A 144179-nucleotide genomic window follows, 5' to 3' on the forward strand; every position below is an offset into this window, starting at 1 on the left:
AGATCCAGGGATCCCAAGGCGACACTGGTGGATGCATTAGTGGCGCCTTGGTCGTTCAGCCTAGCTTATGTATTTCCACCGTTCCCTCTCCTTCCCAGGCTTGTAGCCAGGATCAAACAGGAGCAGGCCTCGGTGATTCTAATAGCCCCTGCGTGGCCACGCAGGACTTGATATGCAGACCTGGTGAATATGTCATCGGCTCCACCATGGAAGCTACCTTTGAGGCAGGATCTTCTAGTACAAGGTCCGTTCGAACATCCAAATCTAGTCTCTCTCCAACTGACTGCTTGGAAATTGAACGCTTGATTCTATCTAAGCGTGGGTTTTCAGATACAGTCATAGATACTCTGGTTCAAGCCAGAAAACCTGTAACTAGGAAGATTTACCATAAGATATGGCAAAAATATATCTGTTGGTGTGAATCCAAGGGATTCCCTTGGAGTAGAATTAAAATCCCTAGGATACTTTCCTTTCTCCAAGAAGGTCTGGATAAAGGTTTGTCAGCTAGTTCCTTAAAAGGACAGATATCTGCTCTGTCTGTTTTGTTACACAAACGTCTGGCAGCAGTGCCAGATGTACAGGCGTTTGTACAGGCGTTAGTTAGAATCAAGCCTATTTACAGACCCATGACTCCTCCTTGGAGTCTAAATTTAGTTCTTTCAGTTCTTCAGGGGGTTCCGTTTGAACGTTTGAACCCATGCATTCCATAGATATTAAGTTACTATCTTGGAAAGTTCTGTTTTTGGTTGCTATTTCTTCTGCTAGAAGAGTTTCTGAATTATCTGCTTTGCAGTGTACTTCTCCCTATCTGGTATTCCATACAGATAAGGTAGTTTTACGTACCAAGCCTGGTTTTCTTCCAAAGGTCGTTTCCAACAGGAATATTAACCAGGAAATTGTTGTTCCTTCTCTATGTCCGAATCCAGTTTCAAAGAAGGAACGCTTGTTACACAATCTAGATGTGGTCCGTGCTTTAAAGTTCTATTTAGAAGCAACAAAGGATTTCAGACAGACATCATCCTTGTTTGTTGTGTATTCTGGTAAGAGGAGAGGACAGAAAGCTACTGCTACCTCTCTTTCTTTTTGGCTAAAAAGCATCATCCGATTGGCTTATGAGACTGCCGGACGGCAGCCTCCTGAACGAATTACAGCTCATTCTACTAGAGCTGTGGCTTCCACATGGGCTTTCAAGAATGAGGCTTCTGTTGATCAGATCTGTAAGGCAGCGACTTGGTCTTCTCTGCATACTTTTGCCAAATTTTACAAATTCGATACTTATGCTTCTTCGGAAGGCTATTTTTGGGAGAAAGGTTTTGCAAGCCGTGGTGCCCTCCGTTTAGGTAACCTGGTTTGCTCCCTCCCTTCATCCGTGTCCTAAAGCTTTGGTATTGGTTCCCACAAGTAAGGATGAAGCCGTGGACCGGACACACCAATGTTGGAGAAAACAGAATTTATGTTTACCTGATAAATTTCTTTCTCCAACGGTGTGTCCGGTCCACGGCCCGCCCTGGTTTTTAATCAGGTTTGAAAAATTTCTTTCTTTATACACTACAGTCACCACGGCACCCTATAGTTTCTCCTTTTTCTCCTAACCGTCGGTCGAATGACTGGGGGGCGGAGCCAGAGGGGGAGCTATGTGGACAGCTCTTACTGGGTGCTCTCTTTGCCATTTCCTGTGGGGGAAGAGAATATCCCACAAGTAAGGATGAAGCCGTGGACCGGACACACCGTTGGAGAAAGAAATTTATCAGGTAAACATAAATTCTGTTTTCCGTCAATCATCTTCATTATTCATTGTTTATTCTGGAAAGCATAGCGGTCAGAAAGCTACGGCTACCTCTCTTTCTTTTTGGCTGAGAAGTATCATCTGCCTGGCATATGAGACTGCTGGACAGCAGCCTCTTAAAGAATTACGGCTCATTCTACTAGGGCGGTGGCTTCCACTAGGGCTTTTAAAAACGATGATTTGTAAGGCTGCGACTTGGTCGTCCCTTCATACTTTTTCCAAATTTTACAAATTTGATACTTTTGCTTCTTCTGAGGCTGTTTTTGGGAAAAAGGTTCTTCAAGCAGTGGTGCCTTCCGTTTAGGTTCCTGTCTTGTCCCTCCCTTTCATCCGTGTCCTATTGCTTTGGTATTGGTATCCCACAAGTAAGGATGAAATCCGTGGACTCGTCATATCTTTGTAAAAGAAAAGTAAATTTATGCTTACCTGATAAATTTATTTCTGTTCTTTTTAAGACAGTTTTATTGTTTGTAAACTTCAGTCACCTCTGCACCTTTTAGCCTTACCTTTTCTCTTCCTAAACCTTCGGTGGAATGACTGGAGGTGGAGGGGAAGGGAGGGGCTATATATACAGCTCTGCTGTGGTGCTCTTTGCTACTTCCTGTTAGCAGGAGGTTAATATTCGACAAGTAAGGATGAAATCCGTGGACTCGTCATATTGTAAAAGAAATAAATTTATCAGGTAAGCATAAATTTACTTTTTGCTTTGTTCTCTTGGTATTCTTAGTTGAAAGCTAAACCTAGGAGGTTCATATGCTAATTTCATAGATCTTAAGGCCTCCTCTAATCTGAAAGCATTTTGACAAATTTTCATTACTAGAGGGCGTTAGTTTGTGCTTCATATAAATAACATTGCACTCACGCACGTTAAGCTCCTAGGAGTGAGCACTTTAAACAACAAAAATTCTGGTGTTGACTGTCCCTTTAATCTTGAAACTGGACTTTGACTACGCTTTGCTTTAACCCCTTGTATCTTGCTGGATATTTCTGTTGCTGACCTGGATTGTCTTTGACTACTACGCTCAAGCTTGACCCCTTGTGACTGTTTCCTGTACTTTACCGGATTTTATCCTTTTCCAGTACTAGTTTTCATTGCTCAGTATTCCCAGATTTATCTAGTACTGTACAGTCCAGACTGTGTCCAGAGCTTCAGACTGGTTGTTACTCCTGTCTCCACCTTACTCTCTGGGTTACTCCGTACCGTACCTATACTTTGTGTAGGTATTGTATTTAACTGCCTGTCTCTCCACCTGGCCTAGGGCAGGCGTGACAGTTACCTTAAGCATATTAAATAAAAAAACAGCCAATTGTTTAAAACATGGAAGATCAGATTGTCTAATGAGATCTTGACTGCCTAATGTTGTGGTACCTGTGTGTAGGAGTCAGAAACCTAGAGTCATAAGATACTGACTGCAGATTAGATCCTACGTTATAAAAGTGATGCAGGACTAAAATTTAAGAGAATAGAAAGTTGGAATACAAATTGTATTATTAAAAAAAAAAAAAAAACACAACAAATGTCCAGATATTGACAGTATCAAATAATAATGAAAGTAGTGTAAAGGGTATATCTATGCACTCTCAGTAATAGGTGGAAAATTGGCAAATTACAATTGTGATATTGGATAGAGGATCTATAAATTATTTCTTTATTCATGGCTCACCTATAGTAAATAGAATCCACTAAAATAATAAGACATGGGTTGTTTAAATATGAGCCATATATGTTCCCCAGATTAAAGTATATCTAATAGTATGACATAGAATTAAACCTAAAATAGGCTAAGTTGAAATAAAGGTAAGCAGAAGCAGAGGCAGAGCAAATCTCTTCAACCATTATAGATATATAGATTTCAAAAATGATCATGTTCGCAGGAGAAGTAAGATAGAATAAGGCTAAGAACCGGCTCCTCGTCATAGATGATCTATTAAAATAGTAAAGCTGTATTAAATGGCCGGTCTATCCCCATGCCTGACCAATCAGCAGAAATAGGCTAAATTTAAATAAAGATAAACAGAGGCAGAGCAAATCCCTTCAACCATTATATCTATAAAAATATATATCTAAATGTATACAAATGTAGATACTTTCAGAAATTATCTTGTTCGCAGGAGAAGTATGATAGAATAAGGCTAAGAGCTGGCTCCTCGTCATAGAGGATCTATTACAATAGTAAAGCTGTATTAAATGGCCGGTCTATCCCCATGCCTGATCAATCATCCAATACCTCTCCTGAATTTCAAAAGCTATACAGAGCTGTGCTCAAACACTTTGAAGGAGAAATATAGTGATCATGTCCAAATAATGATCTTGACACCTAGCTGAATCTTCCAGTAGGCTTTGTTGCCAAATAAATTGCGGTGCTGATAGATAATACATGCTTCGAGTGCGGTTTCCCCATGATGTTAAACCCTTTTAGAGTCTGTTGGGAGAGCAGCCGCTCAATTGACACCTGTAACATAATAGTCTATAAATAGGAGAACATGGAAAAATAAATGCAACTTTATATGTATTAAGGGACAAAATGGCTGGCACAGCATGACCTAACATTCTTCTCAGGAAGACGCTTTAACCTGTTTTTCTTAAAATGTGTTGTATCCAGAGATTTCCTGTTAAAATATTTACTAGCAGAAAATGGACAGACAATGGAGGACAAACAAATATAGATAAGAAATATACCTTTCTAAAACTTGAGTAAAGAAATACACTGCATACCTGGGGAAATAGTATTGTGTTCTAAATGCTTGTTTGGGTTTTTGTACACCTCTCAGAAACACGTATTTGGAGAGCATACACCCTTTCTCTGACTACAATGGATACTAAATCTAATACAATTCAATTTGCATCACCTAATAATATCCATGAGAATAATAGTGTTGATTCCAAGCACTTCCAATTGTGTATAAATCTAAAATCACATAAGGATATCTCAAGGTGTCTGTTGTATGCATTTGTATACATAAAGTACAGATATGTATGTATGGATAAAGGTGCGTACACAACTAGATTTAGAAATATATATATATATATATATATATATATATATATATATATATATATATATATAGGCTATGTACACTCACCTGCCACTTTATTAGGTACATCTCTTCAATTGCTTGGTAACACAAATTGCTAATCAGCCAATCACATGGCAGCAACTCAGTGCATTTAGGCATCTAGACGTGGTGAAGACGACTTGCTGAAGTTCAAATCGAGCATCAGAATGGGGAAGAAAGGGGATTTAAGTGACTTTGAACGTGGCATGGTTGTTGGTGCCAGACGGGCTGGTCTGAATATTTCAAAAACTGCTGATCTACTGGGATTTTCACACACAACCATCTCTAGGGTTTACAGAGAATGGTCCGAAAAAGAGAAAATATCCAGTAAGCGGCAGTTGTGTGGATGACAATGCCTTGATGTTAGAGGTCAGAAGAGAATGGGCGGACTGGTTCGAGATGATAGATAGGCAACAGTAACTTAAATAACCACTCATTACAACCAAGATATGCAGAATACCATCTCTGAACGCACAACACGTCGCACCTTGAAGCAGGTGGGCTACAGCAGCAGAAGACCACACCGGGTGCAACTCCTGTCAGCTAACAGGAAACTGAGGCTACAATTCGCACATGTTCACCAAAATTGGACAATAGAAGATTGGAAAAACGTTGCCTGGTCTGATGAGTCTTCATTTCAGGTGCGACATTCAGATGGTAGGGTCAGAATTTGGTGTAAACAACATGAAAGCATGAATCCATCCTGCCTTGTATCAACAATTCAGGCTGGTGGTGGTGTAATGGTGTGGGGGGTATTTTCTTGGCACACTTTGGGCTCCTTAGCACCAATTGAGCATCGTTTAAACATGGCCTACCTGAGTATTGTTGCTGACCATGTCCATACCTTTATGACTACAGTGTACCCATCTTCTGATGGCTACTTCCAGCAGGATAATGCACCATGTCACAAAGCTCAAATTATCTCAAACTGGTTTCTTGAACATGACAATGAGTTCACTGTACTCCAATGGCCTCCACAGTCACCAGATCTCAATCCAGTAGAGCACCTTTGGGATGTGGTGGAACGGGAGATTGGCATCATGGATGTGCAGCCGACAAATCTGCAGCAACTGCGTGATGCTTTCATGTCAATATGGACTAAAATGTCTGAGGAATGTTTCCAACACCTTGTTTTATCTATGCCATGAAGAATTAAGGCAGTTGTGATGGCAAAATGGGTTCAACCCAGTACTAGCAAGGTGTACCTAAAAAAGTGGCCGGTGTACTGCTCACTTTGACTAGACCACTAAGCTCATTAACCAATCTATATCAAACGTTAAGGGACTTTTCAGAAATCTTAGGATATAAAGTTAATATTGATAAATGTGAGGCACTACCCATTTCGATTTCCACCCACACCAAGAAACGTATTGAGATCAACTTCGATATCACCTGGACTAAACACTCACTAACTTACCTGGGCATTAAATTATCAGACACCTACAATTCACTATATAACTTAAACTATATACCACTCTTTAACCCCTTAATGACCACATCACTTTTCCATTTTCTGTCCGTTTGGGACCAAGGCTATTTTTACATTTTTGAGGTGTTTGTGTTTAGCTGTAATTTTCCTCTTACTCATTTACTGTACCCACACATATTATATACCGTTTTTCTCGCCATTAAATGGACTTTCTAAAGATACCATTATTTTCATCATATCTTATAATTTACTATAAAAAAAATTATAAAATATGAGGAAAAAATGGAAAAAAACACACCTTTTCTAACTTTGACCCCCAAAATCTGTTACACATCTACAACCACCAAAAAACACCCATGCTAAATAGTTTCTAAATGTTGTCCTGAGTTTAGAAATACCCAATGTTTACATGTTCTTTGCTTTTTTTGTAAACTATAGGGCCATAAATACAAGTAGCACTTTGCTATTTCCAAACCATTTCTTTTCAAAATTAGCGATAGTTACATTAGAGCACTGATATCTTTCAGGAATCTCTGAATATCCATTGACATGTATATATTTTTTTTTAGTAGACAACCCAAAGTATTGATCTAGGCCCATTTTGGTATATTTCATGCCACCATTTCACCGCCAAATGCAATCAAATAGAAAAAATTGTTCACTTTTCACAAATTGTTTCACAAACTTTTGGTTTCTAACTTAAATTATTTACAAACAGCTTGTGCAATTATGGCATAAATGGTTGTAAATTCTTCTCTGGGATCCCCTTTGTTCAGAAATAGCAGACATATATGACTTTGGTGTTGCTTTTTGGTAATTAGAAGGCCGCTAAATGCCACTGCGCACCACACGTGTATTATGCCCAGCAGTGAAGGGGTTAATTAGGGAGCATGTAGGGAGCTTTTTGGGGTAGTTTTAGCTTTAGTGTAGTGTAGTAGACAACCCCAAGTATTGATCTAGGACAATTTTGGTATATTTCATGCCACCATTTCACCGCTAAATGCGATCAAATTAAAAGAAACGTTAATTTCTCCAACATAGGTGTGTCCGGTCCACGGCGTCATCCTTACTTGTGGGATATTCTCTTCCCCAACAGGAAATGGCAAAGAGCCCAGCAAAGCTGGTCACATGATCCCTCCTAGGCTCCGCCTTCCCCAGTCATTCTCTTTGCCGTTGTAAAGGCAACATCTCCACGGAGATGGCTTAGAGTTTTTTAGTGTTTAACTTCTGAACTCTTGTCAAATACTTCATTCTGTTCCTCTTCCTTCCATAGCGCAGTGCATGGAAGTAATAGGTTTGATGGTAGCGGCAATGGACATAGTTCCTTTTGCACGCATTCATCTAAGACCATTACAACTGTGCATGCTCAGTCAGTGGAATGGGGACTATACAGACTTGTCTCCGACGATACAAGTAAATCAGAGGACCAGAGATTCACTCCGTTGGTGGCTGTCCCTGGACAACCTGTCACAGGGGATGAGCTTCCGCAGACCAGAGTGGGTCATTGTCACGACCGACGCCAGTCTGGTGGGCTGGGGCGCGGTCTGGGGACCCCTGAAAGCTCAGGGTCTTTGGTCTCGGGAAGAATCTCTTCTACCGATAAATATTCTGGAACTGAGAGCGATACTCAATGCTCTCAAGGCTTGGCCTCAGCTAGCAAAGGCCAAGTTCATACGGTTTCAATCAGACAACATGACGACTGTTGCGTACATCAACCATCAGGGGGGAACAAGGAGTTCCCTGGCGATGGAAGAAGTGACCAAAATCATTCAATGGGCGGAGACTCACTCCTGCCACTTGTCTGCAATCCACATCCCAGGAGTGGAAAATTGGGAAGCGGATTTTCTGAGTCGTCAGACATTTCATCCGGGGGAGTGGGAACTCCATCCGGAAATCTTTGCCCAAATCACTCAATTGTGGGGCATTCCAGACATGGATCTGATGGCCTCTCGTCAGAACTTCAAGGTTCCTTGCTACGGGTCCAGATCCAGGGATCCCAAGGCGACTCTAGTAGATGCACTAGTAGCACCTTGGACCTTCAAACTAGCTTATGTATTCCCGCCGTTTCCTCTCATCCCCAGGCTGGTAGCCAGGATCAATCAGGAGAGAGCATCGGTGATCTTGATAGCTCCTGCGTGGCCACGCAGGACTTGGTATGCAGACCTGGTGAATATGTCATCGGCTCCACCATGGAAGCTACCTTTGAGACGAGACCTTCTTGTTCAAGGTCCGTTCGAACATCCGAATCTGGTCTCACTCCAACTGACTGCTTGGAGATTGAACGCTTGATCTTATCAAAGCGAGGGTTCTCAGATTCTGTCATTGATACTCTTGTTCAGGCCAGAAAGCCTGTAACTAGAAAAATTTACCACAAAATATGGAAAAAATATATCTGTTGGTGTGAATCTAAAGGATTCCCTTGGGACAAGGTAAAAATTCCTAAGATTCTATCCTTCCTTCAGGAAGGTTTGGAGAAAGGATTATCTGCTAGTTCCTTGAAGGGACAGATTTCTGCCTTGTCTGTGTTACTTCACAAAAAACTGGCAGCTGTGCCAGATGTTCAAGCTTTTGTTCAGGCTCTGGTTAGAATCAAGCCTGTTTACAAACCTTTGACTCCTCCTTGGAGTCTCAATTTAGTTCTTTCAGTTCTTCAGGGGGTTCCGTTTGAACCCTTACATTCCGTTGATATTAAGTTATTATCTTGGAAAGTTTTGTTTTTGGTTGCAATTTCTTCTGCTAGAAGAGTTTCAGAATTATCTGCTCTGCAGTGTTCTCCTCCTTATCTGGTGTTCCATGCAGATAAGGTGGTTTTACGTACTAAACCTGGTTTTCTTCCGAAAGTTGTTTCTAACAAAAACATTAACCAGGAGATAGTCGTGCCTTCTTTGTGTCCGAATCCAGTTTCAAAGAAGGAACGTTTGTTGCACAATTTGGATGTTGTTCGTGCTCTAAAATTCTATTTAGATTCTACAAAGGATTTTAGACAAACATCTTCCTTGTTTGTTGTTTATTCTGGTAAAAGGAGAGGTCAAAAAGCAACTTCTACCTCTCTCTCTTTTTGGCTTAAAAGCATCATCAGATTGGCTTACGAGACTGCCGGACGGCAGCCTCCTGAAAGAATCACAGCTCATTCCACTAGGGCTGTGGCTTCCACATGGGCCTTCAAGAACGAGGCTTCTGTTGATCAGATATGTAAGGCAGCGACTTGGTCTTCACTGCACACTTTTACTAAATTTTACAAATTTGATACTTTTGCTTCTTCTGAGGCTATTTTTGGGAGAAAGGTTTTGCAAGCCGTGGTGCCTTCCATCTAGGTGACCTGATTTGCTCCCTCCCTTCATCCGTGTCCTAAAGCTTTGGTATTGGTTCCCACAAGTAAGGATGACGCCGTGGACCGGACACACCTATGTTGGAGAAAACAGAATTTATGTTTACCTGATAAATTACTTTCTCCAACGGTGTGTCCGGTCCACGGCCCGCCCTGGTTTTTTAATCAGGTCTGATAATTAATTTTCTTTAACTACAGTCACCACGGTATCATATGGTTTCTCCTATGCAAATATTCCTCCTTTACGTCGGTCGAAATGACTGGGGAAGGCGGAGCCTAGGAGGGATCATGTGACCAGCTTTGCTGGGCTCTTTGCCATTTCCTGTTGGGGAAGAGAATATCCCACAAGTAAGGATGACGCCGTGGACCGGACACACCGTTGGAGAAAGTAATTTATCAGGTAAACATAAATTCTGTTTTTTTCTCAATTTTAGGTTTCTCACTGAAATTATTTACAAACACCTTCTGCAATTATGGCACAAATGGTTGTAAATGCTTCTCTGGGATCCCCTTTGTTCAGAAATAGCAGACATATATGGCTTTGGCATTGCTTTTTGGTAATTAGAAGGCCTCTAAATGCCGCTGCGCATCACACGTGTATTATGGCTAGCAGTGAAGGGGTTAATTATGTAGCTTGTAGGGAGCTTGCAGGGTTAATTTTAGCTTTAGTGTAGAGCTCAGCCTCCCACCTGAAACATCAGACCCCCTGATCCCTCCCAAACAGCTCTCTTCCCTCCCCCACCACACAATTGTCCCCCCCATCTTAAGTACTGGCAGAAACTCTGCCAGTACTAAAATAAAAGGTATTTGGCCCTTTTTTTTTTTTTTTTAAAAAAAGCATATTTACATATGCTGATGTGTAGGATCCCCCCTTAGACCCCAACCTCACTGATCCCCCACCAAACTGCTCTCTAACCCTTCCCCTCTGCAATAATGGGCGCCATCTTGGGTACTGGCAGCTGTCTGCCAGTACCCAGTTTTGTAACAAAATGTGCCTTTTTTTTTTTTTTAATTCCCTTTTCTGTAGTGTAGCTTTCCCCCCCCCACCGAGACCAACCCCCAACCCCTTCCAGGACCCTTAGATTGCATTTTAGTGGGGTTTTTTTTCAACTTTTTAACTTTTTTTTTTCTGTAGTGTAGCGGTTCCCACCCGCTCCCGCCCCGTGCACGCGCGCGCTCCCGTGCGCGCCCCCGTAGCTCCCGCCCCCGATCCCGCCCCCCTCCACTCCACATAGCGCACCGATGGCCGCCACCCGCCTCCCACGTAAGCTCCCACCCACCAACGATACCGGCCATCGATGTCCGGTGCAGAGAGGGCCACAGAGTGGCTCTCTCTGCATCGGATGGCCAAGGGGGGTTATTGCAGGATGCCTCCATATCGAGGCATCACTGCAATAACCGGAAAGCAGCTGGAAGCGAGCAGGATCGCTTCCAGCTGCTTTCCAGACCAAGGACGTACGCCACACGTCCTCGGTCATTAACTGACTTTTTTTTGAGGACGTGTGGCGTACGTCCTTGGTCGTTAAGGGGTTAAAAATAAAAAACTTAAAACATAAAGTGCCGGAGTCTGCACAAGATGGTGTAAATAGAGATGTGGGCTAGAGGTAATCAGCAGAGGAGCTGTCGTGGGGGCTATTGTCTTCACAGATAATGGTATGTGTGTGTGAGGAGCTGGATATACCAATATCAGTCAAATGCATACAGTGGGGAGAGAAACCAAAAATCACATAAAATAGTAAAGGAGCGTGTGGGGAGTAGTAGTTTACCACTAATACAACACGCCTACTAGTGATAGTTGTGAGCTCAATCCCTTATCCAGACTGTATGATATACTGTTCGTACAAATGATACTGGTGGAGTAAATTGGCTAAGGTGCGTGTGTGAAAATCAATAGCCACAATACCTTAGAAGAGGAACAATAACACAACGCTGACCAGGCAGCAATTCAGTGTAAACTTTATCTCCAACACCTCCTAAGGGTTAACAATACACACACCATTAGCGCTAGCAAGCAAACGTAGTCACAGAAATCAGTTCAAGCAGCACTCACAGTTCAGCGTGATCTTACAGCATTATTCCTTGGGGCTGCTGCAGCTTGCGGTCCCGGCATCTTAACCAATCCTCCTTGCAACACACACAATTCGGCCCCTAGGCTCCTCCTTCCAGCATCTGGTTTCAACGGCTCCCTTGTCAGCTACCTATAGGGAATGCAGGAATGCTTGTGCAATGGAGTGGAGTCCCAGAAATCCACAAAGTAAATAGTATAAAAAGAGAATGTTCCAAATCCCTTTGCAAATACTTTGTGATGCTGACACTCAGGTTGAATAAAAGAAATGTACTTTATTTAAATAATACATGGGTATATAGCTGGACACCAAGGGTAAAAACAAGGTGAAAACAAAGTTTGACTGGTTTCGGTCAACAGACCGTAGTCATAAACCTAAAATCTTACACATGTGCATACTATTTAAAACAAATAGCCTCCCCTCATTGGAGGAGCTCAACACACCCTTATTTAACCCTTTAATAACTTGGCTGGGATCATATATAAGTATACTAATATCTCCATCATTCTATTGTGTGTGTTATATTCACACATGTGAGAGTAAAACCATACAGTAACACCAAACACATGATGATAAGAGAGAAGTATACTTATAATTAATAAGCAAAAAGCAAAATCATGTTCATAAACTCACCATATCCATAATGTGTCTCATATGGAGTATATAATAAAGGATTTAATGGTGATTTTAGCTGTAACATAATAACCAAACTACCAATACATTAGGGGATGTGAGTATGTGCAGCAGCAGTGTACTGCATATATTGTCCCATAGGCCATATACTACTTGGATAGGGGGAATAAGTGTCTGCATACTGCAGTATGCTGCATGCCAAATTCAATATACATATTGCTTATATTATATTAATTGTATTTCATATTTTAGGAGTAATATAAACTGCATATGGCACTAACAATAAGCAGACATTCATATATACAAAAAATATAAAAAATATATACCGTACATGCAAATGATAATAAAGCAAAAATTGAGTTTATACTGGCATATAATTCACCATATGTTATACCATTAATGGTTAGGTGACAGGTAGAATGAAAACATCCTATTACAACAAAGCAAAGGACTGTGTGTTTGGTCAATAAATGCATATTGAAACAATATAAAGATATATCCATTGTTTACATAATATACAAAGATATATCATAGCAAGGGATGGAAGAAAACAGAAAAATGCAAAAAGTACTATAATATTAGAATAACCCCCTAGTTGAATCAATACAGTATTCCTACTTAATTTGGTGTATAGACAAATTAAAAAGCATATTACCAACTTGGCACTGTCGCAGTACATAGAAAAAATAGCAATAGATAGTGTCAAGTAACTCAGTATAGAATATATATTCATAGTATAGATGGTAATAGATAACAGAATCTTATCTTCCTACAATAAACATGTACTATTTCAGCGGTGCCAAAAGTTGATAATGTCAAACTCCGAGTTGAACCCCACAGGTAGCAGGCTACCAAGTTTGTGAATCCAGTATATCTCGTCTCGATAATATCTGGAATTTATCACCGCCACAAGGGGGTCTCATAACCTGTTCGATAGCCTGCCACCTGAAGGATCCAACATTGCCGCCATGAACTTCCAAAAAGTGCCTTGAAAGGGCTGAAACTGCTCTGTCATGACTGATATGCGCAAGGTGTTCTTTGATCCGAGTGCCCACCTCCCTTGTGGTTCTGCCAACATATTGCCGGCAGCACAGGGTACACTCGACCAGATAGACAACAAATTTGTTTGAACATTTTACACACCCTCTAGTCTCAAACTCCTCAGACGAGGTAGCAGAGATGAAAGTAGTGGGACCGTGTACATGGTCACAAGATTTGCAAGTTCTTTTGCCGTACCTAAAGGTGCCTTTAAAATGCAGCCAAGAGCTTTGCGGTTTGTTTGTTTTCAACAAACTGGGAGATAAAATATTTCCCAGTGTCAAATTACGTTTGTAAACAAATTGACAGCCATCTTTGATGGAACTACTTAGTTTGGAGTCTCCCCTTAAAATGGGAAGGTCCCTCCTAATTATGTCACAAACCTTGTAGTACTGGTTGGAATACGATGCATTATTTTCTCTCTCCCTCTTGGGAACCAGTAATTGTTCTCTCTCTACTGACTGTACTTCTTTCTTGGCTCTATTGATCACCCTTCTGGGGTAATCTCTAGCCAGTAAACGGTCAGTTAACAATTTACTCTCTTTTTGAAAATCTTTATCCAAGGAACAGTTGCGTTTTACACATAAGAACTGACCTTTAATAATTCCCTTAAAGACATGCCCAGGGTGATTACTCTGGGCATGTAGTAGACAATTGCCAGATATGGGTTTTCTGTACAAAGTTGAGTTAATCCTACCCTCCAAATGGTCTGAGGTAAGGGTAACATCGAAATAATGAATGTTAGTCTTGTTCCATTCAAATGTGAACTGTAAACCCACTTGGTTGGTATTTAAGTAGTTAACAAACTCTTGGGCTTCCGATAGCCCTGATGACCAAACAATCAGCAGGTCATCAATATACCTCATATACCTGACCAATTTGGAAGAAAAGATGTTGCTATCTCCATAGACGTGGAACCGCTCCCACCACCCCATAAAGAGGTTGGCGTAGGAGGGGGCAAATTTAGCCCCCATCGCAGTTCCACGCCTCTGGAGATAGCACACGTCAGAGAATTTGAAAAAATTGTGCTTCAGCAAAAAACCTATTGCTCGTAGAACATAGCTTTTATGCTCTTACGAATACCCCGTATATCTGTCTAGAAAGAATTTTATGGCCTCAATACCAAATTCGTGGGGTATCGAGCAATAAAGGGAGACCACATCAATGGTCATCCAACTATATTCCTGTTTCCACACAATTCTTTCCAGCTTAGATAGGGTGTGTGTGGTATCTCTCAAATAACTGGGCAAATTGTGTACCAGCGGCTGCAGGAATTAATCGACCCATTTAGACAGTGGCTCCAATAGTGAGCCTATTCCTGCCACTATGGGTCTTCCCTTAATCTCCGAAAGGCTTTTATGGACCTTTGGTTGATGGTGGAAGATGGGCATTACCGGGTTGTCAACAAGATATATAAGATAGATGTCTTTCTGTCAATAATGCCCATCTCCAGACCATCATCTAAAAGGTCCTTAAGTAATGCCCGATATTGTATGGTTGGATCTCTCCTTAAGGCAGTGTAGGCTTCAGGATCATGTAGTTGCCTAAGTGCCTCAGACACATACATCTCTTCTAAGATACATCTAAGACAACCACACTTCCTCCCTTGTCAGATTGTCTAATAATGATAGAGTCATTATTCTGTAAGCTAGTTATAGCTTCTCTTTCTTTTCTCGTTAAATTAGAATAGCTGGTGCATTGTTGTTTAGATAGTGCAGTTAGATCTTCGACTACCCTTTTATGGAATACCTCTAGGCCTTTGCCTCTGGCCTGTATAGGATAGAAATTGGATCTAGATTTCATTCTGCAGGATAATTTATCCACATGAAATTGATCACTATTCTCATAAGAGAGGTCTTCCAAATTACTTAGTGAACATATATCTGTAAAGGCAAGGTCATCAAAATTGACACTGGTTTCTGTACGTGTAGTACTCTCAGGAACACTATCACCCTGGAAGTATTTCCTTAGGGTTAGGTCCCTCACGAGTCTATTGACATCCAAAATGGTTTGGAATAAGTCAAAGTCTCGTGAGGGAACAAAGCCCAAGCAATACCTGAGTACTTTATTTTCTGCATCAGTAAGGCTATATAAAGATACATTAATTACTGAATTATCCATCACTGATATTTCTGCCTCTGTGTGTTCCTGTTGCCCCTCTCCGGATACCTGTGTGTGTTATGCACTATTGGTGGTGGTTGGGCTTGAGCTTGGACTTGACCTCTCCCCCCCCCCTCCCCGTGGTTGTCTGGGGGCCCAGTGAAAAACCTGAGCATAGTGATAGTGTTCCTGAGAGTACTACACGTGGAACCGCGATGGGGCTAAATTTGCCCCCTCCTACGCCAACCTCTTTATGGGGTGGTGGGAGCAGTTCCACGTCTATAGAGATAGCAACATCTTTTCTTCCAAATTGGTCAGGTATATGAGGTATATTGATGACCTGCTGATTGTTTGGTCATCAGGGCTATCGGAAGCCTAAGAGTTTGTTAACTACTTAAATACCAACCAAGTGGGTTTACAGTTCACATTTGAATGGAACAAGACTAACATTCATTATTTCGATGTTACCCTTACCTCAGACCATTTGGAGGGTAGGATTAACTCACCTTTGTACAGAAAACCCATATCTGGCAATTGTCTACTACATGCCCAGAGTAATCACCCTGGGCATGTCTTTAAGGGAATTGTTAAAGGTCAGTTCTTACGCATAAAACGCAACCGTTCCTTGGATAAGGATTTTCAAAAAGAGAGTAAATTGTTAACTGACCGTTTACTGGCTAGAGATTACCCCAGAAGGGTGATCAATAGAGCCAAGAAAGAAGTACAGTCAGTAGAGAGAGAACAATTACTGGTTCCCAAGAGGGAGAGAGAAAATAATGCATCAGGGGAACATAAGAACAAACAGAAGCCATTATTTATTACATCGTATTCCAACCAGTACTACAAGGTTTGTGACATAATTAGGAGGAACCTTCCCATTTTAAGGGGAGACTCCAAACTAAGTAGTTCCATCAAAGATGGCTGTCAATTTGTTTACAAACGTAATTTGACACTGGGAAATATTTTATCTCCCAGTTTGTTGAAAACAAACAAACCGCAAAGCTCTTGGCTGCATTTTAAAGGCACCTTTAGGTGCGGCAAAAGAACTTGCAAATCTTGTGACCATGTACACGTTTCCACTACTTTCATCTCTGCTACCTCGTCTGAGGAGTTTGAGACTAGAGGGTGTGTAAAATGTTCAAACAAATTTGTTGTCTATCTGGTCGAGTGTACCCTGTGCTGCCGGCAATATGTTGGCAGAACCACAAGGGAGGTGGGCACTCGGATCAAAGAACACCTTGCGCATATCAGTCATGACTGAGCAGTTTCAGCCCTCTCAAGGCACTTTTTGGAAGTTCATGGGGGCAATGTTGGATCCTTCAGGTGGCAGGCTATCGAACAGGTTATGAGACCCCCTTGTGGCGGTGATAAATTCCAGATATTATCGAGACGAGATATACTGGATTCACAAACTTGGTAGCCTGCTACCTGTGGGGTTCAACTCAGAGTTTGACATTATCAACTATTGGCACCGCTGAAATAGTACATGTTTATTGTAGGAAGATAAGATTTTGTTATCTATTACCATCTATACTATGAATACATATTCTATACTGAATTACGTGACACTATCTATTGTTATTTTTTCTATGTACTGCGAGAGTGCCAAGTTGGTAATATGCTTTCTAATTTGGCTATACACCAAATTAAGCAGGAATACTGTATTGATTCATCTAGGGGGTTATTCTAATATTCTAGTACTTTTTGCATTTTTCTGTTTTATTCCATCCCTTGCTATGATATATCTTTGTATATTATGTAAACAATGGATATATCTTTATATTGTTTCAATATGCGTTTATTGACCAAACACACAGTCCTTTGCTTTGTTGTAACAGGATGTTTTCATTCTACCTGTCACCTAACCATTAATGGTATAACATATGGTGAATTATATGCCAGTATAAACTCAATTTTTGCTTTATTATCATTTGCATGTATATATTTTTTATATTTTTTGTATATATGAATATCTGCTTATTGTTAGTCTCATATGCAGTTTATACTACTCCTAAAATATGAAATTCAATATACATATTGCTTATATTATATTAATTGTATTTGGCATGCAGCATACTGCAGTATGCATATACTTATTCCCCCTATCCAAGTCGTATATTGCCTATGGGACAATATATGCAGTACACTGCTGCTGCACATACTCACATCCCCTAATGTATTGGTAGTTTGGTTATTATGTTACAGCTAAATTGTTTAGTAATCACCATTAAATCCTTTATTATATACTCCATATGAGACACATTATGGATATGGTGAGTTTATGAACATGATTTTGCTTATTAATTATAACTATACTTCTCTCTTATCATCATGTGTTTGGTGTTACTGTATGGTTTTACTCTCACATGTGTGAATATAACACACACAAAAGAATGATGGAGATATTAGTATACTTATATATGATCCCAGCCAAGTTATTAAAGGGTTAAATAAGGGTGTGTTGAGCTCCTCCAATGAGGGGAGGCTATTTGTTTTAAATAGTATGCGCATGTGTAAGATTTTAGGTTTATGACTACGGTCTGTTGACCGAAACCGGTCAAACTTTGTTTTCACCTTGTTTTTACCCTTGGTGTCCAGCTATATGCCCATGGATTATTTAAATAAAGTACATTTCTTATATTCAACCTGAGTGTCAGCATCACAAAGTATTTGCAAAGGGATTTGGAACATTCTCTTTTTATACACTCTTTAAAAAGATCAGGAGAGACCTTAACTTGTGGAGAAAGGGAATTTTCTCTTGGTATGATCGCTTGTCGGCCATAGAAATGAATATACTCCATAGAATCCTATATCTTCTTAGAGCCCTACCAAATAAATAACCAACCCTTAGAATTATAGAAATTGCAATCCGATCTCCTGGCTTTTCTAAGGGGACATAGGAAAGCAAGAATAGCTTCTCATGTACTGACCCAACACAGACAGATAGGATGAGTAAGGTTACCAAATTTACTGGAATATTACCAGGCAGCCAGATTAGCACAGGCCACCCTACTTCACAAAAAAGTCACAAAATGAAATTTGGACAAAAATTGAATCAGATCTGGAAGGGCTGGAAAACGCAGACAAAATTTATGGAATCAGGGGGACAGAACTAACACCAGAACATATAACTCACAAATAAGCTTAGATACTCTAACACTATGGAACTCCCTCAATAAATACTTAAAAATGATGCCTAATAACACCTGGGTTAAACCGATAAGACTTCTCCTGCCCCACGAGACTCATAGACAAATTGGAAAATGGACAAACAAGGGGTTATATAGAGTTGCGGACTTTATAGACAGAGGACATATAATAACATTCCTCCAACTCCAAGAGAAAATATAACCACATAAACTTCACTGGTACCTTTATTTACAAATCTCCTCAGCTCTTACTAAATACGACATAAACCAAGACAAACATCCATATACTTCCCTAGAAGATGTATGTACAACTCTTACGCTAGGGGTAAAAGCACCATTTCCAAACTCTAGCTAATGATTCAAGACAGTAGACATAACAATAAATCAGCCCTCATCACAAAATGGGAAACAGATACACAGATGGTTCACCTGAAAAGTGAATGGAATCAGATCTTGTACGAATCTTGTAAAGGTCTAGTCAGCGCAGTTCTTAGGGAAAACTGTATTAAGACATCATTTAGATGGTACATGACACCCATAATATCTTCCCATTTGTCAATGGGTAATACTAAATTTTACCACAGAGGCTGTGGGGAAATAGGCTCCTACATTCACATGTGGTGGGAATGCTCTAAGGTAAAATACATTTGGGGTCAGCTAAATAACCTCTTTAGTAGACTATTCAATGAACCCTTCTCCCTTTCCATATCCCAAGCACTACTGAATCTGGAGATCCCACAGTTCAATCCAAAAATCAACAAATTCATAAAAATCTTGTGCACAACCACTAGGGTCTGCATTGCTAGACACTGGAAAATGGGAGCCCCAACATGGCAGGAAGTCTTAGATAAAATACAGGACATCTATAATATGTCAGAAATTATATCATGGATCCAAGGTAATGAGAAACAATTTCACAATATCTTGTTTTATTGATTAACACAATGAAATATATGAGGAGGAACTACACCCTCTGAAACAAGAAAGTATACTCTGTCAGATCTAGAACAAGACACATACATTTATATGTAAGTAATAGATATTACAAAATAGATTTATTCTCTCTTCACCAGACATACTAATCGATGATATAAGGCAGACCTTAAACTCGCAGATGACGACCACAATTAATTAGTTGAATTAAGTTTATATAATTGTTTTGTATATTTGTTTTTGTTTTTTATTGTTAAAATATGTTCTATGGTTCACTCCCTTTGTCCAAACATGGGGAATCATTTCTTAAAGATACAGATAAGAGTTTGTTGAAACAGAATATTGATAATAATATGATGAGACATAGGGGGATATTTATCAAGGCTTCAACCGAAAATACGCTTGAATTCCGCGTGGTAATTGTCGCGAGATTGATCCGACCTCGTTATCAAAGCCTCAAGATCGGAAGAAGTTGAATTTTGTGACATTACATACGATCCGGCGGTCTCAATCTGACGCAGATCGATGCGAGTTGAAACCCCATCTAATTCTAGCGGAATTATGTTCATTGGCCCTCCTATTCGACACTACTTGAAGCTTTTAAAAAGTTATCAAAAATTCAACATTTACGCTCGTGTCTTTTACGACGCAGCATACCTAGTTTTCAATCCGCCACCCTTAAAGGGTCGCAGGTGCCATAGATCTCAATGGGAGTTGGAAAACATAGAAATCCTATGTTTGATGCTGCAAGAGAATGAAGCATATCACCTAATAAAATTCAATTACAAACTATTAAATATGTATACCCTTCAAAAATGTAACAATATTATTGCTACAAATTTGGTGCACTATATAGATACATTTTTACATTTAAAAATATTGATCTTTATTTTTACAATCTATTTGCACCATGTTTAATGTTGTATATATGCTTATACAAATGTTACAAACACAAACCGCTAGATTACGAGTCTTACGTTAGCCTTAAAAAGCAGCGTTGAGATGGCCCAATGCTGCTTTTTAACGCCCACTGGTATTACGAGTCTTGAAGGTACAGGTGTACCGCTCACTTTTTTGGCCAGACTCTAAAATACCGCAAATCCACTTACGTCAATTGCGTATCCTATTTTTTCAATGGGACTTCCATAGCGCCGGTATTACGAGTCTTCCAAAAAGTGAGGGGTAGACCCTCTCCTGTCAAGCCTGATACCGCATTTTAAAGTCAGTAGTTAAGAGTTTTATGGTCTAACGCCGTAGTATAAAACTCTTAACTAAAGTGCTAAAAAGTACACTAACACTCATAAACTACCTATTAACCTCTAAACCGAGGCCCCCCCACATCGCAAACACTATAATAAATATTTTAATCCCTAATCTGCCGAACCGGACATCGCCGCCACTATAATAAATATATTAACCCCTAAACCACCACACTTCCGCCTCGCAAACATTAGTTAATTTTTATTAATCCCTAATCTGCCGTCCCTAACATCACCGCCACCTACCTACATTTATTAACCCCTAATCTGCCGCCCCCAACGTCGCCGCCACTAAATTAAATGTATTAACCCCTAAACCTAAGTCTAACCCTAACACCCCCTAACTTAAATATAATTTAAATAAATATAAATAAAATTACTACAATTAACTAAATTATTCCTATTTAAAACTAAATACTTACCTATAAAATAAACCCTAAGATAGCTACAATGTAACTAATAGTTACATTGTATCTATCTTAGGGTTTATTTTTATTTTACAGGCAAGTTTGTATTTATTTTAACTATGTAGAATAGTTATTACATAGTTATTAACTATTTAATAACTAACTAGTTAAAATGAAGACAAATTTACCTGTAAAATAAAACCTAACCTAAGTTACAATTACACCTAACACTACACTATAATTAAATTAATTCCCTAAATTAACTACAATTAAATACAATTATCTAAAGTACGAAAAAACCCACTAAATTACAGAAAATAATAAAATAATTGCAAGATTTTTAAACTAATTACACCTAATCTAATCCCCCTAATAAAATAAAAAAGCCCGCCAAAATAATAAAAAGCCCTACCCTATACTAAATTACAAATAGCCCTTAAAAGGGGCCTTTTGCAGGGCATTGCCCCAAAGTAATTAGCTCTTTTACCTGTAAAAAAAGTACAATACCCCCAACATTAAAACCACCCACACACCCAACCCTACTCTAAAACCCACCCAATCCCCCCTTAATAAAACCTAACACTAACCCCTTGAAGATCACCCTACCTTGAGAAGTCTTAGCCCAGCCGGGCCGAAGTCCTCAACGAAGCCGGGCAAAGTGGTCCTCCAGACGGGCAGAAGTCTTCATCCAAGCCGGGAAGAAGAGGTCCTCCAGACGGGCAGAAGTCTTCATCCAGATGGCATTTTCTATCTTCATCCATTCGACGCGGAGCGGGTCCATCTTCAAGACATCCGACGCGGAGCATCCTTCCTGGCCGACGACTACCTGACGAATGAAGGATGGGATATCCACCTCCTGGTCAGCAGGAGGCGGCAAAGAGCACCACAGCAAAGCTGTTAAATAGCTCCTCCCTTCCCTCCCACTCCAGTCATTCAACCGAAGTTAAGGATAGAAAGGAAAAGCCAAGGTGCAGAGGTGTCTGAAGTATACAATAACCCAAAACCTGTCTTACAAGAACAGGGCGGGCTGTGGACTCATTGTGTCAAAAAATAAATAAATTTATCAGGTAAGCATACATTTTCTTTTCTTTTTTATGACACAAGGAGTCCACGGATCATCTTAATTAGTTATGGGATTCAATACCCAAGCTAGAGTACACAGATGATACGGGAGGGACAAGACAGGAAACCTAAACGTAAGGCACCACTGCTTGAAGAACCTTTTTCCCAAAAGCGGCCTCAGCCGAGGCAAAAGTGTCAAATTTGTAAAACTTTGAAAAAGTGTGAAGAGAAGGCCAAGTTGCAGCCTTGCAAATCTGTTCCACAGAAGCTTAATTTTTGAATGCCCATGAGGAAGCAACAGCCCTCGTGGAATGAGCCGTAACCCTCTCGGGAGGCTGCTGTCCAGCAGTTTCATATGCAAAACATATGATACTCTTCAGCCAAAAAGAAAGAGAAGTAGCCGTAGCTTTCTGTCCCTTACGTTTTCCTGAGAAAATCACAAACAAAGAAGAAGACTGACGAAAGTCCTTAGTCGTCTGCAGGTAAAACTTTAAAGCAAGGACCAAGTCCAAAATGTGCTGAAGTCGTTCTTTCTGAGAAGAAGGATTAGGACACAAAGAAGAAACAACAATCTCCTGATTAATGTTCCGATCAGAAACAACCTTAGGAAGAAATCCTAATTTAGTACGCAAAACTACCTTATCTGAATGGAAAAAAAGGTAAGGAGACTCGTACTGCAATGCCGAGAGCTCTGACACTCTGCGAGCAGAAGAAAAAGTAACAAGGAATAAAACTTTCCAAGATAACAACTTAATATCTAAGGAATGCATAGGCTCAAACGGTTCCCCTTGAAGAACTTTGAGAACTAAATTAAGACTCCATGGAGGAGTAACTGGTTTGAACACAGGCCTGATCCTGACCAAGGCCTGACAAAAAGATTGTACATCTGGGACATCCACCAGACGTTTGAGTAACAAAATAGATAAGGCCGAGATTTGACCCTTTAGGGAACTCGTCTATAAACCCTTTTCCAAACCTTCTTGGAGAAATGACAAAATTCTAGGAATCCTAACTCTACTCCATGAGTGCCCTTGGATTCACACCAATAGAGATATTTATGCCAAATCTTATGGTAAATCCTTCTAGTTACAGGCTTACGAGCCTGAATCATGGTCTCTATGACCGAGTCAGAAAAAATCCCGCTTGGATAAAATTAAGCGTTCAATCTCCAAGCAGTCAGCTTCAAAGAAACTAGAATTGGGTGAAGAAAGGGCCCCTAAATTAGAAGGTCCTTCCTCAACGGAAGTCTCCAAGATGGCAGGGATGCCATCCCCACCAGATCTGCATACCAAATCCTGCGAGGCCAAGTCGGTGCTATGAGGATCACCGATGCCCTCTCCTGCTTGATTTGAGCAATGACCCGAGAAAGACGAGCAAACGGAGGAAATAGGTATGCTAGACTGACGTTCCAAGGAACCGCCAGAGCATCTATCAGTTCCGCCTGGGGGTCCCTGGACCTCGACCTGTATCTCGGGAGCTTGGCATTCTGTTGGGATGCCATGAGATCCAATTCCAGCTGACCCCACTTGAGAATCAGGTTGGAGAGCACTTTCGGATGGAGTTCCCACTCCCCTGGATGAAAGGTCTCCCAGTTGTCTACCCCTGGGATGTGGATCGCCGATAGGCAACAAGAGTGGACTTCCGCCCCCTGGATTATCTTGGATACCTCCTCGTTCCTCCCTGATGATTGATGTAAGCTACTGAAGTTATGTTGTCCGACTGGAACCAGATAAACCGGAGAGAGGCTAACTGGGGCCAGGCCAGAAGGGCATTGAAGATCGCTCTCAGTTCTAAAATGTTTATAGGAAGAACAGACTCTGAGTCCAAACTCCCTGAGCTTTTAGGGAGCCCCAGACTGCTCCCCACCCCAGAAGGCTGGCGTCTGTTGTCACAATCACCCAAGATGGTCTGCGAAAACAGGTTCCCTGGGAGAGATGATCCAGAAACAACCACCATTGAAGAGAGTCCCTTGTCTCCTGCTCCGGTAGTATTCGAGGAGACAAATCTGCATAATTTCCGTTCCATTGCCTGAGCATGCTTAACTGCAGAGGTCTGAGGTGGAACCGAGCAAACGGGATGATGGCCATTGCCGCCACCATCAGCCTGACTACCTCTATACACTGAGCCATTGGCGGCCGGGGAGTAGACTGAAGGATTAGGCAAGTATTGATAATCTTTGATTTCCTGACTTCTGTCAGAAAAACCTTCATAGACAGGGAGTCTATTATGGTTCCCAAGAAGGTTACCCTTGTGTCTGGTATTAAGGAACTCTTTTCCAAATTTACCTTCCACCCGTGAGTTCTCAGTAAAGATAACACCATGTCGGTGTGGGATCTTGCTTGTTGAAAAGATGGCGCCTGGACTAGGATGTCATCCAGATAAGGTGCCGCCCCAATGCCCCGTGACCGAAGCACTGCCAACAGTGACCCTAGAACCTTTGTGAAAATTCTGGGAGCAGTGGCAAAACCGAAAGGAAGAGCCACGAACTGGAAGTGTTTGTCCTGGAAGTCAAACCTTAGGAACTTGTGATGGTCCCTGAGAATAGGAACATCTAGGTACGCGTCCTTTAAATCCACTGTTGTCATAAATTGACCCTCCTGGATCAAGGGAAGAATGGAACGAATAGTTTCCATCTTGAAGGACGGAACCCTGAGAAATTTGTTTAGACTCTTGAGGTCTAAAATAGGCTTGAAGGTTCCCTCTTCCTTGCGAACCAAAAACAGATTGGAATAAATTACAGCCCCTGTTCCTGAATCGGAACAAGAACTATAAGTCCCAGGTAGTAGAGGTCTCCTACCCAGAGTAAGAACACCTTTCTACTATCTGGCTCCAGATAATCTAGAAGCTGAAACTTCCCTCCTGCTTGGAGGAAGAGGTAGAAGAAGTCCTTTGAATTTTGGAAAATTTATCTGAACTAGAGGAAGGAATGACTCTCACCTCCTTTCTGTCAAACCAGGTCCAAACAGGGAATCGCCAAAGACTAGGCTCAATGACGCATCCTCAGACCAAGATCATAACCATAATGTGAGCCAATATGGTAAGCCTGAACACTTAGTTCCCCATTTAATGCCTGACGGGGAGTAACTGTAAGAAAGGAGTTGACCATGTAGAGCCCCTTATCCTATTCTGGAATTCTTCAAGGAGAGTGTCTGTCTGAATAGAACCAGTCAATGAATGAAGTAGTATGCTGCCGCCCAAGGTAGCAATACCAATCCTAGGATGCCATATTGAGCAACCGCACTATGCACTTATCCATGGCATCCTGCAAGGAACAACAAGGAACAACTATCCTCTATAGGAATAGAAGGTCTCCTGGCTTGTGTGGGAACTGTCCCACCTTGTGTATCTTGAACCTCACTTGAACCTCACTTTCAATATAGGAAATGGAGAAAAAGGGGATACTCATTCTCTCACATTCCTTCGCAATGATCTCAATATTTCAATCTGGCATGTAAAATTAACAACGACCATGATGTCATTCCAGAGTAGCTAAAATCTCCTTAAGTAATAGTCGGAGATGATCTAGCTTAAACCTGAAAATACTACTTCAGTATCAGCAGGAGGAATCATACCGTCAGAATCTGAGATCTTACCCTCAGACGCTACCGAAGTATCCCCCTCCTCATGCATCTGGGAGGGGACCTCTGAGATAGCAAAAACTCAGACAGAAACCTCGTTTACTGAATGTTTAGTTTTCCTCTTGCGTTCTCCCTGCAGCATGGGAAAAAAACGACAATGCACCCGAGACCGCCTAGCACCAAAGGGAAGCGATGTCTTGCAAGATAAATCCAGGAGGAGCCGTTGAGGAAGCACAGGACACTGGTTGAATGCACGCTAAGTTTCTAGAACACTTGAGGAGAAGGATGCAGAATATATTGAACATTGTCATAATGCATCTTGAACAGCATCTATGACAATGCAGGCTCAGAAAAAGAGGTTTACCTCTGAACTGTAAAACAGCATAAAGTGTATATATAATATACTTTTCACATCTTAATCCAATAGAAATTAAGTAACCAAATTGAAGATACTGTGCCTTTAAATTTTAAAAGTACTGTACCAAAATCGGCTTAACATCTATTCCCTACACATTAGATATGTTAATTAGAATGTTGAAGGGCCTGGACAGTCTGGATTCACACATTGATCAACAAAATATTGGGTGTTACTGTGTCTTTAAACGCCTTTTAAAATAAACTGCCTTATTTTAACCAAAAAATAATTCATTTCCGAGAAATACAGACATCCGTAGCCCTCAGCTTAAGAACTGCTGCGGTGTCTACTTGCTACCCTATGGTAATTAACATGTAGAAGAATCCAGACTCCTTAATATTTGAAAGAAATATCTTTAAAAAACGTAATGTGAAGCCTCTCTGCTGCGTGACATAACGCAGCAGAGGAGACCCACCATCGTCGTTGCATTTAAAAAGGCGCGCAAAAATTGTCGCGTAGCCTAGCTCCGCCCATCGTGGGCGTATCCCTATAAACCTCCCGGGCGGCTAAAAATCAGTAAAGATAGAGCCGTTGAGAATTTAATAACCATCATGGCGGTTTTAAGGGCTCCCGGTCGGCTAAAATTATAAATAAAGCCGTAGGGAGTAGGCAAATTCATGTATTATATACAGCTAGATAATAGCGGTTCTAAGGGTTAAAAACACCCGGTCGGCTACAATGTTAACAACGCCGTTGGGAGTAGGAAAATGCATACTTCATGTAAAGCCAGTATCATGACTAGAAATGTATAAGCTAAGACTAGAAAAACAAGCCGTTGATAAGGCTTACCTCCCAGTTGGCTGAAGAATTACAATAAGCTGTTGGGAATTTCTGCTATAACACAAGTTTACAAAGAGCCACTTCTCCACGTCCCCAGTGCCTGCATTAACTGCCATATGACTTATCCCTAGTAGATTTGTTGGGTTATGTCATCTCGCGTAATTATGTGCCACATTTTCTGTGTACATACTCAAGAAAAAAAAATTGAGCACTTACCTTAGAAATCTGTCCGGCAGTAAGGCAGCTCATTCGGCTTATGAGGTCCTCTTCCTTACATTGGCCTGTGGAAAACAAAAGTGCTGAGTATTTCTCCCTCAGACTTTTACAAACTGGGCAGCATACAATATATGGGAGGCTCAGTGAGAATTATGTCCCACAAGTTCCCATTGCTCTAAAGCCACCACTGCTGTACTGAAGAGACTAATATGGACTACGGCTACACCCCAGGACAAAGCAGCACAATCTTACACTACTTTAAAAATAATAAACTCTTGATTGAAGAATTTTTTTCTAATACCTCACTTTGCCACTTCCTATCACTAACGTGGGCAAAGAGAATGACTGGAGTGGGAGGGAAGGGAGGAGCTATTTAACAGCTTTGCTGTGGTGCTCTTTGCCACCTCCTGCTGACCAGGAGGTGAATATCCCATTAGTAATTAAAGGGACACTCAATCAAAATTAAACTTTCATTATTCAGATAGAACATGCAATTTTAAACAAGTTTCCAATTTACTTCCATTAACTAAATGTGCAGTCTTTTTATATTTAAACTTTTTGAGTCAACAACTCCTACTGAGCATGTGCAAGAATAAGTGTGTATGCATTTGTGAATGGCTGATGGCTGTCACATGGTACAGGGGGAGTGGAAATAGACATTAACTATTGCATTTTCTTGCTATCTTGCATTTGTTGATTATGCAAATCTACTGTGTTGACTGGTCCTTTAAGATGATCCGTGGACTCATTGTGTCATAAAAAAGAAATGGCATATCATAATGTTCGACATTGCATTCTCTTTCTAACTTAGGTTTGGCAATGTTAATACACCACATTGTTCTTAAAATGTTATTTAAAAAAAACAGTAATCACTGACCTTTTAAGTCTCCACAATGCTGCCATCCAAATACAGAAAATCTGAATGATGATTGCAACCATAGTTAAATACTCATGTGTTTTGCATAAGTTATTTAGTTAATTGCACAAACAATACACCTGCATTTATTACAGCTGCTGAACTCACCTGGATGATCTAATTCTAGACTTTCATTTTGACACAACATTGTGCTCGTCAAATGACGCAATAATACAGAAATTTGGTTAATCATGAATAAATTATTCAATCAATTTGCTCGTAAAATGACTCAAGAAGTCATTGGTTAGGTAATGTGTGGCGCATCTCTTATTCAATTGCTGAAATCATTCACAGCTGTAGAACTTGGCAGTATAAAAGGGGCTTTCAATCACTTCAATTCATTATTATTTTGAGCATGGACATTCTCAATGCTTTACACTTTGTTCTGTTCTTCAGGAGACACAGGGAAAGACGGGTTTTGATGGCTGCGGTTGTGCGACAACGAAGACGACAGCTGGTGCCGAGGTTGTGTTCCTGCCTAGGGTTGGTCTCCATGAACGAGAGGTGATCCGTACATTTTGACTAAATAGGGCCTTTATTGAGAGGCTCTATGTCGAAATCAAGGACTCTCGAGCCATTCACTGCAAGGACTAGGGCAATCCCTGGGATGGTGAAATTACTATCGGTCCTCTATTTCTTGGCAACTGGATCATTCCAGGCTGTGGCAGGTCTAGGCGTAGATATGAGCCAGGCAACCTTCTCACTTCATCTGAAGATTGTCCTGAATGCCTTGCACCAATGCCTAGGCCATCATGTCCACTTCCCAAATACACCTGAGGAGTGGCATGCTGTCAAGCTCCAGTTCGATCACCTGGCTGGATTGCCAAGAGTATTGGGGGCCATAGATTGCATGCATGTATTGGTGCAGTCTCCCAGGGGTACAGGAAGCACAACCATTCACTGAATATCCAGGTCATCTGCAACACCAGGTTGAGGATAATGAGCCTACTCTCTGGACTCCCTGGCTGCAACCACGATTCCTTTGTCCTCCGGAATTCGGCCATCTACCATCGTTTCCAGGAGGGACAAATGCCAGAGGGAATCCTGATAGGTAAATATCTCATATACAGTTGTGCTCATAAGTTTACATACCCTGGCAGAATTTATGATTTCTTGGCCATTTTTTCAGAGAATATGAATGATAACACAAAAATGTTTCTTTCTCTCATGGTTAGTGTTTGGCTGAAGCCATTTATTATCAATCAACTGTGTTTACTCTTTTTAAATCATAATGACAACAGAAACTACCCAAATGACCCTGATCAAAAGTTTACATACTCTGGTGATTTTGGCCTGATAACATGCACACAAGTTGACACAAAGGGGTTTGAATGGCTATTAAAGGTAACCATCCTCACCCGTGATCTGTTTGCTTTTAATTAGTGTGTGTGTATAAAAGGTCAATGAGTTTCTGGACTCCTGACAGACCCTTGCATCTTTCATCCAGTGCTGCACTGACGATTCTGAATTCTGAGTCATGGGGATAGCAAAAGAATTGTCAAAGGATCTGCGGGAAAAGGTAGTTGAACTGTATAAAACAGGAAAGGGATATAAAAAGATATCCAAGGAATTGAGAATGCAAATCAGCAGTGTTCAAACTCTAATAAAGAAGTGGAAGATGAGGGGTTCTGTTGAAACCAAACCACGGTCAGGTAGACCAACTAAAATTTTAGCCACAACTGCCAGGAAAATTGTTTGGGGTGCAAAGACAAACCCACAAATAACTTCAAGTGAAATACAGGACATGTGGTGTGGCTGTTTCAAGATGCACAATAAGGAGGCACTTGAAGAAAGATGGGCTGCATGGTCGAGTCACCAGAAGAAAGCTATTACTACGCAAATGCCACAAAGTATCCCGCTTACAATGCGCCAAACAGCACAGATACAAGCCTCAAACCTTCTGGCAAAAAGTCATTTGGAGTGATGAGACCAAAATTGAGCTTTTTGGCCACAACCATAAATGCTACATTTCAATAAGCCCTATGATGAAAGGTACACCATTCCTACTATGAAACACGGAGGTGGATCACTGATGTTTTGGGGATGTGTGAGCTACAAAGGCACAGGAAATTTGGTCAGAATTCATGGCAAGATGAATGCAGTATGTTATCAAACAGAACGCCTCATTTTTCACTTCTTGATTAGACTTTAAACACCGCTGATTTGCATTCTCAATTCCTTGGATATCTTTTTATATCCCTTTCCTGTTTTTTTTTTTTTTTTTATTATTAAATCTTTATTAAGATATTGAGAATGATAACAAGGTTGCATATTCAAACAAACATATAGAAGAACATGTGATATAACTTTACACATTAAATTATGAAGTTATAGGATCCAGTTCACCAAATTTATACATAAGCAAACAAAGTTTACCATTCCAGAAGGACTTAAGAATATATATTTTCCATGGTTTTTTTTTTTCTCAAATATTTGACAAGGATAAATTAAACCTTTTGAAACAGTTTTCAAACTTGACGGCGGTTAAAGAAAGAGAGAAGAGTAGAAGAGAGAGAGAGAACGGAAAAGAGGGATAGAGGGGGAAGAAAAAAAATAAAATTCTAAGTCCTAGGCACTTTCCTCACACCCAGCTTATTTGCCTTTGAGGAAATAAATCAAGCTAGTGGGGAATCTAGCACTATATAGTTTTTTGCCAGAGTGCTAGCATTATCTCGTGCTCTTCTAGTGTATGTGTTTTTAAGTAGTGGTACCTGTCAAGTGAGAGGAGGTCAGAAACCGTTGCTTTCCACTCGTCCATGGATGGGATTGTTTGAGTTTTCCAATGTTTTGGTATGAGTTCTTTAGCTGCAGTTAGCATGATTAATAATAATGGCTGTTTACCCATTCCAACTAGTTTGGGGAGGTCAAGAAGCAGAATTGTGTTTGGACTAGGGCATATCAAGGTACCTAGGATCTTGGATATCTACGACAGAATGGATGACCAAAAACCCCTCAACATGGGGCACGACCACCAAACATGAAGGAGAGAACCTTCCTCCCCACACCCTCTCCAGCATGTGTTATCCCTTTCCTGTTTTATAGAGTTTAACTACCTTTTTCCGACAGATCCTTTGACAATTCTTTTTCTTTCCCCATGACTCAGAATCCAGAAACATCAGTGCAACACTGGATGAAAGATGCAAGGGTCTGTCAGGAGTCCAGAAACTCATTGACCTTTTATACACACTAATTACAAGCAAACAGGTCACAGGTGAGGATGGTTATCTTTAATAGCCATTCAAACCCCTTTGTGTCAACTTGTGTGCATGTTATCAGGCCAAAATCACCAGAGTATGTAAACTTTTGATCAGGGTCATTTGGGTAGTTTCTGTTGTCATTATGATTTAAAAAGAGTAAACACAGTTGATTGATAATAAATGGCTTCAGCCAAACACTAACCATGAGAGAGAGAAACATTTCTTTCATGTAATTAGCAAGAGTCCATGAGCTAGTGACGTATGGGATATACATTCCTACCAGGAGGGGCAAAGTTTCCCAAACCTTAAAATGCCTATAAATACACCCCTCACCACACCCACAATTCAGTTTTACAAACTTTGCCTCCGATGGAGGTGGTGAAGTAAGTTTGTGCTAGATTCTACGTTGATATGCGCTCCGCAGCAAGTTGGAGCCCGGTTTTCCTCTCAGCGTGCAGTGAATGTCAGAGGGATGTGAGGAGAGTATTGCCTATTTGAATGCAGTGATCTCCTTCTACGGGGTCTATTTCATAGGTTCTCTGTTATCGGTCGTAGAGATTCATCTCTTACCTCCCTTTTCAGATCGACGATATACTCTTATATATACCATTACCTCTGCTGATTCTCGTTTCAGTACTGGTTTGGCTTTCTACAAACATGTAGATGAGTGTCCTGGGGTAAGTAAATCTTATTTTCTGTGACACTCTAAGCTATGTTTGGGCACTTTATTTATAAAGTTCTAAATATATGTATTCAAACATTTATTTGCCTTGACTCAGAATGTTCAACTTTCCTTATTTTTCAGACAGTCAGTTTCATATTTGGGATAAATGCATTTGTTTCAATCATTTTTTTCTTACCTTAAAAAATTTGACTTTTTCCCTGTGGGCTGTTAGGCTCGCGGGGGCAGAAAATGCTTCATTTTATTGCGTCATTCTTGGTGCAGACTTTTTTGGCGCAAAATTTTTTTTCTGTTTCCGGCGTCATACGTGTCGCCGGAAGTTGCGTCATTTTTTGACGTTTTTTTTGCGTAAAAAATGTCGGCGTTCCGGATGTGGCGTCATTTTTGGCGCCAAAAGCATTTAGGCGCCAAATAATGTGGGCGTCTTTTTTGGCGCTAAAAAATATGGGCGTCATTTTTGTCTCCACATTATTTAAGTCTCATTATTTATTGCTTCTGGTTGCTAGAAGCTTGTTCACTAGCATTTTTTTCCCATTCCTGAAACTGTCATTTAAGGAATTTGATCAATTTTGCTTTATATGTTGTTTTTTTCTTTTACATATTGCAAGATGTACCACGTTGCAACTGAGTCAGAAGATACTTCAGGAAAATCACTGCACAGTGCTGGAGCTACCAAGCTAAGTGTATCTGCTATAAACTTTTGGTATCTGTTTCTCCAGCTGTTATTTGTATTGCATGTCATGTCAAACTTATTAATGCACATAAAATTTCCTTTAGTACTGTTACATTACCTGTTGCTGTTCCGTCAACATCTAATTTTCAGAGTGTTCCTGATAACATAAGAGATTTTTTTTTTTTTTTTTTTTTTTTTTTTTAAAAAATAGTTTTATTTTACAAATAATAAAGTTATACATCGTAAGTGCACTTTTGATAGGATTACAAGTCAATATGACTTTACAGCTGTGTGGGTTGTACATGTACAGTGCTGTTTACAAATATGCATGTAGTGAGAAAGGTAATGAACAATAAATCATATAGTAACAGATTAAACGAATAAACAACAAACACAACAAAAACAACACATTGTGCTTCCTGTTGCTCCTCATGTTTTCCCCCTCTGGTATCTCATGGTCGGTTTCCACCTCCTCTGACAGTATCTAGTGTCGTATGTTTCAGTGTTTTATATCCTATTGGTATCAAACTTATTCCTCAAGTATTCTTCCCATAAAATCTTAATCTGTATGTACTTGTCTAACCTTCGTTGTTTAAGGTAGTGGTATTCCTCTAGCTGTATAGTGCGATTGCACTCCTGAACCCATTGCGCAGTGGTTGGAATTATAGAACTTTTCCAGTTCTTGACTATTAGTTTCTTGATGCTGTTACTTGCTATGTTAAATAATTTAGTTTGTTCTGAAGTGAATTTTTTGGGGACTATGTGAAACAGCCACAAGAGTGGGTCTATTGGTAAGGCTTTATCTAGTAACTTTGATGTTTCCTTTGAGATTTCATCCCATATTGGGGTTATTTTGGGGCAAAGCCACCAGATATGTGCCATATGGCCGATTTGATCATGGCACCTCCAGCAGAGGTTGGAGGCTTCTCTGAATATTTTCTGGCATCTTGATGGAGTAAGATACCATCTATGGAGAATTTTCAGGTTTAACTCAATGAGATTACTAGATGTGGCGGATCTCTTAATGGCTATAAATATCTTAGAGGCGTCAATGTGTGATATCTGAGTTCCCAATTCCTCCCCCCATCTGTTGATGAAGTGAGGGGTGTGACCTGGTGGATTTTGTTTCAGTAGTGCATAAATCATTGATAAGGTGTGTTTTGTAGGAGATTCTTTATGGCATAGGGACTCGAATGTCGTTAGTGGCCTCAGCATATTCCTTTTATGCGGATGTCCTGACAGGTAATTGTAACACTGCATATAGAAATACCAATCTCTGAAACAATTAAAGCCTTGTTCGGTTAGGGCCGTTCTAGGGAACAGCTGAGTTTCAGTACCTAGGTGGCACATCATCAATTCCCTGTCCGGTTGTGTGTAATTTTTTATCTTTGCTACTAGGCCAGGGGTAAATTCTTTATTAGAGATGAAAGAGGTAAGGGGAGAGTAAGTGGACGAAATGTTGGGGTGCTCTACTAATATCTTTTCCCATATCAACATGGTCTCCTGTACTGTGTGTGCGGCGTATATCTGGGGTGATCTAGTAATTGATGGTGTCCAGCATCTTGTGCCTAAATGCAATGTACCGGCTATGTCATGTTCGAGGCGAACCCAGATTTTAAAGTCAAAGTTAGTATACCAGTCCACTATTCTCTGTAAGTGTGTGGCCTTCCAATATGCGACGAGGTCAGGTACCCCCATTCCCCCGTTATCTAGTGTCTGATACATGTCTTTCCTATTGATCCGAGCGTGTCGTTTGTTCCATATAAATTCAAATATTTTAGTTTGCAGGGACGTAAGAAAAGTGCGTGGAAGGGCTATGGGTAGTGTCTGTATAATATATAATATTTTTGGTAGAATACTCATCTTAATGGCACTGATCCTGCCTATCCAGGATAGAGGTTTTCTACGCCAGGAAGACAGGGTGGATACTATTGATGATTGAAGTGGTAGGAAATTTGTCTCGAATATTTGGGTAATCTTTGGGGTTAAAAATATCCCTAGATATTTCAGTTTGCTTTTTTGCCACTTAAATGTACATATACGTGAGATAGGTATTAAATCCCCTTCTGGTATGTTTATGTTTAGGATTTCTGATTTATTCTGATTGATAAGAAAGTTTGAAATCTTTCCAAATGCATCTAGCTGTTTCAATAATTCTGGTATAGATTGTCTGGGGTTCGTCAAGAAAAAAAGCACGTCATCTGCATATAAAAGCATCTTATGTTGATGTCCCTTAACCTCAACTCCCTCAATGTCTACCGTGTTTCTAACCTTAAGTGCAAGCATTTCTATTACGCAGGCAAACAAGAGCGGGGACAGCGGGCATCCCTGCCTAGTTCCGTTAGATATCACAAATGGGGCTGATAGAGATCCGTTTACCCGGATTCTAGCTGTCGGACAGTGGTACATTGCAAATACCCTATCTACAAATGTCTCGCCAAGGCCCATTCTCATAAGGACCACCCGGAGGAACTGCCAGTTGACCCGGTCGAACGCCTTTTCAGCATCTGTGGATATTACCACAGTTGGGACACCACGATTATTAACATAATCTATCAAATTAAGGGCTCGTACAGTGTTGTCTTTGGCTTCCCTTGTGGGAACGAAGCCCACTTGGTCAGCGTGGATTAAATTTGGGAGTAAGGCGTCCAACCGGGTCGCCAGCAGCTTGGCATATATTTTCACGTCGGTGTTCAATAGTGATATCGGTCTATAGTTTTCGACTCTTGAGTGGTCTTTACCTTCCTTTGGGATTAGTGTTGTGTGCAGCGAGGGAATTGTTAAGGAATGGTTCTTTACCGGAAATGGAGTTAAAGAGGGTCAGCATGTGTGGAGCTAGAATCTTACTGTATTTTTTATAATAGTAGTTAGTGAAGCCGTCTGGGCCAGGGGTTTTTCCGGTCGGTAGGTCTTTTATGGCCAGTAGGAGTTCTCTCATATTGAAAGGGGAATTAAGGGATTCTTTTTGTTCCTGGGTGATCTGTGGTATGTCAAAGTCCTTGAGGAAAGATTCTATGAGGCTAATATTAGTTGCGTCAGTAGGGGGAACAGTTGGTAAATTGTAGAGGGACTCATAGTATGTGCGAAATGTCTCTGATATGCTAGAGGTAGAGTATACCATGCCTTTCCCTGGTCTACTGATAGACATAATATATGAGCGGTGAGTCCGTCGTTTCAATTTGCGTGCTAACAATCTACTACATCTATTGTCGCTGTCATAATAAGTTTGTTGTAGTTTGAGTGCAAGTAGTTTGCAATCTCTGTCTAAAAGGGTGCCAACTATTTCCCTCTGCGTCTGTAAATCCTTTTTCAATGTCGTGTCTGTTGGTGTTTTTTTAAGTTTCTCCTCAGTCAAGGTAATGTTATTCAGTGCGGTCTGTAGTGCGGTGCACTGTTGTTTATGATTATGGGACTGTATACTGATAAGATCCCCTCTAAGTGTGCTTTTATGTGCTTCCCATATAAGTCTAAAATCATCTATGGATGCTACATTTAGTTGAAAGTATTCTTGCAGACGATTCTCTATTTTTTCTTGGTACAGTGGGTGGTCTAATAAATTATTGTCTAATTTCCAAAGAAATGTGGAGTGTGGGGCTGAGGGCCATTCAATAGAACAGGTCACCATAGAGTGATCCGTCCAGCCTGTGGGGATTATCGCTGACCTTATTGCCATGGACAAGCAGGACACGTCTAAAAGGATGTAGTCTATGCGGGAAAATCGGGAGTGTGGAAAGGAGAAGAAGGTATATTGGCGGTCTACCGGGTGATGTATCCTCCAGGTGTCGTGTACTGCTAGGTCTCTAATATGTTGTTTGATTCTATAAAGAACCCGGTTTGGTGTTGAGGAGAGCCCAGTTGATGTGTCTAATGCTGTGCTGAGAGAGACATTAAGATCCCCTCCTAGTATCAGTAGACCCCTTTTAATCTCAAGTATGGCATCTGAAAGGCGTTTGAAAAAGATGTCCTGCTGGGTGTTAGGGGCATATACACAGGCCATTGTGACTATTGTGTTATAGAGTTTGCCAGTCAAGATTAAATATCTGCCCTCTCGATCTCGTGTTAAGCTAAATAGAGTAAAGGGTATACCTCGTTTAATTAAGATTCCCACCCCATTGGTTTTACTATGGTTCGATGCAAAGTATGCCTCTCCAAACTTGTAACTAAATGTTTTGGGTTCTTTCTTGTGAAGGAAGTGGGTTTCCTGCAGCATTATGATATCCCCCTTGTTATCTTTAAAATCCTTAATAGCTATACTTCTTTTGTTTGGGGAATTAAGGCCCTTAGCATTAACTGTTATGATGTGCAGCTGTGCGTTATTGGGAGCCATTATATGTCAGTATGATCACGATCTGTCGCTTGGTAGTGGTGCTAGTGTCCACCTGTTGATAATGGGGAGTAGGTGTTAGAGTGAGGAGCCATACCATATAAATCAATATACAGGTATTAGAAGGGGTATGTGTGATTATGTAAGCACAATGTGTAAAACAAAAACAAACATCAAGGATAACAACAACAAAAACAAAAGTTAACGAGTAAACATTAGAACATGTGAACACATCGCCGGAGCGGCTGAGGGATAGTCCCTCCAGCAAAACAGTTATCCTAATAGGATGTGGGGTCAGCCGGGTACTTAGGCCCAGGCAGAAGTGGAATTATTTAACATCCATTGAAAGGATGATATAAGTGGGTAAAAGTAACATGGTTCATATATTTTTGCACAATAGGAGTGGCCTGGTTATGACAGGTTAAAACTATCCATATATAACGTAATTACTTCGTATAGTCACTAGAATTGTCTTTGTGGGCGGTTCAAGCAAATGAGTGCCTGTAGTTAAAATAAACAACAACAGATAATAAAGGCATGACAAGTGATTTTTACACCAATCTCACCCAACCATGGATCTTGGGAGACAATTAAGTCCTTCAATAATACATCATGAGTTCAGTCTGTCTTTCCTCTTCTTATTAGCAACTTTGTGCCATTGTGTCCCTGCCAAGGGATGTGATGATGAAGCTGTGTTGTCAGGAGACTTCTCAGATAGTTGAGGCGGCTGGATTGATAGGCCCAAGCCCTTTGAGAAAGACTCCAGGTCTTGAGGCCCTCTGTAGGTGTGAATCTGGCCTTCCTTAGATACCATTAAACTAAAGGGAAACCCCCAACGATACTTGATATCATTCTCTTGTAGTGCAGTGGTGATAAATCGGACGTCTCTTCTACGTTGTAAAGTGCTTGGGCATAGGTCTGGGTAAATTTGTAGGGCATGATCCAGATACATTATTTTCCTCAGTTGTCTCGATTTGGACCAGATTTCCTCTCTGTCAGTGAATCTCAAAAATTTAAGGATAACATCCCTAGGGGGTGCACCAGTTGGTGGAGGTGGGCGCAGAGCCCGATGTACTCTTTCCAGTTCCATATCAGGTTTATCTGGGTCCCCCATCAGATGGTGAAAGAGGTTCTGCATATATTCTCTAAGTTCAGAGCTTTTTATTGACTCTGGTATACCCCTTACTCTTAAGTTAGACCGCCGACTGCGGTTTTCGAGATCCTCAATTCTTTCTTGCATTGTTTCTATTTGTGAGGATTGAACATTGGCATGTGTTTCTAGGCTCCCCACCATTTCAGAGATGGTAGTTTGCGTGTCTTCTACTTCCTCTACTCTGCACCCTAAGGCGTTTATGTCAGTTCTCATGGAGGTAAGCTCTTTAGTTATTAATGCCTTTAGGGAGGCAAAGTCCTCTTTTGATGGCAGGTTAGCAATGTCTTGTTTTAGTTGTGTAATATAAGAGGTAGCTATCTGTAATTCTGCAGCGCTTGATAAATCATGAGGAGTCTCATTAGTATTTGCAGTCTGATGTGCAGGGTTGGTTGCTGTGTCTGGCAGTTGAAAGAATGTGCTCACAGAGACTGGCACATTGGTCTGGCTTTTCGGGAGCTTCTCTCCTTTATTCAAGCGTTTAGTCGTCATGTTTTGCTTAAGTACTGGAGAGTGTTCAGTTGACCTGTATGCCCTTTCCCAGGATTATTGTTTGGAGGAGTAGATAATAACCATTCAAGTTGTTAGTGATGCCCCATTGAAAGTTTACGGTCAGATGTGGTGTACATTTGTGATAGTTTACTGAGAGCAGGGTGTGCACTCCACACCCTGTTAAGTTATTGCTATTCAGGGTCTTATATCTTCGGGTCAGTGCTTTATGCCCTCCTCTCCTATCATAGTGAGGCCCATTTAATCAGGCATGCATTCGAGGTAACTTTTAAGTTTATGGGCGTTATACTTCTTTTTCTGACGGTGCTAATATGTAACATTAGATGGCCCTTTGTCCCGCTGTGCGGTCGTTATGTGTTGCGTTTAATTTGGTTCAGCTTACCTCCATATATGAGCTGAGTCTGAGATGGGCTCCGGTATCTGTGTCCGCATGGCTCGCACACGGCCCTTTCCAATATGGCGGCGGTCGTTTTTCCTTTGCGGCTAAATAACAGTCCGTTTTTAGCTTAGTCGCTTGTCAAATTGCCTTCATGTCATAGCGGTTAGTGTCCCCACATATTTAGGCGCCTGTGTACCACTTTGTAGAGCGATTCTTGCAGGTATATAGTCCTGGGTCTTTTTCCCCAGCACGGAGCTGATTCACACTGCGGCCATTTGCCTGCACGGCCGGACTCCGCCCCCAAGAGATTTTATTTTTTAAATCCATTAAGAAGGCTATGTCTGTTATTTCTCCTTCTAGTATACATAAAAGTCTTTTAAAACTTCTCTTTTTTCAGATGAATTTTTAAATGAACATCATCATTCTGATACTGATAATGGTTCTTCTGGTTCAGAGGTTTCTGTCTCAGAGGTTGATGCTGATAAATCTTTGTATTTGTTCAAGATGGAATTTATTCGTTCTTTACTTAAAGAAGTGTTATTTGCATTAGAAATAGAGGATTCTGGTCCTCTTGATACTAAATGTAAACGTTTAAATAAGGTTTTTAAATCTCCTGTAGTTATTCCAGAAGTGTTTTATCTCCCTGATGCTATTTCTGAAGTAATTTCCAGGGAATGGAATAATTTGGGTAATTTATTTACTCCTTCTAGACGTTTAAGCAAATTATATCCTGTGCCATCTGACAGATTAGAGTTTTTTGAGACAAAAATCCCTAAGGTTATGGGGCTGTCTCTACTCCTACTAATGTACTACTATTCCTATGGCAGATAGTACTTAATTTAAGGATCCTTTAGATAGGAAAATTGAATCCTTTCTAAGAAAAGCTTCCTTATGTTCAGGTAATCTTCTTAGACCTGCTATATTTTTAGCGGATGTTGCTGCAGCTTCAACTTTTTGGTTAGAAGCTTTAGCGCAACAAGTAACAGATCATAATTTTATAGCATTATTATTATTCTATAACATGCTAATAATTTTATTGGTGATACCATCTTTTGATATCATTAGAGTTGATGTCAGGTATATGTCTCTAGCTATTTTAGCTAGAAAAGCTTTATGGATTAAACTTGGAATGCTGATATGTCTTCTAAGTCAACTTTGCTTTCCCTTTCTTTCCAGGGTAAATAATCATTTTCGTTCCTTTCCTCACAACAAGGAACAAAAGCCTGATCCTTCATCCTCAGGAGCGGTATCAGTTTGGAAACTATTTCCAGTTTGGAATATATCCAAGCCTTATAGAAACCTATAGCCAGCTCCTAAGTACCTATGAAGGTGCGGCCCTTATTCCAGCTCAGCTGGTATGGGGCAGATTACGTTTTCTTCAAAGAAATTTGGATCAATTCCGTTCTTAATCTCTGGTTTCAGAAACATTGTTTCAGAAAGGTACAGAATTGGCTTCAAGTTAAGGCCTCCTGCTAAGAGATTCTTTTCTTTCCCGTGTCCCAGTTAACACAGCAAAGGCTCAGCATTTCTGAAATGTGTTTCAGATCTAGAGTTGGCTGGAGTATTTATGCCAGTTCCAGTTCTGGAACAGGGGCTGGGGTTTTATTTTATCTCTTCATTGTACCAAAGAAGGTCAATTCCTTCAGACCAGTTCCGGATCTATCATTATTGAATCGTTATGTTAGGATACCAACATTCAAGATGGTTACTGTAGGACTATCCTGCCTTTTGTTTAGCAAGGGCATTATATGTCTACAATAGATTTACAGGATGTGTATCTGCATATTCCGATTCATCCAGATCACTTTTAGTGTCTGAGATTCTCTTTTTAGACAAGCATTACCAGTTTTGTGGCTCTACCGTTTGGCCTAGCCTCAGTTCCAAGAATTTTTTTCAAAGGTTCTCGGTGCCCTTCTTTCTGTAATCAGAGAATAGGGTTTTGGTATTTCCTTATTTGGACGATATCTTGGTACTTGCTCAGTCTTCTCATTTTCGAAGAATCTCATACGAATCGACTTGTGTTGTTTCTTCAAGTTCATGGTTGGAGGATCAATTTACCAATCAGTTCATTGATTCCTCAGACAAGGGTAACCTTTTTAGGTTTCTAGATAAATTCAGTGTCTATGACTCTGTCCTTGTCAGACAGGAGAAGTTTAACATTGATATCAGCTTGTCAAAACCTTCAGTCACAATCATTCCCTTTGGTAGCCTTATGCATGGAAATGTTGGGTCTTAGGACTGCCGCATCAGATGCGATCTCCTTTGCTCGTTTTCACATGCGACCTCTTCAGCTCTGTATGCTGAACCAATGGTGCAGGGATTACTCAAAGATATCTCAATTAATATCTTTAAACCGATTTTACGACACTCTCTGACATGGTGGACAGATCACCATCGTTTAGTTCAGGGGGCTTCTTTGTTCGTCCGACCTGGACTATAATCTCAACAGATGCAAGTCTTACAGGTTGGGGAGCTGTGTGGGGGTATCTGACGGCACAAGGGGTTTGGGAATCTCAGGAGGTGAGATTTCCGATCAATATTTTGGAACTCCGTGCAATTTTCAGAGCTCTTCAGTCTTGGCCTCTTCTGAAGAGAGAGTTGTTCATTTGTTTTCAGATAGACAATGTCACAACTGTGGCATACATCAATCATCAAGGAGGGACTCACAGTCCTCTGGCTATGAAAGAAGTATCTCGAATTTTGGTTTGGGCGGAATCCAGCTCCTGTCTAATCTCTGCGGTTCATATCCCAGGTATGGACAATTGGAAAGCGGATTATCTCAGTCGCCAAACGTTGCATCCGGGCGAATGGTCTCTTCACCCAGAGGTATTTCTTCAGATTGTTCAAATGTGGGAACTTCCAGAAATAGATCTGATGGCTTCTCATCTAAACAAGAAACATCCCAGGTATCTGTCCAGATCCCGGGATCCTCAGGCGGAGGCAGTGGATGCATTATCACTTCCTTGGAAGTATCATCCTGCCTATATCTTTCCGCCTCTAGTTCTTCTTCCAAGAGTAATCTCCAAGATTCTGAAGGAATGCTCGTTTGTTCTGCTGGTAGCTCCGGCATGGCCTCACAGGTTTTGGTATGCGGATCTTGTCCGGATGGCCTCTTGCCAACCGTGGACTCTTTCGTTAAGACCAGACCTTTTGTCTCAAGGTCCTTTTTTCCATCAGGATCTGAAATCCTTAAATTTAAAGGTATGGAGATTGAACGCTTGATTCTTGGTCAAAGAGGTTTCTCTGACTCTGCGATTAATACTATGTTACAGGCTCGTAAATCTGTATCCAGAGAGATATATTATAGAGTCTGGAAGACTTGTATTTCTTGATGTCTTTCTCATCATTTTTCTTGGCATTCTTTTAGAATACCGAGAATATTACAGTTTCTTCAGGATGGTTTAGATAAGGGTTTGTCCGCAAGTTCCTTGAAAGGTCAAATCTCTGCTCTTTCTGTTCTTTTTCACAGAAAGATTGCTATTCTTCCTGATATTCATTGTTTTGTACAAGCTTTGGTTCGTATAAAGCCTGTCATTAAGTCAATTTCTCCTCCTTGGAGTTTGAATTTGGTTCTGGGGGCTCTTCAAGCTCCTCCATTTGAACCTATGCATTCATTGGATATTAAATTACTTTCTTGGAAAGTTTTGTTCCTTTTGGCCATCTCTTCTGCCAGAAGAGTTTCTGAATTATCTGCTCTTTCTTGTGAGTCTCCTTTTCTGATTTTTCATCAGGATAAGGCGGTGTTGCGAACTTCTTTTGAATTTTTACCTAAGTTGTGAATTCCAACAACATTAGTAGAGACATTGTGGTTCCTTCATTATGTCCTAATCCTAAGAATTCTAAGGAGAAATCGTTGCATTCTTTGGATGTTATTAGAGCTTTGAAATATTATGTTGAAGCTACTAAGTCTTTCCGAAAGACTTCTAGTTTATTTGTTATCTTTTCCGGTTTTAGAAAGGCCAGAAAACTTCTGCCATTTCTTTGGCATCTTGGTTGAAATCTTTAATTCATCTTGCCTATGTTGAGTCGGGTAAGATTCCGCCTCATAGGATTACAGCTCATTCTACTAGGTCAGTTTCTACTTCCTGGGCGTTTAGGAATGAAGCTTCGGTTGATCAGATTTGCAAAGCGGCAACTTGGTCCTCTTTGCATACTTTTACCAAATTCTACCATTTTGTTGTATTTTCTTCTTCTGAAGCAGTTTTTGGTAGAAAAGTACTTCAGGCAGCGGTTTCAGTTTGAATCTTCTGCTTATGTTTTTCATTAAACTTTATTTTGGGTGTGGATTATTTTCAGCAGGAATTGGCTGTCTTTAGTTTATCCCTCCCTCTCTAGTGACTCTTGCGTGGAAAGATCCACATCTTGGGTAGTCATTATCCCATACGTCACTAGCTCATGGACTCTTGCTAATTACATGAAAGAAAACATAATTTATGTAAGAACTTACCTGATAAATTCATTTCTTTCATATTAGCAAGAGTCCATGAGGCCCGCCCTTTTTTGTGGTGGTTATGATTTTTTTGTATAAAGCACAATTATTCCAATTCCTTATTTTATATGCTTTCGCACTTTTTTCTTATCACCCCACTTCTTGGCTATTCGTTAAACTGAATTGTGGGTGTGGTGAGGGGTGTATTTATAGGCATTTTAAGGTTTGGGAAACTTTGCCCCTCCTGGTAGGAATGTATATCCCATACGTCACTAGCTCATGGACTCTTGCTAATATGAAAGAAATGAATTTATCAGGTAAGTTCTTACATAAATTATGTTTTTTGTGTTATCATTCATATTCTCTGAAAAATGGCCAAGAAATCATCAATTCTGCCAGGGTATGTAAACGTATGAGCACAACTGTTTACTCCAACATATGTATATGATATATTTTATTCAATCTGATTGCTAATGTCAATGATCTATTTTATTACGCAGGTGATTCTGGATATTCGTGTCTAACGTGGCTGTACACACCTGTCCACAACCCCAACGGAGTGGAAGAAGTGCGCTACAACGCGGCAAACATTGCCACCAGAACGGTGATTGAGCACACCTTTGGCGTATTGAAGAGCCGTTTCCGCTTCTTGGACATCTCTGGTGGGGTTCTTCAGTACACCCCCTCCAAAGTCTCCTTATTTTTTTTTATTTGCTGTATGTTGCACAACATTGCCCCAACAATCCCTGATATAGATCTGGAGAGCTTGGATAACCATGAGTATGGGGAACATCTAGCTCCATTAGAGGAGAATGATGCTAGGGGATTCCAAGCTCAAGCAGACTAAATTCTGGTGGTTTTTGGGCAATAATGTTGATAGTGCAACATACAGTATTTTATTTTATTCATATTTACTTTATAGTATATTTTTAAATCCAAAAGATATATTTTAGATTGTGTTTTTGAAATATTTGTCAATTAAATATTGACAAAATTATATTCTATATCATTGTCTTTCCATTGATTAAAAGTGGTTAATTTTGTCAATCTTGCAATTGTTCAATGTAAAGTTTATGAAAAACAGATGTTTAATAAAATATCTTCAAATAAATATTTTTTTGGCTGTACACTTGACTCTGTTTTTATTTTTAAAGTTATAGCAATAACATTTTGAAATGTGTTGCCTTCTATCTATGTTTTTTCAAACTGCCCCCTTATTTCATTTCTTTAGACAGACTTGCATTTTAGCCACTTACTGTTAACTTCATGGTAACTTAATGTTATCTATATGAAAAACATTAAAGGGATACTAAACCCACATTTTTAATTTCTCAATTCAGATAGAGCATGCAATTTTAAGCAACTTTCTCCTTTGCTCCTACTAACAAATTTTCTTTGTTCTCTTGTTGTCTTTATTTAAAATAGCAGCTTGCCCATTTTTGCTTCAGCACCTGGGTAGCACTTGCTGATTAGTTTTCTATATTTAGCCACCAATCAGCAAGCGCTACCCAGGTGCTGAACCAAAAATGGGACCGCTCTTAAGCTTACAGTCTAGCTTTTTAAAATCAAGATAGCATGTGAACGAGAAAAACTTCATAATAGGAGTGAATTAGAAAGTTACTTAAAATTGCATGCTGTACCTGAATCATGAAAGATAACTTTTGTGTTTAGTATCCCTTTAACTAATGACCTCTAGTGGTCTAAATTATTTCTGAATAGAGGCAGTCTTCAAGGTCTAATAAATTTGCATATGAACTTCCTAGGCTTAGCTTTCAACTAAGAATACAAAAAGAACAAATCAAATTTTAAAAATAAAATTGATTTTATAAAATTAAATTTTACATTTTATTTTTTTCAATACATTTTCATTTAACATAAATTCATTCATTCATTCAATTCATTAGATTGCTATCATTTGTTGAAGTACCATCAATGCACTACAGGTTTAGAAATGAATACATGTGTCTCTCTCTCAACAAATAGAAGGTTTATTTAGCTGTTCAGTCTTCACTTCTTCACAGTTTGTTGGATTCGGTTCTTATATTGTTTGTCAGTTTTAGGTGTTTGAAGCAACCTTGACGAGGTACCCGTGCTTGTACCATTTTTCAAAATGTGTTAACTAACCCTTTAATTATTGATTTTCATTTTAGTTGAGATTGTGATTGAGTTATGTACTTGCTCTGTGTATTACTTTAAAAATGTCTTGATGAATGTTCAATATTGTACTTGCGCACAGTACTGCCTGTGCTTAAAGGGACATTCAACACCCAAAAGATGTGTAGTTCTTTTTATTACACATTCCCCAGTTTAGCATTACCAACAATATTATATTAATATACTTTTTTCCTCTGTTATTAACTTTAATATAAGCATATTCTGACAACCCCCTGATAAAATGACATTTAATTAACTATTGACACTAATTTTAGCAAATTAAAATTAAAAATAAACCTTTTATATATTTTTTATAAATAGACATTATTTGTAAATATTTTATATTATTACTATTAAATGTTGGATCGGAGTTTTACATTTCTTTGTTGGTGTTCAGTTTCCCTTTATTTAAAAAGGTAATATATAAATGAAATATGATAAGGAATACATTTACACAATTTTAATAAATTTTAAATTCCTTGACCATCACATGGTAATTATGACTCATTAAATTAAAATTATGGATGCATTGAACCTTTAATAGAACTGATTTGTGTAGGCCAAAGTCAAGACTATATAATTTTTAATTTTTTTATTTATTCAAAACATATATGTTGTAGATTCAACCTTCAAGAAGCAGATACCAGTATATCTTACACATACATTGAATTTGATCATCAATCATTTGTAACATTTGTATTATGTGAATAAAGTAATAACAAACAAACAAATGTATTAATCTTCAAATTATTTTTATTCATAATTTGGATTAAATCCAATTTCCAAATTAAAAATAAATAAAATACATACATAATCGCCCAAACACTAACTAAATAAAATAAAAATATAAAAGAGCACAATAAAAACCCTATTTCTTTGCTATTTTTGAGGATGGAGACGGGGGATCTCTCTCTTGTTCCCCTTCTCCCAAACATTAAAAACAATTCTCTATTAAAAATCTGGTTGTCTTCGTCTTCCCACTCCCAACGTTGGAGTTTTCCCTGCTCTACAGCTGCCCTGGCCCTATCTACCTCTAATCTCTCCCTATCAAAAATTATTCTGTCACTATCCCTCTGCCTTTCATAAAAAAAATCTATCCCTCTAATTCTAATCTTGCACTATCCCTCATCCGTTCATATTCAAAGCTTTCCCTCTCTAAATCTATTCTACCTGATTCTATTCTCAACCTTTCCCTCTCTAAATATAATCTTTCCCTGTCTACTATGATGCCCCTCTCTAATATCTGCCCCTGTTGCTCAACAGATAATCTTAATGCCCCATGCAACTCATGGTGATTATCCCGGTACTGCCTGGCCAGATGTAACATTTGACAAACTGCCTCATCATCATTGATGGGAGGCAGTTCGTGGCCAAGATCAGCATGGCCATGAGCTGCTGGGGCATGAGCAACAGGTACAGGAGGGGCACCAGGGTCCAGAGAAGCTGGGGCAGGAGGGGCAGCACAAATGAGAGCCTCCATATCCGATGTCCCCTGGGAGATTCCTTGCTCCTGGGATTCTGTTAATTGGGTCTCTCGCAGGGTCTCCTCTTCCTCCTCCACAATGGCTCTCATCTGATGAACACAACCATCGATCTCCTCCGAAACATTATGTGCATGTTCCATATCTAAAGAAATTGGGGGGGAAAAACCCTCAGAATCCCATGTAATTTAAAGTGAAAGATTAAAGGCATATAAAAGTAAACAGATAGCTTCCATGATTCCTATTGTGATTATCAATTTCAGACACTGTATTTTGACAGGAAGAAGTTAATGTTATCTTAAAGGGATACTCCGTCAAAGTTTGTAATACAAATGAATGTGTCTCACCTTTTTCAAAAATATATTTAATTGTTGCTATATAAATGTTTAAACAAAAGTGCTTATTATAAAAGCGATATCATTTTCAAAAGTGTATTTAAGTATTCACCATGCACCATAATTTTCCACACAGCACTTTTTCTTTAATTTCCGTTTTGAAACTGTTTTTAGACTATTTATTAATTACTAACATGATACAAGCCGCACAGGTGCTGTGAGAAGCTTGAGTATTGACAATGCTGTGGCGGAGAGAAATATTGTATTCTGAGCCACATGGATGTGCATGTAAAAACATAAATTATTAAATTAATATTTAGATTTTAGCTGAGATAGATAGATAGATCTATCTATCGATCTATCTATGTGATAATGCTGATGTTTGTATAGGTTAAAGCAATATTCTATTCAAAATAGAAGGGTAATGATTATGATAGAGCATGACATTTGAATGAACTTTATAAATAAATAAATAAACATGTTTCTCTGTTCCCTGTTAATATTGTTTGAAATGTAGGCTTAGATGTTCTTTGTTTTGTTAAGCACATAGGTAGCACTTGATGATTGTTGTTGAAATGTAAGCAAACAATCATCAGGCAAAGCACAGTTGATGATCCAAACCTGTGATTCCTTCTAAGTTTAAAGGGACATGAAACCCAAAAATGTTCTTTCATGATTAAAGGGACACTGAACCCAAATCTTTTCTTTTGTGTTTCAGATAGAGCATGCAATTTTAACTTTCAACTTTCTAATTTACTCCTTTTATCAAATTTTCATCATTCTCTTGGTATGTTTATTTGAAAAGCAAGAATGTCAGTTTAGATGCCGGACCATTTTTGGTGAACAACCTGGGTTGTCCTTGCTAATTGGACAGCACCAATAAACAAGTGCTGTCTATTGTTCTGAACCCAAAAATTGTTGGCTCCTTAGCTTAGATGCCTTCTTTTTCAAATAAAGATAGAAAGAGAATGAAGAAAACTTGATAATAGGAGTAAATTAGAAAGTTGCTTAAAATTGCATGCTCTATGTGAATCAGGAAAACATTTTTGGGTTCAGTGTTCCTTTAAGCTAGAGAATACAATGTTTTTTTTTAATTATTAAAAATTGACTTCTATTATCTAATTTGTTTCATTCTCTTGGTATGCTTTGTTGAATGAGCAGCAATGCACTACTGGTTGCTGACTGAACAAATTGGTGAACTAATGACAATCAGTATATATATTCAGCAACCAATCATCAGCTATAACCTAGGTTCTTTGCTACTCCTGAGCTTGCCAAGATAAACATTTCAGCAAAAGATGACAAGAGAAGGAAGCACATTAAATAATCAAAGTAAATTTTAAAATGGATTAATATAGTATTCTCTATCTGAATCCACAAAGTAAAGGTTGTGTATCTTGTCTCTTTTAATTTTTAAACAAAAATAGATAATAATATTAAGAATAATATTTAAACATTTGACAATTTTTGTATGTATATATTAAATGCATGGTCTATGTAAATGAGGAATATCATCATTTGTCTATTTGATATTCTTCATTAATATATATCGGGAAACAAGAAGGCGCCAATAGGGTAATATCGTCTAAACAGTTGGATGTGCTAAAAAGGTGAGAATAATACTCACAAGCGGGGCGGCACTATGACGTGCCTGAAATTGCAGCCCGGGACCTCAGAGTCGCCCGGAAGACAACAATGGCAACAGCGAATCCCAGCCAGGAACGTACTTGATGTGGCCAATCCGAATCCTAGTCTGCAAACACACCTTCCTCTCTGTACTCCAAAATTCTGAATACTTGTAAATGGAAGTGTGGTGACAGTGGACTAGGAAACACACTGCAGTCACTCAAATATGGCATAGAACAGTTTAGGAAAGAGGGGAGATCAGACTCCAGCAGGATAAACGTAAAACAAATTTATTAATCAATCAATTCACGTCCAAACAAACACACCCCTCAGTGACTAAATTAACACTGACAGACACATTCGTTTCAAAATGAAAATTATTATCTTTGCATTCTGCTTGCACCATATGAGAGTTATTGTGTGCTATTATCTTAATCAAACTTTAACTGGGATTAATATTTGATAGTATCTGGCTATTTGATAGTATATAAAAAATATATATGATAACATCTGTTAAGACATCTGATATATCTATGATGATATTTAATTAGGTTATTACATTTTATTTCACAATGATGGGATTGACTTTTAAAAAAAAAAAAAAAACATATAACAATAAAAATTATTATATAAAATAAAAATATGAAATATAAAAACATCTAATATAAAAAATTATTTTGACACTAGTAACCTCATATGTTTGTACAAGCTGAGGATGTGCAGCAGTGTTCTCGAAAAATTTCCAAAGTATCAAATCTACAGTCTAAAAATGCTAAAACAATTTCATAAATACATATATAAATGTTAAGCAATATACAGAAATATATGGATAACATTTTCAACCATTACAAATTATTATTCATTTTTAAGCACCTTTTTAAAGAAGAAAAATATATGTATATGAACCATATAACTATTGGTTCACTCTAATATAGTCAAACTCTCTACAACAAACCACTATGCTATAGTTGATCTTTCTAGTTTACTATATTGTAGTCACTCTTTCTACAACGTATCACTATGTTGTAATCAATCTTCCAGGCTTTGATTATTTGCCCGTTCCAAGAAGATATGACAAGATATATAGCCAATGATGACTAGCCAATTCTCTATATTGATGTATTAATAATTCATAAAAAACAAACAATATATCAAATAAAAAATCATAATAGAAATATTAGATAATATATTCATTAAAATGACACCTAAACTATTATTGGATTTTGCCACATCAAGTACGTTCCTGGCTGGGATTCGCTGTTGCCATTGTTGTGGTGGACGACTGAGGTCCCGGGCTGCAATTTCAGGCACGTCATAGTGCCGCCCCACTTGTGAGTATTGTTCTCACCTTTTTAGCACATCCAACTGTTTAGACGATATTACCCTATTGGTGCCTTTTTGTTTCCCGATATAGATTTCTCCATCGTCCTTCTCGACTTCGGAAGAGCTGCCTCCTCATCGGATCTCTTGGACTATCATTATATCATTCCTGAGCGCACCTCTTTAAGGGGACTTAACCCTGAACTTGTTATTCTTCATTAATACAAAGTTAACTTTAACATGATGTTATTGACAGTCCCTCTAATGTGAGCACATATAACATTAATGTTTGATCTTGTTTTTGTTACCTGAGGAGGAGATTGAAGATGTTGGAGGGTGTCCCAAAGCCCTTGTGACCTCAGCTGTAAAAAAAATAAATTTGTATATACAGAGTTAAAATCAAATTACAATCATAAGAGTAAGAGCATTTTAATCAAACAAAATATAACATTCAAAAACATACCTGTAGAACGGTCAATGCTTGCTCCATCAGTGGTGCTGCACATTATGTCAGGATGTCTGGCTGCCGAGGAGAAGCTGTGGCTGGATTCGGTATGGATACTGAAAGGCAATAGTAGTGTCTCATCTCCAGCAGTGGCAGCTGTAGCTGCAGCAGCAGCACTGGTAGATGCTTTAGAAAAAAACAAAAACATGAGTACAAATATAATTTTACACCCTTATGTCAAATAAAATAGAAAAAATAATTTCAATTAAAAAAATAAAAATTTGCGACATGATAAAACGCAAGTAATAAAACTTTAATTACCTGCCAACTTGTCAGTATCATGCTCAACCAAATCCAGACCGAGCGTCATATTTGACCCCAGCTTCTCTATCAGCTGAGTCTTGTATGTAGACAACTCAGCTGTATATGGGCCGCCACCACCTGTAGAACGTGCAGCTTGCTTCTCCCTGGCCAGCTTGACCTTCAAGATTCTCTTGATGTCAGAGAATCTCTTCTTACAGTGCTCCACCGATTTCGCATGATCGCCTTCGGTGGAGACACTGTCAGCTATATCTCTCCAGATCTGTTGTTTTCTGGAAAGAAAGAGGTCTGTTGGGTTTTGGAACCATATATAAAATCATAGTTTTCTAAATCCAGGGTAACTCTATTTTGCTCAAAAGAAAATTGAATGTTTCGCCCAGACTTAGTCTTTCCGGACGCCATTTCAAAAGAACAAAAGTAAAGCAGACCAAAGTTGCAAAAAAACGACGAAAAACAATCGCAAGAAAACCTACAGCTCTCATTAAAGCTTTGTATGACTTAATGGACTCCATTTTCATCCCCCTTTTATAGTTAGTCAATACGTAGACAATCAGCCGTTAACAATTATACAATCATCAATGAAATAATGTTACAGTATTAGCTTTATTGAACGTTATTCAATTATTTTAGTACATGCTATTAATAATTCCGTCATTATTGACACATATAATATTAAAAGTTCAGGTAAGTGAGTTTTAAAATTAAATGATTGGTTAAATTTTATCAATATTGTTATATAATCAATAACTTCGATGACATTTGTTAACATTGATTCAATACACTTATGTAAGTAAATATACATTCATATTCTTTTTATTGAGGATTTATTAGCAAGTGCGAAGAAAAACATGTTATAGGATATAGTTTTCATAACTTAGTCATTGGTGACGCATATTGGGATATACCTTTAAGGTATATCCCCTCCCTTTTTGCTATCATCCTATTTAAGGGAGTCATTTACACTTTAACCCTGCCTGAAAATTGAAGCACGTTGTGTTACTAGCTAAGTTCTGCTAATTTAGCTGTTATTTTCTTCAGATCTAACTTTAGACTATCTGGGAAAGCATTGTCTTTTATCTTGAGTTCCTGTTTTTTGATATGCAAACTTTCGTATTTGCTTAATCTCCTTTTTGCTCTTTTTGGAGCTATTTGTGTTTAGCCTTGACTGACTCCTTCCAGGATCACTCCTCCAGCTCTTACCCAGGACGGAACTACTTTCTCCGGCGTTCCGGATGTTAGCCACACTCACACCGGACATCCCTGTGAACGGAGCAGTACGCTTAAGAGGAATACATTAGATTCAGGTATTGTTCTCACTATTAATCTTGCTGGATTTATTCGTAACCCCTCCACAGCTACCTTGGCTCATAAATACTTATTTCCAGCTGTGTTACCGTAACTTTGAACATACTTATGCTCGCTTGTCTCTGTGATTGTACAGCACCTGTTGCATTTACCAGTGACTTTCTTGCTTGTTCTCACTTACGCAAAACTCATCACATATCATATATATGTTGCAGTACTTTGGCAGCACTTAAGCAAACCTCTCTGCTTGCATAAGTATGAATAAGGGAATGTCTGGACTCTGTACATATTTTAGTGTGAACGGTTGTGTGAGTGTGTGAAGACAGTCCTTATTCAGTCTACGGATTTCTCATCTTATCTAGAAGCTGGACTTAAACTAACTGAATACTTCTTGCAAGATGTTTTTGCACTGATTCAGTTTAACCCACTCATACCTGGAATCTGGGTTAATATTCCTTGATTGAACTTTTAAGGACATTTACCATCTTGAACTTCTAAGGATATTAACTGCTAGATCTCTAATCATCCTTTCTCTATACAATCCTGTTGAGGACTTACTTATAATAACCCACACATATTTGAATTCTTCATTATTAAAGTGTCTCACTGTATATTCCCCAGATATCATAGCCATTGATACCTGGTGGGTACTAATTAAGAGCAACACTACCTTATAGGTAAACTCTGTATAAGGTAAACTCTGGTTGAGTTATTGGATATTAAACTCATATATCACACATATTGTATAATATGTGGATTACACAGAAATTGTCATAAACACATGATGAATACAATCCGCCAATCAGATATTAATATTTTTTTCCACTGTCAATAACCAATCAGATTGCTCTGGAATTGGTATAGTTGTGTCGCACTTAAAAATTATGTTATATAATTGTTTGGAGTTCAAGATGGCGCGACCTCCAGTTTTTAGTGATGTGGAACTGTTGATCCTAGTATATGGGATGGACAGATATTTCCCAAGGAGGATAGGAGGTGTGCGAGGGATCGCTCATGAGGATAGGGACCGCAGATGATGTGGCGTATGAGAAGGGTGTCGGGCATTCAGATGTCGCGTCGGAGTTGTCTCCGGAGGTTTTCAGACCTTCAGAGACACGAAAACAAGCGATACCGGGACTTCAGATTGCTCATTAGAGCTTGTAAGTATCACTTCTTATATTGTTTATTGTAATTATAAATTATGTATATTTTAGTGACGCAGAAAATAAAAATTTAATTTCATGATAGAGTATTGAATTTTATCGACTTTTTTATGTAAATCCTATTCATTTTATTTAATTCTGTGAATATGTTGATTTGAAAATCCAAGAATATACGTTTTGTTGCAGCCCCATTTTAATTTCAAAACATGGGTTGTTTTAAATTATTGTTGGCTTTCTGGCAGCCACCAATTTTATGTCAGCCCTCAATAAAACAGTTCTGTACAGGGTCATTAAAATAAAACTGGCTGCCTCCTTAGCTTATATAAATTATTTTTTTAAATAAAGAAAGCCATAGAAAGAAGAAAAATGGATAATACGAGTGAATATGGTTGATTACAAATTCATACTCTATCAGAATCCTTTCCAAAAAATAAAAACAAGTTTATTTCCAAATATATATATATATATATATATATATATATATATATGTTTTTAAATATATATATATATATATTTTAAATATATATATATATATATATATATATACTGCATGTAAATATATATATGTAATTTAAAATTGGTTGTTATTTTCATTATAAGAAATAAAGATTACATGCGTTACAGCTGCAGATACATTACACAAAAGAAAAAGTATCTCATGGATCTTATGTTGACATACATATTACACTTTATATGTTCACAGATCTCAGGCGTCCAAGAGAACGTTTCCCTCGGTGCGTATGGCCAGTGTCAATGGTGACACCTATGAGCAACTGCTCTTCTCCCCCGCTGCCATTGACACTCCTGGAGGGTCGTCATGAGGACAAGTCAGGGACAGATGTGGACGTCCCTGATATCCAAGGTAAATTTCAAGTATAATACTATGTTTGCAGTATTTTACATTAAAATTACTTTTTAAATATATATATATATATATATATATATATACTGCATGTAAATATATATATGTAATTTAAAATTGGTTGTTATTTTCATTATAAGAAATAAAGATTACATGCGTTACAGCTGCAGATACATTACACAAAAGAAAAAGTATCTCATGGATCTTATGTTGACATACATATTACACTTTATATGTTCACAGATCTCAGGCGTCCAAGAGAACGTTTCCCTCGGTGCGTATGGCCAGTGTCAATGGCGACACCTATGAGCAACTGCTCTTCTCCCCCGCTGCCATTGACACTCCTGGAGGGTCGTCATGAGGACAAGTCAGGGACAGATGTGGACGTCCCTGATATCCAAGGTAAATTTCAAGTATAATACTATGTTTGCAGTATTTTACATTAAAATTACTTTTTTTTTCTACAGGTTAATTCAGGGTGCAGGTTAAAGGGACAGTCTACTCCAGAATTTTACATTTTTAAAAAGATAGATAATCCCATTATCACCCATTCCCCAGTTTTGCATAACCAACACTGTTCTATTTATACACATATTACCTCTGTGATTACCTTGTATCTAAGCCTCTGCAGACTGCTCCCTTACCTCAGTGCTTTTGACAGACATGCAGTTTAGCTTATCAGTGAAGACTCCTAAATAACTCAACGGAAGTGAGCATAATGTTATCTATATGACACACATGAACTAGTACTGTCTAACTGTGAAAAACATTAACAATGCTCTGAGCTAAGAGGCGTTTTTCAACGGTTTTAGAAATCAGTTTGAGCCTACCTAGGTTTAGCTTTTCAAAAATAACACCAAGGGAACAAAGACATTTTGATGATAAAAGTACATTGGAAAGTTGATTAAAATGACATGCCCTATCTAAATCATGAACATTTATTTTTGTATAGACTGTCCCTTTAATGTAATGGATTGAATTTAAAAAAAAAATGTTTTTACCAGTTTTTCAAAAACAATTTTGTGTATAATATAGGCCTTGTCACATATTCCTCATACTAACAATGATTTGTGTTTGTGCTTCATCTCTGACAGATGACCAAGTACCGGGGGAGGATCCTGCCCCAGCCTTTTCACTGGCACTGCCTGATGAGGAGGTGGCTGCAGTCGAATGTAAGAAAACTTAATATAAGGTTTTAACAATTGTATCTTGATAATGAATTTGTATAACATATATTTGTTTGTGTCTTTTTATAGATATGGATCATTGCACACAAACAGAGCCCTTTCTTTTTTTTTTTTTTTTTTATTAAATATATTTTTATTGAGGTTATGCGAAATATAACATGAAATATTCATCTAATGACAATGATAACATAGCATTGAGACATACAATAGTATTATAAATACTTGGCAAAGAAGTAAGAACATTGTGATTCTAGGAGTATAGTCTGTACGTCAGTGGAAGAACTTATACATAATAGCTATAAAATGTACAGCCATAACTAGTGTTCATACAGTAAATAAATAAATGACAAGACTTACGATAGGTAACAGATAAATAAATATGTAATTGCAAAATGAAAGCGGTATGTCAGGAAAATATAATGGAACCTCATTTTTATATTATATATGTAGGTAATGTAATCCCCACGTTGCTATGGAAAACATTCATGTAGTTATTGATGCCAGTAAAATCGGGGCAAGTGTGGATTGGTTTATAGTTGGTCACTCATGGACCAGATTAGTGAAAGTAGGGGAACGGGAGTCCAGCAGGCCAAAGCCGCTCTAAGAGAAATAGGGGAGGGGTGAGGGGCGGAGCCATTTAGGGTGCCAAAATAATAATGTGGAGAGGGTGAATAGAGGTCATGTTATATAGTTACAGCGGTGGGTTCCAAACAAACAACTTACTGTTTAGATAACTAATAGGGAGACACATAGCCTATTCAAGATATAATATTAACAATGTAAGACTTGCCTATGGCCCATAATACACTCAAAGAGCTCTAAATACAGCAGGGTTTTAGCTTCCAATAGATATCGGGTGTGATGCTCTAAATGATGTGCAGCGATTTAGTCAGAAGTCTTGAATAAATACAATACAATATACTGCTATCACAGTGGATTAGCACTTGTCTATAAGCATATCAGAGCTCATATTCCTATAGATATGGGGGGGGGGGGGAATGACTAACCCCATGGAGACTGAAAGAGACAGAGCTGTGTAGAAATGACAGGTTAATGTTTATATTTATACAGGTCTTTCATGTCTAAATGCCTCAATAGGTAAAATTAACCTTGCTTATGAGATGTGTTAATACCATAAGATAAAGCTGCTCATAGGTACCCCTCCTCATAAGGTCACAACATGAACACTGGTGAGCGTGTGCACGTACATACCTAGGCACATATTTACAAAAATAGAGATATATACGCACATACAATGCACACACCCACAAGCTCACATATAGACATATATTTGGTTGCGCTGTATATGGAATTATGTTAAATAAGTTCCTGGAGAGAAAGTAATAATGTGTGTAATTAAGTTAGATCATCTGCGTTTAAGATACACAATTCAATGGACTCGGTATTTTTGAAGTGATTAGTACAGCTAGTAGAGTCCTAAGTAGAGAGTCCTAAGAGAACAGTCATTTTACCAAGTATATAATAACCTAGGTAACCAAACCTATCAGGCCGTAAAATAATGTGTTAGGATGATCAGATAACCTGCATACTGGGCTTGGGCTAAATTGAATCTGGAATTTATAAGTTGGTGTTAAAGAGTAAGGTGTAGGGGAAAGACATATCAAATAAATGCTTTTGTCTGAAGTGATAGAAACTAGATAGTCACAAAGAGGGGGCTGTCTTTACTCATACCCTAAATGCTTGCAATTAGATTCTAGACCTTCTTTAGGAGCATTGGTCATGGAGAGGCACATATACTCAGCTGTATTAGAGAAATAGCTAGATCTAGTACTGGTAACATACATGAGCTGGCTTCTGTATGCAGGAGTCCATGTATACTTTTATGTACAATAACAACCTGATAAACATCATTTACTATTATGTGAGCAGTATATGAATAGTTGATGTATGTGAGTGGATATGGGATTCAAAAATACTGGCAGGTCAAATAACTACATAAGGGAGATTAAATATCTTTATCTCTGTAGGGTTATATCTATCCCCGCAGAGATATGCAGCGAATAGTTGCGGTATTATTTATTCCAGTACAGAATGCTAAACTTAAATATAAGAGGACATTTTTAAAATATTACATCACTAAGCTAAAATGTATAAGATCTAAACTTAACAAGATGAGTTAGGTAGCTAAACATTGTGGGTATAGTGTTGATACCGAACTCATTGTAACCTATGAGACAAAACTAGCGCTAAACAGTGCACATAAATCAAACCATTGGATCCTAGCGCTCAGGCAGTCAGCCCTGGTCTAGAATACCAGAAATTCCCAAACATGGCACAGTCACAAGACCACAGAGACGGTACCACAAATATATGTGAGGCTTACTAGGGAAACATAAATAATAATGGGCTAATCCTCTTTAACATATACAATGAGGGGTCCAATATGCAGTACAAACTGTTTTACAAACTTTTCTCTGGAATACACCATATGTATGTAATCCACTTAAGCATAAAATATGAAAAACTTGAAAAACTTTAAATAGTAAAAGCGACTAAGCTTGTGTATGATAGGTAATAAGGTAGAGTAGCTGTCTATGTATATATTGCTAGTTCAGACTAAAAGCGTACTCGGGCATGGTATAAGAACATGTGTACTCAATATAGACATTGTGAATAGTGGTACTAAAGAGCTAGGGATCCCACATGGAAGATTTCACTTAAAGCTATGACAAAAACAAAAGATTTATAACTATAGTTGATTTATATTGTAGAATATATTATCATTATGCATCTTTTGGATTTACATATCTAATGCAAGTTAGGAACTGGCATAACATAAACAGTAACAGCAAATACGCTTGGTTAGAGTAAACAAGAAGGTGGGGACACTGTCCGCGAACATATCACCACCATAGGCTACAAATAGAGACATGTATGACATAGGAGTATATAACCAGAAAGTAGAAGCCTCTGGGAGGTATGTATATGTTAATGGTGAGGGTCTGCAAACAAAATTTATACCAAAGAGTCACGACCCATATGCTAGAAAAAAAAAGGTTTAGATTGTTCCTTAAGGAGGCATGTTAAAATAGCCCCAGTGTAGAGACAAACCACCGAGGTAGCTGGCTAATGAAAGGGTACTCCATGTCACAATAGTCTCAATAGGGCTAAGTTAGTCCTCATCGATGTATCAAGACACAGTCACGCAATTTTCTGGGGACATCAAGTTCGAGTAGAATCGAGCTGTCTCCTATATTGAAGCAGGGGAATCTCAAACTAGCCCACACCACATCTGACAAGCCTGCTCTGTTGCGTTAGAACTAGCCTCCTGTAAATGACACCCTTCACACACCCTGCAGGGTAAGTGAAGCTGTCTGCTCCGCTGTAGGACACCTTGTTTGGAGAAAAGAGGTGGGCATTTCCATAGGAATTTCTGTGCCTCAGTAGGCCTGAAAATGAGGGATGGGAGTTGCACGTAGCAATTGTTGGTGCAGTGGTTAAAGGGTACAATCCAGAGCCAGCTTGAGCCTTTGATTCCCCGGCTATGGATCGCATCGTTAGGGAGTCTGCCGTAAGTGCCTCAGTATGCAACATGCAATCGGATTGTACTTCCACTAGCGCAGGGTTATCGGAGCATGACCACGCTATTTCTGGGATTGTTCCGGTGCCCTGCTGGTTGCACATCTCTGCGTGCCTTCCGATAATAGCATCAGGGAGTCCAACATTTACCCTCACTCCGCATAGGTTAGGAAAGCTTTGGGCTAAGGTATCGGTGGCCTCCTCTTCATCAACATCATCACACTCGTCTCTTAGTGTGGTAAGAAGAGAGTGAAAGTGTGCGTCCATTTTGTTTGCCAGCAGCAATAAAAGGGCTATTATGGGGTTAACGTGAGTTATGCTGGTTAGGTAGAATATACTCCCTTCTCTGTGTGGATGCAAGTAGGTAGCTTGTAGAATATCGAGATTGCTGGTTTTACCTTGTGCGCCACGCTATTACCGATCGAAGAGTTCCATGTGGATCACAGCAAATGATGTGCTTATATAGAGATCTCCAGGGAGATTTGAGCCAAATCAGGGAAGTTGAAGGCTCCCCAGGTTCCCCGTAGCTTCATGAACATTTTAGCTGACTTTTAATAAAGATGATATGGTACTTTACTCGCTTTTCTGCTGAATTATTGCTGGAGGTCTGGGAAAATGCGTCTTCTCACTTCGGCTGTTGGCTCCGCCTCCCCTTTCTTGACGATATATTTTACCAGCTGGCAAAGGGGCTGGACATTGTATCCCGGGCTGTGCGGGCCCAGCAGGAGGCTATGACCAATGTTAATAAATTTTTACTAGTTTATTAAAAAAAAAAAAAAAAAAATTATCAAAACATTTTAAAATAAATATCTAATCAAAAATGTGGTGTAGCTGTATTAATTTAAATATTATTTTGAAGTGGCATGAAAACAAAATATATGTGGAATGATGTATCAATAGCATGCAATGTGTTAAATTATATATATTTTTTTGTATATTTTTTAATATAATTCATTTCACTTCATCTTTTAAATAAACTTTGATAAAGAGCATATGCAGATAAACTATATTGCTGCTGATTGATGACTGCATATAGATGCCTCATATGATTGGCTTGCATATGCGCATTGCTATTTCTACTAAAAAGGATATCTAAGGATTAAAGTGAAACTGAAACTCAATTGTATTTTTCATGCTTCAGATAGAGCGTGCAATTTTAAACAAATTTCTAATTTAATCCTATTATCCAAATGTCTTCATTCTATTTGTATCTTTATTTGAAAATAAAGAATGTAAGTTTCTAAGCAGGCCCATTTTTGAAGAACAACCTGGGCTGAACTTGATGATTGAACAGCACCAATAAACAAGTGCTTTCCAGGGTTGTTAAACTGAATTTGTCAGGCTCTTTAATTTAGATGCCTTCTTTTCTCCAACATAGGTGTGTCCGGTCCACGGCGTCATCCTTACTTGTGGGATATTCTCTTCCCCAACAGGAAATGGCAAAGAGCCCAGCAAAGCTGGTCACATGATCCCTCCTAGGCTCCGCCTACCCCAGTCATTCTCTTTGCCGTTGTACAGGCAACATCTCCACGGAGATGGCTTAGAGTTTTTTAGTGTTTAACTGTAGTTTTTATTATTCAATCAAGAGTTTGTTATTTTGAAATAGTGCTGGTATGTACTATTTACTCAGAAACAGAAAAGAGATGAAGATTTCTGTTTGTATGAGGAAAATGATTTTAGCAACCGTCACTAAAATCCATGGCTGTTCCACACAGGACTGTTGAGAGCAATTAACTTCAGTTGGGGGAACAGTGTGCAGTCTCTTGCTGCTTGAGGTATGACACATTCTAACAAGACGATGTAATGCTGGAAGCTGTCATTTTCCCTATGGGATCCGGTAAGCCATGTTTATTACGATCGTAAATAAGGGCTTCACAAGGGCTTATTAAAACTGTAGACTTTTTCTGGGCTAAATCGATTCATTATTAACACATATTTAGCCTTGAGGAATCATTTTATCTGGGTATTTTGATATAATAATATCGGCAGGCACTGTTTTAGACACCTTATTCTTTAGGGGCTTTCCCAAAGCATAAGCAGAGCCTCATTTTCGCGCCGGTGTGGCGCACTTGTTTTTGAGAGGCATGGCATGCAGTCGCATGTGAGAGGAGCTCTGATACTTAGAAAAGACTTTCTGAAGGCGTCATTTGGTATCGTATTCCCCTTTGGGCTTGTTTGGGTCTCAGCAAAGCTGATACCAGGGACTGTAAAGGGGTTAAAGTTCAAAACGGCTCCGGTTCCGTTATTTTAAGGGTTAAAGCTTCCAAATTTGGTGTGCAATACTTTTAAGGCTTTAAGACACTGTGGTGAAAATTTGGTGAATTTTGAACAATTCCTTCATGTTTTTTCGCAATTGCAGTAATAAAGTGTGTTCAGTTTAAAATTTAAAGTGACAGTAACGGTTTTATTTTAAAACGTTTTTTGTACTTTGTTATCAAGTTTATGCCTGTTTAACATGTCTGAACTACCAGATAGACTGTGTTCTGAATGTGGGGAAGCCAGAATTCCTATTCATTTAAATAAATGTGATTTATGTGATAATGATAATGATGCCCAAGATGATTCCTCAAGTGAGGGGAGTAAGCATGGTACTGCATCATTCCCTCCTTCGTCTACACGAGTCTTGCCCACTCAGGAGGCCCCTAGTACATCTAGCGCGCCAATACTCCTTACTATGCAACAATTAACGGCTGTAATGGATAATTCTGTCAAAAACATTTTAGCCAAAATGAACACTTATCAGCGTAAGCGCGGCTGCTCTGTTTTAGATACTGAAGAGCATGACGACGCTGATAATAATATTTCTGAAGGGCCCCTAACCCAGTCTGATGGGGCCAGGGAGGTTTTGTCTGAGGGAGAAATTACTGATTCAGGGAACATTTCTCAACAGGCTGAACCTGATGTGATTGCATTTAAATTTAAGTTGGAACATCTCCGCATTCTGCTTAAGGAGGTACTATCCACTCTGGATGATTGTGACAAGTTGGTCATCCCAGAGAAACTTTGTAAAATGGACAAGTTCCTAGAGGTGCCGGGGCTCCCAGAAGCTTTTCCTATACCCAAGCGGGTGGCGGACATTGTTAATAAAGAATGGGAAAGGCCCGGTATTCCTTTCGTCCCTCCCCCCATATTTAAAAAAATTGTTTCCTATGGTCGACCCCAGAAAGGACTTATGGCAGACAGTCCCCAAGGTCGAGGGAGCGGTTTCCACTTTAAACAAACGCACCACTATACCCATAGAGGATAGTTGTGTTTTCAAAGATCCTATGGATAAAAAATTAGAAGGTTTGCTTAAAAAGATGTTTGTTCAGCAAGGTTACCTTCTACAACCAATTTCATGCATTGTCCCTGTCGCTACAGCCGCATGTTTCTGGTTCGATGATCTGATAAGAGCGGTCGATAGTGATTCTCCTCCTTTGGAGGAGATTATGGACAGAATCAATGCTCTCAAATTGGCTAATTCTTTCACCCTAGACGCCACTTTGCAATTGGCTAGGTTAGCGGCTAAGAATTCTGGGTTTGCTATTGTGGCGCGCAGAGCGCTTTGGTTGAAATCTTGGTCGGCTGATGCGTCTTCCAAGAACAAGCTACTTAACATTCCTTTCAAGGGGAAAACGCTGTTTGGCCCTGACTTGAAAGAGATTATCTCTGATATCACTGGGGGTAAGGGCCACGCCCTTCCTCAGGATCGGCCTTTCAAGGCAAAAAATAAACCTAATTTTCGTCCCTTTCGTAGAAACGGACCAGCCCAAGGTGCTACGTCCTCTAAGCAAGAGGGTAATACTTCTCAAGCCAAGCCAGCTTGGAGACCAATGCAAGGCTGGAACAAGGGAAAGCAGGCCAAGAAACCTGCCACTGCTACCAAGACAGCATGAAATGTTGGCCCCCGATCCGGGACCGGATCTGGTGGGGGGCAGACTCTCTCTCTTCGCTCAGGCTTGGGCAAGAGATGTTCTGGATCCTTGGGCGCTAGAAATAGTCTACCAAGGTTATCTTCTGGAATTCAAGGGACTTCCCCCAAGGGGGAGGTTCCACAGGTCTCAGTTGTCTTCAGACCACATAAAAAGACAGGCATTCTTACATTGTGTAGAAGACCTGTTAAAAATGGGAGTGATTCATCCTGTTCCATTAAGAGAAAAAGGGATGGGGTTCTACTCCAATCTGTTCATAGTTCCCAAAAAAGAGGGAACGTTCAGACCAATCTTAGATCTCAAGATCTTAAACAAGTTTCTCAAGGTTCCATCGTTCAAGATGGAAACCATTCGAACTATTCTTCCTTCCATCCAGGAGGGTCAATTCATGACCACGGTGGATTTAAAGGATGCGTATCTACATATTCCTATCCACAAGGAACATCATCGGTTCCTAAGGTTCGCATTCCTGGACAAACATTACCAGTTCGTGGCGCTTCCTTTCGGATTAGCCACTGCTCCAAGGATTTTCACAAAGGTACTGGGGTCCCTTCTAGCTGTGCTAAGACCAAGGGGCATTGCTGTAGTACCCTACTTGGACGACATTCTGATTCAAGCGTCGTCCCTTCCTCAAGCAAAGGCTCACACGGACATTGTCCTGGCCTTTCTCAGATCTCACGGGTGGAAAGTGAACGTGGAAAAGAGTTCTCTATCCCCGTCAACAAGGGTTCCCTTCTTGGGAACAATAATAGACTCCTTAGAAATGAGGATTTTTCTGACAGAGGCCAGAAAAACAAAGCTTCTAGACTCTTGTCGGATACTTCATTCCGTTCCTCTTCCTTCCATAGCTCAGTGCATGGAAGTGATCGGGTTGATGGTAGCGGCAATGGACATAGTTCCTTTTGCGCGCATTCATCTAAGACCATTACAACTGTGCATGCTCAGTCAGTGGAATGGGGACTATACAGACTTGTCTCCGAAGATACAAGTAAATCAGAGGACCAGGGACTCACTCCGTTGGTGGCTGTCCCTGGACAACCTGTCACAAGGGATGACATTCCGCAGACCAGAGTGGGTCATTGTCACGACCGACGCCAGTCTGATGGGCTGGGGCGCGGTCTGGGGATCCCTGAAAGCTCAGGGTCTTTGGTCTCGGGAAGAATCTCTTCTACCGATAAATATTCTGGAACTGAGAGCGATATTCAATGCTCTCAAGGCTTGGCCTCAGCTAGCGAGGGCCAAGTTCATACGGTTTCAATCAGACAACATGACAACTGTTGCGTACATCAACCATCAGGGGGGAACAAGGAGTTCCCTAGCGATGGAAGAAGTGACCAAAATCATTCTATGGGCGGAGTTTCACTCCTGCCACCTGTCTGCTATCCACATCCCAGGAGTGGAAAATTGGGAAGCGGATTTTCTGAGTCGTCAGACATTGCATCCGGGGGAGTGGGAACTCCATCCGGAAATCTTTGCCCAAGTCACTCAGCTGTGGGGCATTCCAGACATGGATCTGATGGCCTCTCGTCAGAACTTCAAAGTTCCTTGCTACGGGTCCAGATCCAGGGATCCCAAGGCGGCTCTAGTGGATGCACTAGTAGCACCTTGGACCTTCAAACTAGCTTATGTGTTCCCGCCGTTTCCTCTCATCCCCAGGCTGGTAGCCAGGATCAATCAGGAGAGGGCGTCAGTGATCTTGATAGCTCCTGCGTGGCCACGCAGGACTTGGTATGCAGATCTGGTGAATATGTCATCGGCTCCACCTTGGAAGCTACCTTTGAGACGAGACCTTCTTGTTCAGGGTCCGTTCGAATATCCGAATCTGGTTTCACTCCAGCTGACTGCTTGGAGATTGAACGCTTGATTTTATCGAAGCGAGGGTTCTCAGATTCTGTTATTGATACTCTTGTTCAGGCCAGAAAGCCTGTAACTAGAAAGATTTACCACAAAATTTGGAAAAAATATATCTGTTGGTGTGAATCTAAAGGATTCTCTTGGGACAAGGTTAAGATTCCTAGGATTCTATCCTTCCTTCAAGAAGGATTGGAAAAAGGATTATCTGCAAGTTCCCTGAAGGGACAGATTTCTGCCTTGTCGGTGTTACTTCACAAAACACTGGCTGCTGTGCCAGATGTTCAAGCCTTTGTTCAGGCTCTGGTTAGAATTAAGCCTGTTTACAAACCTTTGACTCCTCCTTGGAGTCTCAATTTAGTTCTTTCAGTTCTTCAGGGGGTTCCGTTTGAACCCTTGCATTCCGTTGATATTAAGTTATTATCTTGGAAGGTTTTGTTTTTAGTTGCAATTTCTTCTGCTAGAAGAGTTTCAGAATTATCTGCTCTGCAGTGTTCTCCTCCTTATCTGGTGTTCCATGCAGATAAGGTGGTTTTACGTACTAAACCTGGTTTTCTTCCAAAAGTTGTTTCTAACAAAAACATTAACCAGGAGATTATCGTACCTTCTCTGTGTCCGAAACCAGTTTCAAAGAAGGAACGTTTGTTGCACAATTTGGATGTTGTTCGCGCTCTAAAATTCTATTTAGATGCTACAAAGGATTTTAGACAAACATCTTCCTTGTTTGTTGTTTATTCTGGTAAAAGGAGAGGTCAAAAAGCAACTTCTACCTCTCTCTCTTTTTGGATTAAAAGCATCATCAGATTGGCTTACGAGACTGCCGGACGGCAGCCTCCCGAAAGAATCACAGCTCATTCCACTAGGGCTGTGGCTTCCACATGGGCCTTCAAGAACGAGGCTTCTGTTGATCAGATATGTAGGGCAGCGACTTGGTCTTCACTGCACACTTTTACCAAATTTTACAAGTTTGATACTTTTGCTTCTTCTGAGGCTATTTTTGGGAGAAAGGTTTTGCAAGCCGTGGTGCCTTCCATTTAGGTGACCTGATTGCTCCCTCCCTTCATCCGTGTCCTAAAGCTTTGGTATTGGTTCCCACAAGTAAGGATGACGCCGTGGACCGGACACACCTATGTTGGAGAAAACAGAATTTATGTTTACCTGATAAATTACTTTCTCCATCGGTGTGTCCGGTCCACGGCCCGCCCTGGTTTTTTTAATCAGGTCTGATAATTTATTTTCTTTAACTACAGTCACCACGGTACCATATGGTTTCTCCTATGCAAATATTCCTCCTTAACGTCGGTCGAATGACTGGGGTAGGCGGAGCCTAGGAGGGATCATGTGACCAGCTTTGCTGGGCTCTTTGCCATTTCCTGTTGGGGAAGAGAATATCCCACAAGTAAGGATGACGCCGTGGACCGGACACACCGTTGGAGAAAGTAATTTATCAGGTAAACATAAATTCTGTTTTTCAAAGAAAGATAACATTAGAACATATAAAAATTGATAATAGGAGTAATTTTGAAAGTTGATTTCAATTGAATGTGAATCCATAAAGTTAATAATTGTGCTTAGTGTCCCTTTAATAAAATGTCAAGGGTTGTAATCTTGATTGAGATGTTCTTCTATAATATTGGTGTCCCTTTAATTTAGGATTTTTTTTTATACTAAAAAAAAATAATAATAATAATAAATATGTATTCATATATATCTTTACATAGATATATACATAAATACATATTTTATTTTTACATTTAAATAGATACATATGTACATAGATACATACATATAAATACATCAGGGAATAAAAATAAATAAATATATATATATATATATATATATATATAATATATATATATATATAATACATACATAATGAAATATGTATGCACAATCTTCCAAAAAATTCTAATAATTGACTGTCCACTTTGCACCAAATATGTCACTACTTGCTATATTGGCAATCAATTCCTGCTCCGAAAAAAATTACATTTCCACTATATACAATAATGTGCTAGAGAAATGTGATTGTTGATGGACAGTGATGAAGGTATAAATAAAGTTAGGAAAAACCCGAATAGACGTGAGATCGATGACTGTTAGTTAACAGCAGTCCAATGCTCATCGCACCGTACTTGACATGCGTGTTTTTGAGTTTTTTTTAATAAATCTGGAGATCGTATTGAAATCTGCGGCCGCGATGTTTGGCGAGCGTATTGACGCCCGCGAATGCAACATACTTGACACTTTGATAAATATCCCTCATAGGGAAAAGAATAAATTACTTTTTTTATAAGCTGATCTATAGCAGCTATGACTCATTCGTCTGAGGCTCAAGAAACAGGTTAGATCCTATCTCCCTAACCTTGGACTTATATGCTACAAGAATGTGGTTGGAAAGAAAATGTTCACATGAATATGTAATTTTTATCTTTGTAACTTAAATAATATGGAACAAAAATAAAAATAATTTTATCATAAAGTGGCCGGTGAGTGTATGTGTGTATGTTTGTGTAATACACAGCATGATTAAAAAAAACTGTTATATAATCAAATGGGTAAATATATAGAAAGACACATATATATACACCAAAATATATGTTCATTCAGTTTCTCTACATTATAAATAAAATATTATCAAAAACAAAGAACCTGAAAAGAGGTCAGATAATGATAGGTGAGGACCTAATGACACCCAGTGGACAGGTGAAGCAAATGCGTATCCAAACAAATAGTTAATGTATAGAAATAGAGGCCTATCAGAGAGGAAACAGCTCTATGTACACACACTTGGCTGGTATTATGGACATTAGGAAATTTCTAGTATAAAGAGTCAACTAAACTATGGACAGGAGGCACCCAATTTTCAAGATCCTGTACCAACACACCAGGAGGGTCCTCACTCATCTTATCCATTCCTGACCAATTGACAGAGCCTGATTTTTCCTGTCTGAGGTCCTTACTACTGGTTGGTAAAGTATTATTGCTTTTCCATAAGTAATATTACCTAGGGTAATTTAAACTTCAGTATCTGGGGCATCAGACCAAAAGAAGTGTGGTATGTTTAAACCTTTGTAGTTTAAGTAAGTTTGTATTCCTACCTGCAGAAAGGAAACAAACTACTTAACAGAGAACAGTACTTAGTGGGCATATTAAATTATTGTGTAATCCTAATATTGCAGTTAAAATTAATTAAAGGGCCATAATACCCAAATGTTTAAACACTTGAAAGTGATGCAGTATAGCTGTAGAAAGCTGACTAGAAAATATCACCTGAACATCTCTATGTAAAAAAGAAAGATATTTTACCTCAAAAATTCCTCAGTAGCCACATCCCATTGTAAAGGATTTCTAAGCAGCATATATAGTATGTCTGTCCTGGGACAGCTTAGGGGATGAGCCTCGTGCACTCTTATATTATTTCACCAATCAGGTAAAGGAAGCTTACTATGAAATCTCATGAGAGTTAAGTCAAATCTCATAAGATGACAGTAAGAGTTCATGACCTCAGCACTGCTGATGCTGATTGGCTGCTGTTCATTTCTTCATTTTTTATTTTTTTTTACCTGCAGCTGGGAGCAGCTGAGTATAACTTTATACAAATAACTTACTGTGCTGAGCTGAGGAGATTGTGAGGTAAAATATCTTCCTTTTTTACATAGAGATGCTCAGGTGATATTTTTCTGTCAACTTTTTACAGTTATACTGCATCAGTTTCAAGTGATTTAGCATATGAGTATTATGTCCCTTTAAGCAATCTTGCCCTGGGTGTAATTGAGTGAATAACATCTTATATTATTAATACAGGATATTAATACAGATTTAATGATTTTGAATGGAGCTAATTAGGCAAATGTTTTTGTCTTATAGATATTCTAATGCGTTGTCAAAAAATGTATAGAAAATTAGTTACAATTGCATTTTCTAAAAAAGAACTGTGATACAATAAATTCATTAGCAAATCACTTTATAGAGCAGTAAACTTTGTATAGTTACATTGATTTATCTGTATCTCCTATTTGCTGAATTAAAGGGACACTGAACACAAATTTTCTCTTTCCTGATTCACATAGAGCATGCAATTTTAAGCAACTTTCTAATTTACTCCTATTATCGTTTTCTTCGTTCTCTTTCTATCTTTATTTGAAAAAGAAGGCATCTAAGCTAAGGAGCCAGCAATTTTGGGGTTCAGAACCATAGACAGCACTTTTTTATTGGTGCTGTCCAATCAGCAAGGACAACCCAGGATGTTCACCAAAAATGGGCCGGCATCTAAACTGACACTCTTGCTTTTCAAATAAACATACCAAGAGAATGATGAAAATTTGATAAAAGGAGAAAATTAGAAATTTGATTAAAATTGCATGCTCTATCTGAATCACAAAAGAAAAGATTTGGGTTCAGTGTCCCTTTAAGTATCGTTATTGTTTCTTTTTACATGAAGTTGTATGTAGTTATATATAATTTGCTATTGGTACTAGTCGATACCTGATGTACTAATTTGTGATTGTTTTTGTAATCAATTTTTTATTTCATTTCATGCTATTAAACTATAAAAATTAAATTGTGTCTTATTTGTGCAGTAAGTAGGAGAGAGTGCATAGCCAAATACATAATGAAAAGAACTTAGACATCACTAGACTTAAAGGGATACTAATCCCAATTTTTTTTCTTTCATGATTCAGATAGAGCATGCGATAGATGCAACTTTCTAATTTACTTCTACTATTAATTTTTCTTAGTTCTCTTGCTATCTTTATTTAAAAAGCAGGAATTTAAAGCTTAGGAGCCAACCCATTTTAGATTCAGTATCCTGGGTAGCACTTGCTTATTGGTGGCTACATTTAGCAAACCAATAAGCAATTATAACCCATGTTCTGAACCAAAAATGGGTTGGCTATTAGCTTTACATTCCAGCTTTTTAAATATAGATAGCAAGAGAACAAAGGAAAATTGATAAAAATAGTAAATTAGAAAGTTGATTAAAATTGCATGCCCTATCTGAATCATGAAATAAAAAATTTGGGTTTAGTGTCCCTTTAATACTGAACAATTTTAGTCACTCCTGTTATCCAGTGACTGTCTTTGGTCAATAGCGAATAGTATTTATTAACTATATACACCTTACACTTTACACTAGGGGGCCCATTTATCAAGCTCTGTATGGAGCTTGTGGGCCCGTGTTCTGGCGAGTCTTCAGACTCGCCAGAAACAGCAGTTATGAAGCAGTGGTCTAAAGACCGCTGCTCCATAACCCTGTCCGCCTGCTCTGATGAAGCGGACAGGAATCGCCACAATTCAACCCGATCGAGTACGATCGGGTTGATTGACACCTCCCTGCTGGCGGCCAATCTGCAGGGGGCGGCGTTGCACCAGCAGCTCTTGTGAGCTGCTGGTGCAATGCTGAATATAGAGAGCGTATTGCTCTCCGCATTCAGTGATGTCTGTCGGACCTGATCCGCACTGTTAGATCAGGTTCAACAGATATTTCATAAATAGGCCTCATGGTCTTCAGGTGCTCTCATCTGTTGTTTCCATTAAAAAGTATGACTTGAATTCTATTTTTGAAGGTTGTGCTGTTGTATTTGTTTGTTGGATAATGAAAATAAATTTGAATATTTTTTTGTTTTTTATTTGCATATTCTATCTGTATTTTGAAAGCTTTATTTTAATTTTGATGTCCCTTTTAATGGAAGAAATGGGATATAGATGGATTTTCTGGCCATTAATAGGGCATTAAAAAATAAGTACTATCTAGTGATGTGAAACAATCCACACCAATGTTGTTCAATGACCCGCCCCTCAACTTATACAAAACCCCAAATCATCTAATAGCACATCCTCAATGACGTCTATCACCATGTCCTACATGAGTGGCCGATTCTTCACTCACCACACAAATATCACTGAGTGAATACTTAAGAACAATGGCCAATAACAAAAGCAGCAAATGCAACAATAAATTAAAATAAATTAAGCTGAATATGGTCCACAAATGGCATTATTCAACTTATAAGAATACCGTGTCAGAGAAACAAACACCTCTCTAAGGTTAGATCCACAGGACATGTTTGTTTCTTTTGGCAATCAAAGAGCTTGTTCCTCTGCCCAGAGTTAAGTTTTCCCTAAAACTTCCTGGAAGCCCAAAATTTCTTGGTCTAAAAACAAGCAGACTAAGAAGTCTACCTCAGCCTCCATGTCTGCATAAGAGTGTGAATAGTCTCTGATAGGGGCAGATTGAATCTTTTTCAGGAGGCTTGGGAGAGGTCTTTTAAAGATACTTAGGTGTTGGAGATAAAATTTTTTATCAATATTGAATAAGCTTTTGATCAATACCTCCTCAAAGAAGATTCTTCTTGTCTTGAGTTCCTCAAGATGCTTTCTGGCTAGTGTGAGAGATCTGAAAACAATGTGACTTTTTGCTGCAGTTACAGTCTCAGAAATAAACCAGGCTATTAATTCAAATATCTTTATAGTACTTTTTGGCCTACCTTGGTATGCAGACTTCTTCCTGTACCACTGCTTAAAGAAGGTGTCTTCCAGAAACTGGCAGTAGGACTGGGAGTTGAGCTTGACTCCATCCTCAACCCGAAAAGGCCCCACAAGCTCATCTTTGATGATACCAGCCCAAACCAGTACTCCACCTCCACCTTGCTGGCGTCTGAGTCGGACTGGAGCTCTCTGCCCTTTACCAATCCAGCCACGGGCCCATCCATCTGGCCCATCAAGACTCACTCTCATTTCATCAGTCCATAAAACCTTAGAAAAATCAGTCTTGAGATATTTCTTGGCCCAGTTTTGACGTTTCAGCTTGTGTGTCTTGTTCAGTGGTGGTCGTCTTTCAGCCTTTCTTATCTTGGCCATGTCTCTGAGTATTGCACACCCTGTGCTTTTGGGCACTCCAGTGATGTTGCAGCTCTGAAATATGGCCAAACTGGTGGCAAGTGGCATCTTGGCAGCTGCACGCTTGACTTTTCTCAGTTCATGGGCAGTTATTTTGCACCTTGGTTTTTCCACACGCTTCTTGCGACCCTGTTGACTATTTTGAATGAAACGCTTGATTGTTCGATGATCACGCTTCAGAAGCTTTGCAATTTTAAGAGTGCTGCATCCCTCTGCAAGATATCTCACTATTTTTGACTTTTCTGAGCCTGTCAAGTCCTTCTTTTGACCCATTTTGCCAAAGGAAAGGAAGTTGCCTAATAATTATGCACACCTGATATAGGGTGTTGATGTCATTAGACCACACCCCTTCTCATTACAGAGATGCACATCACCTAATATGCTTAATTGGTAGTAGGCTTTCGAGCCTATACAGCTTGGAGTAAGACAATATGCATAAAGAGGATGATGTGGTCAAAATACTCATTTGCCTAATAATTCTGCGCTCCCTGTACAATTAAATACAATTAAATAAAATTAGCTAAAGTACAAAAAACAAACACTAAATTACAGAAAATAATAAACAAATTACAAGATTTTTAAACTAATTACAACTAATCTAATCCCCCTAACAAAATAAAAAAAGCCCCCCAAAATAAAAAAAAGCCTTAACCTACACTAAATTACAAATAGCCCTTAAAGGGCCTTTTGCGGGGCATTGCCCCAAAGTAATCAGATCTTTTACCTGTAAAAAAATTACAACCCCCCCACCCCAAAATTAAAACCCACCACCCACACAACCAACCCTACTCGAAAACCCACACAATACCCCCTTAAAAAAACCTAACACTAACCTCTTGAAGATCACCTTACCAGGAGAAGTCTTCATCCAACCGGGCCGAAGTCCTCAACGAAGCCGGGAGAAGTCTTCATCCAAGCCGTGAATTGGTCCTCCAGACGGGCAGAAGTCTTCATCCAGACGGCATCTTCTATCTTCATCCATCCAGCGCGGAGCGGGTCCATCTTCAAGACATCCGACGCGGAGCATCCTCTTCATCCGCCGGCTAACACTGAATAAAGGTTCTTTTAAATGATGTCATCCAAGATGGCGTCCCTTCAATTCCGATTGGCTGATAGAATTCTATCAGCCAATCGGAATTAAGGTAGAAAAAATCCTATTGGCTGATGCAATCAGCCAATAGGATTGAAGTTTAATCCAATCAGCCACTAGGATTGAGCTGGCATTCTATTGGCTGTTCCAATCAGCCAATAGAATGCCAGCTCAATCCTACTGGCTGATTGCATCAAGTGGCATTTTTGCAGGGAAACAGCTTCTCAGGCTGGAGACCCTAATTCAATTCCATGGATGGTGTAACATTTTCTCTGGTATTTTGACTTATTGCCCGGACTCTACCTTGCCTTATGTCTGTCTGATTTGTCTGTATCCTGCCACAGAGCCTACCTATATCCTACTATAGAGCCTACTTGTATCCTGCTACGCAGCCTTCCTGTATCCTGTCACACAGCCTGCCTGTATCCTACCATAGAGCCGTCTGTATCCTGCCACACAGCCTGCCTGTATCCTGCCACAGATCCTGTCTGTATCTTGCTACAGAGCCTTCCTATATCCTGCAACACAGCCTGCCTGTATCCTACCATAGAGTCTGCCTGTATCCTGCCACACAGCTTGCCTGTATCCTGTCACACAACCTGTCTGTATCCTACCATAGAGTCTGCCTATATCTTGCCACACAACCTGCCTGTATCCTGCCACACAGCCTACCTGTACCCTGCCACACAGACTGCCTTATCCTGTCTCGGCCTCAAGTGAACACCACCAGCAGGCACCTCCTGTCTTGGCCTCCAGTGGGCACCTCCAGTATTTTCTTCCATTGGGTTCCTCAAGTGGGCACCTCCACTCTTGGCCTCAAGTGGGCACCTCCAGTCTCTGCCTCAAGTGGGCACCTCCAGTCTTGGCCTCAAGTGGGCACCTCCTGTCTCGGCCTCAAGTGGACACCTCCTGTCTCAGGCTCCAGTGTCCACTACCTGTCTCCAGTGACCACCTCCTATCTCGGTCTCCAGTGGGCACCTCCTGGCTCAGGCTCCGGGGGGCACCTTCTGTTTTTGACCTAAGTTGGCACTAAGTTCCTGGCCTTAAAGTGGACACTCTTGTTCCTGGCCCTATTGTGGGCATTTATTAACCCCTAATCTGCCGCCCCCAACGTCGCTGCCACTATATTAAAGTTATTAACCCCTAAACCTAAGTCTAACCCTAAACCTAACACCCCCTAACTTTAATATGATTAAAAGAAATTGAAATAAATATTCCTATCATTAACTAAATTATTCCTATTTAAAACTAAATACTTACCTGTAAAATAAACCCTAAGCTAACTACAATATAACTAATAGTTACATTGTAGCTATTTTAGGATTTATTTTTATTTTACAGGCAAGGTAATTCCCTAAATTAAATACAATTAAATAAAATTAGCTAAAGTACAAAAAAAAAAAAAACACTAAATTACAGAAAATAATAAACAAATTACAAGATTTTTAAACTAATTACAACTAATCTAATCCCACTAACAAAATAAAAATGCCCCCCCCCCCCAAAATAAAAAAAGCCCTACCCTACACTAAATTACAAATAGCCCTTAAAAGGGCATTTTGCGGGGCATTGCCCCAAAGTAATCAAATCTTTTACCTGTAAAAAAAATTACAACCCCCCCAAATTAAAACCCACCACCCACACAACCAACCCTACTCTAAAACCCACCCAATACCCCTTAAAAAAACCTAACACTAACCCTTTGAAGATCACCTTACCGGGCGAAATCTAAATCCAACCGGGCCGAAGTCCTCAACGAAGCAGGGAGAAGTGGTCCTCTAGACGGGCAGACGTCTTCATCCAGACGGCATCTTCTATCTTCATCCATCCGACGCGTAGCGGGTCCATCTTCAAGACATCCGACGATGCTCAGTTTTAAATACAGAGGATGAGCAAGTGGGCGCTGACGATAATTTATCTGTTATACCCTCACACCAGTCTGAATTGGCAGTGAGGGAGGGTCTGTCTGAGGGAGAAATTTCTGATTCAGGAAAAGTTTCTCAGCAGGCAGAACCTGATATCGTGGCATTTAAATTTAAGTTAGAACATCTCCGCGCCCTGCTTAAGGAGGTGCTAACTACTCTTGATGATTGTGACTCTTTGGTGATTCCAGAGAAATTGTGCAAAATGGACAAATTCCTAGAGGTCCCTGTGCACGCTGATGCCTTTCCGATACCCAAGAGGGTGGCGGACATAGTGACCAAGGAGTGGGAGAAGCCAGGTATACCTTTTGTCCCACCTCCTATATTTAAGAAAATGTTCCCCATTGTCGACCCCAGAAGGGACGCATGGCAAACAGTCCCTAAGGTTGAGGGGGCAGTTTCTACGTTGGCCAAGCGCACAACTATTCCCATTGAGGACAGTTGTGCTTTCAAAGATCCTATGGATAAAAAAATTGGAAGGGTTGCTTAAAAAGATATTTGTTCAGCAAGGTTTCCTTCTCCAACCAATTTCGTGCATTATTCCTGTCACCACGGCGGCGTCTTTTTGGTTCGAGGAACTAGAAAATTCGCTCTATAAGGAGACTCCATATGAGGAAGTCATGGACAGAATTCACGCACTAAAGTTGGCTAATTCCTTTATTTTAGATTTCAATTGGCTAAATTAGCGGCAAAAATTTCAGGTTTTGCAAATAGTTTTGCAAAATCTTGGTCGGCGGATGTGTCGTCCAAGACAAAACTGCTTAATATTCCTTTCAAAGGTAAGACCCTTTTCGGGCCAGAATTGAAGGAGATTATTTCAGACATCACTGGGGGAAAGGGCCATTCCCTCCCACAGGATAGGCCTTTCAAGGCTAAGAACAAATCTAATTTTCGTTCCTTTCGCAATTTCAGGAACGGACCGTCTCCTAACTCTGCAGCCTCTAGACAAGAGGATAACGCTTCCCAGCCTAAACCAGCATGGAATGCAAGGCTGGAACAAGGGTAAACAGGCCAAGAAGCCTGCTGCTGCTACCAAGACAGCATGAAGGGGTAGCCCCCGATCCGGGACCGGATCTAGTAGGGGGCAGACTGTCTCTCTTTGCTCAGGCTTGGGCAAGAGATGTTCCGGATCCCTGGGCACTAGAAATAGTCTCTCAGGGGTATCTTCTAGAGTTCATGGAACTCCCTCCAAGGGGAAGGTTCCACATGTCTCGCTTATCTTCAGACCAGATAAAGAGACAGGCATTCTTACATTGCGTAGGAGACCTATTAAAGATGGGAGTGATACACTCAGTTCCAGCAGCGGAACAAGGTCTGGGTTTTTACTCAAACCTGTTTGTAGTTCCCAAAAAAGAGGGAACTTTCAGGCCAATTCTGGATTTAAAAATCCTAAACAAATTCCTCAGAGTTCCATCATTCAAAATGGAAACCATTCGGACGATCTTACCAACAATCCAGGAGGGTCAATATATGACTACCATGGACTTAAAGGATGCGTACCTACATATTCCTATCCACAAAGATCACCATCAGTTCCTAAGGTTCGCCTTTCTGGAAAAACATTACCAGTTCGTGGCTCTTCCATTCGGTTTAGCCACCGCTCCCAGAATTTTCACAAAGGTGCTAGGGTCCCTTCTAGCGGTTCTAAGGCCGAGGGGCATTTCTGTAGCACCTTATCTAGACGACATTCTAATCCAAGCGTCGTTCCTTTCCAAAGCAAAGGCTCATACAGACATTGTTTTAGCTTTTCTCAGGTCTCACGGGTGGAAGGTGAACATAGAAAAAAGTTCCCTGTCCCCGTCCACAAGGGTTCCTTTTCTAGGAACAATAATAGATTCTGTAGAAATGAAGATTTTTCTGACAGAGGTCAGAAAGTTAAAGCTTCTAAACGCTTGTCAAGTTCTTCAATCTATTCCTCAGCCTTCCATAGCTCAGTGCATGGAGGTAATAGGTTTAATGGTTGCAGCAATGGACGTGGTTCCTTTTGCTCCAATTCATCTAAGACCATTACAACTGTGCATGCTCAAACCGTGGAATGGGGATTATGCAGACTTGTCTCCCCAGATTCAAGTAGACCAGTTAACCAGAGACTCACTCCGTTGGTGGTTGACTCAAGATCACCTGTCTCAGGGAATGAGTTTCCGCAGACCAGAGTGGGTCATTGTCACGACCGACGCCAGTCTTTTAGGCTGGGGCGCGGGCTGGGACTCCCTGAAAGCTCAGGGTCTATGGTCTCGGGAAGAGTCTCTTCTCCCGATAAACATTCTGAAACTGAGAGCGATATTCAATGCGCTCCGGGCTTGGCCTCAACTAGCGAAGGCCAGATTCATAAGATTTCAGTCGGACAACATGACGACTGTAGCGTACATCAATCATCAGGGGGGAACAAAGAGTTCCTTGGCGATGAGAAAGGTATCCAAGATCATCAAATGGGCGGAGGATCACTCCTGCCATCTATCTGCAATTCACATCCCAGGAGTAGACAACTGGGAGGCGGATTATTTGAGTCGTCAGACTTTCTATCCGGGGGAGTGGGAACTCCACCCGGAGGTCTTTGCCCAGTTAACTCAACTATGGGGCATTCCAGACATGGATCTGATGGCGTCTCGTCAGAACTTCAAGGTTCCTCGCTACGGGTCCAGATCCAGGGATCCCAAGGCGACAATAGTGGATGCATTGGTGGCGCCTTGGTCGTTCAACCTAGCTTATGTGTTTCCACCGTTTCCTCTCCTTCCCAGGCTTGTAGCCAGGATCAAACAGGAGAAGGCCTCTGTGATTCTGATAGCTCCTGCGTGGCCACGCAGGACTTGGTATGCAGACCTGGTGAATATGTCATCGGCTCCACCATGGAAACTACCTTTGAGACAGGATCTTCTAGTACAAGGTCCATTCGAACATCCAAATCTAGTCTCTCTGCAACTGACTGCTTGGAAATTGAACGCTTGATTTTATCTAAGCGTGGGTTGTCAGATTCAGTTATAGATACTCTGGTCCAAGCCAGAAAACCTGTGACTAGGAAAATTTACCATAAGATATGGAAAAAATACATCTGTTGGTGCGAATCCAAGGGATTCTCTTGGAGTAAAATTAAAATTCCTAGGATACTCTCCTTTCTCCAAGAGGGTTTGGATAAAGGGTTGTCAGCGAGTTCTCTAAAAGGACAGATTTCTGCTCTGTCTGTTTTGTTGCACAAACGTCTGGCAGCAGTGCCAGATGTACAGGCATTTGTACAGGCCTTAGTCAGAATCAAGCCTGTCTACAGACCCATGACTCCTCCATGGAGTCTAAATTTAGTTCTTTCAGTTCTTCAAGGGGTTCCGTTTGAACCTTTACATTCCATAGATATTAAGTTACTATCTTGGAAAGTTCTGTTTTTGGTTGCTATTTCTTCTGCTAGAAGAGTTTCTGAATTGTCTGCTTTGCAGTGTACTTCACCCTATCTGGTATTCCATAAGGATAAGGTTGTTTTGCGTACCAAACCTGGTTTTCTTCCAAAAGTGGTTTCCAACAGGAATATTAACCAGGAAATAGTTGTTCCTTCTCTGTGTCCGAATCCAGTTTCGAAGAAGGAACGTTTGTTACACAATTTAGATGTGGTCCGTGCTTTAAAATTCTATTTAGAAGCAACAAAGGATTTCAGACAGATTTCATCTTTGTTTGTCGTTTATTCTGGTAAGAGGAGAGGGCAGAAAGCTACTGCTACCTCTCTTTCCTTTTGGCTGAAAAGCATCATCCAATTGGCTTATGAGACTGCTGGACGGCAGCCTCCTGAACAAATTACAGCTCACTCTACTAGAGCTGTGGCTTCCACATGGGCCTTCAAGAACGAGGCTTCTGTTGATCAGATCTAAGGCAGCGACTTGGTCTTCTCTGCATACTTTTGCCAAATTTTACAAATTTGATACTTATGCTTCTTCGGAGGCTATTTTTGGGAGAAAGGTTTTGCAAGCCGTGGTGCCTTCCGTTTAGGTAACCTGACTTGTTCCCTCCCTTCATCCGTGTCCTAAAGCTTTGGTATTGGTTCCCACAAGTAAGGATGAAGCCGTGGACCGGACACACCAATGTAGGAGAAAACAGAATTTATGCTTACCTGATAAATTTCTTTCTCCTACGGTGTGTCCGGTCCACGGCCCGCCCTGGCTTTTTAGTCAGGTTTCAAAATTTTTATTTCTGTACACTACAGTCAACACGGCACCCTATAGTTTCTCCTTTTTCTCCTAACCGTCGGTCGAATGACTGGGGGGCGGAGCCAGAGGGGGGACTATATGGACAGCTTTTGCTGTGTGCTCCCTTTGCCATTTCCTGTAGGGGAAGAGAATATTCCCACAAGTAAGGATGAAGCCGTGGACCGGACACACCGTAGGAGAAAGAAATTTATCAGGTAAGCATAAATTCTGTTATTAATAAAAGTCAGCGCTGTGGCAGCGATCTGTTTTATGTCAAATAGGAGTCAGGGCTGACAACAGTTATAAACATAATTCTGTCCCCATTGTTACTATAATTAGTATCACCACATACTAAATTCTCACTTGTACCCACTAGTAAGAAAATGCCAATAAAGGCCAACAATTAAATATTTGTCTATTAAATTTTTACAATTAAGTTAAAGAGAACCAGGGCGAACGCCTGACGCGCGTTTCGCCAACTGCTTTGTCAAAGGCCTGAATTAGGCGTAACACAACACTGATACCTCCATTTTAATATTATACACGTCTTTTCACCTAAGTGTGCCCCAAGATATCTCTTTTCTTTTCTCTTTTTTGACTCATATTTACCCCTGGTATCAAGGCACTGCCCTTTGTAATACGTAGGCCTACCCCAAAGGGAATTTGTGAGAGTCCTATTTCTTTTCCCCCCTTCTAACTCCCCTGCTTTTAGGGGGGGTTAACACTCATTACTCGGATTAGATTAGGTGTAATTAGTTTAAACATTTTGTAATTTGTTTATTATTTTCTGTAATTTAGTGTTTTGTTTTTTTGTACTTTAGCTAATTTTATTTAATTGTATTTAATTTAGGGAATTAATTTAATTATAGTGTAGTGTTATGTGTTAGTGTAACTTAGGTTAGGTTTTATTTTACAGGTCAATTTGTATTTAATTTAGCTAGGTAGTTATTAAATAGTTAATAAGTATTTAATAACTATTCTACCTAGTTAAAATAAATACAAACTTGCCTGTAAAATAAAAAATAAACCCTAACATAGATACAATGTAACTATTAGTTATATTGTAGCTAGCTTAGGGTTTATTTTACTGGTAAGTATTTAGTTTTAAATAGGAATAATTTAGTTAATGATAGGAATTTTTATTTAGATTTCTTTTAATTATATTTAAGTTAGGAGGGTTAGGGTTAGACTTAGATTTAGGGGTTAATAACTTTAGTATAGTGGCGGCGATGTTGAGGGCGGCAGATTAGGGGTTAATAAATGTAGGTAGGTGTTGGCGATGTTAGGGACGGCAGATTAGGGGTTAATAATATTTAACTAATGTTTGCAAGGCTGGAGTGCGTCGGTTTAGGGGTTAATATATTTATTATAGTGGCGGCGATGTCCGGTTTGGCAGATTAGGGGTTAAAATTATTTTTTGTGTTTGCGATGCAGGAGGGCCTCGGTTTAGGGGTTAATAGGTAGTTTATTGGTGTTAGTGTACTTTTTAGCACTTTAGTTAAGAGTTTTATGCTACGGCGTTGTAGTGTAAAACTCTTAACTACTGACTTTAGAATGCGATACCAGTCTTGACATTAGGGGGCCTACCGCTCACTTTTTGGCAGACTCGTAATACCGGCACTATTCAAGTCCCATTGAAAAAAAGAGGATACGCAATTTACTTAAGTGGATTTGCGGTATTTCCAAGTCTGGCCAAAAAAGTGATCGGTGAGCCTGTACCTTCAAGACTCGTAATACCAGCGGGTGTTAAAAAGCAGCGTTAGGACCTCTTATTGCTGCTTTTTAAGCCTAACGCACAACTCGTAATCTAGCTGTTTATTTCTTACTTCTTCCTCCTTTACTTGGCTATATGCTATACTGGGAGGGTAAAGGAAGTAAGAGGGATATTTAATCCTTTTGGTGTGGGGTGTCTTTTCCTCCTCCTGGTGGCCAGGCAATGTAATTCCCACAAGTAATGATTTTCATGGACTGTCACCACCAAGAAAGAAAGGAATTTATCAGGTAAGAATAAATTGTTTTCTCTATGTACTTGGCTATATGCAGTGGCGTAGCGTGGGTTGTCAGCGCCCAGGGCAAGGCATGTATTGCGCCCCCTAACCCATAGAAACAGGATCATATTTCACAGAGCAGAGTGTGAGAAGTCAGATTTTTTTTAGCGCCTTTGTCTCCAAAGGCTAATGGATAGCCGTGGTAACTTGTGCACTTGTGCAGCTTTGCAGGGGAAGTACAAGCGATGCTAACATCAGAAAGGAAGACAAGGCTGCTGGATTTTAGCTTGTAGCTTTGCTGCTGCAGCTGTTCTGATTTAAATACAAAATGCAGGTTTCTTAGCTCAGCACATTACACTGTGCAGACCATGCATAACAAGCCAGGCATGTCATGTCTGGCTGGCAGTAAGCAAGGTAGTTACAGTTATTGAGTGAGGGAAAACCATTGCTCTGCTTACAATGAACATTACATGCATATGTATTTATGTGTAAAAACCCAGCAAACCTTTTCTCAAAGTTTAAGGGCTCTAGCTGCAGCCTGCAAACATTTTAATAGATGTATGTATCAAGAGTGAGACTTTCAACTGCTGAATATAAAGCACATGTATTACTAGCAACCTGCAGGGTGAGAAGATCTGTGCTGTGTTAGGTAGCGTTTCCTTTTTCATAAGCATGCATACACAGAAACACACACTACAGCATACACACATAAATTACAGATCTTATACAGTAGACACATGTGCACAGTCTCAAATACTCAGCAACACACATATGCTGCAGAGTATACAAATATACACACACACACAACATACTCACACATGTACACAGTCTCAAATGCACAGCACTACACACAGGGCCGTCTTTAATATTGACTGGACCCTGGGCAAAAAAATTCTTGGCCCCCCCCCCCCCACCCCATGCAATTTCGCTCTCCACCCCAACATCCCAAAAAACAACTAAATCAATTTATTTTATAATTGTTTTCAAAATTATTATCCCCAGCAGTGGATCATCACTGCTGGGCTAATCATTTAAAAAAACTGAAATAAATTGCAATATGTGAAACTGGACCTAAGCAGTATTAATAAGTAAATAAATATATAAATTCCTCCACTGTGGATTCATTTAATATTCTTTTGAATGTGATTCTGGTGTGAGTTTAGCTGGTTAAAGAGATTTAGGGCAGCCAACAGGAGCAAAGCAAGTTAAAGACTGAGGAGGGAGCATGGAGGTGCAGACAAATATAAGTTTACTGACTGAAACAGCAGAACTACTATGGGAAGCTGTAAAATCTGAGACAGAGAGAAAACAAAAACTATAAAAATAAACCTTACATTAATGTGTGAAGTATCAGCATGACACTATACATCAGCCACAGCAGCACATGTCACTTCTTTGCTAGGAACAAGTTCCCTCTCACTCTTCACTAGACAATGCTGCATGGGGAGAAGCGTGTGTGCACTCACTTATTCTTCCCACTGACACCTTTCAACAAAGCACTGTTCCCCTAAAAAAACTTCAGTTAGTTGATCTTAGTGCCACATCAGAAAGAGAAGGGCTAAGGGGACCAGCAGACTGGATGCTGTCTGCCCAAGGCTGCATGGATACAGTGAGAGATGTGTCATACAGCCTCAAGACTGAAGAGAGCAGTGTAGGCAGCTGCACAGATGCTCAAATCCTCATGTGCCTGCCACTCCAGCTTTCTGCTGTATGCGCCTACAGTCAGCCCTACCCAGAAACAATCCCCACCACCAGAGTAGGACCTTTTCTGATGCAGTGGGAATGGCTGGATACCGAGTTAGGGCTTTGCATTCAGTGCTGCACAGTGCACATCTAAAACAGCACATGGCAATAGCTTGGCATGTCACATGACACCGGGACAGTCTGGCACAGTTTTTTAAAAAAAATATATATAAGCAAAGTACTTTTGACTGTCACAGTATTATGACTGAATGTGTGTGTTCCCCATGTCACATCAGCAGTCTCCTGGGCCCCTCAACAGAGACTGGGCCCTGGGCAGCTGCCCCTTTTGCCCTGTGTTAAAGACGGTCCTGACTACACACACATATACTGTTTCAAATACACAGTAAAAAAAAAAAAGGGAAAATGTGTGTTTCTCTATATATTTGTAAACTATAGATTGCAACAAAAAAAGGTTAGTCAAAGGTCTAATAACCCTGTCAAACAACAAGTCATGTACCATGAGAATAATTGAGACAAATGCAGAAATCTTTCAGTTACTTTGTACTCTCTACATAAAACCTTCTATTTCTTCTATCTCTTTCACTTTGATCCCTGCATGTCCGTATTTCTCTCACTCTGTGACCTGGCTGTTTCTCCCCGTTACACACACTGCATTGTCCTTCTCATTCTCACTCTTTATTTCCCTCACCTTTGCTTGACCTGGAAGCTCTGTGTACAAATGATCGTCTGGAGTCCTCAGTCCAGCTCCCTCCCTCCCTTACTCCTCCTCAGCACTCCAGGCTGAACAGTGAATCTGTTTATTTACCAGTGTGTGTGTAATGTAAGCAAGTTAGTGATTAAGCATACCATGCTGGTGTTACCAGTTAAAGTTCTTCTACGGGGTAGGTGGCAGTACTAGCAGCAGCACTCAAAGAGCAAGGAGCCTCATGCCTGCATCGGCTGCTGTGATCCAATAACATATACATGCTGATACACGATGTCTCAGTTACTTTGGCACGTGCAGCAGCAGGTATATGTTATTGGAGAAGAATGTGCATCACATGGCATCGTAGGAGCCAATAGAAAGGCAATTTTTTTTATTTCTAGTACAGCGCGAGTGGCTCAGGGGTCGGGGGCAATGCGGGACTGTAAGGGTGACCATGTCAGTGCGGGACAGACCCTTAAATTCGTAAATAGTGACAGTTGGGAGGACTGCAATAAAATACATTTATATATAAAAAAAATATATATATTTTTTTTTAAAGTTTCCTCCCTTAGTGCTGCACCTGCCTGCAGTGGAGGAGGTATGATATGAGACAGTAAGAGCGCAAATTTTGCGCCCCTAAGAATTATGCGCCCGGGGCAACCGCCCCTGTGGCCCCCCCACGCTACGCCACTGGCTATATGTATTACCAAGGAGTCATTGTAGTCTGTAGCAGACTGTAGCACATATTTCAACCCCAATTCCGAAAAAGTTGGGACAGAATGGAAAATGCAAAAAAACAAACAAAAAGAGTCATTTGAAAAATCAATTCAACCTTAACTGTATTAAAAACACATTACATTTACTTTATGAATTTAATGTATTTTTGAAAATATACACTCATTTCAAATCTGATTACACTCATTTCAAAATTTTAAATTACTCTTTTTGATTTATTTTTTGCATTTTCCATACTGTCCCAACTTTTTCGGAATTGGGATTGTAAAATGTAATTTCCTTTTAATTAATTAAATTTTCTTTCATAATATGGTGAGAGTCCATGAGTCATTACACCTGGGATCCTTCTGGCCACTAGGCAAAAATACCCAAAGTTTCACAAGGTTTTAATTCCTCTCACCTCTCTGCCTCCACAGAAGAAATGTGAAGAATAGAGGTGCTACAGATTCTTTGTTGAAAGGTAATGCTTGAAAATATATACAAAATATATTAATTTGTATACAAATTAAAGGTTTATTATTAAAAAAAAACACATTTTAAAGTTATTTGATTTGAGGGATATGTATATGATCAGGTTCTGGACTGGGAAGGGTTAAAAGTGAGTGTGTGTGTATATATATATATATACACATGTGTGTGTATATATATATATACACATGTGTGTGTATATATAGATATGTATATGTGTATATATATATATATATATATATATATATATATATATATGTGTGTGTGTGTGTGTGTGTGTGTGTTCAGAAAACATAGTTTAAAAGTTAGTGAAGAACTCTACTATTTAGCCTTTGGTTTAGTTTGTCAACTCCCCCCATAGAAGTCTATTATGTGAGGGATTTAGCACACCCTAGACTTTTGTTTGAACACTGATATATAACTTTCAACTTGTAAAATGAGCATACAAGTAAAAGTGCTATTAATTGAGCTCAGGATATGTTAGCTCACAACAGCACTTATATTTCTGCTCTCTTCTTGTAATCTGAGCCTTTATGGGTTTGTGTATACATAACATCTAAACATTTTTCATAATAATGCACCTTGAACTATTTTTTCCTTAGTCAGTATAAGCCCATATTAGGGCATACTAGTAAGCTTTGCTGATCAAACATGCAATTTCTACATAAGCTGAATGGGTTTTATAATAAAATATATTTTAATACATGCAGTGTACCAGAAACCAAGATGAGAAACTACTACACAATAAGGAAGAAACTCCATATTTAGACTCTGAATGTGACAAAAGGTAGGGCTTTTATCTATTATGTGCTATATGTCGTATTCTTTCAACTGCACAACCATAAATTGTAGGATATATATATAGTTTGTAGGCAAGTGTGAAAAATTGCTGTGTTATCTATGCTTCCAAAAATAGAAATGTTAATATTATTATTAATTAACAAAATGCAAAGTAAGTGAAAGGAAAACAAAATCTAAATCAAATGAATATTTGGTGTGAACACCTTTTGCCTTCAAAACAGCATCACACAGTAGCTTGATTGTTCTAATCATTTTGAAAAAGTAACCACAGTTCTGTGGATTTAGGCAGCCTCAGTTGCTTTTGTCTCTTCATGTAATCCCAGACATACTTAATGATGTTGAGATCAGGACTCTGTGGGGGCCATACCATCACTTCCAGGACTCCTTGTTCTTCTTTATGCTGACAATATTTCTTAATAGCTTTGGCTGCATGTTTGGGGTCGTTCATATAACTCCCTGATAGTATTGCATGATGAATAAGTATCTGCCTGTTGTTCTCAGCAGCTTAATTTGCAAAAATTATGATTTGCTTGGCCTTGTTCCCACGTCAAAGGTATGTTTATTTGGCCACAAGTCTTCCATTAAGACCACTTCTAACCAAATGTTCCTGGACAGTAGATGGGTATACCAGGGTTCCACTGGTTTCTCTTCAAATTCTGATGGCACTGCTGGATATCTTCCAATTGTGAACAGAAGTAAAAATAATGTGTCTTTCATCTGCTGCACTTAGTTTCCTTCACCAACAACTACATCCATGGTTCTCAAAGCTGCCAATTTATTTGTGCTTCTTCAGAAAAGATTGGACAGCACATCTGGAAACCCCTGTCTGCCTTGAAATGTCTGCCTGGGAGAGACCTTGCTGTTGCCGTAGAACTACCTTTATGTCCTTTTGCTGTGCTGAAGTCTTGCCATGGTGTATGAATTTTTATACATTAAACTGTCTTAAAGGCAAGGTAAAGTTTGCAATGTTTTTAAATTTGTATATTTTTATAATTAGCCTTGCAATGCAGTCGCTAAGTCCTTTTCACTATTTTCGTGGTATAACTGAAGTTATTTATCTAACAATATATCTACCTTTTATTGTATTACTCCTCCCCCTTGATACTTCCGATATTTCTGTTCTCATCTTAGAGAACCAACCCACCCGCATTTGACGTCTGATTTTTGCGCGTTCACGGACCTCGAATCATCTGCGCATGCGCAATTGTCCATAATTTCTACAGCCAGACTCGGCAGTGATCTTCATAGCAGTTACCGATACTCATTCTTAAAATATTGTTTTTGACAGTAAGTATAATTAATCTAAAATTTTTCGATTTCAACATTTATAGTTTCATATTGTGGCACAATCGTTCCTATGCACTATGTGTAATATTCATATTGGAAAAATCAAAATAAGTCTTATCAATATTTTAATATATTTCAAGAACAAAAATACATATATCAATCGTGTTTAGAGCAATAAAATTTGAGACATATGTATTATCAATACTAGTACCCAGAAATAAATATTTTAAAAAAAAATCATAATAGGTGCATTACTACTCAAATTATGTATGTGCATTGACCATACTGAATGTTTGAAAGTTATCTTTTTTTATAGATATACCAATATCGATAATATAATATTCAAGATTCATTTTCATTGATCAACACTTTTTAATCTCAAAAAGCATGTTTTCATTTTTCAAACCGGAGCAGATTTCACTGACACAATAAAAAATTCACAAATCATGTTAGACCCATCTTCCACGCTCTCTCCTATGTAATTTTATCTTGCTTGGTGTTTTTATACTGGAGCATATACAATGTTCCTCTAACAGTCACTTATCCGGCTATAACACATTTTCCATGCTGTATAATTGAAAATAATAAAGTGTCTTACGTTATTTATTATAATGGATAATATAACATTTATCCTCAAACAACCGATTCATTTTCTTTACCTATGTTCCATACGCAATCATGAACAATAATAGATTTTTTTGTGTTAGAATACGTTATCATATTACACATATCCTATAAGCAACAGTCATATAGCTATACGCATGTTATATGCTATCTACAGTCAAATTTTTCAGTGATTGCAGTTTGAATAGCTTAGCAGATAACATTGATCTAATTACCGTCACTCATCCTGCTAGAGCCATGTTAATTTTTTTTAAATTTTTTTTAAAGGGCCACTAAACAAAAAATCTTTCATGATTCAGATAGATAAAAAATTTTTTAAAAAAAATAACAAATTACCTCTATTATTTATTTTGATTCATTTTTTAGATATCACTATTTGAAGAAAAAGCAATGCACATAGTGAGCCACTTACAAGTGTCTTCTATGTGCAGCAACCAATCAGCAGCTACTGAGCATATCTAGATATGCTTTTCTGCCAATAATATCAACATAATAAATCTAATTTGATAATCTAAGTAAATTATAATGATGTTTTAAATTTGATTTTGATAACAATGATACATCTATCCATCACTTCACATAATATACCCATGTTCCATACTCAACTCTTAGTATATATATATTTTTTTTATGGTGTTGGTATACTTCAGCAGATGTGCCATGTTCTGAAATTTTATATTTTTATTTTTGTTATTATACTTGAGGTGATAACATTGATACCTTGAACCATCCCTTCTCATGCTATACCCAAATTCCATACTTACCTTGTTGATTTTATATAGTTTTTGTTGTTGCTATAGTGGATCATATTATACTCATCCTATAACCATCGTTGATCATGCTTTACCCATGTGCCCTTTTCTCTACTTTGAAATAATATATAGCTTTATGTTTTTATACTGCAGTTGATCACAACGATCCCTTGAACCATCCCTTATCATGATATACCTATGTTCCATATTCACCCCCAATGATTTTATAGAGTGCTTTGTGTTGTCAATATTGTGCTGAGTCTCTTCATCCTATACCCATCAATCATCCTGCTTTACCCATGTTGCCATGTTCTCTACTTTGAAATAATATATTGCTTTCTGTAATTGTACTGGAGGTAATCACAATATTCTATTGAACCATCCCTTCTCATGCTATACCCCTGTTCCCTACCCCCCTCCATGATTTTATATAGTGCTTTGTGTTTTCATTATTGAAATGAGTCTACTCAACCTATACCCATCAATCATCATGCTTTACCCATGTTGCCATGTTCTCTAATTCAAAATAATAGATTGTTTTCTGTTATTGAAATGGAGGTGATCACAATGTTCTCTTGAACCATCCCTTCTCATGCTATACCCATGTTCCATACTCAATCATTTAAATTTATACAGTGTTTGTGTTGTAATTATTGAGCTGAGTCTCCTCATCCTATACCCATCAATTTCCATCATGCTTTACGCATGTTTCCATTTGCTCAAATTAGAACAAATAGATTATTTTCTTTTATTTTACTGGAGGTGATCACAATGTTATCTTGAACCATCCCTTCTCATGCTAGACCCATGTTCCCTACTCACCTATATTATTTTATATAGTGCTTTGTGTTGTCATTATTGAAATGAGTCTCCTCATCCTATACCCATCAATCATCATGCTTTACCCATGTTGCCATGTTCTCTAATTCAAAATAATAGATTGTTTTCTGTTATTGAAATGGAGGTGATCACAATGTTCTCTTGAACTATCCCTTCTCATGCTATACCCATGTTCCATACTCAATCATTTAAATTTATACAGTGTTTGTGTTGTAATTATTGAGCTAAGTCTCCTCATCCTATACCCATAAATTTCCATCATGCTTTACGCATGTTTCCCTTTGCTCAAATTCGAACAAATAGATTATTTTCTTTTATTTTACTGGAGGTGATCACAATGTTATCTTGAACCATCCCTTCTCATGCTAGACCCATGTTCCCTACTCACCTATATTATTTTATATAGTGCTTTGTGTTGTCATTATTGAAATGAGTCTCCTCATCCTATACCCATCAATCATCATGCTTTACCCATGTTGCCATGTTCTCTAATTCAAAATAATAAATTGTTTTCTGTTATTGAAATGGAGGTGATCACAATGTTCTCTTGAACCATCCCTTCTCATGCTATACTCATGTTCCATACTCAATCATTTAAATTTATAGAGTGTTTGTTTTTATTACGTATACAAATCCTTCTATTATATTACCAACAATCAACCATTTATAACCATTTCACATGTTATCCAGTTTTATAAATATATCGCTAATAGTTATTACACTAGAGTTGATAATAATGATCCATTGAACCATCCCTTCTCATGCTATACACATGTCCAATACTCAATCTTTCACTTTATATATTGCTTTGTTTTGTTATAAGGGAGCAGATTCTATTCATCATATTACAATTAATCTTACATTTACAACCATAGTGTGTCTTCTATTTATACCGTAAAATCTATAAATGATATATATGTTCAAAATTTAATTATTTTATAAATATATTTATTACATTACTGATAAACATGCTGCTAGCAATTTTACTTTATGTAGCAATCCTCTCACTTTACCTGTGAATCATTATTCAAATTTGTCCATAATATATTGTTGTCTGTTAACAATCACAAATTTTATACTTATGATATAAAATTTACTTTTTTTTTCGGTCTAATTTTTTTTTCCCCTAAATATACCATTAGATATTGATTGATCTTCTTAGATGGAAGAAGTTAGATAGAGCAATTTTAATAATCATTTAAATTTTTTATTTTATTTTAAGCTAATATCCCTATAAACAGCAAATTTATATTTCTATTTTATCATTTAAAATAGTATTTAAGTATTTCATAATTATTAAATAATTTTTCATTTTTATTGCAGATCACATTTGAAAAATGCCTCACTGCATTGTCATTGGCTGTACCAGATCTACTAAGAAAGCCGGTGTTGCAAATAATGCAAGCTTTCACGTTTTTCAGAAAACTCACGAAAAAAAATAAAATTTGGCTCCAACAAACAAATCAGTACACTGAGGATCAATTGGAAACAACAGTACAGCGTATCTTCGATACCAACAAAACGATAAAGTATAGGATGTGTTCTAAGCATTTCCATCCAGATTGCTACTACACCCAAGGAGTCAATAAGAAATTAAAAATTGATGCTGTACCAACAATTTTTCCTTCACTATTAATTCATTACTCTGAAACTCCATCAACTACGATAACGGATGAATCTGGATCGACTTTAACTTTTAGTGAGTCTTCATCTTCCTCATCAACGGCCTTTCTGATTGAAAAAAGAACACGTTTTAAAATCTGCCATGCATGTGGTCAGAAGTGCAATACATCCAAACAAGATGCTTCAACTAATACTGAATCCATAGAAAGCAAAGATAATTATACTTCTTTTAACAAATTCTACGGCACATTGAGTTCTAGTGTACAAACTCAAAAAAACTTTAAAACATTTACGAAAAGTACAACCACCACCGATTTCTTTAAGAAACATGAAAAATACACTTGGAATATGGGTGACATATCGAAAGAGAACAGTATTGAAGGCAGCATTGCATTCCGAAGTGCAGACCTTTTTGTTCCGGTTACTGAAAACACAGTTGTAGATAAAACATTGTTACCGCCAGAAACATTAAACATTAATTTCAAAACTGTTATGTCCGAACCAATCACAGAAATAATACCAGAAACAGCAGTCAATGAACTTTCCGTGATATCATCCAATCTTGAATTAGAGGAAATTGTAATGGAAGATGAAAATTAAACATGTTCTAAGGATCCAACATACATTCCTGATACAACTGATGAGACAATTGACGATGTCTCAATAGTAGATAATCCGACTAATGCTGACTTAGTTCATGAAACTAAATACATAGTCTTTGACAGATGTTTGGATGAGTTAATAAAATTTATTCCATGTCGTTTTTCTAACCAATGCGATGCACCAATGATGTCTATACAAAAACGTCTAGTGGGAACTATGCTCATAGTAACCGGAGAGTGCGAATCTGGTCATAACTCTCAACTGTGGTGTAGTCAACCGACTATTGGTCACCGACCTGTTGGCAACATTCTTTCCTGTTACTCTCTCTTATTCACGGGAAATCAATTTGAAAAGATTAGTGATTATTTTAAATGTTTTGGAATTTCCTTTCTTTCTAAACAAACGTATTATAATTATCAAAAAACTTTTCTTTTTCCAACCATGGACACTTTCTGGAAACTAGAATGTTCTAAAAATTTAGAGAGATTTAAAGGTAGGGGTATTGCAATAACAGGCGATGGACAATGCGATAGCCCCGGTTTTTCCGCAAAATATTGCACGTACACAACCATGGAGGCTAAAACTAATACTATTCTAAATGTTGAAATTGTACAAGTCACAGAGACAACCTCTTCTGTGGCTATGGAAGCAAAAGCCTTCTGGAGGGCTATAAATAAAATGATAACCGATGGTTTAATGCCAGTGATAGTTGCCACTGACAGGCATGTCAGTATAAGGAAAATCATACGTGAGGAATACAAAAATATAAATCACCAATTCGATATTTGGCACTATACAAAAAGCCTTAAGAAGAAAATATTTAAGATTAGTCGAAAGAAACATTTTTCCGAACTTTCGAAATGGGTGTTATCACTTTCCAATCATTTATGGGCATGTAGTGTGTCCTGTGAAGGAGATTTAGAAAAATTGGAAAAAATGTGGAAGTCTTGCCTATATCATGTGTTGAATATACACTCGTGGATAGACAATGGTGTTGAATTTAAATGTAGACATGGAGAATTGAAATCAGAGGAAGAAAGAAAAAGAAAATGGTTGAGCAAACAATCCGAAGCGTTCCATGAATTACAGAAAATCGTTTCGAATGAACAACTGATTAAAGATTTAAAACATCTCAATTTGTTTTGCCATACAGGCAAACTCAAAGTCTTCCATAGCTTTGTCTTGAAGTATAGACCGAAAAGAATTCATTTCAAGATGGATGCTATGGAGGCTCGTACAAAACTGGCTGCTCTGGCTAACAATATGAACTCACATCGCGTCCAATCAAAAGTTAAAAACCCAACTGCACGAAGTGGAAGTTATGGTGAATTACAATATGACACCTATATTCCTAAAAGTAAAAAAGAATGGATGGTGAGACCAGTCTACGAGGACATGGATTTGTCTCATATACACCAATTGAGTACCGAGGTTTTAAATTTAGTAGAAAGCTCTTCCACACATTCTTGGGAATCAAAAAACATGCTTTTACCTCCTAACATAGCATCAACTCCTCGTCCCGATAAAAAAATTCTTATTGAAAAGCATACATCACGTTTTGCACAAAGAAAGTTGTGACAATCCATTAGAAATGAACGTATCATTATATACTATCTTTAAAATTGTTGGCAGCAATTTATTACTTCCAAAATAATAATCATAATAGAGTAATATGAGTAAATTGTTTGAAAAGGTTCAATTGTTATAAATTCTTGTTTATTTTTTTTTTTAATAAAGATTTTATGTTTATGTTTTTTGGCCTCCTATAAAAAAAAATTAAAAAAAATTGGAAGAATAAAGATTATATTATTCTACAATGGCTTTGTTAATAGTATTTTCAAAAGTTTGTAATTTATATCAACTCGAATATTCTGTCATGTTTTGTATATAATCAGATTTATATTCTATTATTTTAATAAATTATTAATACATAAAAATAATTGATCAAAATAATATTATGATGTAAATAATTTTCAATTTATTTATGTCATTTTAACATATACATTAAAATCTATCGACAATAGATTTAGTTAAAATAAATAAAATACAATTTTTTTTATATATTTTTTATTTTTACTAATATTGAAAAACAGTGAATTGACAAATAACCAATCTTTTGATTTTTTAATGAAAATGGTCAATAATCATAAACTTTTTTCAAAGGAACAAAATCACATTTTTAATTAAACTGTGAGCAATTTTTGGAAGACAACCAAATTTTTTTTTTATTATTAATTAACAGAAATAGAATATAATTTCTACATCAAAACCTAATCCAAAATCATTTCTGTTGCCGGTCCATCATCCTCCGGGTAATGGAAACCCACATAGATGTTGTCTGGAGCAGGGAAACGTTGACGTATGCTGTTGACAACACATGACGGAATCGGTTTCCTATTTTTTTGGTCCCATTTCTCCATTAATCCAAGTAGAAAACGCTCTATACGATAATTTTCTATATGACCTATTAAAATTTAAAGGATAAATTTACATCTTTTTTTAGAATATACTGAATATACAATAATAAGATATAAATTGAGCAATTTGTATTCTAAATTTTTTTTTTATAGAAATTACACAATTCCTTTTGAAAAAAAAAAATTACACTTGAAAAAGATCAAGATATATATATATATATATGTATGTATATATATCTATATATATATATATACATATATATATATATATATATACATATATATATATATATATCTATATATATATATATATATATACACATATATAAATATGTATATATATATGTATATATATATCTGTATATATATCTATATATATATATCTGTATATATATCTCTATATATATATCTGTATATATATATATATATATATATAGATAGATAGATAGATATATCTATCTATATCTATATATATCTATCTATATATATGTATATCTATCGATATATATGTATATCTATATATATCTATATTTATATATATATATATATCTCTATATATATATCTCTATATATCGATCTATATATATATATATATATATATATATATATATATATATATATATATGTATATCGATCTATATATATGTGTATCTATCTCTCTCTCTCTCTATATATATATATATATATATATGTATATCACTCTATATATCTATCTATCTCTATCTATCTCTATCTATATATCTATATATATAAATATCTATATATCTATTTACATATCTAGATAGATATATATATAGATATATATATAGATATATATATGTATATATATAAATATATATATATATATATAAATATATATATATGTGTATATATATATATATGTATATATATATATATATATATATATATATGTGTATATATATATATATGTGTATATATGTATATATATATGTGTATATATATGTGTGTATGTATATATATATATGTGTGTATATATATATATATATGTATATATATATATATGTATATATATATGTATATATCTCTATATCTATATATATATATATGTGTATATATATCTATATATATATATCTTTATATATATGTATATATATCTATATATATGTATATATATCTATATATATATGTATCTATATATATATATACATATATATATATATATATCTATCTATCTATATATGTATATATATCTATATATATATCTAGATATCTATATATATATGTATATATATATATATTTATATATATCTATATGTATCTCTCTCTCTATATATATATATATATTTATATATATATATATATAACGTCCACAGAATGCAGGCACTCACTGGTCTTAGTAAAATATAACAATTTATTTAGAAATCATTAAAAAGACATAACGTTTCGGCACCAATATGTGCCTTTGTCAAATGTCAGCATGTAACCAAACGAATATGCAGCACACTTAAAATCAATATGACACACATTTAAAAACATACCCCTTTTAAAGATTTGAGCAAGCTATTACCGCCATGCCTCCACTCGCGTCTTCCCATCCATGGCAATGACGTCACGTACGCATGCTGCGTGCCTAGCATGATGACGCATGGCACGGCGTTGCCATAGCGACGTCGGATAGCCACACGCGTCAGAGTAGGGAGTGACTTAATCACGCATACAGATTACTATCAGGGACGTCTGTGTGTACTTGTTGCTAACAGCAACCAAAACAATCCACAATATGTATAGCGTGTTTAATATTTTGACATAGCGGTTTATAGACAAAACATTAATAATGTTAGAAACGTATTATTAAATGGCATATTAGAACATAGTCTGTTAGATGATAGCTCCAATGTGTGATTTCTATATGCGGAAAACTGTCAAGCTCAGAAAGAGAAGGAGGCCAAACTAAGGGCCATCCTTAGAGAATGGGCACAAAATGCCAGACTAGACAGTAAAGGCAACAGCATAAGAGAAACATAACACCTTGTCATTGTAATACATGATACATATTACAGATGAGAATAAGCGAAAACTATCACTATTAACTGTATCACTATTAAATTTGTAACCCCTGGTGCAAGCCATTAGTAGATGTATTAAGAAACATAATTATATAAATACATTGTAGCATCATGCCACCCTGGGGTACAGATAGAAACTTTTTAGTGAGTAGTGAGCTATCGTTTAGATATGTCCAGGTCAATAACTCTTCAGTGTGGTATTAATAGAATGGACTAAAGTCCAGTGAGGTGTTGAGGCCTTTAGGGACCAATGTGTCCAACCTGTGGATCCATCTGCTTTCAAGCTGGAGCAGTCTATTAGCCCTATCACCCCCTCTTGGCATGGGGGGGACGTGGTGAATTAACATGGACCTAATACTTGACACAGAGTGTTTCAATGCCACACAGTGGCGTGCCACTGGCTGATCTGATTCGCCAGACTTCAATGCAGCACGAATTGCACACCGATGGTTTGCCATCCTATCACGGAAGGGGGTAATCGTCTTACCCACATATACACTGGAACAAGGGCAAATCAGTATGTATATTACATAGTTACTCATGCAACTCAGACGATGGTTTATCTTGTACCTCTTGTTTGAATGTGGGTGCTGGAACGAATTACCCCGAGTCATGCTATTACATGTAGTGCAATTGCCACAGGGAAAACACCCCATTTTAGAGGTTTTAAGCCATGATTCCTTATGATAGTGTTTAATAGGATCCGATTTTACTAAATGGTCTCTGAGGTTTTTGGCTCTGCGATAGACCAATCTCGGAGGTGGCATGTTCCGAAAAGGTAGCGTTGGATCAGTCTCCACGACCGGCCAGTGTTTACGCACTGCTCCTGTCAACTTTTCATTACCAGGTGTATAGGTGGTAACCAGGTTGAGCTGTTCGTGTTTGGCTTTTCTCTGTTCTTTGGGGCCATCCATACATAGCCTCTCTTGTGTCTTAATAATTTCAGCCCTGGCATACCCTCTGTTACTCAATTTTTTGCCCATCTCCTCCAACTGAGTGGTCCGTAATGATAGCTCACTGTTGTTTCTCAGGACTCTGGTGAGCTGGGAAGTGATGACACCTTGTTTTTGGTGTGCAGGGTGGAAGCTTCTGGCATCTAATAAAGAGTTGCGGTCCGTGGGTTTAGTGTACAAGGATGTACCAAACCGCAATTTGCCTGATTCATCCACCTTGAACACATTCAAATCAAGAAAATGTACACAGCTTAAATCATATTCAAGCTTAAAACGTATAGGAGACTCCATGAGGTTCAAACGTGTCACCCACTCACGCAAAGATGATTCACTACCCCTCCAGATGAGAAACACGTCATCAATATAGCGTGTATAATATTTCACCTTGGGGTTCTCAAAGGGCTTCATGAGTTCATGCTCATACCATGCCATAAAGATATTAGCGTAAGTGGGTGCCACGTTCGAACCCATGGCAGTCCCTGAAATTTGTAAATAATAACTTTCCTCGAACTTAAAGTAATTTTTGTCCAGACAAAATGATAACAGTGCGCAAAGGAAATCAATGGATGGTCCAAGGTAATTAACATTACCTGTCACCATGGACCTGACAGCCTCCACCGCATCCGCGTGGGGAATCACCGTGTAGAGGCTGTCAACATCCATGGTGACCAGGATGTCATCCTGTTGAAGATCAGAGTAATCTTTCAGGATTTTCAAAAGACTCGGTGAGTCCTGCAAATAAGCATCTGTAATCTTAACCACACTCTGAAGATGTGAGTCTATGTAGATGGCTATATTGGTAGGCCTGCCCGGTGGGTTCACCAAGGTCTTATGGACCTTTGGAAGAAGGTATAATGCAGGCACTACCGGATAGTCAGTGGTAAGAAATGCATATTCCTTTTCACTCAAATGGCCAGCCATAAGGCCATTTTGGAGGAAGGAATCGATGATAGACTTGTAGGTAGATGTAGGGTTACTTTTTAATTTGACATAAGTATTCACATCGGCCAGTTGTCTAAGAGCCTCCTGTCGGTAATCAGTGTAATCAAGGATAACTATAGACCCCCCCTTATCCGCAGGGCGGATGATGATTGAGGTGTTGTTACCTAATTCAGTGAGAGCCTTTTGTTCAGCTAGCGTTAGATTAGAATATAAACGTGTGGGAGTGTTTTCTGTCAAATTACCCTCGTATAGCTCCTAATTGATGTGTGTGTGTGTTAGGAGGCTCAAACGTAGATTTTTTCTTAAAGCCTTCACTCTGTGGGGTCTGTTCTCTGAAATGATCCTTTAACTTAAGTTGGCGTTGAAATCTGTGAATATCAACTAGTTGTTCAAATTTATCTGGTTTTGGGGTAGGAATAAAAGACAATCCATGATTAAGCAGAGACCGTTCAGCACTACTGAGTGGTCTACTACTAAGATTGAATATAACATCTATTTCTTGCGTATCTGTTTTAGATTTTGATTTGTGCCCCCCCCCCCCCCCGCCTGGTTTTACATTTTTTTGCCCTCTTTTGTCTTGGGGCATTGGTGGGGTTTCGAAGTAGAGCGAGTACTTTCCCCCAAAAAATGTTCAGATTGATTGACTTGTGCAGGGGTGTGATCATTACTAGCACTGACCTCAGTGCCAGAAGAATCACCCCCACTGCTGTCTACAATACTCAGTGTATTTCTAGATCTAAGATTTCTACGTCGTCTATATGTACCATCCTCTTTACCATATAGCCATCTATATACCCTCATTTCTCTATAATCATTCTCAACATTATTGAATTTCTTATTTTTGAAATTCATCAAATCAGTACGATACTTATTTACAAGGCCATTGAGTTTGGTGACCCACTCCTGGCTAGTGTCATTAGTCAGAATGTGGATGCTCTGCTCTTTGATGGTGTCCAATTCCGCCTTGATTTTTGCCCCTAATCTGGTGACTTCCTCGATCACTAAAAGGATCAAGTCATAAGAGCATTTATTTAATATTGAACACCACCTTTTACAGAACTCCACATTCTGCCTACCCAGGGTCGGTATATTTTTAACACAAAAACCCCTGGGAATTAATTTTTTCCTAAAGTAACTAGAAAGAAAAACAGCGTGTAAATGGTATTCTATTTCTTTTCTACGCAAATTAAGCATTCTATGATAGACATTAATTGGTGTCTCACCACCCAGCTCACTCAGGTCCTCAGGAATAAGAATCCTGTCCGCGTCTTCATCTGTGAATGCTAAAGGATCCGTGTTGAAATCATCATCCAGCTGAGAGTATTCAGGTATGCCAGCAGCCTCAGCCATCATCAGTATAGGGGTAAATGTAAAAACAAAATGATTACGCCAAGAGCATCAACAGGATAGTAAGCGTGTGATACCAAAGCAAAGTCCACTAGATACAGTGTATATATAATGGGAGTGCTTAATCCCTAATGCCAAAAGCCAATGCACAGTTCCTTAAGGGGAAAGCACAATCTCACCACTTGTTAAGTGCCACGGTGCTCTGCTGTAAATAATCCACAACGTCCACAGAATGCAGGCACTCACTGGTCTTAGTAAAATATAACAATTTATTTAGAAATCATTAAAAAGACATAACGTTTCGGCACCAATATGTGCCTTTGTCAAATGTCAGCATGTAACCAAACGAATATGCAGCACACTTAAAATCAATATGACACACATTTAAAAACATACCCCTTTTAAAGATGTGAGCAAGCTATTACCGCCGTGACTAATGATACTAGCCAGGAGTGGGTCACCAAACTCGATGACCTTGTAAATAAGTATCGTACTGATTTGATTAATTTCAAAAATAAGAAACTCAATAATGTTGAGAATGATTATAGAGAAAGGAGGGTATATAGATGGCTATATGGTAAAGAGGATGGTACATATAGACGACGTAGAAATCTTAGATCTAGAAATACACTGAGTATTGTAGACAGCAGTGGGGGTGATTCTTCTGGCACTGAGGTCAGTGCTAGTAATGATCACACCCCTGCACAAGTCAATCAATCTGAACATTTTTTAGGGGTGAGTACTCGCTCTACTGCGAAACCCCCACCAATGCCCCAAGACAAAAGAGGGCAAAAAAATGTAAAACCAGGCGGGGGGGGGGGGGGGGGGGCACAAATCAAAATCTAAAACAGATACGCAAGAAATAGATGTTATATTCAATCTTAGTAGTAGACCACTCAGTAGTGCTGAACGGTCTCTGCTTAATCACCGAGTCTTTTGAAAATCCTGAAAGATTACTCTGATCTTCAACAGGATGACATCCTGGTCACCATGGATGTTGACAGCCTCTACACGGTGATTCCCCACGCGGATGGGGTGGAGGCTGTCAGGTCCATGGTGACAGGTAATGTTAATTACCTTGGACCATCCATTGAATTCCTTTGCGCACTGTTATCATTTTGTCTGGACAAAAATTACTTTAAGTTCGAGGAAAGTTATTATTTACAAATTTCAGGGACTGCCATGGGTTCGAACGTGGCACCCACTTACGCTAATATCTTTATGGCATGGTATGAGCATGAACTCATGAAGCCCTTTGAGAACCCCAAGGTGAAATATTATACATGCTATATTGATGACGTGTTTCTCATCTGGAGGGGTAGTGAATCATCTTTGCGTGAGTGGGTGACACGTTTGAACCTCATGGAGTCTCCTATACGTTTTAAGCTTGAATATGATTTAAGCTGTGTACATTTTCTTGATTTGAATGTGTTCAAGGTGGATGAATCAGGCAAATTGCGGTTTGGTACATCCTTGTACACTAAACCCACGGACCGCAACTCTTTATTAGATGCCAGAAGCTTCCACCCTGCACACCAAAAACAAGGTGTCATCACTTCCCAGCTCACCAGAGTCCTGAGAAACAACAGTGAGCTATCATTACGGACCACTCAGTTGGAGGAGATGGGCAAAAAATTGAGTAACAGAGGGTATGCCAGGGCTGAAATTATTAAGACACAAGAGAGGCTATGTATGGATGGCCCCAAAGAACAGAGCAAAGCCAAACACGAACAGCTCAACCTGGTTACCACCTATACACCTGGTAATGAAAAGTTGACAGGAGCAGTGCGTAAACACTGGCCGGTCGTGGAGACTGATCCAACGCTACCTTTTCGGAACATGCCACCTCCGAGATTGGTCTATCGCAGAGCCAAAAACCTCAGGGACCATTTAGTAAAATCGGATCCTATTAAACACTATCATAAGGAATCATGGCTTAAAACCTCTAAAATGGGGTGTTTTCCCTGTGGCAATTGCACTACATGTAATAGCATGACTCGGGGTAATTCGTTCCAGCACCCACATTCAAACAAGAGGTACAAGATAAACCATCGTCTGAGTTGCATGAGTAACTATGTAATATACATACTGATTTGCCCTTGTTCCAGTGTATATGTGGGTAAGACGATTACCCCCTTCCGTGATAGGATGGCAAACCATCGGTGTGCAATTCGTGCTGCATTGAAGTCTGGCGAATCAGATCAGCCAGTGGCACGCCACTGTGTGGCATTGAAACACTCTGTGTCAAGTATTAGGTCCATGTTAAATGACCACGTCCCCCCCATGCCAAGAGGGGGTGATAGGGCTAATAGACTGCTCCAGCTTGAAAGCAGATGGATCCACAGGTTGGACACATTGGTCCCTAAAGGCCTCAACACCTCACTGGACTTTAGTCCATTCTATTAATACCACACTGAAGAGTTATTGACCTGGACATATCTAAACGATAGCTCACTACTCACTAAAAAGTTTCTATCTGTACCCCAGGGTGGCATGATGCTACAATGTATTTATATAATTATGTTTCTTAATACATCTACTAATGGCTTGCACCAGGGGTTACAAATTTAATAGTGATACAGTTAATAGTGATAGTTTTCGCTTATTCTCATCTGTAATATGTATCATGTATTACAATGACAAGGTGTTATGTTTCTCTTATGCTGTTGCCTTTACTGTCTAGTCTGGCATTTCGTGCCCATTCTCTAAGGATGGCCCTTAGTTTGGCCTCCTTCTCTTTCTGAGCTTGACAGTTTTCCGCATATAGAAATCACACATTGGATCTATCATCTAACAGACTATGTTCTAATATGCCATTTAATAATACGTTTCTAACATTATTAATGTTTTGTCTATAAACCGCTATGTCAAAATATTAAACACGCTATACATATTGTGGATTGTTTTGGTTGCTGTTAGCAACAAGTACACACAGACGTCCCTGATATAATCTGTATGCGTGATTAAGTCACTCCCTACTCTGACGCGTGTGGCTATCCGACGTCGATATGTCAACGCCGTGCCATGCGTCATCACGCTAGGCACGCAGCGTGCGTACGTGACGTCATTGCCATGGATGGGAAGACGCAAGTGGAGGCATGGCGGTAATAGCTTGCTCACATCTTTAAAAGGGGTATGTTTTTAAATGTGTGTCATATTGATTTTAAGTGTGCTGCATATTCGTTTGGTTACATGCTGACATTTGACAAAGGCACATATTGGTGCCAAAACGTTATGTCTTTTTAATGATTTCTAAATAAATTGTTATATTTTACTAAGACCAGTGAGTGCCTGCATTCTGTGGACGTTGTGGATTATTTACAGCAGAGCACCATGGCACTTAACAAGTGGTGAGATTGTGCTTTCCCCTTAAGGAACTGTATATATATATATATATATATATATATATATATAGATATATATATATATATATAGATATATGTATATAAGTATATATATATATATATATATATATATATCTGTATATATATCTATGTTACAAAAAAAAAAAAATTATAGTTTAAAAAAATGGTTGTTTAGCCTGTGATGCTTTCTTTAGCCTGTGCACGCATAGGTCCCAAACTGCCAATGATTGCTGACACCCTGTTTAGAAAACCCTGATCGATCTCTTGATGGTGGTTTGGAGCATCACAAATACAGGATTTTCCCTCAGGGATGTGATACTGTATTTCTTCTTTTTCCCGACAACATATACTTTCGATAATTGTAGGCATCAAATGGCAATTACCACAAATACACCACTCTAAATCTTCAAGCCTGATAGAACCATCCTCAATAGAAATATTTGCATTTTCAGTATTTGTTGATTGACTGGCCAATTCTGCATCACTTCTCATCGGGTCCCATTGGTGAGCTTGAGATACATCAATATTTTGATTTTCCTCATTACGATCTCTAATGAGAGTTTGCATCTGAAATAAATTTTAAACATCGCACACAATTAAACTTTGAATATTTAACATGATAACTATAAACACCAACTTATAATTGAATTTGTTCTTACCATCTCTTGCACCTCTTGTTGACTGAGCTCCATAAGAGTTCTGCCACAATGTGGATCTGAGTTCGATGCCATGTTATTCTTAAAAACAAAAGAGAAAAATAAACATTTGCATAAAAGATTTTAAAAATATAAAATACAGTATCCAGGTTTTTAAAATTTTAAATATAGTTGGATTAGAAACAAATAACATTTTAAGAATTGTATAACACTATGTTTATGAACGTTTTATAATATTTATGAATCAATTATCAAATTTGTATATATATATATATATATATATATATATTTATATATCTTGATATCTCTCTCTCTCTCTCTCTCTATATATATATATATATAGAGAGAGAGAGAGAGAGAGATATAAATATATCAAAAGATACATAGATGTTGTCTCAATTTGTTTATATCGATATATATATATATATATATATCCACATAATAAAGCAGGCACTCTCCGTTTTAATTTTATCGTTTAATGGTAAACGTTTTCGGGGTCTCCCCCGTCCTCAGACCACTTACAGATATCTGATAATACACAACTTAAATAGCTACTCACCCTCACCGTGTCAAATCGCCAACAGACTCCCAGCTTCCGTGTCGCGCAACTGCGCATGCGCGCCCGGAACTAAGGAGAGCCGACAAGGACCAACCACCCACTGCTAAAAGCAAAAGTGAAAATCAACATCACACACAATAATGCAGCAGTGTAGACCGCTAACTGCATATAGTACCATACTGCAGAGAAATATTATTACCCTATACTCGGCATATTGAAATATACACAGACCTATCCTCAAGCCTTGTTTACACCTTATTGCTTGAAATGTTAAGTATACACCTGTTACCATTCTGCCATAAAGGGGATATTATTATATTTTTATACGGTTATATTTACACAGTTATATTTACATATTTACACAGAAGGGACATCCGTGTTAGGTTGCATTATTCATCCTGTATTACACTCCTGCCCCTAACTGAACAATTGGCCCAATATCTCGTTAACCAACTTAAAGGTGTTGGACCCCTGTGTATATTACTTAACCACAAAGCACCCCACCATGTCACCTTTTTTTTAAAAAATATTTAGCAGTCATCCTCAGTTACACTGATGTTTAGCTAGCAGTGGGGAACCCAGTCAAAAAGAAAATGAGCTGGATTGCAATTTAATTGCATGTATTTAATCCAGTCATGGACATACCCCAACATAATATCTTAAGCTCACTTCTAACTATGACGGTGGCAGTAGGCATACATCCACTACAAGTCCTACAAAAAACATTGGTAATCCAAATGGACATTCAGCCCCTTTGGGTACATAGTCTCCAGGTTAAAAATCCACTGAGACTCTCGTTGTAGTAGACGCCTGCCCCTGTCACCCCCCCTAGGGTTACGTGGAACGTGATCTATGATAATATACCGAAGGTCAGATACAGCATGACCACTGGTACAGAAGTGGCGAGCCACCGGTTGATCTGAATCACCATCCTTGATTGCCAGCCGAATCGCTGACCGGTGGTTCGCCATCCTCGTCCTGAGATCATCCTGGGTCTTACCCACGTAAAATTTACCACACGGACAGTGTAGTAAGTAAACAATATACGTGGTTGTGCAGGTCACCCTGTGCAAGATTTTATATTTTTTATTAGACCATGGATGTTGAAACGTGCTGCTCTGGGTTAACCCACCACAGGTAGTGCAACCACTGCAACGGAAGCAACCTTTTTTCGTGGTTTTTAACCATGTACTAGGCATATAGCTGTCACTGTTGTCGGGCCTCAGGAGCATATCTTTCAGTGATCTTCCACGTTTGAACCCCACCAAAGGTGACACACAGGAAGCAAAAGGTAGTGTTTTGTCACTCTCCAAAATGTCCCAATGTTCCCTCAAGATATTGGAGAACTGTAGCTTCTCAGGTGAGAAGATGGTGGTAAAGATCATCTTCTTCTCCTCACCCTTATCCCTCTCCATCTTCATAAGTGCCTCTTCCTGTGTAAGCCCCGTCGCTTCAATCAGTGATTCGTCAAGATGTTTAGAACCATACCCACGGTCCATGAATTTTTTGTACATTTCCTGTAGTTGCTGTTCCTTCCTTTGCTGGTTACTGTTGTTGCGTACCACTCGCTTAAACTGTGATCTTGCCAATGATTTTTTCAAACTGGGAGGATGGCAGCTTGTAGCATCCAATAGTGAGTTCCTGTCAGTTTCCTTATAGTATAAGGTTGTGCTGATACCTGTGTTTTCCTTAAAGATCCTGAGATCAAGGAAGTCGATGGTATGTATATCATAGGTCATCTTCAACTGTATATGTGGATTCACCTTGTTTAATTCTGCATACCACACCAGTAACTCATCCTCTGTACCACACCAGATAAGGAAGAGATCATCAATATAACGTCGGTATAGCCGTATTCTGTGATCACCAAAGGCAGTAGTTGCGACCGTTTCGAAGTGGGCCATAAACAGATTCGCATAAGATGGGGCCACGTTGGACCCCATCGCTGTTCCTGAGATCTGTAAATAAAAGTCCCTCTCAAATTTGAAATAATTACATCTCAAACAGAAATCCAGTAGTTCCGACATCACATCCACTGGAGGCCCCACATAAGGATGTCTAAGAAGATGGTACACCATAGCAGCCATACCCTGATCATGGGGAATCACGGTGTATAAACTGGTCACATCTAGTGTGACCAGCAACTCGCCTCCACCAGATGTGTGATAGGTCTTTAACAGCTGTATCAACTCCATAGAGTCCAGGAGAAAGGAGTCAGTATGCCTCACGATTGGTTGCAGAATACTATCTACAAATGTAGCCAGGGGTTGTAAAATAGAACCCCTGGCTGACACAATCGGTCTTCCTGGAGGTGTGATTGGATTTTTGTGTACCTTCGGCAAGGTATAAATCACAGGGACAATAGGATGCCCAACTTGTAGGTAATCCCTCAAGGCCTTATCAATGAAGCCTTGTTGATGAAGACATTCCAAATAGTTGTCAATTCTTGTCTTGAAGGCTACAGTGGGGTTACCCGGTAGTCGTCTGTATGTGCCACCATCGGACAATTGCTGTACAATTTCCTGCTTATAGTCCCGATAGTCTTGCAGGACCAGGGCCCCTCCTTTGTCCGCCTCCCGTATCACTAAATCCTTGTTGTTCTGTAGGCTTTTAAGAGCTAAGCGCTGTTCTCTATTCAAATTATTTCTAAAGCTCTTTTGATGATTGTAAAGGTCTCTCATCATGTCATCCTTAGTCATTCTTGCATAAGTTGCAATGCTCGCATTCGTACTTTTTGGATCAAATTTACCCTTTCGTCGTAGTCCCCCTGCTTCAACATTAGAAATCCCAAAGTGCTCCTTCAACCTCAAGGATCTCTGGAACTTAAAGAGATCTACATTGAGGAAAAATTCATTAGCATAAAGGGTTGGGATAAATTTTAAACCTTTTTGTAATACTGCTTCTTCAGCATCTGTCAGTACATATGAGCTTAGATTCATGATGATTTTGCTTGTCTCCTCAGTGTTGTCTACTTGCGCCATTGCCGGGGAGGTCTTCCTCTTGTTCTGCGCCCCCCGTCGCCCCCGCCTCTGGTGTGGCCTATGCCCTGCTCGTTTTTTGAGCGAGTGGTCATAGATTGTGATCCCTGGGGGAACTCCCTCTGAGTGGACAATTGACCCTCTGGATCAGAGCTGTTATCTGAACTTTCCACTGTCGCAAGTGACTTTGGTTTAAACACTCGTGCACGTCTAAATCTAGACAAGCTACCCCTCTCTTGAGGACCAAGTAGCCATCTATAGATGCGTTTTTCTTTATAATCTTGTGTCACCGCTTCCCATTTACGTTCCTTAAACGTTAACAGTTCTTTCTCATAGGTGTCAATACTTGATTTTATTTTGTCAAGCCATGCCTCACCGGGATCCTCAGTAAGTTTAGTCATATGGGTAGACTCAAAATTTTGTAATTCTGATTCAATTTGTTTTAATTGGTCGCTCACCTCCTGTATTACCAATAGCATCAGATCTAAAGAGCCCTTATTCAGGATGCCACACCATTTAAGGCAGAAAGTGGGGTTATTACGCCCAATAGTGGGTATGTTCTTGATCCTGAACCCTTTTGGAATAAATGCCTTCCTGTGATATTCTGATAGGTAGCACCCATGAAGCTGTAAATCAATTTTCTTTTTCTTTAATTTCACCACATAGTTAAATATCTGATCAGGTTGTTCTCTTTGTTTCCTAATTGTGATAGCATCAAATCGGATTCTATTTGCATCCGCTTCAGAGAATTGGAACACATTTGCTCCCTCAATATTATCCTCCAATTGATCATCCACCTGAGAGGCCCCTGTGTCCTCTTGACTCATAGCTCAGTCTGTGTATACTCTTGCAATCCCAACTGCTGCACCACACCGTCACCGTTTTAAAAGCAATCAAGCAGAATAACTCTACTAAACAGATAGTGTCCCAGTCAATTTTTCAGGGTGAGGACGATTTTACACAAGGTGCTGTAGGTCCAATATATACAAATACCACCAGAAGCAGGGAACCAGCACACTTTTTTTATATTCAGCTGCCGGGGTGCACTTGCAAGAAAACAAATATCCACATAATAAAGCAGGCACTCTCCGTTTTAATTTTATCGTTTAATGGTAAACGTTTTCGGGGTCTCCCCCGTCCTCAGACCACTTACAGATATCTGATAATACACAACTTAAATAGCTACTCACCCTCACCGTGTCAAATCGCCAACAGACTCCCAGCTTCCGTGTCGCGCAACTGCGCATGCGCGCCCGGAACTAAGGAGAGCCGACAAGGACCAACCACCCACTGCTAAAAGCAAAAGTGAAAATCAACATCACACACAATAATGCAGCAGTGTAGACCGCTAACTGCATATAGTACCATACTGCAGAGAAATATTATTACCCTATACTCGGCATATTGAAATATACACAGACCTATCCTCAAGCCTTGTTTACACCTTATTGCTTGAAATGTTAAGTATACACCTGTTACCATTCTGCCATAAAGGGGATATTATTATATTTTTATACGGTTATATTTACACAGTTATATTTACATATTTACACAGAAGGGACATCCGTGTTAGGTTGCATTATTCATCCTGTATTACACTCCTGCCCCTAACTGAACAATTGGCCCAATATCTCGTTAACCAACTTAAAGGTGTTGGACCCCTGTGTATATTACTTAACCACAAAGCACCCCACCATGTCACCTTTTTTTTAAAAAATATTTAGCAGTCATCCTCAGTTACACTGATGTTTAGCTAGCAGTGGGGAACCCAGTCAAAAAGAAAATGAGCTGGATTGCAATTTAATTGCATCTATTTAATCCAGTCATGGACATACCCCAACATAATATCTTAAGCTCACTTCTAACTATGACGGTGGCAGTAGGCATACATCCACTACAAGTCTTACAAAAAACATTGGTAATCCAAATGGACATTCAGCCCCTTTGGGTACATAGTCTCCAGGTTAAAAATCCACTGAGACTCTCGTTGTAGTAGACGCCTGCCCCTGTCACCCCCCCTAGGGTTACGTGGAACGTGATCTATGATAATATACCGAAGGTCAGATACAGCATGACCACTGGTACAGAAGTGGCGAACCACCGGTCAGCGATTCGGCTGGCAATCAAGGATGGTGATTCAGATCAACCGGTGGCTCGCCACTTCTGTACCAGTGGTCATGCTGTATCTGACCTTCGGTATATTATCATAGATCACGTTCCACGTAACCCTAGGGGGGGTGACAGGGGCAGGCGTCTACTACAACGAGAGTCTCAGTGGATTTTTAACCTGGAGACTATGTACCCAAAGGGGCTGAATGTCCATTTGGATTACCAATGTTTTTTGTAGGACTTGTAGTGGATGTATGCCTACTGCCACCGTCATAGTTAGAAGTGAGCTTAAGATATTATGTTGGGGTATGTCCATGACTGGATTAAATACATGCAATTAAATTGCAATCCAGCTCATTTTCTTTTTGACTGGGTTCCCCACTGCTAGCTAAACATCAGTGTAACTGAGGATGACTGCTAAATATTTTTTAAAAAAAAGGTGACATGGTGGGGTGCTTTGTGGTTAAGTAATATACACAGGGGTCCAACACCTTTAAGTTGGTTAACGAGATATTGGGCCAATTGTTCAGTTAGGGGCAGGAGTGTAATACAGGATGAATAATGCAACCTAACACGGATGTCCCTTCTGTGTAAATATGTAAATATAACTGTGTAAATATAACCGTATAAAAATATAATAATATCCCCTTTATGGCAGAATGGTAACAGGTGTATACTTAACATTTCAAGCAATAAGGTGTAAACAAGGCTTGAGGATAGGTCTGTGTATATTTCAATATGCCGAGTATAGGGTAATAATATTTCTCTGCAGTATGGTACTATATGCAGTTAGCGGTCTACACTGCTGCATTATTGTGTGTGATGTTGATTTTCACTTTTGCTTTTAGCAGTGGGTGGTTGGTCCTTGTCGGCTCTCCTTAGTTCCGGGCGCGCATGCGCAGTTGCGCGACACGGAAGCTGGGAGTCTGTTGGCGATTTGACACGGTGAGGGTGAGTAGCTATTTAAGTTGTGTATTATCAGATATCTGTAAGTGGTCTGAGGACGGGGGAGACCCCGAAAACGTTTACCATTAAACGATAAAATTAAAACGGAGAGTGCCTGCTTTATTATGTGGATATTTGTTTTCTTGCAAGTGCACCCCGGCAGCTGAATATAAAAAAAGTGTGCTGGTTCCCTGCTTCTGGTGGTATATATATATATATATATAAATATATACAGGTAGCCCTCATTTTACGCCGGGGTTAGGATAGAGATAGAGAAATAAATATAGAGTGATAATGGTATAAAGAGATACAGAGATGTAGTTTATCTGAAAGAAAGAGAGATATGGATATAGTTATAGAGAGTGATATATATTGAGTGATAGAGGAGAGAGCCACAAAGAGAGAGAAATAGAAAGGTATAGAGAGAGAGGGATAGAGAGAAAATAGGATAGAGGTAGGGTCATAGATAGGTGGATATATAAAGAGAAAAATATATATGTATATATATATATATATATATATATACATACACATACTTATCTTTAAATATATTTATATCTCTCTCTATATATATATATATATATATATATATACATACACATACTTATCTCTAAATATATTTATATCTCTCTCTCTATATATATATATATATATCGATAAATGTATATGAAAAATGATATATATATATATAGAGATATAAATATATATATATATACACATACACATACTTATCTCTAAATATGTATATATCTATATATATATATATATATATATGGAAAAGAAGATGTGAAGAAGCGCACAAGAAAGGCACCCCTAGTGAAGCCTGTAGGTACAGATGCTCAAATAGTAAGGTGAAATAAAACCACTCACGTGATTCAACCTCAATTCGTATGAGGTATCAATAGGACCCAGGTTATAGCTGTTTCCTCCCTGATTGTTCCTTTTTGCTGGTTACCACACAATGGGGGGTAGTTATCAAGCCGTCTACTTTTCTGGCTTCGCCGGCCCAATACGCCCGCCTAAGCTCGCCTCACATCGCCGCCACGGACCTGAAAAAATACGCCTAAGTTATCAAATAAAGCTGTCAAAAAGCCGCGGGGCGATGAGCAGCGGACTGTGATAGTTATCACTCATCCGATCTCGCTGCCCTTCGGCTTTTTCCCAGCTTTATTGCTAGCCTGTCACTAAGCACTCACACTAAACTACACTGTTCTACCCCCTATACCGGCACCCCCGGAGCCTCCCGCAACTCAATAAAGTTACTAACCCCTAAACCGCCACTCATAGACCCTGCCGCAACTCTTATAAATGTATTAACCCCTAAACCGCTGCTCCTAGACCCTGCCGCAACTCTTATAAATGTATTAACCCCTAAACCGCCGCTCCTAGACCCTGCCCGCAACTCTTATAAATGTATTAACCCCTAAACCGCCGCTCCCGGACACCGCTGCCACCTACAGTATACCTAGTAACCCCTATCCTGCCCCCCCTACACCGTCGCCCTCTATTATAAAATTATTAACCCCTATCCTGCTGATCCCGCACCTCTCCGCAACTAAATAAATAGTTTAACCCCTAAACCGCCGCTCCCTGAACCCGCCGCAACCTATATTAAACCTATTAACCCCTATCCTGCCCCCCCTACACCGTCGCCACCTATAATAAATGTATTAACCCCTAATCTGCCCCCCACTACACCGCCGCCACTGTAATAAAATTATTAACCCCTAAACCTAAGTCTAACCCTAACGCCCTCCTAACTTAAATATTAATTAAATAAATCTAAATAAATTAACTCTTATTAACTAAATGAATCCTATTTAAAACTAAATACTTACCTTTAAAATAAACCCTAATATAGCTACAATATAAATAATAATTATATTCTAGCTATTTTAGGATTTATTTTTATTTTACAAGTACCTTTCAATTTATTTTAACTAGGTACAATAGCTATTAAATAGTTATTAACTATTTAATAGCTTACCTAGCTAAAATAAAGAGAAATGTACCTGTTAAATAAATCCTAACCTAAGTTACAATTACACCTAACACTACACTATACTTTAATAAATTATTCCTATTTAAAAATAAATACTTACCTGTAAAATAAACCCGAAGATAGCTACAATATAATTAATAATTATATTGTAGCTATCTTAGGATTTATATTTATTTTACAGGTAACTTTGTATTTATTTTAGCTAGTTAGAATAGTTATTAAATAGTTATTAACTATTTAATAACTACCTAGCTAAAAGAAATACAAAATTACCTGTAAAATAAATCCTAACTTAAGTTACAATTAAACCTAATACTACACTATCATTAAATTAATTAAATAAACTACCTACAAATAACTACAATTAAATACAATTACATAAACTAACTAAAGTACAAAAAATAAAAAAAGCTAAGTTACAAAAAATAAAAAAATAAGTTACAAACATGTTAAAAATATTACAACAATTTTAAGCTACTTACACCTAATCTAAGCCCCCTAATAAAATAACAAACCCCCCCACAATAAAAAAATGCCCTACCCTATTCTAAATTAAATAAATTTCAAAGCTCTTTTACCTTACCAGCCCTTAAAAGGGCCATTTGTGGGGGCATGCCCCAAAGAAAACAGCTCTTTTGCCTGTAAAAGAAAAATACAACCCCCCCCAACATTAAAACCCACCACCCACATACCCCTAATCTAACCCAAACCCCCCTTACAAAAACCTAACACTAATCCCCTGAAGATCATCCTACCTTTAGTTGTCTTCACTCAGCCGAGCCACTGATGGAACTGAAGAGGACATCCGGAGCGGAAGAAGTTAATCCTCCAAGCGGCGCTGAAGAAATCTTCCATCCGATGAAGTCATCATCCAGGCGGCGCTGAAGAAAAGTCTTCGATCCGGCCGATGTCATCTTCAAAGAGGCGCTGAAGAGGTCTTCTATCCGGACGAAGTCATCTTCCAAGCCGGGTCTTGAATCTTCCTTCCGCCAACGCGGAACCACCTTCTTCACCGACGGACTACGACGAATGACGGCTCCTTTAAGGGACGTCATCCAAGATGGCGTCCCCTCAATTCCGATTGGCTGATAGGATTCTATCAGACAATCGGAATTAAGGTAGGAAAATTCTGATTGGCTGATGGAATCAGCCAATCAGATTCAAGTTCAATCCGATTGGCTGATCCAATCAGCCAATCAGATTGAGCTTGCATTCTATTGGCTGATCGGAACAGCCAATAGAATGCGAGCTCAATCTGATTGGCTGATTCCATCAGCCAATCAGATTTTTCCTACCTTAATTCCGATTGGCTGATAGAATCCTATCAGCCAATCGGAATTGAGGGGACGCCATCTTGGATGACGTCCCTTAAAGGAGCCGTCATTCGTCGTAGTCCGTTGGTGAAGAAGGTGGTTCCGCGTCGGCGGAAGGAAGATTCAAGACCCGGCTTGGAAGATGACTTTGTCCGGATAGAAGACCTCTTCAGCGCCTCTTTGAAGATGACATCGGCCGGATCGAAGACTTTTCTTCAGCGCCGCCTGGATGATGACTTCATCGGATGGAAGATTTCTTCAGCGCCGCTTGGAGGATTAACTTCTTCCGCTCCGGATTTCCTCTTCAGTTCCATCGGTGGCTCGGCTGAGTGAAGACAACTAAAGGTAGGATGATCTTCAGGGGATTAGTGTTAGGTTTTTGTAAGGGGGGTTTGGGTTAGATTAGGGGTATGTGGGTGGTGGGTTTTAATGTTGGGGGGGGTTGTATTTTTCTTTTACAGGCAAAAGAGCTGTTTTCTTTGGGGCATGCCCCCACAAATGGCCCTTTTAAGGGCTGGTAAGGTAAAATAGCTTTGAAATTTATTTAATTTAGAATAGGGTAGGGCATTTTTTTATTTTGGGGGGGTTTGTTATTTTATTAGGGGGCTTAGATTAGGTGTAAGTAGCTTAAAATTGTTGTAATATTTTTAACATGTTTGTAACTTATTTTTTTATTTTTTGTAACTTAGCTTTTTTTATTTTTTGTACTTTAGTTAGTTTATGTAATTGTATTTAATTGTAGTTATTTGTAGGTAGTTTATTTAATTAATTTAATGATAGTGTAGTATTAGGTTTAATTGTAACTTAAGTTAGGATTTATTTTACAGGTAATTTTGTATTTCTTTTAGCTAGGTAGTTATTAAATAGTTAATAACTATTTAATAACTATTCTAACTAGCTAAAATAAATACAAAGTTACCTGTAAAATAAATATAAATCCTAAGATAGCTATAATATAATTATTAATTATATTGTAGCTATCTTCGGGTTTATTTTACAGGTAAGTATTTATTTTTAAATAGGAATAATTTATTAAAGTATAGTGTAGTGTTAGGTGTAATTGTAACTTAGGTTAGGATTTATTTTACTGGTAAATTTCTCTTTATTTTAGCTAGGTAAGCTATTAAATAGTTAATAACTATTTAATAGCTATTGTACCTAGTTAAAATAAATTGAAAGGTACCTGTAAAATAAATATAAATCCTAAGATAGCTAGAATATAATTATTATTTATATTGTAGCTATATTAGGGTTTATTTTAAAGGTAAGTATTTAGTTTTAAATAGGATTCATTTAGTTAATAAGAGTTAATTTATTTAGATTTATTTAATTAATATTTAAGTTAGGGGGGCGTTAGGGTTAGGGTTAGACTTAGGTTTAGGGGTTAATAATTTTATTACAGTGGCGGCGGCGTAGTGGGGGGCAGGATAGGGGTTAATAAATTTATTATAGGTGGCGACGGTGTAGGGGGGGCAGATTAGGGGTTAATAAATTTATTATAGGTGGCGACGGTGTAGGGGGGGCAGGATAGGGGTTAATACATTTAATATAGGTTGCGGCGGGTTCAGGGAGCGGCGGTTTAGGGGTTAATACATTTATTATATTTGCGGTGGGCTTCGGGAGCGGCGGTTTAGGGGTTAATATGTATAGAGTAGCTTGCGGTGGGCTCCGGGAGCGGCGGTTTAGGGGTAATAACTTTATTTAGTTGCTGCGGTGTAGGGGGGACAGATTAGTGGTGTTTAGACTCGGTGTACATGTTAGGGTGTTAGGTGTAGACAGCTCCCATAGAAATCAATGGCATGTCTGTCATCAGCGAACTTGTACTTTCGCTATGGTCAGACTCCCATTGATTCCTATGGGATCCGCCGCCTCCAGGGGTGGCGGATTGAAAACCAGGTACGCTGGGCCGTAAAAGTGCCGAGCGTACCTGCTAGTTTTTTGATAACTAGCAAAAGTAGTGAGAATGTGCCGCACTTGCGGAACATCTGGAGTGACGTAAGAATCGATCTGTGTCGGACTGAGTCCGGCGGATCGATGCTTACGTCACAAAATTCTACTTTTGCCGGTCTCGAGCCTTTGATAACTAAGGCGTATCAGCCTCACCACAAATACGATGCGGAATTCCAGCGTATTTGAGGTTGATGGCTTGATAACTAGGCCCCAATATCTCTGTGCTCTTGGGCTGTGTAGAAATAGTCTCTGAAGTTTCAGGACAGTGGTGTTAAGCTGCATCCACTGCAGCACTCAGGGGCAAGGTGAAAAGTGGGAAACAGAACAAACGGGGAGTGCAAATATATGTGTGTTAAACAGTATATTTATTGGTGCAGGTATAAACATATATGGACATACCAAACATAAACAAACATAAAAAGCCACCAGCGATTACAGTGACTATTAAAATGCAGCACTAACAGGTATATCGACAATCTAACACAGAGATATGTCCTGCAACCAGTTATTTTGCTGCTGTGTAGTAGAAAATAGTAATGAACCCTCTCACAGCTCGATACCGGCTTACCCCCGGACACACAACCAGGTGTGTGATACGGAGAGCTGGGATGTATCGGCGTCTATGGAGAAGCGGGTACTACGTGTCGCGGGGGGCGGAGCCTTAAGCGTTTCACAACACTATTGGTTGCTTCGTCAGAGGTAGGGGCCGCCCCCCTCCCATTCTGTCTTTTGTAGCGTAGTGGGGCTCTGTTGGTCCTTAGCAGGGAGCTGCCGTCGCCATATTTGTTAAGGGCATCTTAGTGTATGTATTTACATACATAGATGCACTTAAAGTATTACATTATTTGCAATTAGAAGATATAAAAGTATTACTTTCAAACTTAAAAAAGAGCCTTGCTCAGATTTAACAGGCAAGTTAAAAACCATAATAAATAGTTAATGGTAAAAATGTTAAAAAAGTTAAAATGGTCATCCATAAAAGTATATAAACGTAATTTAGGCAATAAATATAAAAGGAACACTTAGCACAATATATAATGCACATAGCTCACTATATAATGCATCTACCAAATGTTATCATTCAATACATTCTGCATATATTATGACTTGCTGTATTGAGCCATTACTCGCTATATATAGCGTTTTAGAATCTTAATCCAAAAAACCTTTTTATATATAGCAGGTATGTCCCAAGCCATCATTTGCAGTATCTACACTCAGAACCCAAACATAAATGTATGTATATGTAATGGGGAGAGTTAAAGGTAGTAGAAAAGCCCAAATGCTTCATTTTCACAGTAAAAGGGCAACTGGCAATGTATTAATGATGATAAAATACCTAATGTGTACAAGGAGTGAAAAAACTGATACATCTCTATTAACCAAACCTATTTGCGGGGATTACCATAAAAGAAGTATAAAGAGCAGGGACTAACAGGTCTTTAGCTATGTTCTTAACTATTTTATAAGTAGATGTTAGCTAAGTATAAATTTTGTTTTGTTATTTTATTATATATAGTCAGTTTATTAGTTTAAAACTTGTGTCAATATGCAGTTCAGAGGAATGCTGCTAAATCTATGTCCCTATTTAGCCCATTTGGTTCAAGAATATTTAATGAAAAGATCCAAAAAGTTTCTCTTTTTCTCAGCTCAAGTAGTCTGCTGCCACCTCTCTTTTTAGTGTTAATTTGCTCTATTGCTTTAATGTAAAAGTCATTTTTGTTTTTATTATGTTTTTGACTAAAATGTTGGATAAGGGGGGTGTTTAATATGCCCGCTTCAATATTTTTCATGTGTTCCAAACATCTGGTTTTAAGATTTCTTTTAGTGCGTCCTATGTACCTCAAAGGGTTATCACAGGTACATTCCAACATATAGACTACATAGTCAGATTTACAATTTAATAATTTCTTTATTGGGAACTTTTCTTCATTTTCTGTTTTTATGGCAAATTTGTTAAATAGTTTCGAATGATGTGTGTGTTCACAACAGACGCAATTCTTTCTAAAGCACTTGTGGAAGCCTTTTAACACAGTAGTGGTTAAATTCTTTTTTTGGTTAGTAAATTGTTTGTTACTTCTGATAGCACTAGGTGCAAGCAGTGACTTTAGATTTTGTTTTTTTCTGTAGATGACATCTGGGTTATTTCCAATTACATCTTTTAACAACGGATCTTTTTGTAATATCCCCCAATGTTTGTTTAAGATGTTTTTAATTTTCCAATGACCATCATTAAACGTAGTGACAAATTTCACTTTACTCTTAGCTATTGTGTTTGTAGGAATTTTTCTATTTTGAATCAGGGATTTTCTGTCCAGAATTTTTGCTCTTTCATATGCCTTGTCAACAATTTTGTCTGGGTATTTCTTTTCCTTAAACTTTTGTTTCAAAATTTTTGCTTCCTTCTCAAAGGTCTCAGTCTCTGTACAATTTCTTTTTAGACGCTGAAATTGTCCATATGGTATGTTCTCTATCCACCTAGGATGGTGAGCGCTTCTCGCATTTAAATATCCATTTGTATCTGTTTGTTTGCGAAAAAGACTGCTCTTAACTATACCATCCAAGGTGGATAGAGTAACATCCAAAAAGTCAATTTGATGTTCATTGATGGTTTCTGTAAATTTCAGATTCATGTGATTATTATTAAGTTGTTCCACAAAGTCTTTCCAATTGCATTCATCACCATCCCATACTATCAGGATATCATCTATAAATCTCTGCCACAGTTTGATCTGGCCATATTTAAATCCTATACCTTCATAGACCATATCATTCTCAAAAGCTCCCATATAAAGGTTGGCAAAATTTGGCGCAAATTTTGTGCCCATTGCCGTGCCAGTCTTTTGTAAATAAAAATTTTCTTCAAAGAGGAAATAATTGTTTTCTAAAACAAACTTTATGGAGTCTAGAATGAATTTCTTTTGGTCGTTAGCCATCTGATCTGCCTTTTCAAGAAAATACATAGTGGCGTGTATACCTTGTTCATGGGGTATCGAGGTATACAGGGCTGTTACATCTAAAGTGGCCCATTTATAGGACGATTTCCATTCGAAATCTTCAATCGTCTGTAACAGGTGTGGAGTATCTCTGAGATATGACCTTAGCTGTATTACCATGGGTTTGAGGAATATATCTACATATTCAGAGAGTCTCGAAGTAAGGGAATCAATACCCGAGATAATAGGTCTGGCTGGAGGTCTGTCTAAATTCTTATGAATCTTAGGTAGATAATAATATATAGCTATTTTGGGTTCTTGATTAGCTAGATACCTCCATTCTCTTATGTCTAGAATTTTTTCTGTAAGACCACCATTTATATGTTCCATATAATTTGCCAATAGAACATTTGTAGGGTCATTTTTCTCTAGGCACCTATAGGTTGCCGAATCTGAGAGCTGTCTAAAAGCTTCTTCTAGATAGTCTTTTCTGTTTAGAAGGACTATTCCACCGCCTTTGTCTGCCTCTCTTATTATAATTTCTTCATTGTCAACTAATGTTTTTAAAACCTCTTTTCTCCTGTTAAGTGTAGTCAGTCCACGGGTCATCCATTACTTATGGAATATATCTCTTCCTAACAGGAAACTGCAAGAGAATTATCCAGCAGAGCTTTGCTATATAGCTCCTCCCCTCACATATCATACTCAGTCATTCTCTTGCAGCCTAACTAAAAAGGAAGCTGTGAGAGATCTGTGGTGTTTTTTAACTTAGTTTATTTCTACAATCAAAAGTTTGTTATTTTTAAATGGCACCGGAGTGTGCTGTTTATTCTCAGGCAGCATTAGAAGAAGAATCTGCCTGCGTTTTCTATGATCTTAGCAGACGTAACTAAGATCCACTGGCTGTTCTCATCTGAGGAGTGAGGTAACTTCAGAGAAGGGGAATAGCATGCAGGGCCCCCCTGCAAATGAGGTATGTGCAGTAATTTATTTTCTGAGGAATGGAATTGACTGAGAAAATACTGCTGATACCATTGTAAAGTAAGTTCAGCCTTAAATGCAGTGATAGCGACTGGTATTAGGCTGATGTGTGTGTGTACACTGAATGTATTTTTCTAAGGAATGGAATTGACTCTGAAAATACTGTTAATACTGAAATAATGTATGAGCCTTAACTGCAGTAAAAGCGACTGGTAGCAGGCTTATTAATAACACTTCATAACTTTTCAAATGTATGTTTAAAACGTTTACTGGCTTGTTAATCGTTTTTGTTAGGTACTTGGTGATAAAACTTATTAGGGCATGATTTTTACCACATGGCCATTTTTGTTTTCTGCATAGAAACAGTTTCTGAGCTTCCCCACTGTTGTAATATGAGTGGGAGGGGCCTATTTTAGCGCTTTTTTTGCGCAGTAAAAATTCAGTCACAATCTTCCTACTTCATCCTCCATGATCCAGATCGTCTCTAGAGAGCTCAGGGGTCTTCAAAATTCATTTTGAGGGAGGTAATCAGTCACAGCAGACCTGTGACAGTGTGTTTTGACTGTGAGAAAAACGTTAATTATTAAATTGTTATCCGTTTTTGGGTACTAAGGGGTTAATCATCCATTTGCTGGTGGGTGCAATCCTTTGCTAACTTAATACATTTACTGTGAAAATTTGGTTGCTATAACTATTTTTGTTCATTGTTATTTCAACTGTGTCAGTTTTTCTGTGCTTCTTAAAGGCACAGTAATGTTTTTTATATTGCTTGTAAATTAATTTTGAAAAGTATTTCCAAGTTTGCTAGTCTCATTGCTAGTTTGTTTAAACATATCTGACTCAGATGAATCTCTTTGTTCACTATGTTTAAAGGCCAATGTGGAGCCCAATAGAAATTTGTGTACTAATTGCATTGATGCTACTTTAAATAAAAGTCAATCTTTACATGTAAAGAAATTATCACCAGACGACGAGTATTATCTAAGTTGCCAGAATTAAGAGGCAAGCGCGATAGCTCTGGGTTAAGGATAGAGCGCGCGGATGAGATGAGAGCCATGTCAGATACTGCGTCACAGTTTGCAGAACGTGAGGACGGAGAGCTTCATTCTGTGGGTGACGGATCTGGTCCAGGGAGACTGGATTCAGAGATTTCCAATTTTAAATTTAAGCTAGAGAACCTCCGCACATTGCTAGGGGAGGTATTAGCGGCTCTGAATGATTGTAACACGGTTGCAATTCCAGTGAAATTATGTAGGTTGGATAGATACTATGCGGTACCGGTGTGTACTGACGTATTTCCTATACCAAAAAGGCTTACAGAGATTATTAGCAAGGAGTGGGATAGACCGGGTGTGCCTTTTACCCCTCCTCCCATATTTAGGAAAATGTTTCCTATTGACGCCACCACACGAGACTTATGGCAGACGGTCCCTAAGGTGGAGGGAGCAGTTTCTACTTTAGCTAAGCGTACCACTATCCCGGTGGAGGATAGTTGTGCCTTTTCAGATCCAATGGATAAAAAATTAGAGGGTTACCTTAAGAAAATGTTTGTTCAACAAGGTTTTATTTTACAGCCCCTCGCATGCATTGTGCCTGTCACTGCTGCGGCAGCATTCTGGTTTGAGTCTCTGGAAGAGGCCATTTGCTCAGCTCCATTGGATGAAATAATCAACAAGCTTAAGACACTTAAGCTAGCTAACGCATTTGTTTCTGATGCCGTTGTGCATTTAACCAAACTTACGGCTAAGAACTCCGGATTCGCCATCCAAGCGCGCAGAGCGCTATGGCTTAAATCCTGGTCAGCTGACGTGACTTCTAAATCTAAATTGCTTAATATTCCTTTCAAAGGGCAGACCTTATTCGGGCCCGGCTTGAAAGAAATTATTGCTGACATTACGGGAGGTAAGGGCCATGCTCTACCTCAGGACAGGGCCAAATCAAAGGCCAAAGAGTCTAATTTTCGTGCCTTTCGTAACTTCAAGGCAGGAGCAGCATCAACTTCCTCCGCTCCAAAACAGGAAGGAGCTGTTGCTCGTTACAGACAGGGCTGGAAAGTTAACCAGTCCTGGAACAGGGGCAAGCAGGCCAAGAAACCTGCTGCTGCCCCCAAAACAGCATGAAGAGAGGGCCCCCTATCCGGAAACGGATCTAGTGGGGGGCAGACTTTCTCTCTTCGCCCAGGCTTGGGCAAGACATGTCCGGGATCCCTGGGCGTTGGAGATCATATCTCAGGGATATCTCCTGGACTTCAAAACTTCTCCTCCACGGGGGAGATTTCATCTTTCAAGGTTATCAGCAAACCAAATAAAGAAAGAGGCGTATCTACGCTGTGTACAAGACTTCTTACTAATGGGGGTAATCCACCCAGTTCCGCGGACGGAACACGGGCAGGGATTCTATTCAAACCTATTTGTGGTTCCCAAGAAAGAGGGAACCTTCAGGCCAATCTTGGACTTAAAAATCCTAAACAAATTTCTAAGAGTTCCATCATTCAAAATGGAAACTATTCGAACCATCCTTCCCATGATCCAAGAGGGTCAGTACATGACCACAGTGGATCTAAAGGATGCCTACCTTCACATACCGATTCACAAGGACCATTACCGGTATCTGAGATTTGCCTTCCTAGACAGGCATTACCAGTTTGTAGCTCTTCCCTTCGGATTAGCTACGGCTCCAAGAATCTTTACAAAAATTCTAGGATCACTTCTGGCGGTACTAAGACCGCGAGGCATAGCGGTGACTCCGTACCTAGACGACATTCTGATACAAGCGTCAAGTTTTCAAACTGCCAAGTCTCATACAGAGATAGTTCTGGCATTTCTGAGGTCGCATGGGTGGAAGGTGAACGTGGAAAAGAGTTCTCTATTACCACTTACAAGAGTTCCCTTTCTAGGGACTCTTATAGATTCTGTAGAGATGAAAATTTACCTGACAGAGGCCAGGTTATTAAAACTTCTAAATGCTTGCCGTGTCCTTCACTCCATTCCACACCCGTCAGTAGCTCAGTGCATGGAAGTAATCGGCTTAATGGTAGCGGCAATGGACATAGTACCATTTGCGCGCCTGCATCTCAGACCGCTGCAATTGTGCATGCTAAGTCAGTGGAACGGGGATTACTCAGATTTGTCCCCCCTACTAAATCTGGATCAAGAGACCAGAGATTCTCTTCTATGGTGGCTTTCTCGGCCACATCTGTCCAAGGGGATGACCTTTCGCAGGCCAGATTGGACGATTGTAACAACAGACGCCAGCCTTCTAGGCTGGGGAGCAGTCTGGAATTCCCTGAAAGCTCAGGGATTATGGACTCAGGAGGAGAAACTCCTCCCAATAAATATTCTGGAGTTAAGAGCAATATTCAATGCTCTCCTAGCTTGGCCTCAGTTAGCAACTCTGAGGTTCATCAGATTTCAGTCGGACAACATCACGACTGTGGCTTACATCAACCATCAAGGGGGAACCAGAAGTTCCCTAGCGATGTTGGAAGTCTCAAAGATAATTCGCTGGGCAGAGTCTCACTCTTGTCTGCCACCTGTCAGCGATCTACATCCCAGGCGTGGAGAACTGGGAGGCGGATTTTCTAAGTCGGAGGTCTTTGCTCAACTGATTCGTCGTTGGGGCAAACCAGATCTGGATCTCATGGCGTCTCGTCAGAACGCCAAGCTTCCTTGTTACGGATCCAGGTCCAGGGACCCGGGAGCGGTGCTGATAGATGCTCTGACAGCCCCTTGGGTCTTCAACATGGCTTATGTGTTTCCACCATTCCCGATGCTTCCTCGTTTGATTGCCAAGATCAAACAGGAGAGAGCTTCGGTGATTCTGATAGCGCCTGCGTGGCCACGCAGGACCTGGTATGCAGACCTAGTGGACATGTCGTCCTGTCCACCGTGGTCTCTGCCTCTGAGACAGGACCTTCTAATTCAGGGTCCTTTCAAACATCCAAATCTAATTTCTCTGAGGCTGACTGCATGGAGATTGAACGCTTGATTCTATCAAAGCGTGGCTTCTCGGAGTCGGTTATTGATACCTTAATACAGGCTAGGAAGCCTGTTACCAGAAAAATTTACCATAAGATATGGCGTAAATATTTACATTGGTGCGAATCCAAGAGTTACTCATGGAGTAAGGTTAGGATTCCTAGGATATTGTCCTTTCTACAAGAGGGTTTAGAAAAGGGCTTATCTACTAGTTCGTTAAAGGGACAGATTTCTGCTCTGTCTATTCTTCTACACAAACGTCTGGCTGAAGTTCCAGACGTTCAGGCTTTCTGTCAGGCTTTAACTAGGATTAAGCCTGTGTTTAAGTCTGTTGCTCCGCCGTGGAGCTTAAACTTAGTTCTTAATGTTCTTCAAGGCGTTCCATTTGAACCCCTTCATTCCATTGATATCAAGCTGTTATCTTGGAAAGTTCTGTTTTTGATGGCTATTTCCTCGGCTCGAAGAGTCTCTGAGTTATCTGCTTACATTGTGATTCTCCTTATCTGATTTTTCATTCAGACAAGGTAGTCCTGCGTACTAAACCTGGGTTATTACCTAAGGTAGTTACTAACAGGAATATCAATCAAGAGATTGTTGTTCCATCTCTGTGTCCTAACCCTTCTTCAAAGAAGGAACGACTTTTGCATAATCTGGACATAGTCCGTGCCCTGAAATTCTATTTGCAGGCAACTAAAGATTTTCGTCAAACTTCTTCCCTGTTTGTCGTTTACTCTGGACAGAGGAGAGGTCAAAAGGCTTCGGCTACCTCTCTCTCTTTTTGGCTTCGTAGCATAATACGCTTAGCCTATGAGACTGCTGGACAGCAGCCTCCTGAAAGGATTACAGCTCATTCTACTAGAGCTGTGGCTTCCACCTGGGCCTTTAAAAATGAGGCCTCTGTTGAACAGATTTGCAAGGCTGCGACTTGGTCTTCGCTTCACACTTTTTCAAAATTTTACAAATTTGACACTTTTGCTTCGTCTGAGGCTATTTTTGGGAGAAAGGTACTTCAGGCAGTGGTTCCTTCTGTTTAATGTTCCTGCCTTGTCCCTCCCTTCATCCGTGTACTTTAGCTTTGGTATTGGTATTCCATAAGTAATGGATGACCCGTGGACTGACTACACTTAACAGGAGAAAACATAATTTATGCTTACCTGATAAATTCCTTTCTCCTGTAGTGTAGTCAGTCCACGGCCCGCCCTGTTTTTACGGCAGGTCTAAATTTTAATTAAACTCCAGTCACCACTGTACCCTATGGTTCCTCCTTTCTCGTCTGCTTTGGTCGAATGACTGAGTATGATATGTGAGGGGAGGAGCTATATAGCAAAGCTCTGCTGCATAATTCTCTTGCAGTTTCCTGTTAGGAAGAGATATATTCCATAAGTAATGGATGACCCGTGGACTGACTACACTACAGGAGAAATGAATTTATCAGGTAAGCATAAATTATGTTTTTCAGTTAGGCTTAGATTATGTTTTTTAACTTTGTAATCTTTGCATAAGGCGGAACATTCCTGAATTATCAAATCTTTAAATTGTGTTATATGTTTTCCTTGGGATTGGACAGGGAAAAAAATCGATTTAGGCCTTAGACCACTATTCATTACTTTTGCCTCTTCCAAATCAATGTTAATTTCATTGTCTAGGCTAATGTTAGAGGTTATTTCCATTATGTTTGGCTGGGTATAATTTTCATTTTCGAGGTCTATTAGAGCTTCTAGAGTTTCTTTGTCCGAATGCGTTAGCATATTACCTTCCCTATTTTTCTTATCTTTTTCAAAATGTCTTATTAACGTTACTTTTCTTATAAATTTATTTACATCTACAAACAGTTCAAAAGGATTTGTTTTTTTAGTAGGTGCAAAAGAAAGTCCTCTTTTTAAAAGTTCCATTTCTTTTAGATTTAAAATGTGTGTAGATAGATTAAATATTTTAATCGTATCATTACTATCATCTTTTATAATGGTCTCATTTCTCTTCTTCTTTTTAGATTGTATAATTCTTCCTGCTCTGCATCCTCTTCGTTTTCCAAATGTCTTTTTCCTTTTCTTAATTCGCTGGAGAAGTCTGTTTGTCTCCACTCTAGATTTGTTTGTGAGGGACCTGCTCTTGCTATTCTTTCCCCATATTGTATTCTGGGTTCGTCGCTGAGGTGTCTGTCGTGAAAATCCCTCTCCTGTTGTGTATTTCTATCGTGTGAGTTTCTTCCTAGATCCCATGTATCGTTAGTTGTATTTCTATTATCTCTAAACTCCTTGTACACATAGCTTCTCTCTGGTTGTGTTGTGTAATTACCCCTATTACCATGGTTTTCCCCCTACTGCCCCTCATGAATCTACCTCTTTGGGCTTGGTGATTATTGGGTTTGATCTGCTCGTAGGGGTTAGGTTCTCTGTAGGTGTGATTATAATACGTTCCTTTAGGAGTATCCTGTTTTTTAGGTATATGATAATTAGTTTTATTATCATTTGGTTTATTAGTATTTTTGTTTTAATTTTTGTGTTTGTCAGGGAAGTGAAATCTAATATTTGAAGTAGTGGATGAGGAGTACCTCCTCTCTTTTGGACCCCCTTTATTCAAAAGAGTGTTTGCATAGTTATCACTGTTATTAATGTGACTGTTACTGATTCCCGGAGTTATAGAAGTGTTGGGTATGTCAGTTTCTATTTCAATATTTCCTGTATTTTCTGAATGTTTAGCAAGAAAGTCTCTTTCAAATTTCTTTTTCAGTTTCAAATCTCTTTCCAATTTATTCATTCTTTCCCTGATTTCACTATCTAATTTGTCATAGTAGGGGTCTCCTTTAAAGGGTATGATTTGTGATTCTAGTTTTTTTAGTTCTGTTGTTACTCTTTCTAGATTCGCTTCTCTAAATTTAATAATAATTTTCATTAATTTAGTGGAGGTTTCTTCTAGAGTGGATTCCCATTCGAACAATAACTCAATGTCCGTACTATTAAATATAGGTGTTTTTGTTAGGGTTAGACCCTTGGGTATAATCCCTGCTTTTACATATGTCTCTAACCCAATAATGTCACACCAATTCTTAATTTGTATCTTACTAAGTTTTTCAACTTGTTTAAAAAGTTCTCTAGGGTTAGTTAGAGTTACTTGCCCATCGTTCCCTTCTATAATCTGTATATCTGTAGAAAGGGTTCTTTTCTTTAGATTGGGATCAAAATATATACCAAAATTTAAATTGGGAATAGGAACTGAGTTAGAGTCTGAATTATCCCCAGCAGCAGACATATTAAACAGTATCAACACTACTCAACAAGTAGTGTTGCACAGTAGGACAAACAAATAGAAACAAAAAAGGGGGGTTGTCTGCGCTTAGGAATATTATAGCTTAACTTTCAACAATGTGCCAGGATCTCAGGAAATATACCAAAATGTTACAAATTAGTGAAGAAATAATGTATGAGAATGATCAGATACAGTAATGACAATGTATAAATCTCTGTGCGTGCACTAAACAATACACAATAATGATTACTCAAACACAGTGATGAATTACTCACATTGGAAAATGTGTATATATATATATATATATATATATATATATATATATATATATATATATATATATATATATATATATACAATAGTATCACTGAGACACATGCATAGTCCAACTAGCCTGTAAGTGAATATAAGTTGGCTGTTGATTATATAGTCAGTTGTGGACTTATATATAAAAACAGTTCCCTTGTGCCAGTAAATCTTTGCTGCTTCGTCTGGAGGTTAGGAGTATCCTCTTGAACAAGCGGATTCTCGTGGATGTCTGGAAAAGAAGATGTGAAGAAGCGCACAAGAAAGGCACCCCTAGTGAAGCCTGTAGGTACAGATGCTCAAATAGTAAGGTGAAATAAAACCACTCACGTGATTCAACCTCAATTCGTATGAGGTATCAATAGGACCCAGGTTATAGCTGTTTCCTCCCTGATTGTTCCTTTTTGCTGGTTACCACACGATATCTCTGTGCTCTTGGGCTGTGTAGAAATAGTCTTTGAAGTTTCAGGACAGCGGTGTTAAGCTGCATCCACTGCAGCACTCAGGGGCAAGGTGAAAAGTGGGAAACAAACGGGGAGTGCAAATATATGTGTGTTAAACAGTATATTTATTGGTGCAGGTATAAACATATATGGACATACCAAACATAAACAAACATAAAAAGCCACCAGCGATTACAGTGACTATTAAAATGCAGCACTAACAGGTATATCGACAATCTAACACAGAGATATGTCCTGCAACCAGTTATTTTGCTGCTGTGTAGTAGAAAATAGTAATGAACCCTCTCACAGCTCGATACCGGCTTACCCCCGGACACACAACCAGGTGTGTGATACGGAGAGCTGGGATGTATAGGCGTCTATGGAGAAGCGGGTACTACGTGTGGCGGGGGGCGGAGCCTTACATGTTTCGCAACACTATTGGTTGCTTCGTCAGAGGTAGGGGCCGCCCCCTCCCATTCTGTCTTTTGTAGCGTAGTGGGGCTCTATTGGTCCTTAGCAGGGAGCTGCCGTCGCCATATTTGTTAAGGGCATCTTAGTGTATGTATTTACATACATAGATGCACTTAAAGTATTACATTATTTGCAATTAGAAGATATAAAAGTATTACTTTCAAACTTAAAAAAGAGCCTTGCTCAGATTTAACAGGCAAGTTAAAAACCATAATAAATAGTTAATGGTAAAAATATTAAAAAAGTTAAAATGGTCATCCATAAAAGTATATAAACGTAATTTAGGCAATAAATATAAAAGGAACACTTAGCACAATATATAATGCATATAGCTCACTATATAATGCATCTACCAAATGTTATCATTCAATACATTCTGCATATATTATGACTTGCTGTATTGAGCCATTACTCGCTATATATAGCGTTTTAGAATCTTAATCCAAAAAACCTTTTTATATATAGCAGGTATGTCCCAAGCCATCATTTGCAGTATCTACACTCAGAACCCAAACATAAATGTATGTATATGTAATGGGGAGAGTTAAAGGTAGTAGTAAAGCCCAAATGCTTCATTTTCACAGTAAAAGGGAGGAAACAGCTATAACCTGGGTCCTATTGATACCTCATACGAATTGAGGTTGAATCACGTGAGTGGTTTTATTTCACCTTACTATTTGAGCATCTGTACCTACAGGCTTCACTAGGGGTGCCTTTCTTGTGCGCTTCTTCACATCTTCTTTTCCAGACATCCACGAGAATCCGCTTGTTCAAGAGGATACTCCTAACCTCCAGACGAAGCAGCAAAGATTTACTGGCACAAGGGAACTTTTTATATATAAGTCCACAACTGACTATATAATCAACAGCCAACTTATATTCACTTACAGGCTAGTTGGACTATGCATGTGTCTCAGTGATACTATTGTTTTTATATATATATATATATATATACACATTTTCCAATGTGAGTAATTCATCACTGTGTTTGAGTAATCATTATTGTGTATTGTTTAGTGCACGCACAGAGATTTATACATTGTCATTACTGTATCTGATCATTCTCATACATTATTTCTTCACTAATTTGTAACATTTTGGTATATTTCCTGAGATCCTGGCACATTGTTGAAAGTTCAGCTATAATATTCCTAAGCGCAGACAACCCCCCTTTTTTGTTTCTATTTGTCCTACTGTGCAACACTACTTGTTGAGTAGTGTTGATACTGTTTAATATGTCTGCTGCTGGGGATAATTCAGACTCTAACTCAGTTCCTATTCCCAATTTAAATTTTGGTATATATTTTGATCCCAATCTAAAGAAAAGAACCCTTTCTACAGATATACAGATTATAGAAGGGAACGATGGGCAAGTAACTCTAACTAACCCTAGAGAACTTTTTAAACAAGTTGAAAAACTTAGTAAGATACAAATTAAGAATTGGTGTGACATTATTGGGTTAGAGACATATGTAAAAGCAGGGATTATACCCAAGGGTCTAACCCTAACAAAAACACCTATATTTAATAGTACGGACATTGAGTTATTGTTCGAATGGGAATCCACTCTAGAAGAAACCTCCACTAAATTAATGAAAATTATTATTAAATTTAGAGAAGCGAATCTAGAAAGAGTAACAACAGAACTAAAAAAACTAGAATCACAAATCATACCCTTTAAAGGAGACCCCTACTATGACAAATTAGATAGTGAAATCAGGGAAATAATGAATAAATTGGAAAGAGATTTGAAACTGAAAAAGAAATTTGAAAGAGACTTTCTTGCTAAACATTCAGAAAATACAGGGAATATTGAAATAGAAACTGACATACCCAACACTCCTATAACTCCAGGAATCAGCAACAGTCACATTAATAACAGTGATAACTATGCAAACACTCTTTTGAATAAAGGGGGTGCAAAAGAGAGGAGGTACTCCTCATCCACTACTTCAAATATTAGATTTCACTTCCCTGACAAACACAAAAATAAAAACAAAAATACTAATAAACCAAATGATAATAAAACTAATTATCATATACCTAAAATACAGGATACTCCTAAAGGAACGTATTATAATCACACCTACAGAGAACCTAACCCCTACGAGCAGATCAAACCCAATAATCACCAAGCCCAAAGAGGTAGATTCATGAGGGGCAGTAGGGGGAAAAACCATGGTAATAGGGGTAATTACACAACACAACCAGAGAGAAGCTATGTGTACAAGGAGTTTAGAGATAATAGAAATACAACTAACGATACATGGGATCTAGGAGGAAACTCATACGATAGAAATACACAACAGGAGAGGGATTTTCACGACAGACACCTCAGCGACGAACCCAGAATACAATATGGGGAAAGAATAGCAAGAGCAGGTCCCTCACACACAAATCTAGAGTGGAGACAAACAGACTTCTCCAGCGAATTAAGAAAAGGAAAAAGACATTTGGAAAACGAAGAGGATGCAGAGCAGGAAGAATTATACAATCTAAAAAGAAGAAGAGAAATGAGACCAATAAAACATCAATAAAATGGTATTATAAAGAATCGTTATTACATGTTTGTATTTCTTAATTTTACTTTTCCGTATTCAGGAAAATACATTCACATCAAGTACTTACATATATTATCATTCGATCAAGTCTAAACCAGTTTGTTGTCAGTATTTGGCTTGAACAATGTCTGCGCTGCTGATTGCCAAACGTAGAATGATGCTTCAACGGAGCATGCGCGACTCATGAACGAGCGCGTTAAACGTTTGATACGTTACTTGTCGGGCGCATGCGCAGTGAGGTCCGATGACGTCGGATATGCTGTGTTCACCACCACATGGAGAAAGCGGTGATTGGATGCCACTAGGTAAACCAGGTGTCAATCAATTTTATACTAAATTCGGGCGGACGGGTAATCGTTGCAGAACAAGAGGTAAATATTAAGATTTGAGGCTTATTTTAAAAAATATAATCAAATGATGAATTAAAGTTATACTAAATTTTAATGTTATTGCTAAATGTGATGACGATTGCACGCAAGTTTACCTTGCCTTTAAGCATCCTCACCTTGCCAGCAGAGTTTGGCTGTTCCTCGCACAGTTGTATACCTCCTACACAGCTGTTTCTATTTCACTTCAATGATGGTGTTTCAACTCACCTATTAACAGCTAGATTACGAGTTTTAAGCGCTAGAGAAATTAACGAACGCAACAAAAGTTACGTTATTTCATTTTCTATAACGCTGCCATTACAAGTTTTCAAACATACGCCTTTTCCGTGCGATATGGTTGCGTTGAGCTCCATACCGCACACAATCAGAGCGCTGTGTTTGACGTGTTCGTGCACGATTTCCCCATAGACATCAATGGGGAAAGCCGGCAAAAAAAAAACTAACACTTGCGATCGTGGAAACAAAAGTTCCGTAACGCAGCCCCATTGATGTCTATGGGAAAATAAAAATACAGTTTAAACCTAACACCCTAACATAAACACTATGTCTAAACACCCCTAATCTGCTGCCCCCAACATCGCTGACGCCTGCCTACAGTTATTAACCCCTAATCTGTTGCTCCCGATATCGTCGCTACTTAAATAACATTATTAACCCCTAATCTGCCACTCCCAATATCGACAACACTATACTACATTTATTAACCCCTAAACCGCCAGCCCCCCACATTGCAACAAGCTAAATTAAACTATATTAACCCCTAATCCTAACCCCCTAACTTTAACATAATTAAATTAGATCTAAATTAAATTTACAATTATTAACTAAATAAACCTATTAACCCCTAAACCACCAGCCCCCAACAAGCTAAATTAAACTATATTAACACCTAAACCTACCCCCCAACTTTAACATAATTAAATTACATCTAAATTAAATTTACAATCATTAACTAAATAATTCCTATTTAAAACTAAATACATACTTACCTGTGAAATAAAACCTAAGCTAGCTACAATATAACTAATAGTTATATTGTATCTAGCTTAGGTTTTATTTTTATTTCACAGGTTAGTTTGTATTTCTTTGAACTAGGTAGACTAGTTAGTAAATAGTTATTAACTATTTACTAACTACCTAGTTAAAATAAATACAAACTTTCCTGTGAAATAAAACCTAACCTGCCTTACACTAAAACCTAACATTACAAAAAATAAAAAAACCTACCATTACAAAAAATAAAAAACCTACCATTAAAAAAACTAAATTATCCAAGAAATAAAGATGAATCATATTCTAATACCCTTAACCCCCCACAAATAATAAACCCTACTCTAGAATAAACTACCATGGGCCCTTAAAATGGCCTTTTGGGGGGCCCTTAAAGGGGCCTTTTGTAGGGCATTGCCCTGAGATAAACTGCTCTTTTGCTAAAAAAAAAAACACCCCTAAAAATATACATTACAGAAAATAACAAACAAATTATCAAAAATAAAAAAAATATTCCTATTCTAATATACATAAAAACACACCCCAAAATAAAAAAAACCTAATCTAGAATAAACTACCAATGGCCCTTAAAAGGGCCTTTTGTAGGGCATTGCCCTAAAGATATCAGCTCTTTTATTGAAAATAATTTACAAAGACTCACTAACACTACGAACCCCCACCCCCCCAAACCCACAAAATAAAAAAAACTATCTAAAAAAATACCTAATCTACCCATTGCCCTGAAAAGGGCATTTGTATGGGCATTGCCCTTAAAAGGGCATTTAGCTCTTTTACTGCCCAGACCCTAAACTAAAAAATAAAACCCACCCAATAAACCCTTAAAAAAGCCTAACACTAACCCCCTGACGATCCACTTACAGTTTTTGAAGTCCCGCTTGAACGATCTCTTCAATCTTCATCCCGGCGGCGACGTCCTGATCCAAGTGTCGAGAAGTCTTCATCCAGGCGGCCTCTTCAATCTTCATCCAGGCGGCATCTTCTATCTTGGTCCCGGAGGTGCAGAGCGGGTCCTTCCTGAAGACATCCGGCGCAGAGCATCCTCTTCATACGGTCGCCACCGTACACTGAATCTTCAATGCAAGGGACGCGATTCAAGATGGTGTCCCTTGCATTCCTATTGGCTGAAAAATTTGAATCAGCCAATAGGAATTAGGGCTGCTAAATCCTATTAGCTTTTCAAATCAGCCAATAGGATTTAAGCAGCTCTCATTCTATTGGCTAATTCGAATTAGCCAATAGAGTGAGAGCTGCTTAAATCCTTTTGGCGTATTTGAAAAGCTAATAGGATTTTAGCAGCCCTAATTCCTATTAGCTGATTCAAATTTTTCAGCCAATAGGAATGCAAGGGACGTCATCTTGAATCACGTCCCTTGTATTGAAGATTCAGTGTATGGCGGCGACCATATGAAGAGGATGCTCCGAGCCGGATGTCTTCAGAATGGACCCGCTCCGCGTTGGCTGGATGAAGATCAAAGAGGCCGCCTGGATGAAGACTTCTTGCCGCCTGGATGAGGACTTCGCCAGCTGGATGAAGATAGAAGAGGCCACCTGGATGAAGACTTCTTACGGCATGGATGATGACTTCGCCGGCTGGATGAAGATCCTTCAAACGGGACTTTAACAACTGTAAGTGGATCGTTGGAGGTAAGTGTTAGGTTTTTTTAATGTTTTTTTGGGTGTGTTTTTTTTTAGATTAGGGTTTGGACAATGTAAAATAGCTAAATGCCCTTTTAAGGGCAATGGTTAGCTTAGGTTATTTTAGATAGTTTTTTTATTTGGGGGGTTGGTTGGGTGGTGGGTTTTACTGTTGGGGGGGTGTTTGTATTTTTTTTACAGGTAAAAGAGCTGATATATTTGGGGCAATGCCCCACAAAAGGCCCTTTTAAGGGCCATTGGTAGTTTATTGTAGGTTAGGTTTTTTTTATTTTGGGGGGCTTTTTTATTTTGATAGGGATATTAGATTAGATGTAATTCTTTTTTATTTTTGATCATTTGTTTGCTATTTTTCTTAATTTAGTGTTTGTTTGTTTTTTATTTAGTTCGTTTTTATTTTTTGTAATTACTTTTTTTGTAATTTTTAGAGTAGTGTTATGATTTTTTTTTTTTTTTTTAAATAATTTTTATTGAGGTATTCAGAGCATACAAAAACAAAATCAAATATGGCTCATGGCAACACGCCTATGGACATACAGCCAGACACATACATATAATACATAGACATGTCTTAAAACCTGAACAACAGCAGATTCTCCTCAGGAGAGTATGCACAAAGCCATGTGTGAAACCTCATTTTAAGTATAAACATGTTAGCTTGGACAAGTCAAAAATAACGGAATAAATGCGGATTCTGAGACCTGGATTTTGTAAAAAGGTTTTGAACCAGAACATGTAGGTCCTTGGGAGTCCACATCATTCAACTTCAGATATGATAGAAAACATCCCTCTAAAATATAAAAGGGGCATATACCCCATTACAGGGATAAGTGGTGAGGACTATAGCGAGAGGGTGTTAAATTTAGATTTTCAATATACCCTTTAAGTAACTTATAGGCTTGTGTAAGCCTCAAATTGCGAACAAAAAAAAAAAAAAACAAAAAATTAGGTGAAATACTAAAACCTGCAAGCAGGTGCGTAGGAAATATAACATCCCTGGTTCCAACAAACATATAGATCTGCCACAGTACAAAAATTTATGCTATCTATAACAGAATATATAACCAAATTTTATGACACAGAGAATAAATTCACAACATACAAATAGATTTGTCACAGTACAGCAATAAATCCTTCCTCTAGGTTTTTTGTTTTTTTTTGTTTTTGTTTTTTTTCTTTTTTTGAGACCCTGGCATACCCCGCATAGACCACAAACTTAAGTCTGAAGATAGATTGCTATATAGCCATAAGGAGGCATCAAATCTCTGGCCCCAAACTAGGTAACTGTGCCTTTAGAGCACATAGCTAAATAAGCAGTGAGTCATATACATGGTTAATAGCAATAAGCATTATATTCTTTACGCTGAGATAGGGTTTAGAGAAAGAAGGCCCCACATAGACAGAAATGCATGGCACTGCATCCCCACATATACACATCATAGCATATTTACATTATAAGCATTAACATTTACCTGCAGGATACATTACCCTAGCAGTACTCAAATGAATCGGCTACCTAAATATGCTGTCTCCACACATCTACGCATAAAAGGCCCTCTATGTAAAAGAAAAAAGTGGCACAACAGCTTTAACCCAATATGAGTGCTAAGCACATATAGTCTCTCAGGCTGGGCCCAATGTGATACAAAAAAAGTCACTGTACTTGTCCGATGCCTACTCGCTGAAGTCATCAGGCATTAAGCCGTCATCCAGTGCAAGCACACAGTGCCCCTTTTCAAATCCCCGGAAGCGGGTCCCATCTACCCGATGCCGCTTCTGCAGAAACACGAGGCCTGTAGGCAAAAGTTAGCACGGCGCTCCCTGAGTTCATAGCCTTGCAGCATGCGGCCCTTGTTGGTCAGGTAGGTCCCTCTTAGCACTTTCCGCCCTGGCGGAATCTGAAGGGCTGTCGGAGATGCCAAACAGGTAGGCTTCCACTCACCACGTTCCGCTGCAGCGATCATACCCATTACCCTCTCTTTGTCTTCCTCTAGAGGGCCGGCCGCATCCCCCTGGGACACAGTAGAAGGTAGAGCTCTTTTGTCGGACTGGAAGCGGATCTGATCTTCCCTCGTAGAAGGGGCAGGTCGCCGTTCTATAGCCACTTCTTCTGGCTCCGCACCAGTCTCTGCTTTATATGTAGCTGCTGCTGCCCCTGAGTGGGTATGTTCCATGAGGGACAACATGTGGTCAAATCTAGCGCACATAGTGCGCTCAAAAGATTGCATTAGGCACTGCAGGGTCGCACAGAAATCCTCCATTTTCAACAAGGATGTTAGGCAATTAGGCAGAGGGTGTCAATACTCTCTGTTCACCCGGTTTCCCGGGGGGGGGAGCTGAGCTCTCTCTTCTTAGAGGCCGCCAGAGACACTCAGCGGTCCAGTCTGGGAAGACCTGTTGCGGTATGAACACAGATTTTTTCTTTTTCTTTGTTTTTTATATTGTTCCTTTCAGCAAAATGTCCTCTGTATCATAGGCTATAAATTCTTGCTAGATGGCTAATTCTCTTCCAGTTTACAGGCGGAATGTATTTCTGGATTACAGAGCTCCCAGTTTTGCGGCCATCTTGGGCCATAGCCCGGACACGCCCCGTGTTATGATTTTTTTATTGGTAGTTTAGTTTTATTTAATTGGTAGTTAGTTTAATTTTAGTTTAATAATTATAATAGTTTGTTAGTTTAAAATTAATTTTATTAATTGGACAGGTTAAATTTTAATTTAATTTAAGCTAGTGAAATTGTAATTTTAATATAAAGTTATGGGGTTGTTAGGTTTAGGGGTTATTAGTTTAAATTTGATTATTTCGTTGTGGGGGCTTTCGGTTTAGGGGTTAATAGTTTATTTTACTATATTTCATTGTGGGGGGCTTGTGGTTTAGGGGTTAATAGGTTTATTATAGCGGGGGAGTGGGCGGACGGCAGATTAGGCGGCAAATGAGGAAAAAATAAAATTGTCAGAAAAAATCTGCTTATTTGAAATTTAACAGCTATATTTTTATTATGTAAGTGTACATTTCTGCTATATTTAATAGTACTTTAATAATCAACAGAGACAAAGTTATTAATCAATCAATATTAATTATCAGAAAAAGCAAAAATTCTAATATATCCAATGCAATTTCTTTCTAGTACATGAAGTAGTGGAAATGTCAAATTCTGTGTGAAGTGATGGGCTGCTGAGAAATCTGTTTTAGTAAACCTCTTCTTTCCCTTTAAGTACTTTCCTCTTCCACCAGGTGTATTTTTTTTTACCTATTTGAGGTATAGTAGTGTTAGATTGTAGCTGTACTCTAACATAAATGTAGGTTTCCTTCTATTTGCAGTGAGAGTCCACAAAAATATTTAAAACCTATGGGAAATACTATTCCTGGAGGAGGCCAAGACACTCCAAACAAGGCTATAAATATCCCTCCCACTTACCCTCCCCTCCCCAGTAGTTCTTTGCCTTGTCTCATGGAGGTAGGCAGAGAGAGGTGCCCTGTTAAGAAGTTTATGGATTGGCTCAATGAGTCGATGATAATATATCTATATAAATCTCGATGGAGTATTGGTATATATTGTGCTGGTTAAAGCTGGGATTCCCATGCCTCTTTCCAGTTTAACCTATGTTCCCTGTCTGATAATGCTGTGGGTTTCACACTAAATTACAGACTTGATTTAGGTAAGTTCCCCTCTTTCATGGCATTCTGTCTAATAAAGTGGTGGGATAGGTCTTGTCCCTGCACTAGTATACAGTATGTGTCTTGTGCACATTTCTATTCCTTGTGTCAGACATTTGTTTGCTGTACAATAACTCCAGCCAGAGTCAAAGGCTGTCAGGGTTGCACTTTGGCACGTTAATGCAGGACAGGGCAAGCATTACATATTTCCTGTTATAGGGTGTAATAAAATACTAGACTATGTTTTAATATAGGCCGTGGCTGTGGGTGGTGACTTGCCCCCACCCTAGAACATTTTCTCGGCATTTCCGCTTCAGATCCACTGCACAGTAGTCCTGTGGGAGAGCGGTAGCAATGAGGCTAGGCCAGTACAGAGTGGGTAAGATGCCCTAACAGGGTCTACAATGGGACAGTTATTTGGTGCTTTTGAACTAAATACCCTGCTGTGTGTGCATAAATAACCTTTCCTTCATTCTATGTTGTTAGAAAGTCTGGAGGAATCTTCCTCAGTGATTTCCTTTGACAATAACAAGTGTATGCTTTGCAAATTATCAACTGTGAACCCTCCAGTACAGCTTTGTAATGGTTGCTCATTATATCCTGATGTCTCACGCAGGAGCCCAATGTGGTCAGACCGCTGAGGAGCTCCTTCGGGCATAGTCCCTAGAAGGCCCTACTAGGGCTTCTCAGGAGTTGGACATCCAACTCAACAGCAGACTGGGGTCAGTTGGCTAACCAATTATATTTCGGCCTGCATTTAGGCAACTGTGTCTGCTGAAGGAATGGTCTCCTTACATCCAGGACCCTTGGGTTCTGAACATTGTGCGTCTGGGGTACAGAATAGGGTTTCGATCTCATCCCCAGAGGGACAGTTTCTTGCTGTCAAGAGACTTTGTGAATCCCGTAAAGATAGCGTCTCTGCTCCGTTGCATGGACTATCTTCTCTCCATGGGAGTAGTTATCCCATTTCCCTCAGCAGAAAGAGGAAGAGGATTCTGCTCCAACCTCTTTGTGGTTCCAAAAAAAGAGGGTATGTTCTGCCCAATTCTGGATTTGAAGGGAATCAACAAATTTGTGAGGGTTCCCACCTTCATGATGGAAAAAATAAGGTTCATCCTTCCCTTAGTTCAAGAAGGTCAGTTCATGTCCACTGTAGACTTAAAGGACATGTTCCTCCACATCCAGATCCACAGGGATCATTATCGTTTCCTTCGATTTGCCTTCCTAGACAAGCACTACCAGTTTGTTGTGCTTCCTTTCGAGCTGGCTACAGCTCGAACAGTGTTCACCAAGGTGTTGGGAGCTTTGCTGGCTGTAGTTCGCCTGCAGGAGATTGCGGTGGCTCTGAACCTGGAAGACATTCTGGTTCAGGCTCTATCCTTCCCAATTGCTCAGGATCACACATAGAGGTTACTGTCGTGTCTTCAGGGGCATGGTTGGAAAGTCAACCTAGAAAAGAGCTCTCTCGCCCCGGCTACGAGAATACATTTTCTGGGAACGATCATAGACTCCATCAGTATGTGCCTCTATCTTACGGACCAGCGCAGGGAGAAGCTTCAAAGATCGTGTCATCTGCTTCAGTCCAATGTCCATTCTTCGGTAGCACAATGCATGGAGGTAGTAGGTCTCATGGTTGCAGCATTGGATGCTATACCATTTGCTTGCTTTCATTTGAGACCACTAAAGTTGTGTATGCTCAGACAGTGGAATGGAGATAATTTAAATCTGTCTCAGATCATCTATTTGGAAGCTCAGACGAGAGAGAGCCTTGCTAGTTCCAGTTCTTCAGGACAGAATACCAACTTTTCTGATAGTGTATGCATAGCCCCACAGGACCTAGTACACAGATCTTATAAGGTTGTCGTCTGGTCCTCCTTGGAGGTTGCCTCTTCATCAGGATCTGCTGACTCAAGGACTATTGCTCTACAAAAATCAACATACTCTGAGGCCTGGAGATTGAACGGTTGATTTTGGCTCAGAGACGCTTTTCTGAGAACGTGATTGATACTCTTATTCAGGTTCGCAAGCCTGTTACCAGACAAATATTCTACAAGCATACAAAGAGAGAAGCGCTCTACCAGGAACGAACAACAGCTCAGTGGCTTGTTCTATGGATTTACCACCTGGAAGCAGCCTCTTTTAGACCAGTGTACTTTTCACAGAAGAAAACTTTCCTGAAGTATATCAGTCTGATCCTGTCAAGTAAGGTCAGTCCAGCCCCGAAATACCAGGCAATTCTCCTCTGAACAAGGAACATGACAACCCCAGACGATCGTTTCGGCCTCCTATGGGCCTTGTCAGTGAGGTGCAGCCACATTCCTCTAAGCACACTGGGCAAGGAGTCCACGTCTGGTTTCCCCCATCACCCATAGGGAGACTTCCCCAGGGTCATAATAATTTGCATACAAAGAGAGAAGCGCTCTACCAGGAACGAACAACAGCTCAGTGGCTTGTTCTATGGCGATTTACCACCTGGAAGCAGCCTCTTTTAGACCAGTGTGCTTTTCACAGAAGAAAACTTTCCTGAAGTATATCAGTCTGATCCTGCCAAGTAAGATCAGTCCAGCCCTGAAATACCTGGCAATTCTCCTCTGAACAAGGAACATGACAACCCCAGACGATCGTTTAGGCCTCCTATGGGCCTCGTCAGTGAGGTGCAGCCACATTCCTCTAAGCACACTGGGCAAGGAGTCCACGTCTGGTTTTCCCCATCACCCATAGGGAGACTTCCCCAGGGTCATAATAATTTGCATACAAAGAGAGAAGCGCTCTACCAGGAACGAACAACAGCTCAGTGGCTTGTTCTATGGCGATTTACCACCTGGAAGCAGCCTCTTTTAGACCAGTGTGCTTTTCACAGAAGAAAACTTTCCTGAAGTATATCAGTCTGATCCTGCCAAGTAAGGTCAGTCCAGCCCCGAAATACCAGGCAATTCTCCTCTGAACAAGGAACATGACAACCCCAGACGATCGTTTCGGCCTCCTATGGGCCTCGTCAGTGAGGTGCAGCCACATTCCTCTAAGCACACTGGGCAAGGAGTCCACGTCTGGTTTCCCCCATCACCCATAGGGAGACTTCCCCAGGGTCATAATAATTTGCATACAAAGAGAGAAGCGCTCTACCAGGAACGAACAACAGCTCAGTGGCTTGTTCTATGGCGATTTACCACCTGGAAGCAGCCTCTTTTAGACCAGTGTGCTTTTCACAGAAGAAAACTTTCCTGAATTATATCAGTCTGATCCTGCCAAGTAAGATCAGTCCAGCCCCGAAATACCAGGCAATTCTCCTCTGAACAAGGAACATGACAACCCCAGACAATCGTTTCGGCCTCTTATGGGCCTCGTCAGTGAGGTGCAGCCACATTCCTCTAAGCACACTGGGCAAGGAGTTCACGTCTGGTTTTCCCCATCACCCATAGGGAGACTTCCCCAGGGTCATAATAATTTGCATACAAAGAGAGAAGCGCTCTACCAGGAACGAACAACAGCTCAGTGGCTTGTTCTATGGCGATTTACCACCTGGAAGCAGCCTCTTTTAGACCAGTGTGCTTTTCACAGAAGAAAACTTTCCTGAAGTATATCAGTCTGATCCTGCCAAGTAAGGTCAGTCCAGCCCCGAAATACCAGGCAATTCTCCTCTGAACAAGGAACATGACAACCCCAGACGATCGTTTCGGCCTCCTATGGGCCTCGTCAGTGAGGTGCAGCCACATTCCTCTAAGCACACTGGGCAAGGAGTCCACGTCTGGTTTCCCCCATCACCCATAGGGAGACTTCCCCAGGGTCATAATAATTTGCATACAAAGAGAGAAGCGCTCTACCAGGAACGAACAACAGCTCAGTGGCTTGTTCTATGGCGATTTACCACCTGGAAGCAGCCTCTTTTAGACCAGTGTGCTTTTCACAGAAGAAAACTTTCCTGAATTATATCAGTCTGATCCTGCCAAGTAAGGTCAGTCCAGCCCCGAAATACCAGGCAATTCTCCTCTGAACAAGGAACATGACAACCCCAGACGATCGTTTCGGCCTCCTATGGGCCTCGTCAGTGAGGTGCAGCCACATTCCTCTAAGCACACTGGGCAAGGAGTCCACTTCTGGTTTCCCCCATCACCCATAGGGAGACTTCCCCAGGGTCATAATAATTTGCATACAAAGAGAGAAGCGCTCTACCAGGAACGAACAACAGCTCAGTGGCTTCTATGGCAATTTACCACCTGGAAGCAGCCTCTTTCTCTTGTTAAGTGTAGTCAGTCCACGGGTCATCCATTACTTATGGAATATATCTCTTCCTAACAGGAAGCTGCAAGAGGATCACCCAGCAGAGCTTGCTACATAGCTCCTCCCCTCACATGTCATATTCAGTCATTCTCTTGCAGCCTAACTAGATAGGTCGCTGTGAGAGGTCTGTGGTGTTTTTTAACTTAGTTTATTTCTACAATCAAAAGTTTGTTATTTTAAATGGCACCGGAGTGTGCTGTTTATTCTCAGGCAGCATTAGAAGAAGAATCTGCCTGCGTTTTCTATGATCTTAGCAGACGTAACTAAGATCCACTGGCTGTTCTCATCTGAGGAGTGAGGTAACTTCAGAGAAGGGGAATAGCATGCAGGGCCCCCCTGCAAATGAGGTATGTGCAGTAATTATTTTTCTGAGGAATGGAATTGACTGAGAAAATACTGCTGATACCAATGTAAAGTAAGTTCAGCCTTAAATGCAGTGATAGCGACTGGTATTAGGCTGATGAGTGTGTGTACACTGAATGTATTTTTCTAAGGAATGGAATTGACTCTGAAAATACTGTTAATACTGAAATAATGTATGAGCCTTAACTGCAGTGAAAGCGACTGGTAGCAGGCTTATTAATAACACTTCATAACTTTTCAAATGTATGTTTAAAACGTTTACTGGCATGTTAATCGTTTTTTGTGAGGTACTTGGTGATAAAACTTATTGGGGCATGATTTTTACCACATGGCCATCTTTGTTTTCTGCATAGAAACAGTTTTCTGAGCTTCCCCACTGTTGTAATATGAGTGGGAGGGGCCTATTTTAGCGCTTTTTTTGCGCAGTAAAAATTCAGTCACAATCAGCGCTATGGCTTAAATCCTGGTCAGCTGACGTGACTTCTAAATCTAAATTGCTTAATATTCCTTTCAAAGGGCAGACCTTATTCGGGCCCGGCTTGAAAGAAATTATAGCTGACATTACGGGAGGTAAGGGCCATGCTCTACCTCAGGACAGGGCCAAATCAAAGGCCAAACAGTCTAATTTTCGTGCCTTTCGTAACTTCAAGGCTGGTGCAGCATCAACTTCCTCCGCTCCAAAACAGGAAGGAGCTGTTGCTCGTTGCAGGCAGGGCTGGAAAGTTAACCAGTCCTGGAACAAGGGCAAGCAGGCCAAGAAACCTGCTGCTGCCCCCAAGACAGCATGAAGAGAGGGTCCCCTATCCGGAAACGGATCTAGTGGGGGGCAGACTTTCTCTCTTCGCCCAGGCTTGGGCAAGAGATGTCCAGGATCCCTGGGCGTTGGAGATCATATCTCAGGGATATCTCCTGGACTTCAAAACTTCTCCTCCACGAGGGAGATTTCATCTTTCAAGGTTATCAGCAAACCAAATAAAGAAAGAGGCGTTTCTACGCTGCGTACAAGACCTTTTACTAATGGGGGTGATCCACCCAGTTCCGCGGACGGAACACGGGCAGGGATTCTATTCAAATCTATTTGTGGTTCCCAAGAAAGAGGGAACCTTCAGACCAATCTTGGACTTAAAAATCCTAAACAAATTTCTAAGAGTTCCATCATTCAAAATGGAAACTATTCGAACCATCCTTCCCATGATCCAAGAGGGTCAGTACATGACCACAGTGGATTTAAAGGATGCCTACCTTCACATACCGATTCACAAGGATCATTATCGGTACCTAAGATTTGCTTTCCTAGACAGGCATTACCAGTTTGTAGCTCTTCCCTTCGGATTAGCTACGGTTCCAAGAATCTTTACAAAAATTCTGGGCTCACTTCTGGCGGTACTAAGACCGCGAGGCATATCGGTGACTCCGTACCTAGACGACATTCTGATACAAGCGTCAAGTTTTCAAACTGCCAAGTCTCATACAGAGATAGTTCTGGCATTTCTGAGGTCGCATGGGTGGAAGGTGAACGTGGAAAAGAGTTCTCTATTACCACTTACAAGAGTTCCCTTTCTAGGGACTCTTATAGATTCTGTAGAGATGAAAATTTACCTGACAGAGGCCAGGTTATCAAAACTTCTAAATGCTTGCCGTGTCCTTCATTCCATTCCACACCCGTCAGTAGCTCAGTGCATGGAAGTAATCGGCTTAATGGTAGCGGCAATGGACATAGTACCATTTGCGCGCCTGCATCTCAGACCGCTGCAATTGTGCATGCTAAGTCAGTGGAACGGGGATTACTCAGATTTGTCCCCCCTACTAAGTCTGGATCAAGAGACCAGAGATTCTCTTCTATGGTGGCTCTCTCGGCCACATCTGTCCAAGGGGATGACCTTTCGCAGGCCAGATTGGACGATTGTAACAACAGACGCCAGCCTTCTAGGCTGGGGCGCAGTCTGGAACTCCCTGAAAGCTCAGGGATTATGGACTCAGGAGGAGAAACTCCTCCCAATAAATATTGTGGAATTAAGAGCAATATTCAATGCTCTCCTAGCTTGGCCTCAGTTAGCAACTCTGAGGTTCATCAGATTTCAGTCGGACAACATCACGACTGTGGCTTACATCAACCATCAAGGGGGAACCAGAAGTTCCCTAGCGATGTTGGAAGTCTCAAAGATAATTCGCTGGGCAGAGTCTCACTCTTGCCACCTGTCAGCGATTTACATCCCAGGCGTAGAGAACTGGGAGGCGGATTTTCTAAGTCGCCAGACTTTTCATCCGGGGGAGTGGGAACTTCATCGGAGGTCTTTGCTCAACTGATTCTTCGTTGGGGCAAACCAGATCTGGATCTCATGGCGTCTCGCCAGAACGCCAAGCTTCCTTGTTACGGATCCAGGTCCAGGGACCCGGGAGCGATGCTGATAGATGCTCTGACAGCCCCTTGGGTCTTCAACATGGCTTATGTGTTTCCACCATTCCCGATGCTTCCTCGTTTGATTGCCAAGATCAAACAGGAGAGAGCTTCGGTGATTCTGATAGCGCCTGCGTGGCCACGCAGGACCTGGTATGCAGACCTAGTGGACATGTCGTCCTTTCCACCGTGGTCTCTACCTCTGAGACAGGACCTTCTAATTCAGGGTCCTTTCAAACATCCAAATCTAATTTCTCTGAGGCTGACTGCATGGAGATTGAACGCTTGATTCTATCAAAGCGTGACTTCTCGGAGTCGGTTATTGATACTTTAATACAGGCTAGGAAGCCTGTTACCAGAAAAATTTACCATAAGATATGGCGTAAATATTTATATTGGTGCGAATCCAAGAGTTACTCATGGAGTAAGGTTAGGATTCCTAGGATATTGTCCTTTCTACTAGAGGGTTTAGAAAAGGGCTTATCTGCTAGTTCGTTAAAGGGACAGATTTCTGCTCTGTCTATTCTTCTACACAAACGTCTGGCTGAAGTTCCAGACGTTCAGGTTTTTTGTCAGGCTTTAACTAGGATTAAGCCTGTGTTTAAGACTGTTGCTCCGCCGTGGAGCTTAAACTTAGTTCTTAATGTTCTTCAAGGCGTTCCATTTGAACCCCTTCATTCCATTGATATCAAGCTGTTATCCTGGAAGGTTTTGTTTTTGATGGCTATTTCCTCGGCTCGAAGAGTCTCTGAGT

This window comes from Bombina bombina, chromosome 6 (genome assembly GCF_027579735.1).
Source record: "Bombina bombina isolate aBomBom1 chromosome 6, aBomBom1.pri, whole genome shotgun sequence".
NCBI classification, from domain to species: domain Eukaryota; kingdom Metazoa; phylum Chordata; class Amphibia; order Anura; family Bombinatoridae; genus Bombina; species Bombina bombina.